This window comes from Neovison vison, chromosome 13, assembly GCF_020171115.1.
Source record: "Neovison vison isolate M4711 chromosome 13, ASM_NN_V1, whole genome shotgun sequence".
Lineage (NCBI taxonomy): Eukaryota > Metazoa > Chordata > Mammalia > Carnivora > Mustelidae > Neogale > Neogale vison.
The window spans coordinates 151,654,304-151,793,228 of NC_058103.1; the positions used below are offsets into that span (position 1 = coordinate 151,654,304).

Consider the following 138,925-nt stretch of genomic DNA (forward strand, 5'->3'; position numbering starts at 1 on the left):
GACGCCGCTGCTTCAGCGCTCGGCTCTTCTGGGCTCCTGGTCCGTGCTGCCATTTTCTCTTCCCTCCCAGTCACCCATCAACCCCGGCGCCGGAACTAAACTATTTCAGGTGTCATAGCGTAACGCACGTTAGTGCCTGCTTGGGGGCGCTTCCTTCTTTACTAACCATCCCTAAAATGTTCCTGTTTTCCTACATCCTTTGACGGGAGGCTTCCTTGGGAGTCAGAGGGAGCTGTCCTGCAGCATCACAGAGGACAGAGGACAGAGGACAGGCTTCCAGGTTCCAGGACCAGCGGGAAGAATATGAGGGTTAAGACCCGAGGGGACTGTGGTCCAAGCACACACGGCTTGTCTGGGTCTAGAACCGGAAATGCCCTCGTTGCCGCAGGGGCGGGGGTGGTCTGCCAGCCATCAGGCAATCAGACTGACCCAGAGGGAGGGTCTCCGCCTGCACACTGAGAAGCACCGACAAAACCACCCCTGAGGTTCCTCAGTCTGCCGGCAACACGGAGGGCTCGGGAGGCTCTGGACAGCGGGGTCTGCCTACGTCTGTACGGCCGGCTCGCTGAGGTGACCAGGGAACACCCACAGGCTCCCGTGCAGGCCAGACTCCCGGTGCGGAGCTGCCAGATCCGAACAGGCTCGTGGGCCATGAACATCAAGGTCTGGAAAAAGACCCTGGAAGCCCATCCTCTGGAGCTGTCGGCTGTGTGGACAGGGAAGGGAACTCAGGCTGTCTGAGGTACAGCTTCCCACGGGGACGGCAAGCAGGAACAGCCGGTGTCCACGGACGCACCGACCTCCTCCCTCTCAAGCAGGAGTTACAGCAGCGGCTGCCGACCGGGTGTGAACAGGGCCGGGCGCCCGCACATGACGGCCCGTGGGTCCCTGGGCCCCGCGACTCAGGGCCCCCCCCCACAAATTGTAACCCTGCTCGGCTGCAGAAATGCACCATACAAACCTCGTGGGCGTTTCCCAGACGTGTGTGTTTAAGTGGGTCCAACAGATTCACTTCACTTTAAGATTTTATTTATTTGACAGAGAAAGAGGGAGCACAAGCAGGGGGAGCTGCAGAGGGAGAAGCAGGCTCCCCGCTGATCAGGGAGCCCGGTGCGGGGCTCGATCCCAGGACCCTGAGATCAAGACCTGAGCCGAAGACAGCGGCTTAACCCACTGAGCCCCCCAGGTGCCCCCAGATTAGATTTTTTTTAATGTGCTTTTTCTTTAATGGGGTATGTTCTGATCAGAAAATAATTTGTTTCTGAAATTATCCCGTGTTTTCAAAGGTTCCATGTTGACTGTTTGTGCTCTTAGCATTTTCATCATTAGAACAAAGAATTTAAGAATCTAAATTCAGCTTCATAAATCTTATTCACTGGACTTTTTTTTTTTTTTTGCATGAAACTGAAAGGCCTGTGTGGACATATACCGTGGTTTGTGAACAAAATGAACAGACGTTTCTTTCGTCGGGTCTGCAAGGGGTCAGGCACAAGGACGTGCAGTATGGCACTGGGGACATCGGCCCGGGGTTGGAGGCCAACCAGGGGTCTGTCCCTGGCAGAGCTGACAGCTGTGGGAGAAGCCCATCCAGAATGTTCTACAGCAGATACCATCAATAGGTTAGATCATAGTCTTCGAGCTATAAAGATAGATCTTGAAACAGAGGGCCATGCGGAGAACCAGCAAGGAACAGTGGGACTTAACGCCAACACCAATAACAGCGATGACAAAATACACATCCACAAGATAGCCGCGTGCGTGGACCAGCAGACACAGAGGACAACGCTCAGGAAACACACGGGGACGCTCGCCCATGGGGAGGATGGTAATGAGATCGGGGAACCCAGATCAAAAGGAAATAGAATAAAAGACTATTTTAAAACACGTTTCCCATTTCTTTTTCTTTTATGAGGACTTCATATTTAAATTGTGGTTTTTTTCCTCTTCTAAATCAGGAAGAAAGCCTTACACCCACAGTACTCTGGAGACAGATGAATATTCACCATCTAACTTCTGAAATTGACATTTATGTTGTGATTCAAGAAGAAAAGTTGGTGTGAACAAGTACATAACGAGGGAATTCAGCCCAGGAACCGGGAGAACAAATTAGGTTTTATTAATCAAATTTGAACGGGGGGTCTACTCGTCAGCTTGGGAGATTCCGCACCTGGCGATCTTAACTTGGAGGGGGAGAAATTTTAATTAGTGACTTTGCTTATTTTCATGGGAATTCGTCTTGTGCCCTGCAGCTGGGCTGCGCATTCACCACTGGACGGAAAAGCCTGTCGCCCAGACCTGACATTTCCACCGGCGATGACTTTCGCCCGCAGACCGCCACGGGACGGCCAGTGTCCGGCGGCGCACGCTGCTTCTGCTGGTACGAGGCGCGGGGACTTGCACGCGGCCGTGTTTTCTGAGCCGCTTCTTCGCCGCCGAGACGAGAAGGTTGGCAGCACCCGTTAGCCTCCGACGAGGCCTCCCAGCTCCGAGCGGCTGGGGAGGGACCCTGAGCGGCCCACGGACTACTCGGTGCTCCCTGCGGCCTCCCAGGCCCGTCGACGGAGCTGGGCTCGCCGTTCTTGCCCTTGGGGGAGGAGTCAGTCCACGGCCCAGCGGGGAGCCGGCCACACTCGTGGCTGAGGCGTCCGGCAGCTCTGGTGGGGCACGGACCTCTCCGCCCTTCCCGTCAAGCCCCGAAACAGAGGCGGCATGCCTTGCCCCGACTCCCCACTTCCTCCAGCTGGGTGTTGGGGTCTGGGACAGACACGTGTGGAGGGAAGGCCCAGGGTGCTGGCCGGGCCGTCCAGGGCTGCGTCACACCCCAAACAGCGGCTTCAGGCAAGAACCATTTTCCTTTGCTGCCGAGCCGAGGGTCAAGAGCACAGACAGGTGGCCGGTGGGGTGGTCCCTGCGTCCGGGCGCTGCCCCTGCCTCCCGCTGGGTTCCCGGGGAGGTCTGGGTAGGCCACGGTCACCCATCCCCTGGCTCGGTGCCCCCCAGTGTGGTCGGCCTCTCCTGCATGTGTCCCTCCAGCAGGTCGCCGTGGGGTCCGGTGGCCGTGTCCTGAGAGCAGAAACCGAGGCACTTCGCAAACCTCTGCTCTCAGCCCCCTGGCTCAGGTCCCCTTGGCCAAAGCGAATCACAGGGTCGAGCTCAGAGTCGCTGTGGCAGTGGCAGCAGGGGACGTCCATCCTGGGAGGCACAGTTCCTTGGCAGCCACCCAAGGGACAGGCTAGCATGAGCCGCAGTCACAGCTCTCACCGCCAGAGGACGCCACTGGGTTGTGGGGGGAGGTTGTGGGCAGCCCAGGGACCCAGGCAGGGGGAGCCACGGTGGCCCTGAGACAGTCCGCGGCTGGATCGGGTCCAGGGGGCCCGGGACCACTGGCAGTGTGGCCGCTGCCGCCAAGAGACCACCGTGACGAGAGGCCGCCAGAGGCGGGAGTGAATTAGGGTGTCCCGGACGAGCCCCCCAAAACCCTCCCATGAGCTCCCTGCCTCTGGGATGGGATCTGGGTGCCAAGGGGGGATGGCCCCCAGCCCCCAGCCCCTTGAGTGGAGGGTTCGTGCCGCGTCCGAAGTCTCCAGCAAGGCTGGCTGCTCGCGTCGTGGTTCCCACCCCCCTCGGTCCAGCCTCCCTCCCAGAGAGCCGCGGACACCCAAACAGGACCTCCAGGTCTGCTTCCGAGGAAAACCAGGTTAGACGCTGCGGGGTCGGGGCCCATAGAGGATGGCAAGTGTCCCTCCCAGGACCTGACCCATGGTGCCCTGATCCTGGGTGCAAGCCCTGTCTCCTGGGGTGGCTGCCGGCCGTCCCTGTTCTCTGGGGCCAGCGTGCCATTCCTGTCCTGGGAGATGAAGCTGCTCCCTCCTGTCCTTGACGCCACACTGGCCCCAGGGCTGGCTTAGGCCGGGAGAAAGGTCCTGTTCTGACTCAAGTCCAGCCCTGAGCAAGCTCGTAGCTTCCCCTCCTCTACTTCTTGGAAACCAGTCTGGCTGGGGAGACCCAGCCAGTCCCCAAGGTCCTGCCAGCCCCGGGGGCCCCGGAGACGTCCAGGCGCAGATGCTCAGAGGGCAGTGACATCCAGACAGCTCCCTGAGTCTCTCCGGATAAGAACCAGGTCCTCCTCCAGCCCCTGGGCCAAGAGCTGTGTGCTGCCGTCCGAGGAGGTGCCCGCGTCAATGGTACGCGTGTGCGGTGTGGGGGCCGAAGGCTTGGAACAGGCTGTGCAGGCTCCGTGCCCCCCTGGCCTCCCACCCACAGAGCAGGCCTCAGCCACGCCGGCCCAGGCTGCTGAGTCACCCGCCTCCACTCGGCTGACCCCCCTCCCGCCCCCGCCGTGCCACGTCCAGCGCCACCACCGGCCACGGGGGAAGCCACTGCATGGGGCTTGGCTCAGCGGCCTCGCTGGCTCCGGGGGGCACCTTCCACCCGGCACACAGACCCCGCCCCAAGGACTGGAAACCTGGCCACCACCCCTCTGTCCCCAAGGGCTGTGGACAGGGCGACCTGCCCTGCTCTGGACGCTGGGTGCAGTCAGAGCCACTGGGGGGCTTCTGGAGTCTGGCCAGCAGCTGGGAGGAGCCCACCCGCCCTCTGTGGGCTCCGGGGGTCTGGGAAGGCGGCAGTGGGAAGAACAGGGCTGGTGGGCTGGGGGGACCCTGGGACGCCGCCACCATCCGCCGTCCTGGGGGCCGCGTGTTCAGAAGAGGCTCGGGCAGACGCATGGACGGACTGTGGTGATATTTGATGGGGCTCTGCTGACCCGAAGGTTCTAGCTCGGAGCGTCCTATCCCTGAGAGCCCTCTGCCGGCCGGCCAAACTCTGTCCGTCCTCTGTAGTCACCATAGTCTGATTGTCGGCCAAGGCGGGCCTGGGCTCCTCCGGGCTCCTGAGGCCTCTCCCCGGAACCCTCCCCTGTGCACCCCGGCAGCACCCCTGGGGAGCCCGTGGCTCTCCCTCCGGAAGTCGCAGAACCGGCGGCTGAGGTCGCCCGTGGACATGCTGCCGCGCGCAGAGGTCTGAGACTCCCGCCCCAGCCCCGTCCCCGCCCTCAGTGCGACTCGGATTTGACAGGACGCTCCAAGCGTCCCCTTGACGTCATCAGCAGAATAGAAGTCCGTCTCCTGCTCCCTGGGTACAGCTCGTCCCAGCCTCCAGAATGCAGCCTCGGACATGCTCGCTGAGCATCGCTTCTAGTAACAGCAGCCGTCACAGGGGCCGGACGGCCAGCCCCTTCCTCCAGATGAGCCGCGGACAGAGGCGTGTCAACACCCGGACGACAGGCGGGGCGTCCCCTGGGTCCACGCAGAAAGCAGTCGCCGCCCCGCCGGTGCCGCACTCCGGTGTATCACCTCAGACTCAGACACTGCGCCTTACAGACGTTTACCGAGCGGGCCCCGTGCTCGCAGCCACTGTGCAGAGCGGAGATCACTGTGTCTGCTCTAGGAGAGGGAACAGAACCTGGGCCGGATCCGAGGCACCCGAGCTCCCGGTCCTAGGGCTGGGGCGAGCCCAGGTGTCCAGCTGCCCTGCCCCAGCTCTGCGGGCAGCCCCACTGGTCTCTGCCTTGGTCACAGGAAGTTCCCGTCCGTGCCCCGTTTCTTGGCCTCCTTGGGTCCTAGCAGGCCCAGCGGGTGCCTGACCCCTTTGAGGCCCAGGAAAGGGTGTGCCAAGTGTCCCCAGGGCCCCTGCACTCTGTCTCCTGCATCCATGCCAACCCAGTCCCTTCTGTGATGCCTCCTTCTTAGTCTGGCCTTTTCCCTGGTGAGACATCAGCTGTCTGGAACCCTCAAGCTGGAGTCTGCCTGGGGCCTCGGGCAGGCCTCTGTGCACCCATCACCACCCCTCCAGTGCCCTGCCCTTCCGCCTCCCTGCTCCCAGAACGGTCTCCCGCATTGGGCATGACCTGCCCCACCCTTGGAACACAGGGCCTTAGACCACCCTTCTCTCCTGATTAAAGTCCAGAATGCCCCCTTCAGAATATGCCCCTTTACCAAATATCCAGCCTGCAGGAGTAAAGGCAGGACTCATCACCGCGAGGGTGCTTGGCAAGAAATCACGGTCGCCTAGACAGGTACAAGAAGGGTCACCCCCACGCTGCAGAGGGGAGTCTGAGGCCCAGAGATGGAGGGAGCACAGGTCTGCCAGCCATTGGTGATTAGTACCTGGGATGGTTTATGGGAGATGACGCGATAAAAATGTGGGGCTATGGTCCTGTGGCTACAGCAGAGCTCACCTATATTTTTCACCACTAGAAAAGGTATCCCTTCCTTGGACAGACCCCACTCTTCACCAGGGCAAAGGCTTGGCCAGCAGACTAAAGGCTAGATTTCAGGTCCCACTTGCCTCTTCAGCTAAGCACATTTGTGCAGTGAAACACCTGAGCAACTGTACATGGCAGCCCCACACATAGAACTCTGAAATTTTTGCTTAAGTGTCTGCTTCTTCAACCAGACTTAGGGCTCCTTGAGAGTGGGAGTCCGGCTTTATTAATCTTTGTACCTCTCCCAGTCCTGGCAAAAAGCCTGGCAACAAAGGGGGTCACAGAAGCCTATTGAATTAGTGAACGCATCAATGCATAAATGAGCGATTCTTTCTTCCCACTTCACTACTTTCCTGACATCTATTTGCTTCAGTGACCCTACCTAGATACGACTTAATTTTCTTGAAGCTGTAACGACTTCTGTGCCTCAGTTGTCCCCATCTGTGACCTGACAGCACTGACTTCTGCGTACTATCCTCCTCGCAGGGCCACTGAAGCAGCCGCATGCTCTTACCTCCCTGGAGAAAGGTACAAGCTTTGGCTGGGCTTTGTGGACGAGATCCCCACGGTCCCCGTAAATCCGCGTCTGCGCTCCTCTCTCCCGCACGCCCCGCTGGCTGGCTGGAGTTATTCTGGGCTTTTCCTCAGGTGTCGCGGGTAACGCAGACCTCACCGGTGACAAGCTGGCAGATCCACTTACAGAAAGCGGCTCCTGAAAGCTCCTAATGATGCCGTGAAGAGACAGGAGGCAGGAACCGGCAGTATCTGGTCTTCGGTTTAAGGCATAAATATCTGAAAATGAGTGATTCCTTGGAGTCAGCCTCCCAGACGGAACGCTTAGTGCCTGGTTACATAAAGAGCTCCCGGAGGCGGGAGGTCGGGGCAGCGCGGCAGCCAGGGGAGCGAGGCCCCGTGGGGGTGTGCATGGGGGCAGGCATGGGGGTGCCCGGGGGACCGGAGTGGGCATGCCAACTTCCGCTCACTCCACTGGGCACCTCCCTTGTGGCAGCACATCCCCAGGAGCTGCAAGACACGGCTGGAAGGGAAAGTTGCAGAACCCAGAAGGAGAGGGACCTCCCTCCCCTCTCCAGAGAGCCAGCCAGCCTCGGCAGAGCTGCCCCAGGGCAATGAGGACAGGCGCGGGTTTTCTCAAGTCTGGGCTCAGGACCCAAAGCGCTTGTTGTGCATGGAAAGGGGGCCTGGGAGGCCGGGCAGAGGCTCAGCACCCCACCCCACCCCAGAGACAGGGAGCAGGGGCGGCGGGAGGGGTGCTGGGAACACCTAGCCGCCTGCTCTCAGCCCGGGCGGGTCCTGACTTCCTGGGTGGACCGGTTTCTGTGCTGTGAAGACGCACCGTGCACGGTTCAGGCACCAAGCAGAAGCTGGGGACGGGGTGCCAACAGCCGGCTCTCACAAGCCGGTACAACACAGCACAGCAGGGACACAGAAGCATGCATCCCTTCCGTGCAGCACATGGGGCAGAGAGGAGCGGGACCTTCCACTGGGCGGCCCGTGGGCACCGGGACCGAAACCCAGCCTGCCACAAACGGTCTCCGAGCCTGGCTCTACATGGAGGCAGAAAAGCCGCCCCCCACCCCAGGCATCAACCACTTGGGCTGCGGCATAAGGCTGCGGGAGTGACCATATGGGACAGAAGAAGACAATTTCTGCTGACGTTTCTGGCCGGTGCAAACCGTCCTTCTCACCCTAACCAGGGCTGCTCCAGGCAGTGACTCAGCCACAGTGACTGGGAGCTCATACCCATTTTTAATTTGGTTTACAAAAATAAAATCCTGGTTGTTCTTACACAAGCCTGCTGGGATGTGAATTCACAGCGCTGCAAAGAATGGGCGAGCCTTCTGATTTCCGAGGGGAGGGAGGGGCGGGGGGGTCCTACCTGCCGGCTTCTCAGTCCAGGAGGGACAATGACAGGAGCATTCACGTGCGCCCCACGGAGCGGGATGCGGACCACGGGAAGGAGAGCGAGCACAGCACACGTTTCCGTGGCATCAGATCTGCAAAGAGTTCTCAGGCCGGAGAGCTGTCACTGTCCTCGGGACCTCGCCAGGGTGGCCGCAGTCCCATTTCACAGATTTGGATGCGGAGGGTCAGAGATGCCCAAGGCCATATGGTCCTTCCGTGCATTCTCCTGCCGCTCTTCTGTCTGCCACACTCCGTGTTATTGGCTTTACTGCCAAGAACTCTTCAAAAATAATTTCCGGGACGCCTGGGTGGCTCAGTGGGTTAAGCCTCTGCCTTCAGCTCAGGTCATGATCCCAGGGTCCTGGGATCAAAGTCCACATCGGGCTCCCTGCTCAGTGCAGATCTGCTTGCCCCTCTCTCTGGGTCCTTCCCCTCTCCGACCCCGCTTGTGCTTGCTCTCTCAAATAAATAAATATAATTTTTTAAAAAAGAAAATCATTTGCAACCAAGAAGTCTATTCCCAGCCAAATTATCAACAGAGGAATGGCAGATTAAGGCACTTTCAGACAACCCGAACCTCAAATTTCCTATTTCCTACACACCGTTTCTTTGGGTATCGAATGGAAAACAAGAAAGAAAAACGCAGGATCCAGAAAGTAGAAGTTCCACCCCAAACGGCATCCCTCCCGCGCACAAACACGGCCACACCCTCTGTCTCCCACCGCGCCGTTCTGTCACCGTGAGGACGCTCTGCTCGCTCTCTATGGGGACCTTCCGGGACATGACTCCGCCCCGAGCTGCTCTTATCCCAGCTGGGCACCTGCGACGTCCGTCCGGGTCGTCGGGTGAATTAACAGCCTGTTGCTCTCCCCGGGACAGACCGCTGGCGGGGTCGCAGCGCCGAGGGACGTTCTGGTCGTGTCCTGTCTGGACTATGGCAAGAAAGCGGCTGTAAGCGTCTCTGGGCAGAGGTTTATGTGGACTAAGGTCTTCATTTCTCCGGGATGGATGTGCAAGGGTGCGTCTGGCGTCGGTCGCGGGGCGAGCACACGCGGAATCTTGTGAGAGGCCGCCACACTCTCCTCCCCAGGACCCGCGTCGCTCTCCGTTCCCACCCGCAACGCAGGAGCGAGCCTGGCTCTCCCCGTCCCAGCCTCCGTTTGGTCTTGTCACTGTGTGTTGTGGGAGCCGAGCTAATGCTGCAGGAGGGGAACTCCGCGGGAATCCGCAGCCCCACGAGCCGTCCCCCACGAGCCGTCCCCCACGAGCCCTCCACACGCCCTCCACGTGCCCTCTCCAGCTCAGTGTCCCCTCACCGTCCTTGCCCACTTCCCACTTGTGTTGTCCCTGGTCTCCCGTCGTATTCTAGATGTGAGTCCTTTCTCAGACACGGGATCTGCAGCTATTTCCCCCCGTTCGGAATTTGTCCTTTTCTCCTCTCGACAGAGTCATCTGTGACTTTGATGCCGTCCAAAGTATTGATTTTTCTGTAATAGATGGTCTTTTGGTGGCCAAACCTGAGACCTGTTCGCCAAACCTGTGTCCTGTTTTCTCCTGAAAGTTTAATCCTTCTAGGGTTATTTTTTTCTACCTATGATCCATTTTTTTGAGTTAATCTTTTTGCACACAACACGAGGTTTAACTCAAAATCAGCATCGTTGCCTACGGCTACCGACGGCCCAGCACCTCGGCCCAAAGTGTCACCTGCTCCTGCCCTGTTCTCAGACGCCAGTCGACTGAACTCGCCTGGGTCCATCTCCGGATTCTTCTGTTCCGCTCGTCTATGTGGCTCTCCCTCGGCCAACATCACGCACCCATACGATGTCTTAACATGGGGGGGACTGACTTCCCCACTTTCTTCTTCTTTGTAAAATCGTTTCGGGGATTCTGGGCCCCTCACGTTTCTGTGTGAACTTTACGGTGACCTTGTCTGTGCTGCAGAAAGTCTTGCTAGGAAGCTGATAGGGACTGCACAACACCGGCCCATTCCAGGCCGTGCGCCCCACGGCCGCTGCTCTGAGTGTCTAGATCCCCATCTCCCGCCTCTGCCGTGCTAAGTGTGCAATCCTTTGTGGTTCTTGCGAGACTTGTAATGAACGGACGGTTATCCAAAGCTAACTTTCTAGGCTTATAGGCTTAGAGTTCGTTTTGGGGGGACACCCAGACAGCAGGTAAAGCATTACCTGGGTGTGTCTGCACTGGTGTTTCTGGAAAAGAAGAGCACTTGAGTGGCCCAAGTGCAGGTGATCGCACTGACCAGCGGGGGTGGGGCACCTCTGGCCCACGGAGGGTCTAAGTAGGACACAAAGGTGGAGGAAGGGTGACTTTGTTCTCTGCCCAGGCCCGGCCCTCTACCTCCTCCTGCCTCGGACACCGATGCTCCTTCCTGGTCCTCAGGCCTTCCTGGTCCTCGGGCCTTGAAACGCGGACCGGGACTTACACCACCCCCTCCCTGGTTCTCCAAACAAATACGCTCTTCCCTCCCCCTCCTCTAGCCAGTGTAAATGGTACCATATTTTCAATTTTGTTCTTCACGTATTTAATGCTATTTTATAGAACTCTAATTACTTCTTACAGGTTCATCTTGGATCCTGGAATCTTCACGAACTTACTTCTTGCTTCTAGGATTATTTTTTCTTTATAGGTTCCTTGGGAATTTCTATGCAGACCCCCATGTTGTCTGCAAACAGGTGTGGTTTTCTGCCTTCCTTTCCGATCTGTGTGGCTTTCACCTCCTTTTCTGGCCTTACTGGGCTCTCTAGAACTTCCAGCACTATGTTGATTTGCTAAGAATTAACATCAGTGCTACACAATCTGTTCCAGAAAATAAGAGAGGAAGCTATATGAGACCAATATCATCCCGATAACAAAATCAGACAATTACAAGTCAGAACAGGAAAACGACAGGTCAGTCTCCTTCACGAATGTAGATGCGAAAATCCTTAATAAAATATGAACAGCTAGGGACCAGAAGTGTATAAAGAGAATGACACACCAGGACCAAATGGGGTGCCCCCAGGGACACAGGTCGGATCAATACGTGAAAGCCTATCATCTGTATTAGCAACCTACCGTGTTAATAATGCACCCTAGTGACAGACTCGGAGAAAAATCACATTTTATTGTCAACCCGTATTTGGGCACTGCATGACCAAATCCCTCTGAAAACCAGGAATGAAGAGGAGCTTCCTCAACCTAATAAAGAACATCCGTGTAAACAACAAAACCCACGGCTAACATTAGACTCCAACGGCGAAAGCCTGACTGCTTCCCCCGAGTTCAGGAACATGGCGAGAGCAGCTATTTTTGAAGCTCATGTACATTTGGGAATATTTTTTCCCGGTATGCAATCCCTGGGCTGGACCACCGGGAGAATCCAGAGGCAAACAAGAGAGTCAAAAAAAGGGAGTGGGTCCCCGAGACAGTAGACATGCACCCCCCCACCCTACTCCTGGCCCGTGAGCCCTCAGAGATGACACGACAGGAATCCTGGGTCTGTCTGAGGGAAAGGCTGCCACCCCGGGAGCACTAGGCCTCTCTTCTAGGTGGGCTTTGGGAAGAGGCCTCCCTCCCGGAGTTGTACCCCGCCCAGCGTGGGGCCAGGGCACCAGCATAGGGCTGACTTCGTAGGGTCTCTGGGCAACCATCCAAGGAAGCTCAGGGCTCCCCACTCCGCCAAAGCAAAGCAGGGAGGGGTAAGCCAGACCAGCGTCTCCTGCCCGCGGTGGTACAGAGTTGCCAGGAGAGAGAAAGATCTGAAAACCCCAGGTACCGGGGATCATGGTGCAAACCCGACCAACAGCATCTCAGTGCCGATGACCTCCCACCCTCGGGGTCCCCCACTGCCCAGCACTCGCGCACGGCCCTGAAGAAAAGGGAAGTGGGACTCCACGAACTGAAAAGGCCGAACCCCCTGGGCGTCCTGTCTGCCTCCCATCAGAATCAGGCTCAAACTAGACACGAAGTTTAGTTCCCGGAAAACACCTGCTTGTCGGTGAGCGCGGGCGGCCTGAGCGCCGGACCGCTGTGCGCACGGGAAAGCCGGTCTGCCGTCACCTCTGGGCAGCCTGGTGGAGGATGACCAAGAAGGAAACCTAGAAAGCTCGATTTTGAGATGTCAGATTCCTCCGATCCACTTATGGGACCCTGGGAACGGAGCGGGGAGGAGGAGGAGGGCAGGGCAAACCCTCGGGCTGGAGGAAAGCTGTGGCTATGGGAAGACCCATTCCGGGCCTCACAAGAACCCAGCAGCCTTCAGGAGCGAACCCCAGGGGCCCACAAACCTGGGACGACAGTGTTGGCCGCGCAAGGCGCACAAGGCTTCCCTCCTCCTGCCCTCACACGTCAGCACCCAGAAATGTGGGGTCCAGTCCTTCCCTTAAATCAGAAAGTCCACGCTTACGGTTAAAAGGCCGTGCTCCAGAACTCTTACCAGCAAACGTCACAAGGATTCAGAGGGTTGGAAGAAGCAGAAACCAATGCTTCTTGCCTCCTGTCTGGACCTGTGACAGACTGAGTATGTGGCTATGGACCGTTGGGCCCTGGGCGCCGGCGAATGTCCCCTCACCCCAGGAAATGAGAACCCCCTGGCAAATTCGACCTTCTTCCTCAACAGAGAGCAGCTGGCGGCCGGCGACCCAAGCTCCGTCTGTTTCCGTCCGGCTCTCGGTTCTGCCCTCCGCTTCCTGCACACCCAGGTCCCTCACACAGGGCCTCGTGCCTGTCATCAGATGCTAGACGGAGCATCCCACTGCCGGAATCTGAAATCCTTCCCCGGGAGCTGAGGGCATTTTTCCCACCATATGCCACACCAACCAGGTTGGGGGCAAGGACGCAGCCGGGCAGCCACCGGCACCCGGCACCAGACCCCGAGCACACACTGAAGTTGCTGTGCATGGACACGTGAGCCATTCTGAGTTTGTCCCCCCTCCCGGATTCCGCTGGGCTCAGCAGGGAGAAGGGGCTCCTACATGGGACTAGACTTCGGCACTTGCTGTCTCCAGATCGAGCCGCACACGGCAAACCCAGAAGGCAGAGCTGTTCTGTGCACTTGCTTTCAGCTCTGCTAACGATGGTTCTTCTGGAGGCGAGTGCCAGAAAATCCAACTGGTCTAGAGGAAAAAAAAAAGGGAGGGGGGAGTTTGCTGGCTAATTTAACTGAAGAACAGATTCGGCTCCAGCTGGATGCATGTGGTTAAACAACACCATGCAAACCCAGTCTCTTCCCTTCCATCCACCATCTCTGCTTTTCTCACGTGGGCTTCAGTCTCACTCATGGTGGCAAGACAGCTGCCGCTGCGCCAGGGCTCACATCACATGGTCTCAGCCTTCCGGGTACCTGGCTCGGGTCACATGACCGTCCCTGGTGCATTCACGAAGGCCAGAGGGATGAAGCCTTCTGATTGGTCAGGCCTGGAGCTGGGGGTGAAGTCACTCTTCCTCCGAACCAGGTGGACCCAGATGTGGGGAAGTGTTGCTGCTGCTGCTGTTACCAGAGGAGGAGCTGCATGGTAGGGGGCGAACAGACGTCCCTTCGTCCATTCCGTTGGCCTTTGCTCCGCAGGAGGATGAAGCCCAGACCTGGAGCCCTGCCGTCTCAGTCTGCTGAAGCCCGGCAGTGAATGTACCTGCTCTGGACGTGCCCCAGGCACAGTGTCCAGGATGCTGAGCCCTGCGTCCCCACGAGCCAACAGGGCGAAAGTTGCCGGTGACTGACCCCCGTGAGCGGCCAGTGAAGACCCGACTGCCTGCCCCCCCACCGCATCAGCACCAGAGCAAGGCCAGAGAGGCTGAGGACCCGCGGGCTGGACCAAGGGCGGCGTCGGAGGGACAGGGTGCCCAGCACCCGTTTGAGCCCCTCAGAGGCTTCACCCCTGAGCCCTGGCCCCTTCAGCTCTGGCCAGGGACGCATCACCACTGTGGGACTCCAAAAGGGTGGCCTTCCCTGGGCTCCCCACTCCCCCCAGACCTCGGAGTCTGAGCTCCCCGTGCAGGCGTGCTCTCACTGGAGGGCAGGCATGCGCGGCGGCTGCTGGACCACCTGCCCCTGCTCCCCCACACCCTCCCCCGCCGCCTTTCCCCACCTGCCTCTGCGCCCCCAAAGCTGGCCTTGGGGACCTCACTGGCGGGCTCCCAGCCTTCGGCCTCCCGGCTGGGTTTACCCAATAGGAAGTAAAGCCGCAGATCCCGAGGGAGGGAGAAATGGGGTGTTGATTGCCCCGTTCTCACTCTGCCCCATCTCGGAGGCTGTCTGTGTCCCTGTACGGAAGGCTGCAGCTCCTGCCGTCCGGCCCTGTCTCTGGCTCCAGCCCCGGCCCCTTCCCACCAGTGCGGAAATAGCGTCCCACTGCTACTGAGCCCAGGACGCCGCCCCACCCCTTGTGGCTTCCCCGCACCCTGACCCCACTGTGTAAATGTCTCTCACTGACCTCTCCTGCTACCCTGAACGCGCCAGCTGCTTCCCCCCAGCATCCTGTCCGAGGGGCCAGAGGCTGATGAGGCCCCGGCGGCACCCTGAGCCTCAGAGAGAATGAATCATGGCCCTGGATGTCCCTGGAGGAGCGGGAGCAGCCCACGGCCCCGGGACGGGGGGAGGCAGGCACGGTCAGGGCCACGCGGGAAGTCGAGCAGGGAACCACTCAGGGCCAGGTTTGGCTGAATGGGAAGCAGCTCAACGTCCGGCCTTCACCATAACACGCATGCTGGCTCCATGACCTTGGACTTCCAGCCTCCGGAACCACGAGGAGTGAGTGTTTGCTGTTGGTGACCAGCACCCAGTTGCTAGAACAGCCTGAAGCCAGAGAGCCGCCCTGGGCTGTTGGACTAGCGCGAACCAAGCCGTTTCCCGAACCAGAGCCGCCGTCTTCAGGGTTCGCTTGTTCCGGAGTCGGTCTACACCAGCCAAGACCCTGCAGCTGACCTGGGGGTTCGCGCAGCGCATCTGGGCTCCTTCCCGACGTGCTCGAGGAGCCGGGCCCAGCGGAAGCTCCGGAGGGCGCGCGCACGCTGAGAAGTGATTCACTAAGCCGCTGCCCGCTGCAGGCACCTCAATCATGAGAAAAACTCCTTCATTGATTTTCCTTTCTGACTGAAAAGAGCAAATCAGCCTGATGAGAATAGATTCATCTTAAAATCCCTCTGAATCCACTTTCTTCAAAGCCTCTCTCATTTCAGCCTCCACGAGAAACCCGCCCCCGGAGAATCAATACCGGGCCTGGGAACGATTCCTCACCTAGCGACTCAGGAAGCCCTCTCCCCCAGAACGTTCTGGAACTCTCTGTAACCGTGCCTTGGTGGGGGGCGCAGGGGGAGCTCTGGTAACAGCCGAAGGTCTGCCTTCTCCTGTAAACACCAGGGACTTTGACTGTGAGCGTCTCAGAAGTCTGCACGCGCCCCTGTCCGATCTGTTCACTGTAGTAACTTTTTGTTACGAAAAGTAAAAAAAAAAAAAATAAGGATGGGGGAAAAAAGAAAAATATTGAGTTAAAATGAGATGCAGAACACATATGCCTACTCCCCTCCCACTCCCCTAAAATGACTCAAAAGATCAGATTAGCTGGGCCTGATTCCAGGGAAGGGGTGGTAAATCTTTGACTTATTTTTCATATTCTTGCCTGCTTGTAAGTCAATTCTAGCTGTGTAAATGTAACAAAATTTGATCCAGAGAGAATGGAGCGGCAAGAATGGCGAGTCAGGACCCCAGAGACCTGATTCTGCTTCTGGCTGGCCGCGACCCTCCTGGGTGACTCTGCGCGTGGCACTTTCCGGCGGAAAGATGAGGAGGTTGGACTGACTTCTTCCCGTTTCCTCCCAGCTCTGCATCTGCTAGGGTCCAGGAAGCAGAGAGAACATTCAAATTGGATGCTTTGAGACAGACGTATCATATAGGGACGATTTCCAAGTGCCTGGGCTAGGAGTACGGAAGTCAGCAGTCCTGAGGCGCAAGGGAGGGCGTCCGGCCACTGGGACCTAGAGACCCAGCCGGGCAGGGGGGAGGCCACAGCCCCCTCACTCGCGCTCCCTCCAGGGAAATGTGTCTCTAGGGCCAAACACAGCCAGAAGCCCTTGATGGAGCCGGGACCAGGGACGGCGACGTCTGCCCCCAGCCCCCACCCCAGGGCATGGAGCTGGCACAGAGGGTCCGGGACATGCCCGGCTCAGACTCCTTCACGGGTGGCTGGGCTGTGGTCCTCTGTGCTCTGCTTCTGGTCACTCGCTGTCAACCCTATACTTAGCTCACTCACCCGTGAACCTTTCCCCTCCCAATTCTCGATGGGCCAGGAAGCCCAATACCCAAGTGCACTAGAAGGTGCAGGGCAGTGCTCACGCACATGCCAGTGTTGGGATGGGGATGGGAGGTGCAGCACCGGCCACCGGCTGCCCTTCTGGCCACTCAGAGGCCCTTCATGTTTGCTGCTGCTGGTTTAGTGAGTGCCCAGGGGACTGGACCGCACGGGGACACTGCGAACACTGGCTTCCTCAGCCCTGGTACTCATGACAGCCGCTCGCAGCTTCCGTACACGGCGCCAGCTCCCCCGAACACAGACCAGAATTAGGGATTCGTCCCTGCAGAATACGATCGAGTGAGCCGACCTGCTACCCAGTCATCAGACTGAGCGCGCGCCCTCTTTCCCGGGACCCGTGCTAGTCACTAGACTGACCACATGCAGGACACGAGGAAAACAGCCATGCGTTTCAAATATAGGAAGAGTACAAACCATGTATAATTATATGTTATATTTAACATATTTAAATCTGTTATGTATTTTATACAGTATATATATATTATGTATAATATGTAGAAAAATATATTCTATATATGTAACTATATAGCAATGCCATTGAATCTGGAAAACATCTGCGCTTAAAGGAAAGGGCATAGTCTTAAATACTAACCAGAAGTAGTAAAAATGAAGAAATCAAGCATTCAAGAAGTTGAAGGAAACAACATACAGATCGAAAAAAAGCGGGAGAAAGAGTTTAGTAAAGACACAGGTGTGTGCGTTAACCAACTACAAAAATAGAGTTAACAAATAAATGTAAAGCTTTCACAACAAGAGTAATGAATTAAAACCCTTGCAAAGAAAGACAGATCATTTAAAACAGAAAATCAGTACCTAAGAAAGGGAAAACACAGATGGAGATAAATCAGAAAACTTGGTAAGTCAGTGTTCAGTCTATATAACAAATTGGAAAATGTAAACAAATGATCTTGGAAGTTATAAGTCACCAGGGTTGACTCAAGAAGAGATAGATAAACAAAATAAAACAACGATAATATATTAAAAAAAAAAACAGGGTTAGATGGGAGTTATCTACTGGGAAACGTACTCCAACTGTCCAACTGGCAAGCCCAGCACATAAATTAAAATTTTAAAAACAGGAAGAATTACGGATAGTAGTGGCTTACAAAATACGTACAGGAATGGTAATAGTTTTCTTATATACTAATCATGTCCAGACTTTTAAAAATAGAAAATGATCATATTTTTATTAAAAACAACAAAATGTAATACCCAGAAATAAATTAAACAGGAAATGTATAAGAGAAATGTAAAGAAATGTATATAATTCTATCAGAAAAATTTAAAAGACAAAATTTGGAGTGATGCACTCTTTTCTTGAATAAGAAGACAAAATGTCATAAAGTATTAATTATTCCTAAATTAATAAATGTTTTCAATGTCATTCCAGTAAAAATCTCAATGAGACTTTTCTGGAACTTGATAAAATTAGTAATGAATTAGCCTCTTTCAGTCAGATGTAAGTGACATGTAATGAATTAATCTTGAAGAATGAATGCAAGCGACATTTAGGAACATTTACAAATGCAAAGCCATGGGAATGGTCCTGTTCTACCAGGTCTCAAAGTGGTTAGTAAAGCAGTAAGAAATAAAACCAGGGGTCGCTGGTATAAGACAGACAGACAAAACAACAGGACAAAAAAATAGCATCTGAAATTGTCCCAAATATAGTTAAGTATACAGTGAGGGTACAACTTCACATCAGTGGTGGAATTTGGATTATGCAAACGAGTACTTTGGGGACAACTTACTAGACATTTGGGAAATTAGGAAAAATTAATAAGGAACCAGATCCCAGTCTCACTCTCAAAAATAGACTCCAGGGCGCCTGGGTGGCTCAGTGGGTTAAAGCCTCTGCCTTCGCTCGGGTCATGAATAAAACCGTTTAAATAAATAAATAAATTAACTCCAAAGTAAAATTATGTGTGGAAAAGTGAAATATAAAAACCAAGAAATTTTTTCTTTTTTCTTTTTTTAAGAATTTATTTATTTATTTGACAGAAATCACAAGCAGGCAGAGAGGCAGGCAGAGAGAGGAGGAAGCAGGCTCCCCGCTGAGCAGAGAGCCCGACGTGGGGCTCGATCCCAGGACTCTGAGATCAAGACCTGAGCCGAAGGCAGAGGCTCAACCCACTGAACCACTCAGGCGCGCCCAAACCAAGAAATTTTCTTGAAGGAGCTGGGACACGGTTGGTTGGTGGAGGGTGCAGGGGGAGTTCAAAGTCAGAAGCCATAAGGAAAAAGATCTGTCTGCAATCTGAACCGCGATTGAAGGCGAGCAACAGACTGTGGGGATTATCTGCAACGTGCACAGTGGCGATGGCAAGTGTCCCTCGTGTATGGAGCACGGTGATAATTCTACCAGAGAAATACTAACACGTCTGAAGAGACTCACGAAAGAAGGAATGCAAATGATCACAACATTTAAAAAGTGTCGAACCTCTCAAGCAATCAAAGAAGTACAACTTAATACAAGGGGATGTCATTTTGCCCTTTCCAAACGGGGAATTCTCGAGAGGCAGAGACTGTGGAGCTCCAGGAGGGACAGGTGGCCGGTGCCCCCGCGACAGCCGCGCACAGAGTAAAACACCCCTCTGGAAAGCCAGTATCCCCCGTACCCATGTTTCACGCGCACACTCCTTGACCTAGACCGCCCCTTTCAGGAATTCGGCCCGAGGGAGCGAAGTGTGTACAGGAACACGTTAAGCACAGTGTTATTCCCGAAAACCGTGACTGGGAAACAGCCTAAATGCCCAACCATGAGAGAGCGACTCCTCAAATTCGCGGTCATACAAAGACACCGCCCCACGCACCGCTATGTGAAGGGAGCTGGGCCGGTTTCAAATAGCCTGCGCTGCCAGAAGCCTGCTGGGTAAACAGATGAGCGTTGAATTGGGTTAGCATTGAACTAGATTAGCAGAAAATGGGGGGGGAGGGGAGCTACGCTTTTATTTTCTAGATTATGTTACTTTTTACAAAGAGCCTCGTTACACTTACCCTCAGAATAATAGGGCTGTTTCCACTGGCCGGGAGGTCACGGAGCAAAGCCCTAGCGTCTGCCCGAGGAGGCGGGCTGGGCGGCGGCTGACGGAGCTGGCCCAGAAACCTCCGTTTCCAAACACGCTTCTGACTCCACACTCTTAATTCTTCATTTTTTAGGTGGTGAGAAGGTTATATATATTTTTAGTATAGTGTCCAAAGAGCAAATTCCCTGTAACACCTGCCACCCCACAGCACACACGGGCTTCCCGTATCCACAGTGCACGGCTGAGCAGCTCCCGCACACATGGCGTGTCCCCACCAGGACTCAGCAGGACTTGCTATTTCTAAGGTGATCAAACCCACCAAAATACTCCTTAATCCTCCTCTTTGTCCCCTTATTTACAGGCACCTGCTCCCCAAACTCAGGGGAAGACGGTCTTCCTCCTGCAGGAAAGGCAGCTTGTGCTGGCCTGCGTTCCACACAGCAGAGACTGTGTTCTGCTCCTCACTGGGGTCCCAGTGGCCCAGCCCAAGGCCTGGCACAGACGAGAGGCCCAATGAACCAGGGGGACAGCTGCGTGGGAGCGGATGAAGGAACGAACACATCCCATCTCCTCCCACCTCCCCAGCGCTCTAAATCCCGCAAAGCCGGTCCGCAGAGGTGCAAGGCCACATCACAGGCGTTTATGCCAAAGTGCCCTCAGACCCCGCTGGCAAGGAGAATCTGCTCCCGACCAACAAGACCCCGGGAGATACGTGGGTATGGACAGAGTCACGGGTTCTGTGACACGCTCCGCGTTCCCCAACTTTGCTGCACATGAAAATGGACAACCCACTCCAGCACTGCTGTGGGTGCTTGTCAAACGCCCCAGGATGATTCCGAGGTGCAGTCCAGGTTCAAAAGGCAGGTACCATCATGGGTTTCTCCATCATAGCAGCTGCCACCGGCCCTGCCTGGGCTCCTGCATACCGGAGAGGTCCTGCCACCGCTCGATCCCCCCAAAACCCAAGGACCACCCACTCAGCTGTACACATACCCTGGGGACACACCGCCCAGCTCAAAACCCACCTCTGCCACTTCTGGGGGAGCCCCAACCCCTGCGCCTCCTCTTCCCCCATCTGCACAGTGGAGCTGCGGGGGTGGGGCTAGCTAGCCTCCTGCAGGGGTCTAGGCAAGAGAGCCCCTGCCCCAGAGCATTCTCTGCCTCTGTATCCGTCTGCCTAATAAAAGCGTTCCCACGAGGAACCTCACTCCTGGAAACTGCTTCCATAAGGAGGGCCAAAGAGAGGGAAAGGTGGTCGCAGTGTAGGGTCCCCCTGGGGACAACCCCGGCCAAATGTAGAGGCTTAGCCATCTCGCCACTTTGTTTTCATTATTCCCGAAAAACAATCAGCCTCGCTGGTTCTTTGCACTGAGGTCCCCCCACCCCGCCCCGAGCCTGGGCACCGAGAGGACAGGCTAAGGTTAACACCGTTTCTCCCCAGCGCGCTCCCCGGGGAGGAAGGCAGGCCCACGCCACTGCGCCTGGACAGAGGCCGCTCCGAGCCCTCCCCCACCGCGGGGCGTCTTCTCCTCGCGGATTCCGCGGGTCTACCCAGGACTACGTGATTCCCTTCCCTTGCGCCACACCAGGGTGTGTGTGTGAGTGTGTGCGCGCGCGCGTGAGCGTGTGTGTGAGAGAGTGTGTGCGCGCGCGCGCGCCGGGGGAGGGAGCCTGCGGCTTCGCCGCTGAAACATGGTGTCGTTGCTTCCTTCCTCTCCCGGGCCGCGCGGCCGCCCTTCGCCGCTGCGGACAGGCTGGGCCAGGCCGGGCGCCACGCGGGGTCGCAGCGAGGCCGCTGCCCTCTGCGGCAGCCGGCGGTGCGCGCTCCCCGCACCGGCGCCCAGGCTCGCGCGGAGGCCCGCGCGCCCTCCCGGTGCAGCATGCGGGCGCTGTGACGTTCTCGGATAAATGCCGCGCAACTGTGTAGGCGAACGGGAGCTAAAAATAAGGACGGAAAATCTATCATTAAGGTATCATTGCGCCAGAGCAGCTATTTGAAGGCTCCCGCGGTCCCTGGCGCCTGCGTTTGAAGCCCGCCTTTAGGCTTCGGGGGTATTTGCAGAAAACTCCCGGCAGCGGCTCGCCAGCCAGACCGCAGGGCGCAGGGGGTGGCGCGCGTAATTATGGCAACACTCAAAATAAAATAGAATGAAATAAAATAAGCGCTCACCTAACCCCTCCCCCCTCTCACCCCCGTGCGTCCTCGGGTCGCTGGGGAAGCCGCGGGGACTGCGGCTGGACGCTGAAATGAATGTGACCCGGCGATTACGCAAAGAATAGGACCGAAAGCTGTTCGGGATCCATTTCGCCAACCGCCCTCCTCGGATTAGAAAAATAAAGTACCGGGAGGCCGCCTTTGGGAGAGAAAACGACAACCGGGACTTCACCCCCGGTCTACAGTGCGCCGCGGTGGGGCGCAAAGACGCAAAGTGGCAAGCCTCCGGGGTGCCCCGGGGTTAAACGAACATTGATCTGATTTCGTTTTTAACACCCGAAGGGGAACAGCGGACACCGGGGTAGAGGGGCAGGACTCGTGTGTGCGCGTGTGTGCGTCCGGGGCGGGGGAGGGGGCGCCAAGGTGCAGCCTGCGCGCGGCTCTGCGCGGCGGCGGGCTGCGTGCGTGTCCCTGGCCGCGCTGCTGAAACCGGCTCTTCGAGGGATCGGCGTCACATGACTCCGCCTGCCCCTCGCCCGCGCGCAGCTCGCCAGCCGCTCAGTTTGCCCCGCGCCGGGGGAGGGTCGGCCGGCATCTCCTGAGCCCCGGGGCGCTGAGGAGCGGAGAAGAGGTTCCGGCGGGGAATGGTACATCTCGCTTCCAGAAGCCCCGGCTCCGCGCCAGATCCCGGAGTGTAGATATCTGGGGGGAGGGGAGAGCGACCAGGAGCGAGCGAGCGAGCGAGCGCCAGAGAGGCAGCGCGCCGCGCGCACGGAAGGGGGCTGCCGGGTGCCGCGCGGAGAAGATGTAAGCGCGTGGGGTCTAGCTGGCCTCCGAGCACCATGCAGAAGGGGATCCGGCTGAACGATGGCCACGTCGCGTCCCTGGGACTGCTGGCGCGCAAGGACGGCACGCGCAAAGGCTACCTGAGCAAGCGGAGTTCGGACAACACAAAATGGCAAACCAAGTGGTTCGCGCTGCTGCAGAACCTGCTCTTCTACTTCGAGAGCGACTCGAGCTCGCGGCCCTCCGGGCTCTACCTGCTGGAGGGCTGCGTCTGCGACCGCGCGCCCTCCCCCAAGCCTGCGCTCTCGGCCAAGGAGCCGCTGGAGAAACAGGTGAGGCCAGCGCCGCGTCTGACCTCCCGGCTCCCCGGCCGCGGCCCCAGGCACCCCGAGCCCTCCGCCGGCAGATGCTGCCCGAACTTTGGTCCCTCCGCTCTGGGCTCCCTCGGCGCGAGAGGAGGCTAGGCTCAAGCGGGTGGGTGACCCCGCCATGGGCAGAGGGGGCAGGGACTGCGGGCAGGAAGTAGGCGCCGGCTGCGGCTGCCCTTCACCGGGCGAGCTCCGTGGGAGGCAGGGACGCAGGGGCCGAGACGCGGAGGTGCGGAGAGCGACCGGGTGCGGGAAGAAAAGGGGCTCTGGGAGACCAGACACGGGCTGGGAATGTGGACCCACATCCGGCCAAGCATGGTGCCTCCCACCCCGCGACCCTCTCGGCTCAGACAGCCCTGATCGTCTGCCCCCGGCCGGGGCAGGGCGAGACGGAGGCGTCGGAGCGCCGGGCCCCCTGCCCCGCTGCCGCGGAGAGCGAAGGAGACGCTGCGCTAGGGCCGCAGGGGTCGGCGGGGTGCGGTGGAGCAGCGACGCCCCCCTGGCGGGCCCCGTCCCCAGCACCAGACCGAAGCGTTCCAAGGACCCCTCTGGCGCGCGGAGGCCAGGGCCCCGGGCTGCTGCGGAGGCCGCGGGACAGACGGGCGCTGCTCTCCTCCCCCTCCCCCTGCGCCGCCGCCGCCGCCGCCGCAGTCGCGGCCAACGCGCTGCCCTCCGGTTTCTGGAGCTGCAGGGCTCAGGGGCGGGCCTGGATCTGCCCCGGGGGCCCAGGCGGGGTGGGGGGGGGGTGCCTCTGGCGTGGAGGGAAGGAGGAGCATCGGAGAGGGAGAGCGATGTTGAAGCTTGATGCGCTCCCCAAAGGCATCTGGTCAGTCTCCATGCCTCCAGGAAAGGAAAGTCAAAGATAGTAGGTCCTAAAATGTCATGGCTGGAAGGGACCTGACATCCATGGGGGGGGGGGCGGAGCTGCAACTAGCTGGTTATTGTCTGAAGAAGGACGCTGAGACCCACAGAGAGGGTACTGCTCAGGGTCATACCAGGGGGCCCCTTCGGATTTCCAAAAGACAGCTGAGATCTCAAAGCCCCTGCTGCATGCAGACTGGCCGGGTTGGAACGGGCCGGACTGGAAGCCCCGCTTGAAGTTGGCCACCTTGTTGTCAAGACCGGCCTGAGCCCAGCCTCTGCAGTCCACCTTTGCCTCTCCTGCCCTTGTCTGGTGGGTGCTGGGGATGATTTCTGGGGACTGGCATATTTGGGGGTGGATCTCTGGGGATGCCAGGACACAGGGCAGGGAGAGGCTCCTTGCCCGCAAAGCCGAGCAAAGAGCAGGCAGGTCCTTCGGCTCAAGCGGGAGGAGGACTGACCGGAGAGAGCCAGACCCCGACCAGGCCAGAGTTCTGCTTTCAGCCCTTGCCACACCTCCCTCGCCAGCCTTCCAGAACCTCGCCGACCTTTGCCAGCCCAAGTGCACCTGCACCTCCTGGTGGCCTCAGCCCAGCCCTCCTGGAGCGCCTCTACCCTCAGTCCCCCGCTCCAGAGCCCAGAGCTGAGTGCCCAGGGAAGGCAGGGAGAGAGGGAGGCAGGAAGCTGGGTTGCTACAGGGCTCACAGCCCTTCAGAAGCCAGAGCCGGGCCTGAGACTCCATCTCAGCCCCGCGACCGTTGGGCTCTCTCCGGGACCTTAGCAAACGCCCTCAACTTCTCTGAGCCTCTGTGTTGTCATCTACAGAATGGGGATAAAAACGCCTACGGCCCCGAGATTTCCAGAGCACAGTTAGATAACGTACGTGAAAGTGTGCCCAGGACGCACTCAAGCTGGGTCTCGGGAAGCTGTAGCTGATCTGAAGAGCCGGGAACAGAGGCCACACAGAGAGCGTTTCAGCTGAAGGGAAGATCGGGGAGACCCTCCAGCCCATCCTCCCCAGTGCGCAGACAGACAGACAGAAGGCCAGAGAGGGGAAGTTTGCTGCCTGTGAGCAAAGTAAGTCAGGAGCAGCCTCAGACCCAGAATTCACCCGGTGTCTAAGAATTCCTGAAAAGGGGATCCTACGCTCATCTCCAATCAGTCCTGGCCCGAGTATCAAACCGCACCAGCAGCAGCAGATTTTGGAAGGGACAGGACTGCAGAGCCCACTGGTGGTATGCACACGTTCTCCCCACCGTCTGCCCAGAACGCCGGGGAGCCCCAGAGGAGAGCAGGAGAGCAGGGCAGGGCGGAGAGGACAGCGGACGGCCGGATGGTGCCTGGCTCACGTGCCGATTTCACGAGAGACATCTGCTCTGTCTCGTGCCCTGACAGAGACCTTCCTTCCATTTGAGTCCAGAGCCAGGGTCTGGCTGACGTGGAGAAGCACGTGCTGCTTCCTCGGCCCGGGCACATCTGTAAGAATCTGTAACATTTCCCTTCTGCATCTTAGAGGAAAACTGATCGTCCCACAGCGGCTCAATATGTCTCATGGGGCTGGGTACCCCCTGGCAGCCAGGCGGCCCAGACGTGAGAGCCATCCTGTCCCTGGGTCTGCCCTGCGTCGGGGCCCACAGGAAGCCTCAGCTACAGATGTGCTGGCCATGTGCCCTCGCTAGGAGGCCTCGAGGATGCCGGCAGGTCGGCTGCACAGGCCCGGACCTGGAGAAAACCTGCTTGGAGCCGGACGTCGTTCTGTCCAGGTCTGAGCAGGCAGCTTCCCGGTGGCAAGGCCAGGGCCAGGAAACCCCGTCCAGCGGCAGGAGCGTGTCAGGGACCGAGCACACAGTAGGTGCGCAGCGTGTGCTTGTAGAGCTGAACTGGGAGCAGCAGATGTTCGCTCCTCCCTCGGCGTGCTGAGGGTTGACAGGGCGCCAGCCCAGGACCCTGAGCCCCAGGCACGTGTTCACATGGCGTCCTGATGCCCTCCCTCTGTGGGCCTCTGTGTGAGTCTGACGGCACCTGGCACAGCCCCCTTCCTGGAGCCCCGAGCTGGGATCCCACGTCTCACGCAGGCTCCCGTGCCCAGTGGCCGAAACCTTCTTGGGGCCGCCTCGGGCAGTGGCTGGCGTGAGACGCCTTCCTGGGCTCTAGTCCGCAGCCACCCTGCCTTCATCACAAAGCTCGCCCTCCCGTTGCTCCAGCACATTCCACCCCTCAGCCAATCAGAGAAAGGCAAACCTGAACGGAGGGGGATAAGGTTTTGCTACAGCAGCCCCCCTCGACCAGAGCCTGGGGACCCAGACTGCTGCGCTTGTACCTCCCGGAGAGGCTCTGCCTGCCCGACGTGGCCCCCGCAGCGGCGAGGCCCCCAGGATTAACCATTCCCTCCCCCAAACGTTTCTAGAGCTGAAAGGAGGTTGAAGAGACTCCGTAATTATACCTTAATTGGGACAAGGAAATACCAGGTCACCGCCGGTCTGCTCCGTGACGGTGCTGGGAAGGTGGTTCCCGACCGCGCAGGCGCGAGGCCACGCTGAGATCTCACTGCCTTCTTCTGTGCCGCGAACATCGGGCTCTGGGGACCCGGGCTCTGCTAGGTCCTGTGGCTGCGGGGGGAAAGAGAGTGATGTCCTCAGAGAGCTGCCAGGGGCTGGGTGGGGAGCCCTCCCCAGGGGTGCCCCTGCAGCTATGGCCAGTTGCTGGGGAGTCTCCCTCCCCGGCCCTGCCTGGGCTCGCCACGGGGCTTGCCCAACACTCTCACGGGGTCCCACCTCCTGCACTCCCGTGCCCCCCTGTACAGCCCCCACTCAAAGGACCTTCCTCGGGCGGGCACACATCCAATCACCACAGCAAGCCTCTCAGAGCGACCTTGGCTCCCATTGCCTTTAGGGAACGATGGGATCTGTCCTGGGGGACCCCAGGAGCCAGTGTTCTGCCCTTCCGTGAGCCCTGACCCACCTTCCCATCCTGCTCTTCCTTGCCCTACACAGGCCTCTTTTTCCCTACCCCAGGGCCTTAGCACCTGCTCCCTCTCCCTGGAAGGACCTCCCACCCCATGCATGTCAGTGATTTGGTCCTCCCCACCCCCGAGGTCCCAGCCTTGGCCTCCCACCCATGGACCCCAGGCTTTTTTTCCTCCACACTGTGGTCACAGTGTGAAACTCAAACCATGAGTTTCCAGCTGTAGGAGAGCAGTGAGGGGCACCAGCTGAGGTGGAAATATGGGGCGGTTGTAGCTGATCGTCGATGAGAAGGGTCAGAGCCCCGACTGGGCGAAGGAACCGGGTCTTTACGGCACAGACTCCGGTATCATCACAGGACCCGCCATCCGGCTGGGCAGGAGGGACTTCCATGTCCCTAGACCCATAAATACGGAGGAACAAAAAATGCAGTTTACCGAGCACCTACTGTGTGCCAAGCACCTGCTATGGGCCAGGCACCAGAGTGCCTGCTCTGCGTGAGCTCTCTCCTCAGTCCCCCCAGCAGCCCTGGGAGCCTGTCCCTGCTCACCCATTTTCGAGACCGCAACGCTGAGGCTCAACACTGAATCTCAGCGCTGTCAAGTAACTTGCTCAAAACTCCGGAGCGTGTGGGGACCGGCGGGCAGGTGACTGCGGAACCTGAGCCGTCCTCCACCGACCGCTGGGCAGTTTGCGTGTGCCGTCCCCCGCCAAGAAAACAGCATCACAGCACCTCAGAGTCTGTCACTACCGCTCCAGGACTTGTGTGAAGGCGCTCTGGTTCGGCTTGGGTCGGAGCCTGGCAAGTCCGATCCCATGAGTATAAAGGGAAGACCTAAAATACAGGCTTCTGTATCTGTACAGCCTGGTTTCCCCAAGATCCAGGGGCGGGCGCCTGTGTGCACGTGGCTGGGAACGGGACTCTGCCCCCGGCGTGTGCGCAGGAGCGTTGGTGACATCTGCACCCGAGGGGCCGGACCGCTGCCTGCACCCAGAGACCTCCGTGAGGGCACCTGTCGTGCCCTTGGGCACCTCCACTGCCCACCCCCTCCCACGGAGGAGCTCACAGCCCTTCCAATGCGAAGCCCACTCGCCGGGGGGTGAGTTGCCCGCCTCTAGCAGCAAGGGTTTCCAGCCACACGGACGGGCTTTGGACCCCAGCCCCTCTTAGGTGGGGAAGGCTGTCAGGCTCCCCAAGCCTCAGCTGGCACGTCTGTGAGAGTGTAACAGCCTCCCCCACATCCTGTTCTGCAGGCTGTGAACCCCTTGCCCCACATGGTGCGGCTTGTCCCAAAGGGAGGCCCTTCCGGCCCAGCTTTCCCGTCTGTGCCCGGACTCCTGCTCGGCAGAGCTGTGGCACGGGTCCCGGGGCTCTTGGTGGCTTCAGAGCTGGCCAACACCAGGCCCTGGCCCTGGACGCTAGGATGGGTTGGTGACTCCGACCTCTGTTTCGGCGGACTTTGGAAACGTCGAAGAAGTCTTGGCCCCGGCGTGCCTCTCTCGTCACTGGTGGCCACACCAGCCCCCAGATCTCTCAGGCCCACTCGCCGGTGTCCTCTCCCTCTGTGGCTACAGCACAGGTGGCCGTCACCCCTCAGCGGGACTTAGGGGGTGGCCCCCCGCCGTGCGTTTGTCAGGATAGGCGGGATTCAGCGGCAGCGACAACCAGGACCAGCATTAACACAGCGAGTGTGTTTCTTGTTCGTGTTCTACGAGCTGTGCAGGGGGGCGTGGGGATCACTGGGGAGCCGGGCTGACGGAGATTCATCCTGACACTGGCCTCCACGGTCACCCCAGCTGAGGGGGGTGAGCGCAGCTCCCCGGTGACCCTGAGGCTCCCCCAGAAGTGACCCACTCTGGCCACAGTCCCGTGGACAAGGCACGTCACGTGGCTGGTGTGCAGATGCCACGGGTGAGCGCTGACCCTCTGATGCCCGACGGCAGGGCCCGGGGGCCCCGCTGTCTCCCTGCATCCTCTGTGTCCTGCAGCCGCGCGGCTGTGTGCGGTGAGGCCTATGTTAGAAGCCCGCCCAGCTCGAACACGCACAGAGCAGCGGGGACACAGCAGGAGCAAGGCTCCTGCACGGGGGCCGTGGGGAGCCACAAGTGCCCACACGGGAAGGGGCAGGTCCAAGCCAGGCCTCCCGTTTCCTCGCACTCAGTGACTCTGTCAGCCCTGGCCGGTGTCGGGACCAGCCGCCGGCCACCCGGTTTCCCCCAGCGGCGAGGACAAGTCCATCGCGGAGACAGCCCCGCTGGGAACAGTGACCGCCCCAGGCGGCCCGCACCGCTGCCAAGGAAAGTCCAGGGTCCGAGGGAGTCCAGCAAGCACAGCCCCGCCGGCCCCAGGGGCATCACGGAAGCTCCACCAGGGGGACACGCAGGACGGGGTATGGGAGTTGCGGGGGCCCCTGAAGCCTGTGGCCTCGCTGCAGGGCCTGGCCTTCCCCCGGAGCAGCGTCCCGGCGGGTGTGTGACGGAAGCCAAAGGGCACCCGGGGCCGGCCGGGAGCTCGCTCCGCATTCAGCGAGCCTCTCGAGCGGTGCGGCCGGGTCGGAAGAGGTTCCCCCAGGAGCAGCCACGCGGGACCTCTGTGGCCGTGGACCCACGGGCTGGAGTAACTTACCCGAGACACAGCCACGAGCCACGAGCCACGAGCCGTCATGTTGTCTGTTTCAAACAATCTGTGCGGCAGACGCTACCCTCCCACTTCGTGAAGGAGAGCAGACGCTCAGGGGACACGTCTCGAAGACCCCGAGGCCAGCTAATAAGTGACCCATGTGAAGCGAGGTCAGCGGTCTCCAGACCGAGGGGCGCCAGATGAACTCCCCAGAACATAGGTTTTGTGGAATGTGGGTTGATCTTCCAGAAGCTGGAAACAGAAGGACTCTGTGGCAGAAAAAGCCCCAGGAAGGTTCCTGCACGGCAGGAAGGCTCAGAGCCGCCAGGTCTCCCTGAAGAGTCCTGCACAGGATGGCGGGAAGCCAGGCCCGCCCCCCACCCCGCGCCCCCTGCTCCACGGCCTGAGCCTGAGAAGCAAAGTGTCACCTGTTCGTGGTTTTGCTGCCGCCAGTGAATAAGCCAGGCCCTGCGCCGCGGTGAGAGATGTGTCCAGTCACCCGTCCAGCAAGCGGAGGCTGTCCTGTGCCCGGGCCACGGCACAGTGCCAAGCTCCGGGGGCATTTCTCAGTTGGAGATCCCTGGGTCGAAAGGAAGGAGCTCGCTCAGAGCAGCTCAGGCAACGGGGAGGAACCCCTCGGGACACCTGCAGCAGGAATGAAGGGAACACGTGCCCAAACCGTGTGCCCGGCCTCCACGGCCAGACCAGGAGCCCGCTCCCTGCCCACCCTCCTAGTCCGACGGTCCCCCGGCCCCGCCTCTCTCTGAGCCACGTCTGCGTCCTTCTCGGTCTTCCTTCTTGGTCTTGGCCTCCACCGCACCCAGCCCAGGGCTCGCGCCTGTCCCTGTCACGGCTCCAAACACCTGGGGACCTGGGGCGTGACCCGGGGCACGTGCCAACCGCTGCTGGGGCCGCTCCCTGGGAGAAGTGCGTCTGCCGCGGGCACCGCCGGAGCATCAGAACCCGCTGGGGGCTCTTAAAAATCCTGGTGCCCGAAACCCAGGCCCCGCCCCGCCCCTCAGCCCCCGCGTTCTGCTCTCAGGGGTCTGAGGAGGGACGCAAGCACCGCAGCCGGGACTGAGCCTGCCGAGCTCCTGGGAAAGAGCGCAGAAGGTCACCAGAGAGCAAGCCCGTCGTGTTTGCCCGGGAAGGGGCAGGGCCGTGGGAACACGTGGCCTCGGGCCTAGCAGCGAGGGGGAGCCCGCAGGAGGGGAGCTAAGCTCTGGCTAGGAGGGCGCCCGGGCTTCCTGGAGGCCCTGTGTGTGTCACTGAGCCGTGAGGGGGCCGATGTCCAGCTCCGTGGGGACACGTGCCGGAGTCATGCAGAAGTGACTCGGGCAAAGAGTGAAGCAGGAAGAACGTCACTTTCCGTGACCGATACCAGCTGTGTGCCCGATACCAGCTGGGTGCTCCTGGTCCTGGCACCACCCCAGGGGCAGGGCGTGGTCCTGCCTGTGAGGCCGGTGCTCACAGGTCTCCTTTCTGGGTCCGTCCCCCGTGACCTGCTGGGGGCAGGTGAAGGTCGACATGAGCCGTTCTCGGGCTCGGCTGCCCCTCCGAGTCCCCCGGAGATGCATGAGTGCACCCAGACCGATCCCATGAGAATGCGGGGTCCAGCCGTGGGGGAGACCCACGGGGACAGGGACACAGCGACCAGTGCTCTGTGGGAGCGGTCTGGCCTGGCCACCCCGGGTGCTCACGGACCCGTCCCGGGACTCCTGAGGGGGCCTCAAGTCAAGGCACACGGCCCCGACCTCATGCGGGGGTAGGCGCGGCTCTGTGCCGGGTGTCCGTCGCGCCTCGGGGTCGATGCACGAGCCTTGCTCCCGCACCAAAGTCAGGTGTGGTCCACCGGTGGATTCTGCAGCTGCCACTGCCATCCGGGGTCATTCCAGCAGCTCAGGGGGCCTCTTGGGATTCAGACAGAAACAGACTCCCAGAGGCAGCCCCAGATCTGTTTCTGAGTTTATCCTGCATCCCTGACGTATCCTGTGGGATGGGAGTCCTGATCCCGCCCAGGACCCTAGGGGGCCACGGGTGTGGCTCTCTGTTGCCCCAAAGAGTTCCCAGGGGTCCCCATGGTGAATTCCAGAATCGGCGCTGCTCTTCCGCCCAGGGAGCCATCCTGCACGACCACGCGGTCATGTAGTCGTGGCAAGTGTGACTCAGGTCCTGTTCCGCGGTCCTGCTGAGGCCCCGTGTTGTTCTGGTCCTGCGGACCCTGAGAAGCCTCGAGGGCATCCTCCGTGGTTGGGCATCATTCCGGGCGCACCCGAGATGTGGTCCAACTGTCATCACATGACCCCAAGACGTCCACTGTCCCGTCTGCAGCCCTGCCAGGGCCGTCGCTTGCCTCTGCACAACCTGGTCATTCTGGGGAGGCCCAGGGGTGGCTCAGCTTCCAAGGTGACCTGGGGTCTGTCTGACACCGTCTGAGGCTGTGGGACCATCTTGAGCTCTGGTGGGACCCAGAGTCACTGTTCCATCTGATGCTGGCTGTGGGTTTTTCATATATGGTCTTTATTAGCTGGAGGTATGGTCCCTGGAACCCTCCTTTCTTAAGAGTTTTATCATAAATGGATGTTGAATTTTGTCAAGGGCTTTTCTGGGTCTGTGGAGCTGGTCATCTGATCTTTATCCTCATTCTGTTGACATGACATATGACATTGATGGGTCTGTGGATGCTGAACCGGCCTTGCATCCCTGGAACAGATCCCACTCGGTCACGGTATATGATCCTTTCAACGTGTTCTTGATTTAGTTTGCTAATATTTTGTCGAGGATTTTTGTATGTAGGTTCATAGGAACATGGCCTGAAATTTTCTCTTTTTGTGTGTGGTGTCCTTGTTTGGTTTTGGTATCAGGGTAATGCTGGCCTGGGAAACTGAGTTTGGATTCACCCCTCTTCAGTGTTTTGCTCCGAGTTTGAGATGGATCCGTGTGAAATCTCTCCGTGTCCCAGAGCACCCACCAGGGAAGCGGCCTGGCCCTGGACGTTTTGTGTCGGGAGGTTTGATTACTGAATCAACATCCTTACTGTGACTGGCCCGTTCAGATTCTCTATCTCTTCCTGACTCCGTCTTGGAAGACTGCGTGCTTCTCGGCATCTATCCGGCGTTTCTAAGTCATCCTATTTGCTGGCGTATAATTGACACCGTGGTCTCTCGTGATCGCTTTTACTTCTTCGGTACCAGTTGTGACTTCTGCTCTCTCATTCCTAGTTTTCTGGATTTGAGCCTTCTCTCTTTTTTCTTACTGAGTCTAGTTAATGGTTTATCAATTTTATTTATCTTTTCAAACAACCATCTTCATTGATTTTTTTCTGTTCCCTTTTTAGTCTGAATTTCCACTTATTTCTGCCCTGACCTTTACTGTCTCCTTCCTCCCACGGATGTTGGGCTGCTCATTGCTCTTTTTCTAGCTCTTTAGGTGCAAAGTTTCATTGTTTACTTGAGTTTGTCTTGTTTCTTGTCTCATTACGAATTTCCCTCCTGGGACTGCTTTTGCCGCACCTTACAGATTTTGACATGTTGTATCTTCACTTTCATTCATCTCAGGGGTTTTTGTCCTCTTGGGTTTCCTCGTGGAAACCCGCTTGTTCAGTAGTGTTTCATCTCGACGTATTTGTGATTTTTTTCTCCAGTTTTCTTTTGCCGTTGATTCCCAGCTTCACACCATTGTGGTGTCTGGAAAGATGCTCCGTGTGCGTTCAGTCTTCCTAAATTCATTGAGACTCGTCTCGTGGCCTCACGTATGTTCTCCCCTGGAGAATGTTCCGTGCGCACTTGACAAGAATGTGTTTTCCGCTGGTTTGGGGCAGAATGTTCTGTGCAGAGCTGTCGAGTGCATTTGGGCTAACGTGTCCTTTAAGGCCACGGTTTCCTTGTCGGTTTTCTGTCTGGAGGCGCTGCCTGCCGGTGCAGGGGGGCTGCTAGTGTCCCCTGAGCTCTTGTGTTGCTACAGGTTTCTCTTTCTAGGTCTTTTGTATTTCCTTTCTATGTCTCGGTGCACTTCTGTTGGGGACATAAATATATACAAACCTCCCTGCTGGATGAACCCCTTTGTCATCAGTAACGCCCACCTGTGTCTGCTGTTGTGGACTTTATTTTGAAGACTTCGGTCTGACGTAAGTGCAGCTACGCCAGCTTTCTCTGGGTTTCCACCTGCACGAAGCATCTCTTCCCATCCCTTCGCTTTCAGTCCGCGTGTTCTTATGCCTGTGTGTCCTGACCTCTCGCAGGCAGCGTACAGACGGGTCTTGTTTTCTGCGTGAATCCATTCAGCCACTCTGTGTCTTCTGGATGGAGAATCTAGTCCGTTTACACTTAAAGGACTTACAGATAGCTGCGTACTTATTGCCATTTTCTTCAGGGTTCTCCAGCTGTTTGTATTTCCTCTGCTGCTTTTCTTGCTGTCTTCCCTTGTGGTTCGATGCCTTTCTTCAGTGTTATGTTTAGATTTCTATCTCATGTACACTTGTGTATCAGCTACAGGTTTTGATTTGTGGTTACCTTATGGCTCACACGCATCAGCCTACAGGCACACCTCACGGCTATTGGGGGTTCGGTCCTAGATCCCTACAATAGAGCGAATATCACAATAAAGCAAGTCAAATAAATGTTTTGGTTTCCCACACGTATTAAAGTCATATTTGCCCTATGGTGTTGTCTATTCAGTGTGTGACAGTATGATGTATACAAAAGCAGTGTACCTTCCAGATACTAAAAATACTTAATTGCTAAAAAATGCTAAGCACCATCTGAACCTGCAGCAAGTCAGAATTACTGATCACAGATCACCGTAACAAGTATAACAATAGTGAAAAGCTTGAAATGTTGCAGGAATTACCAAAAGGTGACACAGAGACATGGGTGAGCAAATGCTATTGGAAAAATGGTTGATGTGGGGTTGTCACAAACCTTTACTTTGGAAAAATGCAATAGCTCTGAAGTGCAGCAAAGCAAAGCACAATAAAATGAGGTGTCTCTGTGTGTGTGTGTGTCTGTGTGTGTGTGTCTGTGTCTGTGTGTGTGTGTGTCTGTGTGTGTGCCGTAATCTGTTTGAAGTCGATAGCAAGTTAACTTTGAAAACATTCTGAAACTTTGCATTTCTTCTCTCTCTCCCCACATCTTACACTTTGATGTCACATTTTACATCTTTTTATTTTGTGTATCCCTTAACTAATTGTTGTAGTCATAGTCATTTTTTTAAAAAGATTTTATTTATTTATTTGAGAGAGAGACAGTGAGAGAGAGCATGAGCGAGGAGAAGGTCAGAGGGAGAAGCAGACTCCGCGTGGAGCTGGGAGCCCGATGCGGGACTCGATCCCGGGACTCCGGGATCATGACCTGAGCCAAAGGCAGTCGTCCAACCAACTGAGCCACCCAGGCGCCCTCATCTGTGCTCTTGTTCCCAGTTAATGCCCTTTCTTTTCAGCTTCAGGAAGTCCCTTTAGTGGCTCTCATAGTCCTGCTCCATGGTGATGAACTCCCTTAGCTCCCGCTTGTCTGGAAAACTTTCTCTCCCCCTCCGTTCTGAACAATGACCCTCCCAGGTGGAGTAGTCTTGGTTGGAAGGTTTTTTCCCTTCAACACTTGAATATATCCTGCTGCTCCCTCTGGCCCACATAGTTTCTGCTGAAAACTCTTCGGATAGTTTTATGAGGATCCCTTGTACCTAAGCAGTTGTTTTCTCTGGATGCCTTGAAGGTCCCCCTTATATTTAACTTTTGATGTTTCTATTATGATGTGTCACGGTGTGGGTCTCCTTGGGTTCGTGTTATTTGGGACTCTCTAGGCTTCCCAGGCCTGGGTGTGTGTTTCCTTCCCCAGGTCAGGGCCATTCTCAGCCATTATTTCTTTAAATACATTTTCTGTGGCTTTCCAGGGGACAGAAGTTTTCTTCTCTTTCTGGCACCTTTATTATGCAAACGTTGTTTCCCTTAATGTTTTTCCATAGGCCTCTTGAGCGGTCTTTGGTTTTTTAAATTCTTTATTCTTTTCACTGCTCTGTTTTAGAGTGTGCTCCCCTGCCCTGTCTTCAGCTGACCGACCCTTTCTTCCACTTCATCAGCTCTGCTGTTGAAGCCCTTTATGCACTTTTTTTTTCCAGTTCATTTTTGTATTTTTCACTCTGTGACTTCTGTTTGGTACCCTCTCGTGTTTTCTCTCTCCATCTGTTCTTCTCCTGAGATCAGCGAGCTGCTCTGTGACCTTGACTTTGAACTCTTTATCAGGTAAATTACCTGTCTCGGTTTCATGAAGGTATTTTTCTTGAGTTCTATCTTGTTCTTTCATTGGGAGCATAATCCTCTGTTTCCTTATTTTGCTTGGCTGTATTGGCTTCCATGTATCAGGTGAAACAGCTCTCTCCCCTCATCCTAACCCAGTGGCCACAGGAAGCCTGGGGGTGGCTTTCAGTATGCTGTCTGGGCAGCGCCCCGGGGAGGTTGCCTGCCATGAACTGTCTCTCCAATTGCTTCAGTCCTGTGGGACCCAGAATCACAAGCCCCTGACCACCAGAGCCAGATGTCCAAGGGATGTCCCTTGTGTGGACTGTGCACAGCCGACAGGGGCTGGGCCAGAGGATACCCAGAGCCTCCTGAAGGCTGTCGGGAGAGACGAGGAACCATCCCGAGCCTATCCAGAGCCCCGGGGAAAGACACAGAGCACACATTCTCTTCCTGACGGGGTCTCTTCCTCCCAGTGGGCAGGTGGAGAGGTGGGTAGGTGGGTGGAGCCATGGATGGACAGGCAGGGGGACGGAGCTGTGGATGGACACACTGATTGTGCAGGTGCAGAGAGAGAGAGCGTGGAACTCAGAAAGACCAAGAGCCCAGTGTGTCTGCCCACTACCCACTTCACGGAGGAGGGGCCCGAGCATCCCAGAGGAAGGGCCCCAACCACCCCGGGCCGCACTGTGGTCAGACTCCACGTCCAGTGCCCTTTCTCTGACCAGGAGGCCACTTGCCCCTCTTAACTCTGGGTCCCCTGGCCCGTTGCTGTGAAAAAGAACCCTGGGTGACTGGGGAGCCCAGGCACAGCCCCTGCGGGGCCCACCTCACCTCTCCAACCTCCGTGAGAGGGCAGTCACCCACTGTACAGGAGCCTGCACCCGCACGGAACACTGGGCCACACCTACAGGGGACTGGCCGCCTTCCTGTGCCTGCCCTGCCGGTCGGTGGCTGACTGGGTCTTTCTGCGCGTGGGCCTGAGGACCCAACATTTTCCTTCCATCTTCCTCAGTTCAAACTGCCTTTTCCTTAGCGTCTTCCAGGAGCCTGGAATTCACTCCTTCTCTCTGCATGTGGGGACTTCGTTCTTTCCCAGCGGATTTTACTTCCTCTCTCTGTTTCTGTGTCTCTGCTGCTCTTCTCTGTCTGTGTCTCTGTCTCCATCTCTGTCACTGTCTTTATGTCTCTGTCTCCGTCTCTGTCTCTGCGTCTCTGTCTCCATCTCTACATCTCTGTCTCTGTCTCCATCTCTGTCTCTGCATCTCTGTCTCTGTCTCTGTGTCTCTCCGTCCCCGTCTCTGTCTCTATCTCCGTGTCTCCCTTCCCTCACCCCCCAGCCCCACACAGAGCAAAGCCTTGCGCATGTGGCCACCGTGGTCAGGATTCGCAGTGACTCCGGAGGGCTGGGAGGAAGTTTACTCTCCCTTCGGGGGCACTAGTCACTTGGCCCCGGGCTTAGGGAGAACAGGTGTTGGGGGAAGCACACACACAGAGGAAGCCCGCTGTCCCCACGCCCTGTGAGGCCCCCACAGGGCAGCCCGGGCCGTGGTTGGCCACAGAAGCCCTGCTGAGCCACGAGCCACCCACTGTTTCCTGGAGGGGACCTTGTGTACTGCTGAGCATCTGGCCTCTGCGTCCCTGTGGAAGGGAGGGAATCCGTGTGACTCCTGGGCAGGGAGGGGAGGGGGGCATGCTCCCAGCAAGGCCAGGTGTGCGAAGAGCCCAGGCCCGAGCCTGGGACCCCCCCCCCAGTGTCCCCTCTAGTAGAAGCTCCCAAGTGGCCTGCCCAGCACACCCCTTGTCCTCTGCCCCGAGGATGCCCCGGCTTTCCTCAGAGCTCCCTCCAACCCCACCAGTCTGCTTGCCAGGAGCTGCAGGGACATTTCCAGGTCATGCCCGCCCCCAGACCCCCACACCCACCCCGCCACTAGCCTGTGCTCCTGGACTTCCAGCCACCCATCACCGGCCGGGTGCTGTCTCCAAGAACAAGAGATGCAGGACACTCGTGGGGAGCCTGGCCACGGCGGGCTCAGCCTGGAGCAGGGGACAGGCTGGGTAGAGGGACGGGTGGGCCAGCCTCGCCCGGGGGAGGTGGCGGGGCGGGAGCAGGGAGGGAGCCTCTGGGAGCCGATCCTGCCCTGAGGTGAGGAGAACTAACGCTTGAAAGCCGAGGTCTCTGCTGGCGGAGGTCCCTGCGGGTGAGGTTCAGACCTGGAGGCTTCTAAGCCGGCTGCCTGTGGTTCCGTTTCCTGCTGAGGTGGGATTGCAGTGGGGTTTCAGGGGGCCTGGGGGCCAGCAGGCTCGGGCTTCTCCACTACGCTGGCCTGGCCGACTGTGAAGCCCCTCACTCCCCACGGCTCAGAAGGGCCAGGCTCAGGGACCCGCGCCCACCCAGCCCCTCCGGGCATGGGCCGCTCTGCCCCCTGCCCCGCCCCTGGCAGCTTGGCAGGGAAGGAGATCCCTCGGCAGGCCCATCCAGCACCAGGACATCCTCCCTGGGGACCCGAGGCAACCCACGGTACAGCTGAGTGTCCCCGCTTCGGAGTTAGAACCCAGAGTCCCACCCGTCTGTAGGCTCCGTGGGCTTTCTTCCCACCCCAGTGCCAAGCCCTGGCTGGAGTGGACGGCAGGTGCCTGGGGAAGGTCTGCTTTGCAGCCGTGTGACCCTGGGCAAGTGGCACAACCTCTGTGCAAAGCAGATCACACCTGCTCCACCTGCGGAAGGCGGGAACCAGTGAGCTCGTGGGAGATGAGTGCAGGGGTGTCCCTCATCTCTCGAGAGGTGGAACGTGCTGGGGACCTGGGCTTCCAGGGCGGGGCGGCGGGCGCCCACCTGAGCCTTCTGAATTCAGTTATTTGAGGCTGTAGCTGACATTTCGTTCCACAGCCCCAGTTATCTGTTTCCTAGGAAACAAGTGAGAGACGCTGACTCTCCAACCGCACACGCACACACACCCCGTGGCCGCCACCAAGACTAACAATTAACAGAAATACAGTAAATGTCAGCAGACGCTAAAAATAGTCTACGCGCCGCACCTCGGGGGCTGCTCCCTGCCGCCCGGCGCCGCGGGGGCAGGGACAGGGACCGCTCCCCTCCACGACACACCGGCACACCGCGGCCCAGACACACCTCTGAGCGGCAGGCCTGCGGGTCCGTCTCTGCACCCCACCGCCTGCCTCTCCCACCTCCAGCAGGATGAGACCGGAGGTGTGCACGGACGCAGTCCTCCCAGCCCGTCCCCCGGACACCGCCTCCGGGACCCTGCCCGCCGTGTGTCTGGCCCCCGTGTTCCTGCCGTCCAGCCCCTCACGCCCCGAACACACGGGCACTCCGGACCCCTGTGCTGCCCCCACATTCCCTGTCCAGCGCACCTCAAACCTGGACCCGCTCTCCGCCAGCGGGGCAGCCATCCTGCACCCCGGGCTGACCCGACAGGCTTTCTCCGCCCCCACCGCCCTTTGCTCCCACCTCCCTCCCAGCGATGACCGCAGCAAACAGGTGTGCTCGCTGGGCTGCGGGCATCGTGCGGGGAGCTGAGCTGCCCTAACAGGGACAACATAACAGATGCGTGTGTGCTGTCGGCTGCTCTGCTTCCCGGGAGCCAGCGGGGGTGGCGGGGGGGTGGTGCTGGCCCCTGGCCCTGGGCTTGAGGCGGGTCCAAGTCACATGCACCCCACGGCGGGGCTTCCGGGGGTGCTCCTCGGGGCCCTGTCTGTTCATGCTTTCGCCCCAGGACCGGAGGAGAGCTTGATACCTTTCTGGGAGCGGAACACAGGCACAGCCCTCAGCGGGAACCCACACCCCAGAGGCGGTCCCCCGTGGTGCTTCTGCCTTCCTCCCAGCGCACCGGATGGTTTGAAACTGGCTTTTTTGCAATTTGTTGACAAATCAGGTTTTGCTTCCTTCCTATCCTAAGTACAGGCTCCATTCCATGTACAAAGCCTGCCTTAGTCGAGTTTGAAAATGTTTACTGGAATGGCCTTCCCGGGCCCCAGGACGAGTCTGCACCTGGCTGGTGTGGCCGCGAGCACCCGCCCGAGAGCCGGACGGACACCCTGGTGACCAGAGCTGTCTTCTTCCCCGTGCAGCATTACTTCACCGTTAACTTCAGCCACGAGAACCAGAAAGCCCTGGAGCTGAGGACGGAGGATGCCAAGGATTGTGACGAGTGGGTGGCGGCCATCGCTCACGCCAGGTACGTCCTGCCCACCTTCGCCGCCAAAGAGGCGGAACACAAGGGCTGTCGCCGCCAAAGAGGCGGAACACGAGGGCCCTGCCCGGAGCAAACCCAGGCCCCGAGGGGGAGGGCGGGGAAGGGAGGAAGGGAGGGGAGAAGGCGAGCTGTAAGGAGGGGTCTTGGCAGGGGTCCCCTCGGATCCCAGAGCTCTGGGTCTGTGCCACCGTCGGTGCCCCCGGGAGCAGGGAGACAGGGGGAGCAGCCTCCCGCCAGCTTCAGTGCACCGGCTCCTTCCTTTCCAGTAGGGGAGCTGAGCCCTCTTTGGTTGGGGTCAAGGATTTTATGGCTACCAAAGCCTAAGCCCAGGCTCCAAGCCCGCTGCAGCCACGGATCTGCTGCGTGACCATGAACAGCTCCTGCCTCTCCTCGGAGCCTGTTTCCTGTTCTACAGAGGGAAATCTCTCAACCTCTCTGAGCTCAGGGGTTCCAGAGCTCCTCCTCATTCCCCGCAGGGCATGCCCCTCCCTGGAGGGGCCAGACAGAGAGAAAAGCGAAGGCCTCTCCACGTATGCTGCAGAGAAAACAGGGCCGCACCGTGGATTGAGTCTTCTGGGTCGTGGGGAAGTGACAGGCTTATGGGCTGGGGTGTGGCTCCACAGCTGCCGACCCCTGACAGAATCAAGTCTCATCCAAGGGCAGGGACCCCCAGAGGCACCCCCTCTCAGCAGGTGATCTCTCCGGCTTAGTGCAGAGTGGTGTGTCTCTGCGTCTCTCTGCTTGTTAAGTGTAAGGTCCTGAGGGCAGAGACCAAGTCGGATTGTTCGGGTCCCCGGGGCTTACAGGGGATGAGCACGTGCACCAGGAGAAATCAAGGATGAATGAATGGACGAGGATGGAGGCAAGTTTGGACGCTGAGTGGAAGGTGAGAGATGAACGCGTGGAGGGTAGGTGGACGATCAGTGGATGTGTTTCGAGTACGTGGGATGGTGGATGGACAGTGATGGCGCGTGGATGGTGTGTGTGTGAGTGGACGGGTGGACGGATGGACGGATGGATGGATGGATGGATGGACGGACGGATGGACGGATACCAGGGCCCTTCTTTGAGCCCTGGAACAAACCAGCCGACCAGAAACCCTTTACAATGGCCATAGGACTAACTATGACCTCGAGGTCAGGCCATGTCCTTCCCTGTTCTCAGGGAGTATCCAGTCCAGCCGGTACTCACACGTGAACTTATAGAGTCAGGCTCTGACTGTGGCGCTGGGCAGAGAGGGATGGATGCAGCTGTCCCCCAAGGACATCGTGTCCACTTAGGAAGACATTAGACAGGGTCGCAGCCAGCTCTTGCACGCAAAGGCCTGGGTGGGTACAGGGCACCATGGGGGAGAGACACTACTTCCCTCTGCTGGCAGATGAGGGAAGCTGGATATAGGGTGACGTCTGACCTGAGCCAGAGGACCAAGGGCGTAATGGGCTTAACTATGAGCGCTTTGGCCCCCAGCCCCAGTCCCACCCTCAAGGCGCCGATGTACGAGAGAGACCTGCAGGGTTCATGAAGACACCCTGGGTTTCGGAAGGTGAAGTGTAATCGGGTCATCCGGGGTCTTGAACACCCAGCTGGGGAGCTGGGCCTTTACTCTGTGAACAGCGGGAGCGATCAAAGCTTTTACAGCAGGGGACTAACGCCGTCACAGCTACACTTATGCGTGGAAGTTGTCAGCGCTGTGCAGGAGGGCTTCACGGCGGAAGGGCCCAGACTCAGGAGGCGCCGGTGGGCCTCCGTCCCCCCACCAGGAGCCAAGAGCTGGGCTGCTCTGAGAGCCACAGGAGTCTGCTGACGGGGAGGGGCTTTCTGCGTGTTGAAGCGATGCAGAATGCAGAGTTCTCATCGGTTGTACATTCTGAGGACCTGGACTGCGCTGGTGTAGAAAATACGTTGATACTGAAGTGTTTCAGAGACCGTGTGAGACCCTGGAGCCTCGCCAGGCGGAGGTGACGGAGACCCAGCGGAGGCCGGGCTGGGGTGGGGCCCCGTAAGGCACCCACGCAGGCAGGCGCGGAAAGTGGCTCAACCACTTCAGAAAATTGTTAGACAGTTGCTTAAAAAACCGAGCCATTTGAAGATTGCTAGGCCGGCTCCGTGACCAGCAATGTCGGTGTTTATCTGAGAGAAGCAAAAACATCCACGACCAGTCCTGTGCACACAGCTCTGTGGATAGCAGTCCCCAGACTGGAAAGAGCCGAGGTGTCTGTCCGCAGACAGACAGACGTGCAGACAAGCCCCGGTACGTCCGGGCGACAATACCGCCCAGCACCGGAAAGGCGCCCGCCCGAAACATGTGTCACAAAACGCTGAACAGCAAAGCCAGCGTGCCGAGGAGGAAAAGCCAGACGCAAGCTAGGGGACGCCGTCGGAGTCCAGTGACGCGAAGTGTGTCACAGTCACAGTTCGCTGGCGGCGAAGGACTCTGAGCTGGAGTCGCCTGTGGGGTCGGGCTGGCTGGGGGTGTGAGGGGGCTTGCGGGGGGACAGAAGGTTCTTCCTCCCAGGCGCGGTACGCGCGGATCAAAGCCTGTCACCGTCAGCCGTGTGCTTTTCACACCTGCGCCTTCCAGTCTACGCACGTTAAACCTCGGATTTTAACGCGGGGTTCTGCAGCCCCAAACCTCGGACCTCCCCCTTCTGTGACCGGCAGAGAAAACCGCATTTCAGATGCTTCGAGTGATTCGGCCAGGCCCACCAAGATCGTCTCCCCATCTTCAGGCCCGCTGTGTCCTGTAGCACCACGGAGGAGCAGGGGCGGAAGCGCATCAGACCTGTGGTCCCAGGGATCCGGAGCGCGTACACCCCCGCGCGGGAGAGGCCGTCCTGGGGCTGACTTCCACGCACTGTGTCGCTGGGGTAAAGCGCAGACTGTGAACCCTATGTAGCCTCAAGCCCGGTCCACCGTGAGTGTGCATGAGTGTGAGGTGCGTGTGTGGGTCAGGAGGGAGCCTGGCTCTGTTCCACGGCTCTGCTGAGCAGTGAGCAGTGTTGCCCGAACCTTGTTTGGTTTCTGTTTGCATTTACGTACTAGATACGTTGTACGTACCGAGGTGAGCGCTGTGGGTCCACAGCGTGCTCTCCCTGCCCGTGCGTGCACCGTCCACACTTCAGGGAGGGCGCGGGGTGTGAGCCGAGCAGCTCCCGCTGTCGGGGACTGGAGCGCTGTTCTAGCTCCAGCTGCCGCGCTCCCAGACTGTCATTTAGGGGAAGGCACGTCCCCTCTCGGGCCTCGGTTTCTTCACGTATAAAATGAGGCCGTGGGTCTTCCGTGGCTCCCAAGTTCCTGTCCAGCTCTGAGTGTGAGTCTCCAAAGGCAGTGTTGCCCAGAGAGGTGCTCCGCGCCTCGTTACTGGAGGAGAGGGCGGGGGAGGCGGGGCGGCCCAGATCGGCGGCCCAGGGGACCCTGCTCCACGCCGGGCGCCAGCGTCCGTGACAAACCACCCGAGTCCCGGATTCCCACAGCCCTGGAGTGTGGAGAAATGCGGCAGCGTGAAGACAGACCCCACCGTCTCTCCACTGAGCTCCCTTTGCAAGCTAAGAGAACGGAGCCTCTTGGGAAGTGGGAGAAACTTCAAAACCTAATATTCTCGTGCACACTCATTCTGGTAGGGGAGCCGAGTCCTCGTCTTTGGTGAACGGTCCTGCCGAGCAGAGTTCACTCTCGCAGCCTTGCTGACCTTTAGACGGGGGGAGGCCGGGACGGAGCTTTGATGTCGGGGTCAGGACCCCCCCCCAGGGATACGCTCCAGGTCCAGCCGCCCCGTCCACCCGCCCCACCATCCCCTGCCGCCGTCAGGCCAGCAGGAGCCAGACTCCTCCGACCCCGTCAGGGGACCGGGCTTTCTGAGCCTCCCAAGGGCCCCCACCCCTGCCTCCGTGCGAGGCTGTTCCCACGCACGACCGCCTGGGCTCCCGTCACTGAGGCTGAGAGCACGTGTGTGCGGCTCCCGAGCCGGTGACGAAAGCCAGCATTGCTAGCCTGGCGCCCACTGACCCACGTCCAGGGCCACCAGAAAGCCATGTAAGAAGAGGCCAGACGGGAAAGTGCCCCTCGACTGAGCACATGGGGAGCCCATGGATGACCCCCGACAGGGACCCCACTGCTGTGGGTGCGCTGTCGCCCCTGGCTGCCCCAGCCTAGGAGCGAGTGGGGGGACAGATGTGGGGACGAGTGAGGACAGGCTACTCTCTGAACACCCCTGCTGCACGGGTGGGAGGGAGCTGGGTGTGTCCCTCGCGTGGAGGGACTCGGGACTCCCTCTGTGCCAAAGAGAGACAGCCCGTGGGACAGGGTCCGCTGCTGACACTGAAGGGACAGGCATTCAGGGGTTCAGGATGGAGCGAGCAGGGCCTCCGCGGTCTGACGGGAGGGGACCATGGTAGTCCCAGCGCAAACGCGTCACGTGTGCTGAACTGTCCCTCACGGGCACAGACCCAGGTCACAGATCAGCAAACTACGGCATGACTCTGAGGTCCCTGGGCTACTGGGTGTGCGAGGGAGCGAGCGAGGCCGGACCCAGCAAGCGGACTGGGTCTGAGGACCAGGCTTCCACCAGAGCCCACACCTGCAGGGCAGCGGCAGCCGCGAGGGGAGGGGTGCTGGCGGGACGCAGCCGAGGAGCCAGACGGGGACGTGGCAGGCTGCGAGCAGAACACGGCCGCCAGCGGGGTGGGGGGCGTGGAGATGGAAGGGGGGCAGGGGGCTCTGGCCGCTGAGGTCGGAGGCCAGAAACCATGAAGCCCAGGGTGGGAGAAGGTTGGGGACGCAGGGGCAGGGAGGGGAGGGGAGGACAGGGTGGGTGAATGGACGGGTGACTGGGGGGCAGGGTGGGCTTTCCCTCTGAGTCCCTGCCTGGCTTCCCCGATGGGCCCCGCTGAGAGCTTCCCTTGCGAAGCCTGTGGGCCCTCCTTTACGGAACGGTGTTTCCCCGGCTCTGACGCCGCCAGTGGCCCTGCCTGTGCTGTGGGGTGTCGGGGACAACCCTGGCCCAGAACTCAGCTGACCCGGCTCCCCCCTCAGAGGCCTGGAACCTGGCTGGTCCTCCAGGTCGCCCCCGGCCGTGATGCCCTGCAAGTCTGAGGCCTGTTAATGTACACAGTGCTGGGCTATCTCTTCTGCCCTCTGCTTATCCTCTGGGGGCCTCTGACCTGGCTCCCCTAACCCTCCAGCCTTGTTGTCAGTCTCCCCGTACACAAGCCTTCTGGCCAAGGCCACCCTTGGACGGGTGTGTGCCCAGAGCCCTGGGTGTGGCGTCAGAGACCTGGGCTGTGGGACACCCCCATGGTCTGGGTCGGAGAAGACAGCATGGCAGCTGGAGCCAGAGCCAGGCCAGGAAAGAGGCAGGGGGAATGGGCTTCAGACAGAATAGCCGCCTGTGCAAAGGCCCAGGGGCCTCGGTGGGTGAGAGCGGCCCCCGCGGGACCCACAGGTCCGAGTGCAAGACGGGAGCGGGCAGGGAGGCCTCAGGCGCTGTGTGCGGCCGTGGGACCTTCTCCAGAGTCCCGCCGCTGGGGGTCCCACCTGGGGCTGGACCCGCGGATCTCAGGCCCGCAGCGTGGTAACCTGCGTGTCCACCTGCCCGCAGCTACCGGACCCTGGCCACGGAGCATGAGGCGCTGATGCAGAAGTACCTGCACCTGCTGCAGATCGTGGAGACGGAGAAGACGGTGGCCAAGCAGCTGCGGCGGCAGATCGAGGACGGCGAGATCGAGATCGAGCGGCTGAAGGCAGAGGTGACCACCAGCCGGACCTGGCCCCGCACGGGCTCCTGGAGGGGCAGGGCGTGGGGATGCGGGATGCTGCACGGTCGGATGGGGGTTCAGATCCCACCTCTGCCCCAAGCCCTGTGCCTCAGTTCGTCTGCCGGTGAGATGGGTTTTTTATCCTCACGCGGCAAGGCTGTGAGGCTGGTGCGGGCTGATGGGCGAGCTGCGGAGCACCTGCCTGGGGCCACGCTGACTAAGCATTCGGCCTCGCAGGCCAGCGCAGCAGGGGTGCGGGGCCCCGGAGGGTCGGGTCCAGGCAGTCGTCTCGGGGCTGTGCTGTCGTCAGGCTGAGCCCGCTAGGGCCACGGTACCGAGCGTGTCCGTGAAGCCGTATCTCCCGGACCTCCGCGCCGACCTCCAGAGTTGGAACCGCGCTGTCCCGGCCTCCCGAGGAGCAGTTCCCTCGACGGGAGAGCGGGCCGTGCTCTCCACCCCATAGGCGCCCCTGCCTGCTGTGTGCCCAGCACAGAGGGACCTGACCCCTCGCCCCACGGCGCACGTGGCACCATCTGGCCACGTCGCCCCAGAGCCATGGGCTCTGCGCTGAGGAGGGGAAGGGGAAGCATGGGCTCAGCTGGCAGACTCAGCCGAGTAATTTCCAGGGCACAACGCAAGGGAAAACGCAACGCTGCGGCCCGGGCTGGGGAAGTCCCCCCCGTCCTCACAGCCCATCACCCCAACCTGTGGCGGGCAGGTGACCCGCAACTTCAACCCCTACAACCTGTGTACTGGGGTGGGGGTCACCCACCGAGCGCACCCTGCTGTCTCGCGCCCTTCGCTGAGACCCCACGGATGCGCCCTGGACCCCCTCACACCCACACTGCGGCTCCCGCAGGTGGAGTCCAGTCCCCGCCTATGCCAGCCTGTGGCGGGCAGAGGGCAGCTGTGGGGGTGGGGAGCGGGCAGCGGGAGCCCGTCCCGGGGCTGGAGAGGGAGAGGGAGAACACACGAGCTAGGGCCGCGGGACGCTGCACTGTCCTACCAGACGTCACTTACAAAACAGAAAATTCTAAGAGAAAAGCACTAAGAATTTCAGGGTGGAAGCCTCGGAGCTGGGAGCCCCCAACGTGGGTCCCGTCCCGCGCTCAGAGGCCAGCTCTGCCGGAAGGGTCAGCCTGGAAGCCGCCGGTCCCGCCGGGTTGCTCCGTCGCAAAGCTGCAGCGTCCCCTTGGGAGCCCCGGTTCACGCAGACGCCAGAACTCCGCCGGCCTCCTCCGGTCCTGCGCCGGGCACCTCAGACGGGCCTCCCCAGTCCGCCCTCGACCACCCCGAGAAGATCCAGGCTCAGCAGGCCGCCCGCCGGAGCTCCCACAGCTGGGCGGGGGCCGGGGCGGTCAGTCCGCTCGTCAGTCCTTCCCCCCGCGCGCAGCTGCGGGACGAGCTTGTCCCCCCATCAGCACCCGCTTCCTCCGGAATCTTGCCCAGCCCAGCACACATCCCGGAGTCCGGGCTGCACCCGTGAGGAACCGGGGCCCCCGCCCTGACCCCATGTTATTGGCTTTATGAGCCAGGCTGCCGCAGGGGCCTCTCACGCCCTCACTCCGCCTGCAGCCCCCTGAGCAGCGCCCACGGCCTCATCCTCCTCCCCGGGCCTCCTCCTGTCCCCCGCGCTCCAGCCAGAGCTGGGAGCCCCGCGCCCCGCGCCCGGTCGTCCCACCTTCCTGCCTCGTGGAGTCCAGCAGGTCCCGCGCCTCCTCCCAGGCCCCCGCCCCGGCCGCGGGTGCTCACTGCCTCTGCTCCCACCACGTCCCCACCCCCGCCTGCCTCATCGGAGCCGCTCCGCGCCGTCTGCCACCCTACCGGCCTGGTGGGGGCCCCTGGGGGGCCAGACCGCCCTCACGCTCCCTCCTTACGCCTGGCACGAGGTACTTGGTCCGTGAAGATGTGGCCTCGGGCTCCAAGCTGGCCCAGAGGGACCGCCGTGCCTACCGCCAGGGTCTGGGCGCGATGGCATCGTGCTGGAGCTCGAGGAGGAGTCTTGTACGCGGGGGAGGCCGTGGGGTCACGTGGCGTGCGGCCTGGGAGGTTTCAGGGACGAGTGTGCGAGAGAAGATGAGGGCTGCGGGTGCCCCGTGTCGCTGGGGAGCAGAAGGCAGGTCCATTGTGTGTGTGTGAGTGTGTGAGTGTGTCGGGGCAGGAGAGGCCGAGTCGGTGGGAATTTGGAGCAGGTTTCGGCCTGAATGCGTCACATCGGGCAAGAGCCTTTAAAGACCGAGAGAGAGACCGTCTCCGTGGAGCTCTCGGGCTGTAGCCCCTGTGTCGCACGCACACACACCCCTGCGTCGCACGCACACACACACCCCTGTGTCGCACGCACACACCCCTGCATCGCACGCACACACACCCCTGCGTCGCACACACACACACACGCCTGCGTCACACACACACACCCCTGCGTCGCACGCACACACACCCCTGCGTCTCACGCACACACACCCCTGCGTCGCGCGCACACACACCCCTGCGTCGCACACACACACACACGCCTGCGTCACACACACACACCCCTGTGTCGCACACACACACACACCCCTGCGTCGCACGCACACACACACGCCTGCGTCGCACACACACACACGCCTGCGTCACACACACACACCCCTGCGTCGCGCGCACACACACCCCTATGTCGCACGCAAACACACCCCTGCGTTGCACGCACACACACACGCCTGCGTCGCACACACACACACGCCTGCGTCACACACACACACCCCTGCGTCGCACACACACACACCCCTGTGTCGCGCGCACACACACACGCCTGCGTCGCACACACACACCCCTGTGTCTCACGCACACACACCCCTGCGTCGCGCGCACACACACCCCTGTGTCGCACGCACACACACCCCTGCGTCGCACGCACACACACACCCCTGTGTCTCACGCACACACACCCCTGCGTCGCGCGCACACACACCCCTGCGTTGCACGCACACACACACGCCTGCGTCGCACACACACACACGCCTGCGTCACACACACACACCCCTGCGTCGCACACACACACACCCCTGTGTCGCGCGCACACACACACGCCTGCGTCGCACACACACACCCCTGTGTCTCACGCACACACACCCCTGCGTCGCGCGCACACACACCCCTGTGTCGCACGCACACACACCCCTGCGTCGCACGCACACACACACCCCTGTGTCTCACGCACACACACCCCTGCGTCGCGCGCACACACACCCCTGCGTCGCACGCACACACACACGCCTGCGTCGCACACACACACACGCCTGCGTCACACACACACACCCCTGCGTCGCACACACACACCCCTGTGTCGCGCGCACACACACACGCCTGCGTCGCACACACACACCACTGCGTCGCACACACACACCCCTGCGTCGCGCGCACACACACCCCTGTGTCGCACGCACACACACCCCTGCGTCGCACGCACACACACACCCCTGTGTCGCACGCACACACCCCTGCGTCGCACGCACACACACACGCCTGCGTCGCACACACACACACGCCTGCGTCACACACACACACCCCTGCGTCGCACGCACACACACCCCTGTGTCGCGCGCACACACACACGCCTGTGTCGCACGCACACACACCCCTGCGTCGCACGCACACACACACCCCTGTGTCGCACGCACACACCCCTGCGTCGCACGCACACACACACGCCTGCGTCGCACACACACACACGCCTGCGTCACACACACACACCCCTGCGTCGCACGCACACACACACACGCCTGCGTCGCGCGCACACACACCCCTGTGTCGCGCGCACACACACACGACTGCGTCGCACACACACACACCCCTGCGTCGCACGCACACACACCCCTGCGTCACACGCACACACACCCCTGCGTCGCACGCACACACACACACCCCTGCGTCGCGCGCACACACACCCCTGTGTCGCGCGCACACACACACGACTGCGTCGCACACACACACACCCCTGCGTCGCACGCACACACACACCCCTGTGTCGCACGCACACACCCCTGCGTCGCACGCACACACACACGCCTGCGTCGCACACACACACACGCCTGCGTCACACACACACACCCCTGCGTCGCACGCACACACACACACGCCTGCGTCGCGCGCACACACACCCCTGTGTCGCGCGCACACACACACGACTGCGTCGCACACACACACACCCCTGCGTCGCACGCACACACACCCCTGCGTCACACGCACACACACCCCTGCGTCGCACGCACACACACACACCCCTGCGTCGCGCGCACACACACCCCTGTGTCGCGCGCAGACACACACGACTGCGTCGCACACACACACACCCCTGCGTCGCACGCACACACACCCCTGCGTCACACGCACACACACCCCTGCGTCGCACGCGCACACACACCCCTGCGTCACACGCACACACACCCCTGCGTCGCACGCACACACACACCCCTGCGTCGCACGCACACACACCCCTGCGTCGCACGCACACAGACACGCCTGCGTCGCACACACACACACACCCCTGCGTCACACACACACACACCCCTGCGTCGCACGCACACACACACGCCTGTGTCGCACACACACACACGCCTGCGTCACACACACACACACCCCTGCGTCGCACGCACACACACACGCCTGCGTCGCACAAACACACACGCCTGCGTCGCACACACACACACACCTGCGTCGCACGCACACACACACCCCTGTGTCGCGCGCACACACACACGCCTGTGTCGCACACACACACACGCCTGCGTCGCACACACACACACGCCTGCGTCGCACGCACACACACCCCTGCGTCGCACGCACACACGCCCCTGCGTCACACACACACCCCTGCGTCGCACGCACACACACACGCCCGCGTCGCACACACACACACACGCCCGCGTCACACACACACACCCCTGCGTCGCACGCACACACACACGCCTGCGTCGCACACACACACACGCCTGCGTCGCACACACACACACCCCTGTGTCGCGCGCACACACACACGCCTGTGTCGCACACACACACGCCTGCGTCGCACACACACACACCCCTGTGTCACACGCACACACACACCTGCGTCGCACGCACACACACACGCCTGCGTCGCACACACACACACCCCTGTGTCGCACGCACACACACACCCCTGCGGGCCGGGGGGACACAGCCTGCTCCAGGAAGTAGGCCGCGTGGGTATCAGCAGGCCTTGGAACGTGACTGCTGGAGGGATCTGAAGACGCTGAGGGCCACTGCAAAGGGAGGGACTTATGCAAGGTTGCTCCAAGGTCACCTGAGGGATGGAGTCCCTCACGGACTTGGGGGACCCTCGGCCCCGCGCCTAGCCCTGGGAGCCAGGTCTGAGGAAAGGGGGTGTGGGTGCCAACCACAGTGATGCCTGGATGCCCCGAGCCCCTACAGTCCCCCTGCCCTCCGCTAGCCAGACCCAGCTGCTCGAGCCTGTCCCGCACGTCCCCAAGGACACGCAGGGGCTCGCCTTCTGCCCTCCCCCTGCACTGCTTGGTGCCCACGGGAGGCCACCTCGTGCGTCCGTCAGGGTGATGGGGTCCTCACCGCTGGGGCTTCAAGCAGCAAGGATTGCTTCTGGCCTCACGCGGGGTGTCCACTGGGGCCTGCTCCCGAACACTCACTCGGAGTCGGGGACACAGACGGCGGGCCCCCCGGGCTCACACGCAGGGAAGGGAACTGCGAGCGAGGCCCACCGCGGCTCACGCGACCGTGGACTCAGCGCGTCCCAGGACCAGGCCCACGCTCCGGGGGCTGAGAAGCACAGTCCTGCCTCGTCTGTCTGAGCAGGAGAACCAGAGTCCACAGGAGCCGTAACAGCTACCTGGCTGGACCTCCCGCTTCCGTCCCCTGACACGGGCTCTCGTGCACAACATGCAGCAGGGGGCTTCCAGAGCTGAGCCGGAAACCAGCTTACACACAGGACACACCCCCGCCCCCACGTCCCCAGCCCTTCCTACCGCAGGAGTATCTCACCGGGACCCCACGCGGCGGGGTGCACGGGCGCTGGCTCCTTGCGGCCCGCAGCAACCACCGGCTGAGCTTCGGGAGTTCCGCGGGCTGCGTGCTGGACTTGGGCAGCCGGCGTGGGCCCGGTGCGACTGCTCACCGTGAACTTGGCGGGTGCTCTCTGCCGGGTCTTTCCTTCAGAGAGCCGGCCGTTAGCATTTCACGGTCTCCTTTTCTTCAGGCCCCACCGCATAATCGGCCGGGCAGGGCACGAGGAAGAGCCCGGGGCCCTCAGAACATTCCGGCGGCTGCGGCCCAGCCCTCGGCCACACCTGGGCCCGCGCGGGTCACGCTCCCAGTCACCGGCCCCGAGGCTGCGGCCTGTGTGCCTCGCGGCGGCCTCTCCCTGTGAACACGCAAGATCACTCCCGAAGGAGGTCTGCCCCGTACGGCGCACCCCCGCTCTCTGGCTTGCCCCACAGCACCCCCTCGGGCCCCGTGTGTCGTCACCGCGCCGCTGGAGACCTACAGCAAAGGGGCGTCCACCTCTGAGAAGACGCGTCCGCTCAGGGTGCGCCGCTCGGCAGCATCTTACGGTTTCCGCAGCGACCCTGTTCTGGCTGGGGCTCGGAGGTGAGCGTGCAGGGGTGAGGCAGGCCCGGCAGGGGAGAGCGGGAGCATAGACGCAGCGCTGATACGTCATTGGCTTGGAGCGCCTGGAGTCCTAGGCCTGGCTCTGGAAGGGAGCGGCGAGAACGTCAGTGCGGGGTTTAGCTCAGTCCTGCAAACCAAGTTTGCCGCGATCCCGGCACGGAAGGTAGAGCCGTGAGGAGACCGCTCCGGAGGGCGCGGGAGAGGGCAGCGGGCCTGCTGTCCGCACCGGGCTGCACCCGCACGCCGGAGGCTCGCCTCCCGTGTCCCCTGGGGCCGTGTCCTGCCCCCGCTTCCCTGGCACACCGTGTCCTGTGTGCCCCGTGGCTCTGTCCACAGCACCCCCTCCGCTGGAAGTCCTGCGTCCCGTAGCCCTCCTGTCGGACTCCTGTTCATCCTTCGCAACCCTTGCTGCTTCCCGGGCCCTCCTACTGCTGTGGCTGCACGTCGGCTCTGCCTTGTCCTGTTGGACTGTCTGAACCCCTTGTTTGTCCGGGAGCGCATCCAAGGAGGGGTCTGGCGCCTCCACCTCCAGCTGCGTCTCGCCGGAGCCTGGCACAGAGACGTCACCAGGACATGCGGACCAGGTTGGCCCAGGAGGATGGAGATGGGCACGTGGACGGCTTGGAAGAGGCCAGAGGGGATCAAACAGGGAGGAGAGGAGGCTGGGCCGTGGGCTGGCTGCTTGAATGCAAGGAATACAAAGGTCTTCAGCCAAACCTGGGCTGTTCACAAGAAGGAACACCCGAATAAATTCCCCGCCAGCCGCTGTGTGGACTGGGTTCAGGATTAAAGATGGCATCTCGGGGATGGTGGGCAGCAGCCGGGGCTCTGCCCCAAAGCAGGGTGGCAGCGAAGGTTTGCCTGTGACGAGCCGAGAAAGACTGACCGTGGGTAGCAGGTGGGCAGGGCCCCGCTGAGACGCCAGGCACGGAGCCAGGATGGGCAGCCAGTGCCAGATGCCAGCCAGGGGGTCCGACAGGAGCCAGAGTGCCCACTCCATCATTGACAAGGGTCTACTGAGCCGGTCCTGGGTGCCAGCCGGGCGAACCGGGTGCAAAGCCAGTCCCCCCCCCACAGAGGGCACCTGCCAGGTTTTGAGAAAGGTGGCTGGTGGGGGCTCCGTGGGGCTGGGGCTCCGGCCACCTCCCGACGCCCACTTCTGGCAGGAGGGAGCCATGGCCCAAGACCCCAGCACCCTGGAGTCTGCCCACCCAGTAAGCTCCTTAAGTGCAGCCTCCAGGGCTTGCGGCACTGCCTGACACGGCGCCTCGCGCCTGACCTAGTTGCATCTATTTTTCGCCCCAGTCCCTGCTGAGGACTTGTGCTGGAACGCCTCTCTCTGAGAAGGTCGCCGTCAGATCTAAACTCCGGCTGCACACACACACGCGCACGCGCACGCACATACACCACCATTGCAAAGAGAAGAGGGTTTCAGTGTGCAAAGCTGGGGGGATGCTGACTGTGCATCTCCGCGTTCCTCAGCTAAGAGTCTGCCTGTGCGTGTGTGCGCGTGTGTGTGTGTGCACGCACGTGTGTGCACGTGTGTCCCTCGTCCCTCTGGAGCACAGATCAAAGAGTCAACCTTTATGTCGACCTGCAGATGTTCTCAGAATTGAAAAAACCCAGGGTGGGGGGAGCGGGCGGCATGAGAGAGGAGAAAGCTCCGCGCCGGCCGAGCGCTGCTCAGATGTTCTCCGCCGCTCTGCGGGCATCGCGGGGGTAATTTTAGCAACCAGGGAGTGGAGAGCGGGGAACGGTTCCATTTTGCTTTCAAAGTGCTTCACTGTGAGAGCCCATTCACCTGCGGTTCGGCGAGTGGCCTTGAGGGGACGGAGCCGCGTTCTGCAGTGCCAGCCGGCTAGCGGCGGCGTCTGGAGGCTCCCGAGCTGCTATCTTTAGCCGCGCGAGGCCCGGCGGGGGCAGAGCGCTCCTGGGGGCCAGCTCCGTGGTGCTGCCGTCGCCGGGGTTCTCCTGGAATCTGCGTCTGTGCCGAGCACCGGGCCCCGGTGAGGCTTCGGGAGCAGGTGGACACGAGCCGCAGCCGGGACGGAGCAGCGAGCAGGTGGCACCTGCTCGGAGCGGCAGGGAGAGCGCGACCCGGCCGTCCACTCAGGGAGGCCCAGGGGACCCGCCGCCGTGTCGCGCGGGGCACCCCTTCTCCTGGGCACCGCCCCTCCGTTCTGTCCCTGAGGCTGTGCTGGACTCTGATGCCCACATCAGACGACAGGAGGCTTTCTAGGGCGGCGCAAGTGTTCCTCCCCATGGCGGTCCGTGTTTCTAGACCGGCAGTGTCCACAGGGGGCTCCGGGGCAGAGAAGGGTTTCCGGGCAGCCCAGAGGGGAGGGGAGGCCAGGCTAGCAGAGAAACACCGCATTTCTCTGATTCCAGCAGTTTTGTCTGAAAAAATAAGGGACTGCCCAAGTGTCCATTTACAGATGAAGGGGTTGCAAAACGGTACGTAAATACCATGAAAAATTCCCCGGGCCTAACAAGGAAGGCCTGGTGACCCCCGTGGGCAGAGCTGGAGGGCCGTACTTGCACCGAATGGGATTCCAGTCCTGGAGGAGGTCGGAGAGGAGTCAAGTTCATAATCAGAAAGGGGAATTTCCCCAAATCGATGGGGGCTGGGGCCGGGGGCGTGAGGGGGGCAGGGAAACGTTGTTTCATGGGGACTGAGAAACATTGTTTCGTGGAAAGAGATGGGAAGTTCTGGAGATGGATGGCGGGGACGGTGGGCACGTATTTTAGCGCCACTCAGCTGTGCACCAAATGGGTGAAAATGGTTAAGTTTGAGGTTAGCTTGCCAAAGTTAAAAATAAAGGGGCGGATGGTTTGGGGCGAAGGGAGGAGAACCACAGACTGAGGCTTCCTGGCGTGCCAGCGTCCACGGCCCGGGCGCCGGGGCTCCCAGTCCAGAGCTCCCTCACTGCCTAGCTCTGCAGCCTCGCACAGAGCAGGGGACACATGCCGCGGGGCCCCTGGGGCAGGTGGCAAGGTGCTCGCTCACCCCTGCGACGCACGTCTCCATTACAGATCGCATCCCTGCTCAAGGACAATGAACGCATCCAGTCCACCCAGACCGCCACCCCCAGCGACGAGGACAGTGACATCAAGAAGATCAAGAAGGTCTGTACCCGCCGTCCTAGAGAGCCTCCTGGCACTGTCTCCCCTGTCCCCCCGCCCCCTCGGCAGGCCGCCCCCCACCTCCCCTGAGCAGCACAGTCGGGCTGGTTCTCTGAGCTGCCCCGGGGTCATGGCTCCACCCAGTTTTGTGGGTAGGACGGGCTCCAAAGCAGAAGGAACCCAGATTGCAGGCTGCAGCTGCGGGATTTCTCACATCACGGGACAGGCCCTGAGGACCCCCTGCCCCCACCCCACTGACACGCCCCCCCGCCCCCTCCTCATGCAGACCCTTCCTCTCACAGCTGCCCCCTCTAGCCCCACACACACCTCGGCAGAGCAGCCTCTGGTCCCCCGAGCTGTCCCTGCTGGTTTGCTCCATGAGAGTCCAGAGGTTGTAGGAGGCCCTGGGGACCCGCCCGGTGGCTGGGATACCAACCAGCACCTTGGACCAGCCAAGGGCAGCACAGGGAAGGGACATGTGTGCGTGTGTGCAGGCTGCCAGGCTTGAAGCCGGGGAGCCTGAGTCACCCTAAGACAGGCCAGTGAAACCCAACAACCCTGCACGTGGAGGGGGGAAGAACGCCTCCGGTGCCCCCCAGACCAGAAACCGCACACGGGCGTCCCCCGGGCCGAGTTCAGCCTCCCGGCATGTTTGGGGTTTTGAGCCCACACAGTGTGTTTTTTGTTCTTTTTAATTTGTTACCAGTGCTTTAAAAGCTAAACATTTCCCATGAAAATCTGGATTTTGTTTCTCAAAAATAGAAATAGCTAACATTCATTAAGCACTTTCTATGTGTCAGACGCTATTCTAGGAGCTGTACACAGATTAATTCATTCCTAACTGAGAATCCTCTGGGGTTTCATCATTATCTGCATTTCACGTACGGGGAGACTGAGAGGCAGCGAGGCAAAGGGACGTGCCCAGGTCACACAGGTCGGCCTTGCACGTGACGCTAAGCCCCAGCCCCCCAGCTCCAGAGGCACGTCCTCGGGTCCCCGGACACAGGACCTCCTGGAAAACACGAGGAGGCACAGCCCAGGGCCCGCCTCCCACACAAGCCCCATTAGTCCCACGGGCCGGCCTCCTGCATCTGGAGGACCCGCCAGGCCCCCATGGCCCTTGGAGTTTGCCGCCAGGTCCCAGCCAGGCCCCACCCTGGCAGGGGTACCCGGGCTCTCCCTCTAACCCCCTGGCTCCACTGGGCTTCCCAGCCACGACTGAAGCCCTTCTCGCGGGAACATTGTAAGTACCGGCTGAAATCCGCCCCCGTCCCTCGATTCTCACCGTCCTGGGGCCTCAGGGCAAGTGCTCCCTCGTAGAGAGAGCCTCCCTGTCTCGGAAGAGAGGGGTCTGGGCTCGGGGCTGGCCTCCTCCCTGGGGCACATGGCCCCGGCCTCAGACCTGCAGCCTGACCCCTGAACTTGCTGTACGTGTCCCCCTTTCCACTGAGACTAACGGCCTCTGTGCCTGGTCCTCAGCGGGTGATCCCGGCACCCCTGGGCGCCCCCCCAGCAGCAGGAGCCGCCTGAGCTCTGTGGGGATCAAGGTCCTCCCCACCCCAGTTCTTGCCAACACACGACCGAGCTGAGCAGCCCCACTCCGAGCTCAAGTGTCCGTGTTCATTCCCCCCCAGAGGAGGAGAAATCTGGGCAGGCGCTGGAACCTCTCAGAAGCGCTGCTGAGGCCCCAAAAACAAGATTAACTCATTCGCCCTGTTCTGTTCACGGCTAATCGCCCTCTCTCCGGAGAAGTGTTCACTGAAACTTCTGGGCTTTCAGGCCAGTCCTTAGCCGAGAGGCGGGGGGAGACTCCAGACACAGCCGGCAGGCCTCGTCCTCCAGCCCCTCCCACGAGGCAGACTCGGGCCACCCTTTTCCTCCTTCAGAGGGGGCTTCTGCAGCAATCCCGGGGGCTTGTTAAGAGGCAGAGGGCGGGGCGGGGGCCTGGCACCTCCACTTCTGGCAAAAGCTCCCGGCAGATGCTGCCACCACCACCCCCAACCGCCCTGGGGTCGGGGGCCCCCTCGTGAGCCCCGCCTTCCGATGGGGAAACCGGCTCGGAGGGACCGGTCAGCTTGCCCAGGACTTCGCAGGCGGCGGTGGCAGGCCGGCTTCCCTCCCCACACGCCCAGCCGGCAGAAGGGGCGGGGGTGACCAAGCCTGGGTCCCCGCCCCCCGCCCCGTGACAGCGCGCCCCCGTCCTCCCGCAGGTGCAGAGCTTCCTGCGGGGCTGGCTGTGCCGGCGCAAGTGGAAGACCATCATCCAGGACTACATCCGCTCGCCGCACGCCGACAGCATGCGCCGGAGGAACCAGGTGGTGTTCAGCATGCTGGAGGCCGAGGCCGAGTACGTGCAGCAGCTGCACATCCTGGTCAACAACTTCCTGCGCCCGCTGCGGATGGCCGCCAGCTCCAAGAAGCCCCCCATCACGCACGATGACGTCAGCAGCATCTTCCTGAACAGGTGCGCTCCCGAGGGGTGGGGCCGCGGGGCACGAGACCGCGCACGGCGGAGCCCCGCAGGTCGCGCCCGGCGCAGCGGAGCCAGCAGCACCCGCGGCGTGGAAGCCGCCGAGCCACGCGGCTCCGAGCCACCCCCTCCCAAGGGTGGGTGCGGGGCATCCGGGCCACGCAGCGGGGGGAGGCTCTCCATGCCCCGCGTGTTTGGAGAGGCGTCTGATGGTCAGAGCCAGCCGGGCTTAGGGGTGCCGTGGGCCGCGAGCGGGCCGAGGCCGGGGCTGCTGGAAACCCCCGCGGGGCACCAGGCCGGCCCCCCAGCAGAGGACCGTGGCTCCCGCGGCGTCTGTGCTGACACTGAGAAGCGGGGCGGAAGGGTTTCCAGTTTTGAGTCGGGCTCCAAAGGCTAGCAGTGCTCCCTTCCTCATCCTGACGCGGCCATGATGACCTGGAGGCCGGGCTCTGGGCCGGGCTCTGGGCCGCGAGGTCCACCTGCCCTACCAACGCACCTGCTTTTCCCCAACAGCGACTGCAGGGTCCCTGTGGGCTCGCGGGGCCCCAGGAGGCTGAGCTGCAGCCGCTCTTCCTCGGTCAGCATCTTTCTAAAAGGAGTTTAAGAAATGGTTTAAATAATGAGCTTCTCGGTGGGCGTTAAAATTGGGCGGACTGGATGAAAAGTGGCAGACTTGAAACACATAACCAGAGCACAATGTTCGAGCGACCCCCCCCCAGGAATTAGGGTGGGCCACCGTGTGCCCCGAGACGGCCCTTCAGCTGTGATCTTGCCAAGGTACGCCTCTCTGGGCTGCTTCACTCCGACCGGCCCTCACCCAGGCCCGCCCTGCGACAGGACCCAGGGGTTCCCGGGGCAGGGGGCCTGTGGGGCTGCCCGGAGGTGGGGGAGAGGTGCAGACACCAGTCAGGGCTCCGGCTGGAGAGGCCCAGAGTCGCTGGGGCGGGCAGGCCTGAGGCCGTGGTGTTCCGGACGCCGCTCCTCGGTGGGCCAGGAAAGAGACAGGCTGACGGGGAGGGGAACAGCATGTGACCTCGTGAGACTTTCTGCAAACAGAACCACGTGCATACATACAAGGTTTGCTTCTTAATATGTTGAAGACAGTTTTTAAGCATTATGGAAATGCCTTTATTTCCCAAAGAAAGAAAATCCTTTACATTTTTGTGAAATCAGGTAACGCTTACTGCAGACACGACAGTGGAGTCTTTCCGACACAGCGACAGGACGCGTCCCTTCCTGAGCGCCCTGGGCGGTGCGGTGGGGTCCGCGGACGTGCACACGTGAGCGTGGACATGGGAACCCACCGTGTGCTTCTCTGTTGGGAGGCCTGGGGTAGAACCAGGGAACCGCATCTCCCACAAGTGCCAAGGCCGCAGGCCGGGCCGCGCCTGCCCTGGACAGCTCCGGGGGGAGGGGCGCACTTTCGACTCCCAAACCTCAGCTCGGACAGCCTTCCTGGTAACATAGTCAACACGCTATCTGCTCGTTAAATGGGTTATAGACCGTATCCTACACTAGAGCAAGCTGGAGAGGAGAAAACGCTTCAGAACATCACAAGGAAAATACATTTTCGGCGCCATCTGTGTTTATGCAGGAAATCTGCGGGTAGCGGCCATGGGATTGGAACCCAGGCCGTGTGGGGCCCCCTGTGCCGTGGGAGGCCTTGGTAGCCTTCCGTGCTTGCATTTTAGGCCACGATTACAAGCCTTTGCTGACCCTTCTTACGGCCTCTAAGAAAGCTGTGCTTTGTGTCTCTTTACTCTTTCTACGATTTTGTTACTCTCTTCATCAATCTCTAATGGAGTTCTTTTACCCTGGCGTCTGCGGTTACGAGTTTTCAGGCCAGCTCCCAGCCTTTGCTCAAAAGTTGTTTGAAAAAACAGCCCATGGCTTTTATCTTTCAGCGAGTGCACGATCTGGTCGGAGGCCTTTACCTGAGAATAAACAGGAGGGAGGAAGCCCCCTCCTCTCCTGGCACCAACCGCCTGCAAGGGGCAGGGGGCCCACGGCGGACGGGCGCTGGCCGTCGCGGTCTCACTGACCCTGGTCCAGGCCGCGGCAGCCCGACCGGTTCTCCCGGCCTCTTACAGGTATGGGAGGATCCAAGAGCGGTTCACACGCAGCCTCTTGCCCGAGCTGTGCATGCAGCTCTCCGTGGCAGCGCGACGCCAATGGGAGAGTCAGGCCCCGGAGATGCCCCAGGAGAACGGAACCCGCACCGAACGTGGAGGCCACGCTTCCCTCCTCCTCTATGAGGCCAGCATCACTCCAGCGCCCGAAGCAAAGTCTGTCTCCTGTCAGATCTCAGAGACCCAGAACGTCACCGGGTTGGATTCAGGAATACATTGCGACCCAATGGGACTTACCCCCAGAATGCAGGGATGGTTCGACAAGGAGAAGCCGTCCATGCCTTCCCGTTTTCTCTCTGATTCAAGTTAGAGAACACGGTGAGCCTATCTGGGGAAGCACGTCCTGTGTGCGGCGGGCTCCCTCCCCGGGCTCTGATCTCCAGCAGGAGCAGGCGGACGTCTTCCCCTCCCCGCGCCCGGGCTGCAGGAGGAACGGGCTGGGATGGTGGCCCTGCGGTCGTCAGCAGGACCTTCACTGTCCCTCCTCTGTGCCCTCGGGCGCACAAGGAACGGAGGCCGGATGCTTCCCCTGCTGTCGTGACAACCCCAGCCAGCACATGGCCGGAGGGAACGTTCTGGACGGTGCTCACCTCGTCACGGTGGCACCTCACGGAACCAGCTTTGCACCTGCGTGCTTTCCAGTCTCCAGAGACGCCCCACGAGGCTGGAGCTCAGAGAGGTTGCAGGGTGTACCCACGGGCACACAGCCTTCGTGTGGGCTGCAGTTTTAGCCCAGCTGTTTCCTTTTAAGCTCCGTGCTTCCCCACCACCCTGCTCAGTAGCAGGCTGGGACCCCATCCCCTGACCCCCCAGCCTTCTCCCTCTGCTCATGGCCGCAAGGGTCTGGATGTGCACTCTGCCTCGCCCCTGCACGGCTGGAGAACCTTCCGTTGACCATGAGCCCCGCTGCGAAGCAGCCCCTGGGACATGGACCTCCTGGCACTCCTGCCTCTGACCAGAGAGGCCACCACGCCACTTAGCAGAAGACATTCCCACACAAAGCTTTCCCTGGATTTGCTTCCAGGCTGAGCAGTCCGGCACCCTTGGAAACCTGGTGCTAACTTGGTAGTTGCTGGAGCTGCAGAAGGACCCTTTCCAGACTCGCGGATTCCTGGAGGATGCTGCGGGGCAGGGAGGGGTTCATCGTGTGCTCACCTGCCCAGCAGGGGAAGAAAGATCTTCCGAGTAAACACGTGCGGGAGGTTTTGGTTCACCCTGACAGTAAGCTCGCAGACTGGGGCTGGTTCCTGCGGTGGGAACCACGTCCAGCCCCCACCCCCGGCGCTGGCACCACAGGCGTTTCCGGGGACCAGAGGCATCCCTCCAGGGGGCAGGTGGCTTGTACATCGATGCCGCTCTGACCAACGGGCAGGAGCCGCTTGCCATCCTGGGCTGAGCGGGATGGTGAGACGTGGGGGGGGGGGCAACATGCCCCCATGAGTTAGTCGTGTCTGCACAGGAGGGAAGGTGGGTAACGGCCAGAGATGGACCAAGTGGGGGCAGGAGTGCAGGGACCATGCTCTGCCCACCTACCCTGGACTGACCTTGGGGGGGTGGTCACTCTCCTTTCTGGGCTCAGGGAGCACCAGGCAGAATGAGCACGTCCCAGGTGTGCTCTGCAGACAGGTCACCGCCTCTCCCTCCAACGTTTTTCCCACCCTGCCGTCCTTGACAGGTGTCTCCTACTCTGTCTTCACATCTTCTCTTGGCTGTCACATCCCTGGTCACCGCATGCCCCACCATAGGCTTAAGTCCCTGCTTGTGTGTTCCCAGGCCCCCTGCTGCCTTTGTGGGACCCGTCACACTTAAATAATGACTTACCCTGTGTCTGGGTCCTTCTTGCTGTGGGTGGGGTCAGGGTCGTCGTGGACAGCTGCCCCAGCTCCACACTGCACAATTCAGGGACGCTCTTCGCATGGGCCAGGGATCAGCACGGTTTTTCTGTAGAGTGCCAGACGGGAGGTACTTCAGACGTTGTGGGGCATGTGGTCTGTGCGGAAACGAAGCAGTTACAGGCGACCCGTGAACGAATGCGAGTGACCGTGCTCCGATGAAACTTCACTACGGACGCTGAAACATGAATGTCGCATATGGTCACGTACGATGAAATGTTCTTTTGTCTTTTTCCAAAGTGTCTCAAGATGTAAAAACGTCTCTGAGCTTGCAGACTGTACAAGAGCAGGGCACGGCCGCCACCTTGGAGGGAAGAGTTCAGTGTTGCTAGCTTCACCCAGGATAGTCTATGAACGAAATATAGCTCCGGCCAACGTGCCGCTCATCTCGACGGTCTTGAAGCTGAGCTGAAGGAACAAATACGTAGAAGTGGGTAACAGTGTTTCTGAGCAAGAACAATGAAAGAAACATGCCGCACTTTAATTAAATTGTTATAAAAGTTTATAAATATATTAAAAGGAATGAAAACAGCCTGAGGGTTGTGCGAGAAAGTAAGATGGAAAGTCTAGAAGCAGACCGAAGACCGTGTAGGAAGTCATAAGGGTGAGAAGCAGCGGAGAAAAGCAGCAGAAACGGCAGGCATGTGTGATGGATACGGTCGGCTGAGCTCTCTGGGGAGGACGGCGCGTCTCGCTCCCGCTGACTGCCGTTGAGCACTTGATGTAAAAATTAAGCAACCAAGTAAAACGGGTGAGCGTGTGTGCAGAAGCAGAGGACAGAAAGAAAGGATATGCCTCGCAGGGCAAAATGGGAAAATTCCAAAAAATAAAAAGCAGCCAACCCATGACCAGTGGTCCGATCGCTGAGCAAACGTGTCCACAACGTGTACGTTAGGTTGTGCACTTACTAGGCGGGGCTATCTAAAATTGGGAAGAGACGAAATAATGACTGGACGTGGCTACAGAATTCCTAAAAGAAGGAATTTGGATGGACGCTACATAGAGAAAATGTTCAGTGAACATAACTGTGATTTTTTTAAAAAAGCAAATCAAATCAAAATGAGATCATTTTATTTTCTTAGGAGATCGGTAATGATAGTAGCTTCTAGAGAGTCACAAGGTTACCGGTGAAATTCTCGCAGTTTGTACCTTAAAAAGCGAGGCTTCGTCAACTGTATTTTTATAGACCTGGCTTACGATGTTCCTATCATGCTACTGCAGTGCCCCGTGCAGTGTTGGAATTTAAGAATGTTCATTTCCTCCCCGATGCCTCCTGAGAAGTTCTCGCCTGGAGGTGCCTGGGAACGACTCCCTGAGCATTGCTGGGGCCGTGCTCAGGGTAGCCCAGAGCTGCCTGGCTCCCTCGAGAGCCCCTGAAGCCCCCCAATGCCCAGTCTACCGTCCCAGATCGGATCCTCTTGCCCTTGTGCATTCCCACACACACCTGGGTCAGTCCCTTGCCTTTAACCTGTCCTAGTGGTCTTCACACGTGGCCGCCAACGCTCTTGGGATTGGTGTGCGTTTGTTAACTCGACAGACTAGTCGGGCCACAGAGAGACAGAACCCAGCCCTGTCAGAAGTCACTCTATAGGGGACCTAAAATTGAAAGGGCCTCTAGCCATGGGGGGTGGCCCTGGTCAGGGAATCAGGTGTCCCCACGCTGGGGGGACCATTCTTACGGGACTTCAGGGAGAAGACCGCGGAGTCTCCATACCGAGAGGACCCAGGTTCAGAACGGCTCCTCCACTCGGAATCTTGTTCGCGTTCTCCCTGGCGCCGTTTTCCTTCCATCCTACATGTCTGGCTGACGTGACTGAGTTACAGGCTTTGCTGTTCAGCCTGGAGGTGTCCTCTGTGTGTCTCTCTCCCCGACTCTCCCCTGAGCTTTCCCCTCTTCTCCCCCTGGGGTCTCGGGGCCCCTCCGTGCACGAAGGAGACCCCACGTTCGGCTGCCCACAGACCCGTGACCCCCGGCACCTTCCACCCCTGCCCAGTCATATGGTTCCGAGGGAGTGAGGCTCCCGGGGACATATGGCGCTGGGAGAGGGGACAGCCCGGGGGTTGGTGGGGGGTGTGAGAACAGAGGCTTAGAGGCTCAGGCTGCCCCACCCCTTCCTTTTGGGGCTTCACTTTTCCTATCTAAGAATAAGGTGCACAACCAGATTCCCTGGTCTCATTCAAGGCAAGCCCCAGACACACAGGGGACCCCCCCAGGTCTCCAGGTGGCAGGGGCTGGGGTGGTGAGTGGCAGCAGAGAAGGACCAGCTGACAGGGACGGGGGTTGCCGGAGGAGACAGGAAGCCCCCTTGTCCTCAGAGGGTGAGCTGTGGGACCAGACTGGGGCTGCTCTGGGGCCAGGCGCCCGGGGGGCAGGGGGCGGGAAGGGGGTGCCGGCATGCCTGCCTGGGGAGCGCACATTCTCCGGGCACTCTAGGTGGTGACAGAGCCGGTGCGGGGGGACGCTCGGTTTTCCAGTTCCCTAACTGTCGCACAGAGGATGGCGGGGAGCTAGTGTTCACGGAGCGCCCACTATGCCCCGGGCACGGACATCGTCCCGTTGCTTGCAGGGGTTACCTCCCTTCCCCTTCCTATTTTGTGCAGAAAGATCTGCGGCTCAGAGAGGCACAGCAGCTCGCTCGAGGCCGCACTGCCGGGGTCAGGACATAGGCAGAGCACGGCCCCACATCGTGTGGGTCTGAGGCCGCGGCCCTCTATGCACGCGTCCGCGGTCTCTACTCCATGCTCTCCGGAGCCCTGGGCTCCTCTGGGGTCCCCCAGGGTCGCTCCCAGATCCAAGAACTTGGGGGGCCCAGGGAGGCTGGTGACCCTGACTAGGGAGCTCTGCTTGGGGCCGTCTTGGAACGCTCCTTGTAACAGAAGGACCTGTGCACTCGTCCAGCCCTGGGCCGCCCGAGCAACACAGGCCATGCTGATGGGCTTTCCCTGGGGGTTCTGCGGAGGGAGTGGCTTGCTCCTGGCGTCTGGCTGGCCCCTGGCTGCCGGCTCCGGGTCGGGGCCTCCTGCAGGGTCAGGAAATCCCCGGGACACAGCTCACCCTGTGTTTCCCTGCAGCGAAACCATCATGTTCCTGCACCAGATCTTCTACCAAGGCCTGAAGGCCCGCATCTCGAGCTGGCCCACCCTGGTCCTGGGTGAGTAGCCCGCCCCGCCGCGTCCCTCTCCGGGGCCGCCCTCCAAGCCAGCGGCCCTCCCATCCTTCTGGAGCGCAGCGGTGGCCCCTTACCAGCCCCCTGAATCCCTCAGGGGGAGAAGGGGAAACACACATTGGCAAAAAACGGATTTCTAGGAGGAAGCGATATATTTTTACTTATCTACTTTTCCCTCTTAAAAATAATATCGTTTGAGAAAATTTGAGAATCCAGAAAAGTAGCAAAGGTTTAAAAATATCAATCATGGTTCTTCCTCCAAAGAAAACTGCCATAAACATCTCAGTGTGTTTTCTTCCAATTTTTTTCTATGCATAGATCTTGGATTTTTTTCCCCCATTTTACATAATTCCAAACATACTGAATTTAGATTTTCAATCTTGCTGTGGGGTGTTGGTTTTTTTTTTGTTGTTTATTTCCTTTTTTTTTTAACTTACTTGACAGCACAACTGTTTTTGTTATCCTGGGCGCATGCTTTTTGATGACTGCGTAGTTCTCCACAGCCCGTCCCTGGCTCTTTGGAGTCGGTCCCAGTTCTTGTGGCTGGAAATAATTGTCTCTGTGTGTGACATTTCGTCCTGCTTACAGAGCATTTCCTTAGGAATGGTTTCCAGAAGTAGAATTTCTGAAACGAAGAGCTTCTCGGCCCTTAGGCTCTGGAGGCCTCGGGGTGGGGGGCACTTTTGTTTGTTTTTCTCACATCAAAGACTCCCCACTTTCCCCAAGGTCAGAATACGAGCACCCCTGGTAGACAAGGTGTAAGCCGTGGGGTCCGAGTTGAAGGGAGAGTTTGGGGAGATTGTTTGGGCTCTGGGGGGCTGAAAGGGCAGGAGGACCCTGGGGCCGCAGAGCTGGGGAGGTCTGGAAGGACAGAGGGACAGATGGGTGAAGGGCCAGACTCAGGAGGGTGTGAGGTGTGGTGGGAAGCCTGGGACGGGGAGTCCGGAGACCTGGTTCCAGGTCCGCTGTGGACCCACCTTGTGACCTCGGTCATCACCTCTGTCACGGGGGGACACTCTGGGAAGGAGGCCTCTTGGGGGCCCGCCATGTGACCCGGTGAGGGAGCCAGAACGGGGCATTGGGGTCACCACACAGTTACAGCGGGGGTGTCATGGACCCGTCACGAAATCTGGAGCTGGGCTGGCCCCTTCCAGGTGCTGTGTTTTGAGGCTGGGGGCCGCCTTTACACGCCCGCCTGGGTCAGTCACCCCGTGAGGTGTGACCTGGCCTGGAGGCAGCCTCCCTCTGCGGAGAGGGGTTCCCGGCAGGAAGGGCCCAGATGGGGAGCCCTCCAAGTGTCTGCATCTTGGAGGGGCGGGGGCCGCCGCAGTGCCCTCTGCAGCGGCTCTCCGGGGCCCTCTGAGACACGGGGCGTCTCTACAAGTGTGATTCTGCTGGGACCCGCCCTCTGGCCCTGGTGGGGGGCGGGGGCAGGGGTGCCGAAGCCCTCCCCACCGCATCCCTCCCCACCGCATGGCGCACCGCAGGCCCGGGGCTCCGCAGGACGGGGACTCCCGCGGGGGGCGGGGCTCCCGCGGGGCGGGGCGGGGCCGGGGGCGGAGTCCGGCCCCGCTGAGCCCGCCCCCTTGCAGCGGACCTGTTCGACATCCTGCTGCCGATGCTGAACATCTACCAGGAGTTCGTGCGCAACCACCAGTACAGCCTGCAGATCCTGGCGCACTGCAAGCAGAACCGCGACTTCGACAAGCTGCTCAAGCACTACGAGGCCAAGCCCGACTGCGAGGAGCGCACCCTGGAGACCTTCCTCACCTACCCCATGTTCCAGGTGGGGGGCGGCCGGGGCAGCAGGAGCGGGGAGGGCCGGTGCCCTGCGCGGCGCGGCGCGGCGCGGCGCCCCTGGTCCTGAGCCACCCACCCGCCCTGCCCCTGCGGCACCCAGCCTCCCGCTCCTCCGGGCTCGGGTCCCCGACGGCCCCCGCCAGACTCAGAGGACGGCCCGTTTCCCTCCGGCGCCCAACTCCTGCGGTCCTCGCAGCTGACGGTCGTTCTCGGCCTCCTCCTCTGTCTTCCTGTCCGTCTGTTCCTCCCTGCCCCCCCCTCGCGTCCCTCTGTCTCCACCCCTGCCTCTGTCCCTCTGCAACCCTGCCTCTGCCCTTCTGTCCGTCTCTATCCCTGCCTCTGTCCCTCCCCATGCCCCACCCCTCTGTCTGTCCCCATCCCTGTCCCCTGCCCCCCTGCCCTGCCCCAGATTCCCAGGTACATCCTGACGCTGCATGAGCTCCTGGCCCACACGCCTCACGAACACGTGGAGCGCAACAGCCTGGACTACGCCAAGTCCAAACTGGAGGAGCTGTCCAGGTGAGCCCCTCCCCCCATGATCCCGACCCTCAGCCGACCAGGGAGCCTGACCCCTGGCGAGCCTGACCTCTGGACACCGCCCCCCCTTCCAGTAGCCAGGCCAGGGCCAAGGAAGGAACTGGAGGCAGGGCTCAGCCTACGGCAGCAAGAAGGGGAGACCCCGCAGGCAGGGGTTCATGGCCCGGGGCAGGTTCCTGTGGCTGGTGTGTCCCTGGCACGGAGCCTTCAGAGACGTACACTCACGGAGGTTCCATTTCCTCGGTCCTCCAGTGCGGCCGTGTCCTCCCATGGCTCTGCACGCCCAAGGCTATGGTCAGCAGCCCGTGCTGTCAGTGGGAACACAAACTGGGGGCCTCCAGTCAGGGCCCCACACCTGCCCCTCCCAGTCTCTGGAGCCTGGAGGGGACAGGGGAGCCTTCTCTCTGCAGGCGCAGCAGCCGAGGGGCCCCGGGGGAAGAGCAGGCTGTGCTTCCAGGACCCTGCGGGACAGGGATCAGGTCTCAGGCCAAATGGCTGGGCACCTAGGGGCCGCCCAGCACCCCTGGCAACACCCCGAACAGGAGATGATGGTGGCCAGTGACAGACAATAGCTGTGGGGTGAGGGGGGCTCAGATTCCCAGGCATTTTGAAGGTGGAACCAGCAGGAGTCTCTGGCCTCTTAGCTGGAGGGACGTGGCTGGAGGGGGTGTGGCAGGTCCTGGCTGAGCTGCCAGGAGGCTGGAGGAAGGTGCGGGAGGGGCGGCGTGCAGAGATGTCCTTCCTGTTTCGTGGACCAGAGACGGACCGCGGTGGCAGAGACAGCAGGAGGGGAGCAGGGCGTGAGAGTCCGGAGGTCAAGGGAGCGAGATGTCAGGGGTCATCACAAACCTGGGGAGACCACCCAGGGGCTCCCCACTGTGGCGGCAGACGTGAGGAGAGGCCTTGTGCCCAGAGACTGGCTGCCGGAAGCTGCAAAGGAGGGTTGGCCCGCGGGCTGTGGAGCCCGGCACAGCCCTGCCCGGGGCCCTAAGAGGCTTCCTGGGGCCTGTGAGAGGCCGCGGGTCAGGCCACGGCTCCCCCAGGGCAGAGGCGGGATCCGGGACCGGGGCGGGGCGGGGCGAAGGGGTTAGCAGGGGCTTGAGTGCAGATTCACAGAACCTCTGTCCTTCTGAGTCGCCGGCGGCCGAATCCTGCGCCCTCTCCCCAGGGAGAAGCCCGGGCACCCCGTGAGGCGGTGACGCTTTCACCAAGGGTGCAGGGAGGGGGGCACACGTGGGTCCAGGGGCTTGGCCTGAGATCCCGATTCCCATCCCCCAGGGTCCACCTACCCCATCACCTGGACCTGCCCCAGCTCAAGGCCCTAGTGCTCAGCAGGGAGCTTCCCCCCCGTCTCTGCGACACCAGCCCTTCCCCCTCTCCCTGCCCAGGGGCCCCAGGCTGTGTTCACAAATATCCTACCTCCCAGGGACCGTCCTCCACCCGCCTCTGGGCCTGCCCCCGTCCTCCTCACCCCTATCCGCCGCGCTCCCAGCTCTGTCATGTGCGTGAGCCCGCATCCGCGCAGCCTGGGACCCCGAGGCAGACCCCAGCCCGGGACTCGCATGGTCTGAGCAGCTGCGGGCCACGCGTGTCTCCCAGCAAATCCAGGCTCACCGCTTCACGAACGACCACCCTCCTGGGGGGAGCCTCGCCCTCGGCAGGAGGGATGGGTCCCGCCCCCCGTGGCTGCTTCCCCGGTCCCACGTCCCTCCGAGAGGCAGTCTGGGGCTAGGCTCTGAGGACAGACGGCGCCGCGGGGGGTGCCACAGCCGGAAGAAACAACTGATAAAAATACTGTCTAAGTTACGACCCGCCGATCGCTGTCCTTCACCGAATTGCCACGCGCCAGACACAGGCCAGTGCCTGAAGCCCATTATGTGCCCACCGCGTGCGGTCCTCCAGGTGGGAGACGGGGGCCAGAGACGTCCGGCAAGGGCTCCGCGTGCTGACTCCCCCATGCACGCCCAGCCTGAGTGGTGTCCTGGGGTGTGACGGGGTAACGTCCCTGCGGGAACCACCAGCCCGTAAGTCGCAGAAGCAGCCTCTCCTGAAGCAGGCGGGCACTTCTTCCAGTGGCTCCTAGCCTTCCAGCCCCTGGACATCCCTGGCCTGTCCCCGACGCCACCCGATGCTTCCTTAAAAGCAGGTAGATGGCGCCACCTGCTGGAGGTGAGGGGCGTTGCGGCGGTCCGGACAGGACAGAGTGGTCTTGTCTCAGATCAGTGACCTGCTGTGTCCTGCTTCCCTCCCAGACATAAACAGAAGTCGGTCTCTCCCTGAGCCAGCTGCATTGCCAGCGCCCCTAAATGTAGCCGTTCCCTAAGGAAACAACCCTCTAACGAGCATTCTAGGGAAACAAACGGCAAGTGCAAAGACCCTGAGGCAGGGCCGACCGGGGTCTGGGCTATGGTTGGAAACAAGGCCCTGGTGGACTGAGGGGAAGAGGAATGGACAAAGGGCGTTGCCGAGCTCCCCTCCTCCTCCCTGTTCTGTCGCACGTGGCTCAGACTCGGATCAGACAGACCTGCTCCCTCAACTGCTAACCTCCATTTCCTTTTCCCGGAAACGAGGACACCTGCTTCCTTGGGTTTCCAGAACGCAGTGAGACCATGCCTGCCCATAGAGTGTGCAGCACCCAGGGGACCCTCGATTCATGACTGCAGGCTCTGAGAGTCCTGGGGCCAGGCTTTCTCGCTGGGTCTGGCCAGAGACGTGGCGTCCCCTCCTCCCGCGCCAATGGCTTTCCCGTCCCCGCAGGATAATGCACGACGAAGTGAGCGAGACAGAGAACATCCGGAAAAACCTTGCCATCGAGCGTATGATCATCGAAGGCTGTGAGATCCTGCTGGACACCAGCCAGACTTTTGTGAGACAAGGTACGCCCCCACCCGGGCGCAGGTGGCCCTGCATCAGGGTGGGCTGCCCCCGGGACCCCTCCAGAGGGCGTGCCTGCAGGGGGTCCCGAGGCCACTGGAGGGCCGTGGGCGCTGCACCCACACATGGATACTGTGGGCCTCACCACGTCCTTCCCTCCAGAGGTAGACACGCTTCTCCCCTAGGTGTCTGGTGTGTCTGTCATGTGTCCCAGCAAACACTGACCCGTGCTTTTTGCAGGGGATGAGGCCAGATACAGACTATTGGGTCACAAGCCTTTCTGGCAGAGGCAGTGTGGCTCAGTCCCTCTGTCCTCTGCTCATCATCCGTGGTCCCTTGCGGAGCCGCATCTGGGAGGCTCAGTCCCAAGGAGGGCCAGGGAGACGCTGGCTGCCCACGTGGGGACATTGGAGCTTCAAGGTCCCCAAGGGTTCCACCATCCAGAGCCCACATTCTGTGGGCTGCAGCTTCTGCTTGCATTCCCGGGGGTCCTCTATCCGGCCCTGGGACTCTACGAGCAGAAGAGAAGCCCCACCCCAGCCTGGCCGGCGGGTTTGCATGCATCCTCAGCTCAGAGATTTGTTCTGAGCCCCCGTGTGGCTCCTGTGCCCTTCCCCAGGCTCAGCCTGCCCTCTCCCCGCCCCGAGCCGCACTGGGCCTGCGCTGGACACGCCCAAAGGATGACCCCTCCTGGCGCAGGCAGTGTCCCCGAAGGATAGGAACCCACTCTGTTCCCCGAGCGGGGTGTTTCCTTCCCTCCCTCGGGGCTGTGCCGGACCTGGAACCAGGCAGGGGGACCCAGAAGCACTTTCTCGCTTGTTCGACACGTGCTCGTTCATGCTGGGCCAGCCCAGGCCGCAGGGACACCCCGGGTTGAGACCTGCCCCACCTTCCCGAAGCAGACTGCAGGGAGAGGGGGCGGGAGGAGACAGACGCAGGGCGGTGGTCCAGGCCCCGATGGGTGCGGGCGGGGGGCAGAGCAGGTGAGGGAGTCAGGGAGGGCTTCCCGGAGGGGAAGGACAAGTGGGAGTTCAGGGGCCAGAGAGGAAGGGCTTTCCCAGCAGGGAGCAGCTCTTGGAGCCACGGTCGTGAGCTAGAGCTAGGGTGGCCGAGGCAGACGCGGCGCAGGGCAGGTGTGCGCGTGCCTGACCCAGACGGCCTTGAGCAGGTGGGAACAGAGGCATGTGGTGTGGATGTCGGGTGGGGGTCTTCCTCCCTGGGGTCTGCTCCCAGCACAGGGTGTCCAGGATGGGGCCCATCTGGCTCTGCGGCCCGTGAGCCACGTCTGATGGGTGAAGTCTGCGTGGCGCAGGCTGTGCATGGTGCTGATTCGCCTGGGCCAGCCCCAGCTCCCCACGTGTGCTGCCCCCCACGCCCCAGCCCAGCCCCACGTGCCTGCCGCATGGCCCCAGCCCCGAAGGGCTCCTCCACCTGCCAGGGCTCTGGCCGTGGCACTAGGGGGTCCTTCCGGAAGCCCTGCTCCGCGTGCCTCCACCATCTGGCTGACAGGGCAGAGGGAACACTGCCCGGGGTGCACCCCTGCTGCCAGGAGCCGGGACTGCCCAGGCCTGGCGTTGGGACCCGCCGCAGCTGCCGAGCTGGCCAGAGGCGAGCGAGGCCCTGGGAGCAGGGCTCAGGGTGCGTCCTCTGCCCACAGGCTCCCTCATCCAGGTGCCCATGTCCGAGAAGGGCAAGATCACCCGGGGCCGCCTGGGCTCCCTGTCCCTGAAGAAGGAGGGCGAGCGGCAGTGCTTCCTCTTCTCCAAGCACCTCATCATCTGCACCAGAGGCTCGGGGGGGAAGCTGCACCTGACCAAGGTAGGGCCACTGGGACCGGGCTCGCAGGGGCTGACCCGGGCCGGCGGGTGGGCCAGGGCGTCAGAGACACGGGCGTGCGCCGGCTCCACGGCAGGCTGGACTGAGCTGGCCGCAGACGGGTTTTCTAGGGAGATCGTGGGGAGTGGGAGGGTGAGTCGAGTCGGGACCCCCGTGGGAGCCCCCACACGGTACCAGCGCAGAGAAGCCAGGAGGTCCAGCGGAAGCCCTGAGGGGTGCCCCTGTGTGTGTGCGCGTGGGCACGGCTGCGGGGGAGGGGCCGACAGACCGAGCGGCTCCGGACCCCTTCCCTCCCTCGGGAGGCGCTGACACAGCTGCTCCCAGCCTGCGTCGGCACCACGGCGTGGGCACAGGAGCACTGGCCAGGCCAGGGCTCACTCACGGGCCGGCCCCACACGAGCCCCGCACACTCAGCTGACTGGCCCATCCGGAAAGGGAAGGGAAACACTTACCCAGCAGGGCAGACGCTGTGAAGCCGAAGCTGGCTTTCCCGGGGCGAGGCCTCTCCGTGGCCCTCCGGGTGAGGGCCTGCGATTTCCCCAAACGCAGGAAACTCCGCTGCGTCGTCTGTGGTGGGAGGGAACGCATCCCACCTTCCCCCCGACAGTGAGATGGTCAAAAGGAAAAAAGCGAAGAGGGATCGGCACCTCAAACCCCTCCTGCTCCTTCACAGACCGCAGGGCCTTGGCTTGTGCTGTCCAGGTCTTTCTTTCCTGGAGGACGGCCTTCCTCTCCCGCTGCCTGCTCACATGCCACTGGCCGTGAGGTGCCCCCGGGCAGCGTGTCCGGCTCCCCAGCCCAGCACGCTGCTTACCTCACGGCTCCAAGCCCCGTGCTCCGTCTGCAGAGAAGGGCGCCCATCCTCGGCAGGGGCTCTGCAGGCACACGGGCGGCGGGCGGCGGGCAGCCGGCGCCAAGTCGAGGCCAAGAACATGCGCCCGTGGGCACAGTCTCCGCTGCAGGCTTGCTCCGGCGGGTCCGCCGTCCGAACACAGCACGGCCTAGAAGGGACCGTAACCTCCCGCGAGCTGCTACGGCCTCCGGTGCTGGCGTCTGGGACGGTCCTGCTCCCGGGGACGTGCGGCCCGGTCAGCGGTGGGCCGCGCCGGCGGAAATCGTCCACAGCGAACATGGCAGTGTCCACCGAATTCAGATCGGGCCTTTCCTTACTTCCGAGCGCCGGGGCTTCCACGCGAGGCTCTGGCCGGGCAGCGGGCGTCCCCAGCAGGCGGCCGGCCGCGGGCAGGCAGCGCAGACGGAGCCTGAAAGCACGCGGTTTCCTGTTCGTGGGTTTTGTCCCGTTTGGGCGGGTGCGGGGGGCCGTGTGAGCCTCTCACATCCCCCGGCGCGACGGACACGGGGCCGCTGCTCGGCCGCCCCCACGCCTCGGAGTACCCAGCGGCACAACAGGACTGGACACACCTGCTTCCGGGGCGCTGCGGGGTCAGGGGAGCGGGTGCGAGCAGGAGTGCGGAGCCCGGACGCGGCAGGAGCTCGGGGGGCACAGAGCGTGGTCGTTCTTGCCGTGGTGACAGACTTACAGCGGCGACGGCCACTTGCGAGAGAGCCACGGCGGGCGGGGTGCTCTGCGGCCTGCTCTGTGGGCCTCCCCTCCGGGAACCACCCGTTGAAGCGGATCCTGGGACGCCCCCCGTCTGACGGGCGGGGGGATCGGGGCGTCTCGGAGCCACCCGTGGCAAAGCAGGGATTTGAACCCATGCCGGCCGGCCGTCTGGCCCCGGGGCCGATGGTCTGAAACACAGGCGGAGGGACGGCTTCCCGACGAGAGTGAAGACCGCGGCAAGGTCTGCGGCAGGAAGACTGTCGAGCACTGTGGGGCTCGTCAAGCCTGGGGGCTGGCCCGGGGGGTGAGGCGCAGAGCCAGAACGCAGGGTGTGGGGCTCTGCATCCCGGGGACGGCCTGCAGCAAACGGCACAGCTCTCTGCGGCCACCGGTCCTTGTTGCGGCGTCCGTGCCTGGTGACAAGCTGCCCCCGACGGAGGGCTCACGGCGTTCGTGGTCTCACCTCGGCTGCTGGCAGGGCGGGGGTCTCGGGGGGTCATGTCCAGGTCCGAGGCTGCACCAGCGCTCCTGGGGTAGCCTCCCCACCTGGGCCAAGGGACACCCGGAGAGCAGGCAGGAGGTGGAGGCCACCCAACAAGCAGGCCGCCAGCCTGGCCCACACTCGAGACAGAGGAACGCCAACACCTTTCCGGGGTGGGTATCGACGTCTTCCACAGCCCACGTTCACGGCCGCTGTTGTCACAGCGCCCAGGAGAGGCTTCCACACTCGAGGAAGAGGGGCACTTTCCCAGGCGTCCCTCAGAACAGGCAGCCAGCAAGCGACCGGGCGAGCTCAGGCCTTGAGTTTCTCCCTGACCCCAGCACTAGCCGCCAGGTGACTGGGGCACCTTGTGGGCAAGACCCTCCCCCAGATCTCATCGGCCTGCAAAATCAGAACGAGACCGTGGCGCGTGCGGACAACGGCCCGTGTCCCTTCCGGCAGCGAGACGGTGTGGCCCAGACTCGGGGGTCCGCACGGTGCAGGCTCAGGCCCCCCACGGCAGCCCGCCCTGACTCTCACTTGGGGGAGCCACCTGACCCACTCCACGGGGCTTCTTACACGAGGACGACGTCCCTCAACACGAAAACCACCACAGCCCCGGGGAACACGACGCGGGCACACACGTGTGCGTACGCACGTGCACACCTGTAAGGCTGTTCCCGCCCCGATCCACGGGGCTCTGCCCCCCGCGCGTCCCACGGACTCAGGCCAGCCCCTGCTGTCTTTCAGAACGGGGTCATCTCGCTGATCGACTGCACCCTGCTAGAGGACGCGGAGAGCACGGAAGACGACGGTAGGACACCCGCTCACCCGCCCCGTCTGGCTGGGGGACGGGAGGGTGCTGGGGGTGGCCGGCAGGTGGGAACCGCCGTCCTCTGTCCTGTTTGCCTCCACGCTGCTCGGGCCCCTGGACATGGGCGCCCCATTCAGTTTGGGGTCCCAGCTCCTCCGTGGCACCCCCATTCGCATGTCCACGGGTCCCGCCCACAGTGGCTCCCCTGGGTCCTGTGGAAGGGGTCAGGAAGGCGCCGCTCTGTCCTCCAGTGGGAGGCGTGGGGACACACAGGGTGGCCGCCTGGGCAGGGAGGGCGACTCGTGGGGAAAGATGGGGGACGGGCCCGCTGGTGTGCAGGGCTTCTGTGGGGTTCCCTGCCCAGGCGTCACTGGGGATGGGCTCATTGTCTTAGGTTGGGGGTGGGGCCACTACTGTCAATTGATTGGGCGGACGTTGTTCCTCTGTCCCTTCTGCTCTGTCCCCCCGCCCTCTGTGGGAGACCCCAACGGGACTCTGCGTCTTCACCCTTCCCCAGACCGGGGTTCCTCAGAGCAGGGCTGTGTATGAGCCCTCTCAGATCGGGGGTTTTGCAGAGAGCGTGGCCCTGTCCATCCACACTCACTCACATGTGCCCGGTCGGCCTTTCCTGCCCCCGCTCGGGGAGCCGGGTCACACGGCCCCCAAGGGAAGGACAAACACGTCGTGCGGTCACCCAGAGTGCTCCTGGTGCCTGACCTGCTCTAATCCCAGCCACGGCGGGGCCACGGGAAAGCCCCGACTCAAGCGGAACGGTCGGACCCCACAGCCCTCTTCCCTCCGGGGCCAAGGGAGAGAGAGACCTGGCCCCACGGGACCCCCAGTCCACACGCTCACTCGCAAGCACCCCGCCTCCCAGAGCAGCCAGCACGGTCCCATCCCTCAGCTACCACCCAGCCCAGCACGGAGCCCTAAGACTCTAGAGGGTCAGAACTGGAAGGCTGGGGCCCCAGAGACGTCCCGTCCCCTCCGTATAGGAGGACGTTCGCGGCAGGGGTGGGAAGGGCACCCTCGGGGTCACGTAGCCAGCAACGGCAGAGCAGCCCTACCCCCTTCTGCCCGCGCAGTACCGGAGCTAACCAGAGTGCCCTGGAAGGCACCGTGAACTGCTCTCGCTCAGTCTCCGAGAGTCTGTGAAGTTCTTGGGTTGGGAACAGCATCAAAAATTACCCAGGACGTCGCTCTGGGGGGCTCTGCCCTGAGCTGAATGTCCAGTTCAGCCTGTAAACGTTGACGATCGGAAATTCCCCTCAGGCCCTGGGATCGCCCGAGGGCAGCGGGCGGGCCTGGCGGGGAGGCCGGTTCTAGTCCTGGCTTCCCCGCGGTCTCCGGGTCTCCAGGACGTCCTTGCTTGGAACCTCAGCTGCCCGTCGGCGGGATGACGGCCGAGGCCGACCCTCAACCCAGGCTCCCAGGCTCTGCCGCTGGGACGGCCTCGTGGGTTCTGAGCTACTTCTCAGTCTTTGCTCGTGTCTGGAGTGGGGGTTCCTCCCCAAGGAGGCAGGGGATGTTCTCCCGGTAGCCAGGGGCCCAGTGCCTTCACCGTGGTAAGACGGGGAGGGGGCACAGTGAAGATGTTTCCCAGCTCAGGAAGGGCCCCGCTCATTCTGCTGACTCTGTTTTGCAACTGGAAGCCAAAGGAGCCAACCAAGACATAGATCACTTGGATTTTAAGATTGGGGTGGAGCCCAAGGATTCCCCGCCTTTCACCGTCATCCTCGTGGCCTCGTCCAGGCAAGAGAAGGCGGCGTGGACCAGCGACATTAGCCAGGTAAACCAGGTTACCTGTCCCTGGAAGCATGCGGTCCCTTCGAGTCTGAGCTTTCAGAGCCCTGGGGGCAAGGTTCTAATGGAAAGGACACGAGTCCAGCCCTGGCCAAGGCGGAGGCCAGCTGTCCCCTTCCATTGGCAGAGTCTGGAAAACTGGGCAAAGTCTGGGCAGTCTGGGAACCCCTTGCACTGGGATCATGCCTTACTGTGATTTTTAAAACTCCAGATTATTGGGCTCCCCTGGGTTTCTTCCCCATAGCCCAGTGGGGAAGTTTCAGGGACAAAGCCGGGGAATCCACCTTTTAGCACGTATGCCCCAGGACATTGGCACACACAGAAAAGTCTGAGCACCACCCCTGTGGGATGCTGGACATCACAGAGCTTCGGGACACAGGCAGGGCCCTCCAAGGCCTAGTGTCAGCTACGCGGAGAGAAGGCTTGGCCTCCCTCTTTGACTGCATGCCCGTCAGGGACCAGGGGCCAGGAAGCACGGGGACCAGTGAGCAGCTCCAGAGGGCTGTGGGCTCATGCAGGACTGGGACACAGACGGAGTCCGGAAGAGGCTGTCCGTGGCCCCGGACAGGACCGGCCTCTCCCTGGGTTAGCGCAGCCCCGTCCCCATAGCGGAGGAGCCCCTCCAGGCCGCCCGCCGGCAGCTGCCCCTGCAGACTGGGTGCACCTCCTGGGGAGCAGCGGACAGCAGGAGGAGGGGGACGGCCAAGCTGGGGATTCCCGTCATTTGAGGCAGGAGGCCTGGGGCAGAGGCTCTGCTCTATCTAGTGGTGGGCCCTCCGCCACTGGTTCTTATGCCCCATTTCCAGGCTGCCCAGATGGCCCGCTCCCCCGGCCTCTGGCCTGCCTGCCCGTCTGGAAACGCCAGGAGAGCGAGGCAGCTCAGGGGAGCGCGCAGCGGGTATCTGCCCCTTCTGTGTGCAAACACCTGTTCTCAGAGCTCCCAGTGTGCCCTGGAGAAAACCAAAAACCCGGAAACTAGGAAAGAGTGCCGAGGCCAGTGGGGGCCCCCGGTCCTCCCCCGGGCCCCCAATGCCTCCAGGGAGCCCTGTCCACAGCCAGACACTCTGCCTTCCGTTGCTGTGGTAGAACCAGAGCTGAAGGGAGCCTCTGAGCCGTGGGCTGGAGACGCTGGGCTGGGAAGCGCAAGGAGCAGGAACCGCCCTCTGGCAGACCCCCTCCCAAAGAATGGGGGCCTAGCCCTGTCGGGACGCTGGTCCCAGCAGCCTGGGTGGGCCTCCCCCGCCCGGCCAGCTGCCCCGACACACGTGCCCTCGCAACCAGGAGATGCTGAGATGTGCCCGCGGCAGCGATGGGGGCAGGGCAGTGAGAGGGAAAGGGACCCCCCAGAGATGTACTTTTCGTTTGGGGGTACGTCTTACTCAAAGCGGAATGTGGATTTTGAGTTTCTCCGAGGCTGAGGGAAACGTGGGTTCTGTTCCCCTAGTCCCAGCAGCCCGGCCTCTCCCAGACGGGGTTTCTGACGGGGAAGCCGCCTGCAGCCCCAGAGCGTGGCCATGGGGGGGCAGAGGACCCAGGGTGCGGGACCGCGGGCACGGGGTGTGGAGGCTGATGCCAGCCACGATGGCCTGACCTGGACCTTCACGCCAGACCCCAGAGGTCAGCCACCGAGCGGCCAGGTCGGGCGCCCCCGTTTGCCGACAACCCAGCAAAGTCGGTTCATCCCTGCTTCGAGGTCAGGGATGGGAAGGCCCAGGGAGGCGAGTCCCAAAAGGTCGCCGGGGTCGGAGTTGGGCTCTGAAGGGAGTGAAGGGAGGCTGTGGCCGACCAGCCCTTGCCGGACGACGCTCCGGTGCGAGAACCCCGCATCCGGCTGGGCCCATGAGCCGCTCCCTGGGCGCAGCTGCTGTGGGGCCCGGGCCGTGGCCGCGGCTCTGACCCCGCCCCACCCCCGCTTCCAGTGTGTGGATAACATCCGGTGCAACGGGCTGATGATGAACGCGTTCGAGGAGAACTCCAAGGTCACCGTGCCGCAGATGATCAAGTAAGTGGTGGCCGACAGCCGGCGGGCTCCCGACCAGGGGAGACCGTGGCCACAGCCACAGCCCCGTGGGCTCGCAACCTGGGGACGGCCACGGCCACGGCCACAGCCTGGTGCGCGTGTGACCTGGGGACGGCCACGGCCACAGCCCTGTGGGCTCGCAACCTGGGGACGGCCACGGCCACGGCCACAGCCCGGTGCGCGTGTGACCTGGGGACGGCCACGGCCACAGCGCAGCAGGCTTGCGTCTGGGGACGGTCACAGCAGAGCACGGGAGCCTCCAGTCACGGGTCTCGCAGACATAACGGCTGCACCTTCAGGCCTGGGAGGCGTCTGTGTTTCTGTTTGTTTTACTAACGCGCATTCAGACGAGGGCTCCGGCTTCATTTTTGTCATTTCCAAACGTGGACTTGGGGGGCGGCTGTCGGCTGTTTAAGTGGGAATGGGAGTGACGTGTGATGTGTTTATTTTAACGACTATTTTTTTCCTCATCACAAAATGAGCATTTCAGAAACACGGGCTCAAGGACAGCGGCATCTGTCCGAGCGGCTGCAGGGGCGAGGCAGGGCGTCCGCGGAGCCCGTGGTCGGAGCCCCCCGGGACCCCCAGGCCCGCTGCCGGCCCGCGGTGCGCTCTCCCCGCCTCGCCTTCCTTCCTGCCCCGCCGCGCTCCGCGTGTGATGGCGGACGCGTCCCTGGTGTTTCCGAGCCCGGATTCCCGCGCGGTGAGCGGAAGTGGGTGACGCCTCCCCCCAGGAGGACGTGTTTTCTTGTTCGGGGGCAGCAGCAGGAGCGTGTGTGGTTTTTGTTTCCCGCACAAAGAGCCAGCGTTCTGTGCCGTCCGGGGCGATGCCTCCCACGACCCATTCGGGACGCGCACGGGGCAATGTCCGGCGTCACCTGGCGCGTCCTGACCTGTGTCCCCGCGCCGACCGTGCCGGCCTGAGCCTGGGCGGCAGGAGCGGGAACCCGGCTGAATTCTCTCGGCGGCCCCAGTGCCGCTGCGGGCACCCGTGGCTCTCGGATGCAGGAGGCCCAGGACCGATTCGTTCGAGCGGGAAAACGACAGCCACGTGTGGGATCACCGTTGAGTGTGGGCCGGGCACCCCTCGTAGTCTCTCAGGACACGGCCTCCACGCGGCGAAAGGGAGCCAGGCATCCCCTGCGAAGGAAAAACAGCGCGTTTTAAGCTATGGCCGCGGCAGAGTGAAGGGAGTGTCCCGGCACGGGGACCGCGAGGACCCGCCAGCCGCGGGCTCGGGCAGCAGCGGCGGAGCGCGGCGTCCTGGTCCCAGGAGCGCCGAGGGAGCAGAAGCCGTCAGGCGTGGTCTCCGCCCTCCCTGACCGTTTAGTGAGAGAAACGCTCGTGGGTCTGAGCGGGTCCGGAGGTGAGAGGTGACGGCCCCTGGCACGGCGGGACGGACGCCGCAGAGAGGACGCCGGAGCCGACCGTGAGGATCGTGGCGGGGAAGGGCGCTCTGGGAGGAGGGAACAGCGTGAACGGAGCTGCAGAGGCAGGAAAGCACAAGTGTTGGGAGTGATAATTAGCCCCGTGGGGCAGCAGGACAGGCAGAGCGGACTGTCGCAGGGGGAGGTGACCGGTCTCCATGTCCACCGCCAGACCCGCCCGCCCAGACGAAGGTCCCGGAACAGGAAGGCTCAGGGACCCCGGGAAGGAGCTGGGCCACAGCCCGGCGTGTCTGTTCTGAACACATGTGAGGAGCCGGGGCTGGAGCGGGCGTCACGCTGCGTCACTCAGCATCCCCGGCCCCAGCAGCCTTCCCCACCCGTGCGTGGCCTGCAGGGACCGGCGGGAGGCCTGACGGGGAGGAAAGCCCCTGGGCCGGCCGCGCCCCTGCTGTCCACCGAGCTGTCCTGGCAGGTGTGTGGTCCCGGGACGGGTGTCGCAGGCCTGAGCACGGAGTGTCCCCGTGCCTCAGGCACGCTGCGTCCTAAAGGGCGCCCACCGGGTCCTCCCGCCCGTGGGTTCGGCGCTCGTGCGCCCGCTGAGTTCGTGTGTCCGCGTGTCACACACGCTGCCCCCTCGTCTGTCCTGCTCCAGCTTCCTCTCACTTTTCACAGCGCGCTTGGGGTTTCCTACGGGATCCGCATCGTGAACGATGGGGCGGCGGGGGCAGGAGTCAGACGAGGGTCACGCGACGGCGAAGGGTTAGGGTCTCCGCCGGTGCCACCCTGACGGAGCAACGGGCACCGAGGGCTTGGCTGGACGGCCCGTGGGCGGGGACCATCCCTGCATCTGTGCCCACAAGCCTCTGCGTCCCTGGCGCAGCCCCCACATCAGACGGACTCGGGAGTGGCCCGGTGTGGGGTGCGAAGCCCCACGCTGCGTCCAGGCACAGCGCGTCCGGGCGCTCTGGCGTGTGGACGCGGGTGGACGCAGGCTAGAGGAGCGTCCAGCCACGCAGAGAGCTGAGGACCCTCGCTGCGCCCGCCTTGGGCCCCAGGGCACTACAGTGGCCCCAGCATGTGGCCTTGGGGACGGTGGTCCCGGGGTCGGTGGGGGAGTGCCCCCCCTGGAATCACGGCAGCTCAGTCACACCCAGAGGCGTCTCGCAACGGACGCCCCTGCAGCACAAGCCCCGTCTTCCTGGCGAGAGCCGCCGTCCAGCTTGGGTTCCCACAGGGGACAGAGGCCCTGTGACCGACAGTGGCGGCCAGTTCAGGACGGAGGCGACGGGCGACAGGAGATGTCTCCAGCCTTCTCTGTCCAGACGCAGAAGGGGCCGGAGAGAAGGTGCTGGGAACAAACAGCACCAGAGGGGCCCGACGCGAGCCACACAGCCCGGCACGGTCCCCGTGAGCATGCCGGGCCCGGGATGGACACGTTGGGGCCCAGGTGCAGAAGGTGTCCCCACTCCGGGGACAGACCGGACCGCCGCGTGGCAGCCCCTGGGCCGCGGGCTGGACGCCGCCGACCGGGAGGGCCCCCTCCTGCAGACACGTCTGCTGCCCGGTTTTCTCCCTCGTCCCTTCCTCTGGAGACTCCCGGCACGGACCCGGTCCCTCTCTGTGTCCCCTGTGGGGCTTACACTTTCCCTCGCCGGCCTCACCCCATTGCCGCTGCCTGTTGGAGCTAGGACACTTTCTCGGGCGTGTGTGGGGCGTCCCTCCGCTGGCATCCGAGCGCCCAGGCCTCTGGCTACTTTGACACCACGATCTCATCTGCGGCGTCCAGGAAACCTCCGTGATCTCAGATGATCCCGTGCTTTCCTGAGTCACGGCGGACCCAGAAGCCGAGGTCTTGTAAAGCGTCTGGGTCTTACGGGAGTTTCCCTGGAAGGGGTCGTCCCACCTGTTTCTTCAGGAAGGGTCATCTGGACGGCAGCGTCTGCCCAGGCTCTGTGGCCCTTTCCTCCTCCTGAGAAGCAGTCCCTGCTCGCTGATGGTTTCCTCGCCCAGGAATGTTTTGAATCCCAGGGATGTGTCCAGCGAGGGCCCTGGGGAGACAGCGCCGGAGCTCCTGGACGGGAGACCCCCAGGAGAACGCATGACCCCATTTACCACCCATGCCTAGTCCAGAGGCCACTCACTTTGTTCAGTGTTTGCTAAAGCCTTGTGAGGTAGACCTTCCTGTTTCTACGTCACAGACCAGGGAAGGGAGGTAAGTCTGGTATCCGATGACACACAGGACACGGGGGACAGGTGTCCTTCCAAACCATATATTCTGACTCCAAGCCTCGTGTCCTTCAGCAGACCATGGGTAGGACACCCTTTCTTGCCGTGACAACCTGTAGGAGCTGAATTCCTATGTCTTCAGGGCTTTTTCCCTGGAAGCTCATTTTGGTAAGATTTCCAGGCTTGTCCTTTATTTGTTCCTTCTGTGTCCGAGTTGCGTCCCAGCGGCACACGGGAGACGTCAGGCAGCCGCTGCCTGCGTAGGGAAGCACGGTGGCCCGTGTGCGCAGAGGAAGGGCAAAGGCGGCTCGAGGAAGGACACCTGAGGTCCCAGGGTGAAGTGCCTCGCCGGGCACCCGCTGGGAGTGGGCACCGTGTCCGACGCCGGCGGCTCGCGGTCGCTGCTCCAACACGGAGACCACGATTCCGAGATTCACGACGTCCAGAAGCTAGAGACCACAGCTACCAAGACAGGACGGGACCACCCTGTGAGACCGACAGAACGCCCCTCCCGGGGTCTCCCCACCGGCGGGGGGCGCTGCGTGCGGGACAGCGGTCGGAACTGCCGGCCGTCGCCACGCCGGGAGAGGCTCCCTGCTGAGAGGCGTGTGGCCGTGCAAGCCCCGCCGTGGGGTCATCAGACCTGTGAGGCCGGGGCATCCGCCTCAGCACCTGTCTCAGAGCACGGAGGCGTCCTGCCACCAGCTCCGACACGGAAGTTCCTAGAAGAGCCAGGCTGCTCTGCTGGGATCCCACGCCATCCGGAAATCACTCTGCCCCAGGATGCAGGACTCAGGAGCGTCTTACTGTAATCCCGTACCTGAGGTCCGGCGATATTCAGCTGGCTGAAGACTGACCTTCGTACTTTAATAGGCAGCTGGGGGGCGTCATGGTGGGCATGACCTCTGCAGAGGCCAGCAGGGTCAAGGGACAGAGCTGCTAGACAGTCCCCTCCCGCCCCCTGCCCAGCCTGGGGGCCCCTCACCAACGGCCGTGGCAGTCGGCTTTGGCCGGAGCTGAAGGGAGGGCAGCCGTGGGGGCTGCGGGCGGAGAAATCTCAGGGAAAGAAGGCGGTACGGTTGTCAGGAAACGTGAGAGCCCTAGGGACCCAACGCGGGGACGTCTGTGTGTCACGTTCGCTCATGCAGGCCTGATTCCTTGTATGGCTCTTTGTTTTGATTCGTGAGCTCATTTTCCAGAGGGATTTATCCGTGAAGGTCTTGCAGAGCCCGGCGGGGCGGTGCTCTGGAGGGCCCACAGCCTGGGACCACTCTTCCTACCGGTTGGGGGTCCCTGATAACGACGTGGTACGTGATTGTGTGCCCAAGCCATGGGGAGACAAAGGGCATGTTCTCCGGAGCGTCTGTGCCCCGTCCTCCCTTCCCTGGAGCCCGGGCTAACCCAGGACACTCACCCTTCCCTCCCCCAGTGGGTAGAGTTTTTAGGGCCCCCGCCCAGGGCCTCAGCCGTCTGTAAGGTTCTCACCCCAACAAGACCCAGGCCTGGCCCTTCCCGGTGGAAACCCAAGGACTCCGTATGCGTAAGCGGCCAATGTCCCAAGGACACATGAAGCATCCTCTGGTTTCCAGATTCCTCCAGGAATCCCCTTAGACCTTTCTGTTCCCACTTAGTTTTTCCTGAGATGGAACTTCATGTAGCATAAAACTCGGCGTTTTTAAGTGTGCGGTTTGGGATTTTAGCACATCACTGTGTTGTGCGAACCTCACCACCGCCTGATTGCAGAATGTCTCCATCACCCCCCAAACCTCCCTCTGCCCTCCCCCCACCCTCCGGCGGCCGGCCGCCTGCTCTCCGTGTCGGTGGACGGGGCTGTTGGGGACGCGTCGTAGAAACGAAGTCCTAGGATGTGCGGACTTGGCTCCTGGATTCCCTCGCTCGGCGTGTCCTGCCAACCCGCGGCGTGGGGCCCTTCGCACGCGGCACCCGCTCCCGGCTGAGCCGCCCTCCACACGTGGACGCACCCCGCCAGGCTGCCCCGTGAGCCGTGCGCGGACCCTGGGGTTGCCTCTCCCGTGCGGCGTTGGGAATGGCGGTGCCGTGAGCGCTTGAGGACGGGGCGTCCTCCTCTTAGCCCAGCAACACGCCGTCTGTGAGTCTGATGGGTTTTGTCCAGAATTTCTAGGCGGATACGGGGCTGTTGCTGGGAGCCAGACCCGGCGTCCCGGCATCCCGTTCCTGCCTAGGGCCGCCCTCCCACCTTCCCCAGGTGCCCGAGCAGGCCGGCCGGCCTCGAGCAGGTGTCCGTGCGTCCATCTGTCCGCCGCGCGTCGGGGAGGCAGCGGCGGCCAGAGCGTGGGCTCGCGGGCGCGGACCGCCGTCTCCCCGGGGCCCTGCCTCCCCCGCAGGTCGGACGCCTCCCTCTACTGCGACGACGTGGACATCCGCTTCAGCAAGACCATGAACTCCTGCAAAGTGCTGCAGATCCGCTACGCCAGCGTGGGGCGGCTGCTGGAGAGGCTGACCGACCTGCGCTTCCTGAGCATCGACTTCCTCAACACCTTCCTGCACTCCTACCGCGTCTTCACCACGGCCATCGTGGTGCTGGACAAGCTCATCACCATCTACCGGAAGCCCATCAGCGCCGTCCCCGCCAGGTGGGCAGGCCCCTCCCGCCGCCGGGCCCCGGGCCATCCGGGCTGGGAGGGAAGCCGAGTGCGGGGCTCAGGCTGAGGCTGCGACCTGAGTTGGTGGGGGCGGGGGGTGGGGGGATGCGGGCTCCCCGGAACCAGCCCACCCTCGGTGCAGGGGCAGGGAGGGCTGAGCGGCCCAGGCCCCGCTGTCTTCCCCTCTGCCCAGGGGCTCTTGGGGTGGGGTGGGGGTGTCTCAAGGGTGCACGAGGCTCTCCCCACAGCACAAGGCTTCCCCGCCTTCCCACTTCAGAAAGAAGGGGATGGAGGATGGGTGGAAGGTCACAAAGAGAGGCCGAGACCCTCAGCCCTTCCCTGCTGGGACCCCACCCTGCTGTGGAGAGAGGGGGAGCCCCCTCGGGTGCACGTGGGCCGGTGCGGCCTCTGGGAGGCAGTTCACCTTGACCTCGCGTCAAGAACCCCGTCCAGCCCCAGCGCCACAGCGCGGCCCTGCCATCGGGCCAGCTGGGACCCGGAGAGGCCGGGAGACTCGTTCCCATGCCCCCAGGCGTCCGGGGCTGCGTGGGGGCCCGTCCGTGAGTCGGTGGAGCGGGCAGCGGCGGTGGCCCTCACTCTCCTTTTCCTCCTGTCCTCCTGCTGCCCTGCTCCGTCCGCCGTTCATCCGCCCGCCCCCAGCTCTGGCCAAGCCTCGAGGGGCCCGGCGGGTCACCGCGAGCCCTGGGTCCCTGCCAGGTGAGAACTCGGACAGACGCAGCCCACGTCACGGGGTCCGGGCTAGCCTGGCAGAGGCCTGGGGCAGCCCAGAGAGCCGGCCTGGGAGCCGCAGGGTCCGTCCAGCGGCCGGGCACCCAGCCTCTGAGCCCAGCAGGAGCCTCCAGCCCCGCTCCACCGAGTTACGCAGGCGAGACAGCACGGAGAGAGGCCGGGCAGGGAGTGACCGCACATGGGCCTGCAGCCCACAGAGACGCATGGGGAAGGGAGTTAGCCTGGGGACGCGAGACCACGTCATGAGGGCTGCTCTGTGGTCCTCGGAGTTCAGAGACCCAGTCCATCCCCCGAGGAAGGTCGCTGCTCTGGGAGTGGGAAGGACCAGCAGGTGACTTCCTTTTCTGCCCAGGCCTGCACGGTGGCCAGGCCAGCCTATCCCGAGCCTCAGAGCCCCACTGAATGCCCCCCACCCCCGGGGTGAGACTGGGGACAGAGCTGCTGTGCCCCACCAGCTTCCCAGTCCCCTGGGAGGCCAAGCGGGTCTCAAATGAGAGCCCAGGACGTGAGGAGGGGTCAGGAGGCCTGGAGGCTCTAACCACACTTCTTCCCTACCCCCGTCTCTGCAGCCGAGCAGTCAGCCACTCAGTGCCCCCACCCCGATGCCCCAGCCCCCCACCTGCCCACAGTGGCTCCCCGTCCACCTGCTCTGACTGTATCCGGGCGGGGCCGATCTCATTTCTCTGCTCTGAACTTCTGGAACTTTCCCAACCCGAGAAAGCTGGACAGACCACCCAGTGCAGGCTGGGTTCCCACACGCAAACTAAGGAAACCCTTCCTGGAGGCGCAGGGGTCTGTCCCGTGCAGAACACAGCACAGACACACTGCACACATGTGAGTGATTGCATGTGTGACGACATGTGTGACGTATCCGCTTCCAGCCTGGCCCTGAGAGGTGGGCCCCGGCGTGCACAGGGAGGGGCCTGACCAGGATGGCCGGGACACCCACTTTCCGCTCCCTGCCCCAGGCCTGCCCCCACTCCCATCTCTGAGCCTCGGCCTCCCCATCCGCAAACACGGTCAGGACCTGGGTAAGGGTGAGGTCAGAGCACGGGGACATCCATCAGGCCCCTGTGGACGGAGAGCCGGCGTCCCTGCCCAGACCCAAGAGGGGACACTGGCAGGTGCAGACCTCTGGCCACAGGCCGTGTCATCACACTGTCCCCTGCCCCATGCCCCTCAAATGTACCTGGTCAGAGGACCGGCCCAGCTGCCAGGGTCCCAAGAGCATCACTTAAACTGGATTCGCTTTTGGGGGCATGGAGCCAAAGGACAGAACCAGCCAGCTTGGGAAAGAGAAGGCTTTCCCTTGCAACAAGTAGCAAAAACACCAGGGACGTTTCCCAGAGCTGCATCCCCCCAGAAACGATCTTGGGGAGTTTTAGGTTAAGGGCACTTGCATGTAGAGGGAGGGGCTCATGCGATCCAGAATTCAGCACGGAATTGGGGCAAAGCCGCCCTGAGCGGGCAGAGCGCAGGTCCCAGCTGAGCAAGGTCTCGAGGCCGGCGGGTCGGAGTCCGTTGCCCGTGCCCCCATTGATCCTGGGTGTGGGTGCTCAGCGGGCTTCACTCAGGAATGTGTCGGGTCGGTCTGCACTTCTGAAGGGGCGCTGGCGTATTGCCCCTGAAATAACCGGGCTGTCCGGCCTGGGAGTGCCTGTCTGTGCGCACCTTCGGTTCCCTCGAGATCCCTCCGCCCTCGGGTCTGTCCTGCAATTTCAGCATCTCCCGGCGGCTCTGCAAGGACGTGCTCAGGCCAGCGGTGCCGGGTGGGTGCAGACCCCGACGTGGCAGGGGCCCCTGTGTCCTGCTCCCCCTGGATCCACCCCCGGAGACAGGGGAACCCCAAGCCTGAGAAGGCCACCGGACCCACGCTGACCCTTGGTCGCCGTCCCCCGTCCGCCCCGCAGGTCGCTGGAGCTCCTGTTCGCCAGTGGCCAGAGCAACAAGCTGCTGTACGGCGACCCCCCCAAGTCCCCACGCGCCACACGCAAGTTCTCGTCGCCACCGCCCCTGTCCATCACCAAGACGTCGTCGCCGAGCCGCCGGCGGAAGCTGTCCCTGAACATCCCCATCATCACGGGCGGCAAGGCCCTGGACCTGGCCGCCCTCAGCTGCAGCTCCAACGGCTACACCAGCCTGTACTCGGCCGTGTCGCCCTTCAGCAAGGCCACGCTGGACACCAGCAAGCTCTACGTGTCCGGCAGCCTTGCCAACAAGATCCCGGACGAGGGCGACGCGGCCGCGGAGAGGCCGGAAGAGCCCGTGGCTCTCAGCAAGCAGAGTGAGTGGACGCGGGGGGAGCGGCCCCCAGGCCCCGCCCCGCTCCCTAGTCCCCGGCCCCGCCTCCCGGGCCTCGCCCAGCCCCCTCGCTCGGCCCCGCCCTGCCCCCTCGGCCCTGCCCCTGCGAAGTGATCTCACGAGGGGCTTCTCCGCCGGCCATCGAGGAGCCCCGACCCCGACTGACCCTGCACAGATGGGGCGTGTGCGCGCGCGTGCAGACGCTCGTCTGGGTCGCCTGGGTCGTGGGTAGTTTCACTCACTTTCCAGCTGGGGAAGCTGAGGACCAGATAGGTCAAGAGTCTTTGACCAAGACCTCACTTTTAACACAGTTCATCACTTTTCTCCGAAATATGTAAACCACGAGTGTGCTAAGCTTGGGGAGACGGTAAGTTGTTGCCGAAACCAGAACACGTGATGTGACCAGAAGTGCGGGACCGGGGGCGGAGCAGGACTCCCTGGGCCGCGGGGCCGATGGTCACCCGAGACGCTTCACGCCCACGCACACGCACAGGTGCACACACGCACAGGTGCACACACGCTCATCCGCAGACACGCGCTCACAGGCACACGCACTGAGCAGACACGCACGCACACGCGTGTGCACACAGGTACACACTCAGACACGCGGGCACACCGACACACGCATGCACACATGTGGGGGCACAGGGCATGGCCCCTTGCCGCTCAGAGTGCGGTCTGTGACCGGCCTCGTGGGCGTCCCCTGGGGGCGTGTCAGCGCTGTGCAGCCCCCCCAGACCCCCGAGTCCGCCCTCGCATCCCAGCGAGCCCCGTCGGGGCCCGTGAGAGGCCGACCAGCGGGGGGAGAAGCGCCGTCTGGAGACTCCCCACCCCTGCGGGCGCGGGAGGGACCCACAGCCCCTCCCCCAGAGCCGTCCCGCCTCCGCCGCTGTGCAGAGCCGAACCGCTCTGTGCGGCTTCCGCCCGTTAGAGGCCTGGACCTCCAGCCGAGGGACTGGCCACACGTGACATCGCTCCTTCTCTCTCCAGCCTCGGAAGTCTCGGTGAGGGAAGAGTCCGACAACGACCAAAACCAGAGTGACGATGGGGACCCCGAGGCATCACCGACCAAATCGCCCACGACGCCAAAGTCGGTCAAAAGCAAAAGTTCCTCAGGTACAGCTCAGCCCCCGGACGTTACAGACAGACCCAGGGAGGACGCGGGGGCGGAGGCGCGGCCAGGGGGAGGGGGCGGTCTCGCTAGTGCAGATGAGGGACGAGGGACCCCACGTGCAGGACCGCTGCCGAGCGTCACAGCCCACAGGGCGACGGCGGGGCTCGGGCCACTCCGCCCAGCACGGTCACCCAGACTCCAGACCAGACGGCGTGGCCACCGGAGGGGCCAGTGGGGTGGGTGGGCTCATCCACGGGGTTCAGGGGCCAGGTGGTCCCAGTTACTGACCGAGGTCCCCACGTGAGCCCTTGCTCGCCTCACATCTCAGGACGGCCCCTCCCGCCCCGGCCCACGGACCCCCTGCCGTCCAGGTTGCCCAGGGAGACCCCGCAGGTCCCACGGCCCTGGGCCCACAGCCATGGCTTCTCAGACTGACCACACTGCGGACATCAGAACTGAGTCTGGAGTGTTTGAAGGAAGCCACTCGCTTCCTGCAGCACCAATACCGCGAGCTCGTCCTGACTGTGGCTTGCTGTCCAGAGACCCGAAGAGGACGGGCTGGGTTTCCAGAATCGGGCTGTGACTGCTACCGCTAAACACGAAGCGTTATGTGGCCCGAGCGTTTCACGGTGTGAGGCCACGGACTTGCGGCCACGCCCTCTCCTCTAACGGGACACCCGCTGCTCAGAGTGCGTGTTACTGTCCGTACCGCGCACAGACGAGGACTCAGGGTCACTGACACATGTGAGGCCACACAGCGAGCCAGGCCTCGCTCCGCCCCATTGTGCCCGTGAGCCTGTCAGCCACTGGACAGGATACGTGTTCATCCCAAATAGCCCAAGAGCGTAAGGAAGTTCATGATGCTGTCCCCAAGCAGCACGGGCCGGCCGGGCCCCAGGGGATAAAGCAGAGCCGTGGACAGGGCGTGAGCTGGGGGCTTCCCCAGACCGGCACGGCTCCGTGGAGAAGGCAGGGGGAGGTGGGGGCTTTCCCTACCCCAAGACCGCCCTGGGGGGGTCACTTGTCTCCCACGGGATGTGAGCAGGGGAATGGCCCCCCCCTCTGCCTGCTAAGCCCTGGGGCCTGTGAGGACGGGCTCGCTGTCTTGGGGCTGCTCCAGTGTGGGGACCCCCGGTTCTCTGGCAGCTGAGGGAAGGCTGAGGGTCGGTTCCGTCCCCTCCACAGAGTTCCCCCTCTTCTCCTACAACAACGGGGTCGTCGTGACCTCGTGTCGGGAACTGGACAGTACGCGCAGCGCCCTGTCGGCGGCTTCTGCCTTTGCCATCGCCACGGCAGGAGCCAACGAGGGTGCCCCGAACAAGGAAAAGTACCGCAGGATGTCCCTGGCCAGCGCAGGTACATGGGAGGGGTCTGCTCCCTCTGCGGGCACAGCCCGGCCGCAGCCCCAGACACCACCCCCCCCCGGTTGTTCAGGGCTTGCTGCCCCCGGCCTTGGCCAGCACTGACCCCCGACCCAAAGGCCCCACATGCTGGCACCGCAGCGGCCTGGCTGACCCCAGCCCAGGGCTTGGATCCCGACGAGCACTGAGCCCCATTTCTTGTTCTCCTGTACCCTGTGTCCCTTGTGCGCAGGGTTTCCCCCTGACCAGAGGAACGGGGACAAGGAGTTTGTGATCCGGCGAGCGGCCACCAACCGCGTCCTGAACGTGCTCCGGCACTGGGTCTCCAAACACTCTCAGGTGGGTGGGCACCCCGCGTGCTGGCCCCCGGGAGCCGCTGCCAGGACTGCGAGCAGGATGGCCTCGGGGTAGCGGGAGGGGGCCTAGGGGCTGCTCCGGTGGCTCCCCTGGGAGGGCACCAAGGACATTCCAGGGCCCTGAGGCCTGTGTCCGTCCTCCTCTCTGCAGAGGGAACCACGTACATCTGCACCCCCAGGGTCCTGGCCTTGGGTCACAGCCAGCCAGGAGCTGACCCCTGGTCTTGCCCAGAGTTTTACACCTAAGGGTCTCTAGGCTCTCCTGGTGCCTGCCCACGCAGCCAGAGCAAAGGAAGACAAGGCAGGCAGCCCCCCGCGTGTGGCAGGACCGGGGGGCCAGCTCCGGGCAGCCTGAGCAATGGCCAGAGCCGCCGCCACGTCTCCCCCAACAGGACTTCGAGACCAACGACGAGCTCAGAGGCAAGGTGGTCAGCTTCCTGGAGGAGGTCATGCACGACCCCGAGCTGCTGACCCAGGAGAGGAAGGCCGCAGCCAACATCATCAGGTCTGAGCAGCCCCAGCCCCCGGACACGGCTACTGCGTGGGGCCCAGCCATGTCCCCACACTGCTGGCCAGGGGCAGGGAGCCAGGGGGCTTCCCTCCAGGTGGGCTGGCCTCAAGCAGGTGTTTGGGTGTCGGGGGGTCCTGAGCCACCGGAGGACTGTGCGCCCCGTTTCTGCGGACGGGCCCCCGGCAGGCATCTGTATGTCCTTCCTCCGCTCGGACCTGGACCTCTCTCAGGCAGGAGCTGCACCTGCCCCCCCACCCCCGCACAGCCCCCAGCTCCTGTCTGGTCCCGGTGCCCTTGGTGCAGCCGCCAGCCACCCAGGGCCGTTAAATCTTAATGGATTGAGAGTCCAGCTCCTCAGTCACAGAGGCCACGTGGCACCCACAGCTGCATGTGACGCCCAGACAGGAGCGTGGGCGCCCCTGCCCAGAGCCCAGCGGCCGGTACCGGCTGGCTCTGTCTGCGGGTGTCGGGGGCGAGTGCGGGACTTAAACAGCTACACCGTCCACTTTGCCTTCCTGGGGCCAAGTGTCTCTCCCTCAGGAGGGCGCAGAGCCCCTGAGCCCACGGACGGAGGCCCGTCAGCTCGGGAGCTTGTCCCGGACGCTGCCTCCGCTGCCACGAGGAGAGCAGGCTGGCGTCGGGGGGCCCCGCGTGGAATGGCGCCCTCGCCACGGCCAGCAGTGGCACCCCGGGCCAGACGCTCTGTACACCGTCACCTGGCTGTCAGGTTCTCTGATGATGCCTTCTGCGGGGCGGACTCCTGTTTGTCCAAGCGCCCACGGCCGCCTCATCCCCCAGAGGTCACCGTGCTGTCACAGTGTGGGCCAGGCACTGTGTTCTGACTCCGGGCCCATCCTCACGCCCCACCATGGCCCGCCGCCCACTCTGCACTCACCCGCTACCTCCTGCCCCCACACACGGGCCACCTCTCGGCCTCCCACTGGCTCTGCTCCTCCGTCTGGAAGGCTCTCCTGCCCACACCACCCCCAGGCCTGGCGCCGCTTCCCTCGTTCCTCCTGTCGTGCCACGGGCGCTGGCCACAGGCCCCAGCCACGGGGGCTGACAGATCAGACAGGAGCCCGCTCTTGGGCTCCTGGCCCTGGGGTGGCAGGGGCCAAGCGTGCACACAGCCTTCCTGAGACCAGGACACTGGGGCTGAGGGGGCCCCAGGAGAGGCCTCACCCAGGCCGGAGGGGCAGGGAGCTGAATCCTGAAGGTCAGGCCATCAGGAAGACGTCCGTGACCAACGGGCAGTGGGCCCGGCTCGGGAAAGTGCAGAGCAGAGCCGGGCAGCCCGCAGGGACCTGCGTGGGGAGGGGTGACACCGAGGGAAGGCAGGGGAACCTGCTCACGAGGCTCCCCGTGCTGTCTCGTGCTTTAGGACTCTGACCCAGGAGGACCCGGGGGACAACCAGATCACGCTGGAGGAGATCACGCAGCTGGTGAGCCGGGCCCCACGCACCTCGCAACCCCTCCAGCACGGGTCCCCGGGTGCGGCCAGAAGACAGTGCCGCTGACGCAGAGCCGCAGAAACGTGTCCTCTGCGGGTTCTGCAGGCCGGGGGTTGAAGTCAGGTGTCAGCAGAAGACGCTCCCGGTGGGGTGGGGGTGGGGGGGCTTCCTGCCTCTTCCAGCTTCCTGGAGCCCTGGGTGGCCCTCGGCGTGTGCCCCTGAACCTCTGCTCTCTGCCTCCTTGCTCCGGGCTATCCTCACCCCTGCGTCACCCTCCCTAAGCATGTCTCTCCCTGCGTCCAAGCTCCCCCATCCGGGGGAGACACCAGGTCTGTTGGACTGGGACCCACCCCAGTGACCTCCTCTTAACCAGGGCACACATGCCAAGACCCTATTTCCAAATCAGGTGACGTTCCCAGACACCAGGGAGCAGGAATCAGCACCACTTTCTGGAGGGAGGGAATTCCACCCGTCACACCTCCGCCCTTCCCTCCCTCATCCTCGGCTCACGGCCCCCCTTCCCGGCCCGAGCCCCGCCCCCACGGGCTGTTCCCTGCTCCGCGGGGTCCCTGGAGGAGGCTAGGGGGTTCCGGAGTGGAGGGGCTGCTCCTGAGCGCTAACCCCCGGCCAGGCTCTCTTCAAAGGCAGCCTGTCTACACCGGTAGCCCCGCACTGGATGAAGCAGCAGGGTGAGGGCGTGACGGGCCCCACCCAGGGCCTCAGGGTCCAAGCTGGGGTCCTCACCTGGCTCGGTTCTAACTCGAGAGCAAGAGCTCATGTCCCGCACTCATGGTGCCTCATCCCCAGGAGTCGGAGCCGCCGTCCACCTACGCGGGGGTCCCCGGGGAGCGCTACGCTTGCCGCGAGCCGTTTGAGCTCAGGGCGGCGGGGCGCGCGGTGGAGAGGGCAGCGATGTGCTCCCGGGGCCCGGCGGGCCCGCGTCCTCCTCCAGGTCAGCCAAGTGGCCCCAGCATGTCACCACAAGCCACCCCAGAGACCGGGGCCCCTGCCACCGTGGTGGCAAGGAAGCTGGAGGCCGAGGGCCTCTGCCCGCCCCGCGGCTCCATGCTGGCTCACTTCCCGCACTGGCGGCCCGAGCTCTGGGCACTGCCGTACCCAGGGTGAGGACAGAGGACTCCGGGTTCTGGGCCCACCGCTCCCCTCCCCTCTCCTCCCAGCTCTCCGAGGCCTGGGCCCCCATGGGGAGCACCTGGGGCAGCTCCGGCCTGCAGCGGCCGACACCCTGCCCCCCCGCAGCTGGCACGGAGGCTGGGCCCCCGGGGCAGGAAAGGTGTTGGTGCAAAGACGCCCCATGGACCCTTGGGGCCGGAGGTTGGCTGAGCCCTGGGAGTTCGGGCTCCTTCCCTGAGCGGTTCCCGGCAGGGACCAACCACAGTGCCGAGCCCTCGAGAGCATGAGAGCCCCTTGTTTCTGGGCAAACATCCTGAGGCTCTTGCGGAACAAAGCACCGCTGAGCAGAGCCGCCCTCTGGCCCGGACTTGTTCCCGGAGCCCTGAGAACGCATGGGGCACACCCTGTGTGCACAGGCCCCAGCGGCCTCGCCAGAGAGCCTGAGGGCTGCTCACAGGGACACTCAGACGGGCCCCAAGGCAGGCGGGCAAGCTCTGCTTCCGCCTCTCCTCCGGGGTCACCTTGTCTCCCAGGTGACCCAGAGGGAGCAGGGCAAGCTCCTTGCCTTCTCTGCCTTCGCCTTCTTGTGGCTCACCCTCACGGGCCCTCAGGCCTGGCAGCTGTCCTGGGTCCCCAGGAGAGACCTTAACCCAGGTGCCTTGGTGGCACCTGCTGTTCTTGTCCCCAAGTCACCACTTGTCACTCCCTGATGGTATCATGCCCCCTGCCGTCACATCCATACCTCTGGTCTGGGGTCACTGCGCCCAGGACTCTTCTTCTGCTTCCCTGCGTGCTGTCCCTGCCCCATCCTGTGGCTGGAGCTCTCTGATGGCCAGGACTGTTTTCTGGTCCTTCTGCGTCCAGTGTCTAGCAGGGACCCTCAGTGGCTATTTGCTGAGGGAGCAGGGAGGGAGGGAGGCAGACGGTCTAGGAGAGGGCTTGCCCCCTTGATAGGAGGTGGACCCTGTTCCTTTGTGAGCAGTGCAGGCTTGGGGGGGTTTAGCCCAGCCCCTGAGACCTCTGGGCAGGGTGGCTTGCCCTCTGTCCTGTGTGGCCTAGCTAGAGGTCGGGGTGATTCGTGTTCCTGACCCCTCGCTCCTGGACACAGCCCCCCACCAGGGCCAGCCCTGAGGTTCCTTCCGCTCTCTCCTCCAGCCCCGTCTCGTCCCACTACAGGGTGCCTCTGTGTCAAGGACACCAGCATTTCCACGTCCACCTTTGATCAAATCCCTGCCACCGGGACCTTGGTCCCCTGGCAAGTGTTTCCCAAGGCTTTCCCCTGGCCGAGGATGCCAGGCGGTGGACAGCCATAAAGGTTGTGCCCATAGTGGTCCTGGGGGCCAGAAACACGGGAACCCCACGACGAGGGCCAGCCACCTTCTGGGTGCCCCGGGAGGTCATCACCCCTGTGAGCCCACACTGCTAATGGGGCTCCAAATGAGACATTCTGGAGCCAGCTATGGGTCCAGACAGAACCTGAGGGGAGGGACAGGTCATGGGGAGCCCGAACTCACAGTCGGGCTCCAGACCCAGGCGGCCCGTGTCCTGCCGACTGACGTGGGCCAGGCACAGTCCTCCCGACGCCTCTGTGGTCTCGGTCCCGTCCGGGACAAGGCAGCCTCCTTGCGGCGGGAGTGCTGACTCACGGAGCACGGGCCCGCACACGCTCCCGCCGTGCCCTTCCCGCCCCCACCCAGGACGAGGCCGAGATCGCACCAGAGAGGCAGCGGGGAAGCAGGAGGTCCTGACTCAGGACTTGTTCCCCTCAGGCGGAAGGCGTCAAGGCAGAGCCCTTTGAAAACCACTCGGCCCTGGAGATCGCCGAGCAGCTCACCCTGCTGGACCACCTCGTCTTCAAGAAGATCCCCTACGAGTGAGTGGCCGCGGGTGCGGGCCCCCCCCGGCAGCGGGCTGCACGGCCTCCCGGGGACCCCGCCTGGACGTCCGGAGCCGCGTGCACCCGCCGCGGGGGATCAGAAGCGAGTGTGTCCACAGGGAGGTGGGACAGGACGGTGCTCTCTTCCCCGGCCCCACGCTCTGCACACACGTGCGCACGCACACTCACGCTCTTCCAGAAGCGTCCTCCACTCAGCTCACCTCTCCCAGAGCTCTAAAGGACGAGTGTGCGCGTGTTAGTGTGCACACGCGCGCATCAGGGTGTGGGGGTGTGAGTGTGGCGTGTGTGTGACTGCGTGGGTGTGCAAGGCACGAGTGTGGTTGTACAGTGCGTGTGCGTGGGTGTGTGCACACCTGCTTGTGATTGTGCACACGTGTGCGTGACTGTGTGGGTGTGTGAGCGCAAACACGTGAGTGGTTGTGTGCTGTGTACATGTGCGGGCGTGCAAGGGTACACACGCGTGCGTTGGTGTGTGAGTGTGCACATCTGTGCTTGTTGCATGTGAGTGTGCACACACATGTGCCCCCAGAGCAGGGGACGGGGCCAGCTCTGGACGTCGCAGGAGCCCAGAGGCCTGGCGTCCCGGCCGGGACTAGCCCGTCGCCCCAAGTGCCGCTGGTAACTGCACCACTTAGTGAACTCACGCCAGCCTCCCTCCGCGCACAGTGTGCCCGCGGCGTGCGTTAACAGCGCCTTCGGCAAGTGCACGGAATTCCCTCGCGAGGCGTGAAGCCGCGGTGGTCTGCAGTTTTCACGTTTCCATCTAAAGCTGACGTAAACGGCCTTGTAAGGAAGCATTCCTCGGAGTTTCCGACAAACGTCCGGGGATAGTCTCCCCACATTGGAACCTCGGGATCTGAGGCTCTGACGCACTCTAGGGCGTTTGGTCTCTGCTTCCGGAAACTTCCGCCAGCCGTCAGCGGGGAGAGGGTGGCTGCATCTCGGGCAGCGGCGGGGTCCGCCGGTGAAGCCCGGTGGTTCTGCTCCTCTGGGAGCAGAAGCAGAGAGTTGCTCCCGTCCTGTCCACAGCATGCGACCGGGGCCCCTCACCGTCCCTACCAAATGCAGAGCTTCCCCAGGAGGCCCGGACTGTCTGTGGCCTTCCCACAGGGTCCTCCCAGGACTCACACTGGCCTGCAGGCTCCTCGCCCCGCTGCCCCTAGGCTGCAGACCGGCCTCTGCACAGTGAGTCTGAGGCAGGAGTGCTCCGCGTTGGGCCCGAGCTCCGCGTTGAGTCCCCTGGACTCTGCCTCCACGGTAGATGCTGAGCCTTCCCACACGGGGGCTCTGGCCTCGTCCTGCCAGCAGCCCCGGGGGGAAAGCGGCCGTGTTCCCATTTCACAGATGAGGCTACTGAGGCCTTGAGCTAGGCCAAACCGAGCTAGACGCCAGCGCAGCGTCCTTTCCTGTCTGCGGGAGGTTCCTCCCCGAGGGTCAGAGCCTCACAGCATAGGGCTGAGTGGGACAGAGCTCATAGCGTGGGTGTCCTCGCTTCCCACAGGGAGTTCTTCGGACAGGGCTGGATGAAACTGGAGAAGAACGAAAGGACCCCCTATATTATGAAGACCACCAAGCATTTCAATGACGTGAGTACGGGGGCCGGGGGCAGTGCCTGTGTCTCCCGGTGCTTCTTCGCCAGGACCCTCGGGGAGCTGGGTGCACAGCGGACTCCCCACGAGGCATGAGACCTACAGACCCAGGGTTTGTAGGCGTCATCATCTCACACCAGCCCTTAGCCCGTGTGGTGGACACAAGCAGACCTAGGCTCTGAGGACGGACGCCTGCCGTCTCCTGCCGAGACGTGTCCCGGCCACTCCTCCACGGCCGCCCCGGCTCCAGCCCCACTCACACAGGGCCCCGTCCGTGCCCGCCCCGTACCAGCCCCGAGGGCACTCGGAGCAGTGTCGCGGCACACGTGAAGGCCCCTGATGGCTGGAGGCAGGAGCGTGTGACTCTGCTTGTCCTGACAGCCTGGCCGGGGCTCCCTGGCCAATGCCCGCACCGGGGAGGCTCCGTGGCCCCAGGAGGAAAGGTGGGCGACCCCCCCCCCACTGCAGCTCGGGAGGGGAGCCCTGTAGGGAACCCAGCCGCGGAGCAGGGGCCCCTGTCCAAGTGGAGAGAGTAAGTGGAGCAGGTGGGCGGGTCCTCCCGCGCCCTCCCCGCCACAGCCGTGCCCGGGACCCAGGGGAGCCAAGGGCCGGGACAGGACGTCAGCGCTGGCTGCCTTTCTGGCTCATGCCGGCCCCATCATCACCGGCTTGTTTAAACCTGTCTCGCTCGCTTTATGATGGGGTGACCGAGGCCCGAGGGGGTTACGTTCCATCCCCGACATTACATGGCGGGACAGCCTGCTCTGAACCCACGAGGTCCACCCCTGAGGGCTGCCCGCGTCGCCACCTGGCATCTGACATGTCTCTTAAAATCCGTCCTTTCTGTAGACACGGACCGTGTGCCTCCCCGAGGACACCATCACCACCTACCGCGGTTTCTAGACCTTTCTCTGACCTTTGGCCTGTAATCTCTTTGCCTGGTTGAGTGTACCGACTGGGCTCTCCAGCATCAGGGCTAGCATGAGGGCAAGGGACGGAGGTGCCCGGGTGCACCCGCCCCCATGCCTGCGTCGCCCCTGCAGCCCGCGTGCACCCCTGCGGCCTCTTGGGACGGGCTGGGGTGCGGATGTCGTACTGGTCTGGGTGGAGCTTCCAGATCGCCTCTCTGGCTTCCCTGTTTGGGGGACGGTGGTTTGTCGGCTGAAAGAAATGCTTTTCCTGGTTTGCTGATGGTGTTTACCGCAGATAAACGATGCATTTTATCAGCGATTCTTTCCGCATCTATTGAGTTGGGCGAACAGTCCCTTCAGTCTGCGGAGGCAGGAAGGCAGGTTTCTCCCCGGCAGTCACTAACAGTCGACCACCCCCGCGTTCCAGGGACAAAGTAACACGGCCGCGGTGTGTTAAACGAACAGTGTGTGATTCTCCTTCTCGTGTTGTGCATCTCTGGTTTTGGTGTCGAGACTATACTGGGCTCATGGCCTAAGTTAGAAGATCTTTTTTCTCTATGTTCTGGAAGATTTCACTGAGCTACTCCTTCAAAAAAAATTGTATAACGTATATGTAAAACTGGTTTTGGGTTCAGTGTCTGTGATTGGAGAGAAAAAAACCTTTATCTCTTCAACATACTTAAGAGTTATAATATACAGGGGCGCCTGGCTGGCTCAGTCATTAAGCCTCTGCCTACAGCTCAGGTCATGATCCCAGAACCCTGGGATCGAGCCCCGCATTGCGCTCCCTGCTCAGCAGTAAGCCTGCTTCCCCCTCTCCCACTCCCCCTGCTTGTGTCCCCTCTCTCTCTCTCTCTGTCAAATAAACAAAATCTTTAAAAAAAAAAAAAAGAAGAAGAAGAAGTAGAAGCAGCAGCGTTCTAACATATGTACTATTTTGCGTTATCATTCCTTCCTGATTCTCTTCAGCGGTTTCCGTTCTTAAATAGTTTTACAATCCATCCTTCTGATGTACATCCTTCAGAAATTACTTTTCTTGAGATTTTATTTATTATTTGAGAGAAGGAAAGAGAGAGAGCATGAGATGGAGAAGCTCAGAGGGAGAAGCAGACTCCTCGCTGAGCAGAGAGCCCGATGCAGGACTCGATCCCAGGACCCTGGGATCATGACCTGAGCCGAAGGCAGGCACTTCACCAACTGAGCCACCCAGGTGCCCAGAAATTATTTTTGAGAAGAGTTCTTGGCAGTAAGGCCTTACAGTTTTTATTCATCTGTAAACGTCCTTTTATTACCTTAATTCTTTTAATAAACAGTAGTCTTTTTCTTACCTTTTTTAAGTAATTAGAGATTCATAGGAAATTGCAAAGAATGCTTTGGACCCATGCTTCGTTCCCACACCCCGGCTCCCTGACCGCCCCCAGCCCCCCCTGCACTGGATTTGTGCCCGTGTGCTGGGGAATTTACATGTGAGACCAGGATGCCACAGAGTGCCGGTCCTCGCCGAGCCCCAGTTGTATGGTGGAGACTCTCGCGGAGCTGGGCTCTCCTGTCTTTTTCCAGGGGAACCATGGACTTGCTTTGTCGGGTTCTCAGGAAACTCTCGTTGCTCATTTACTGGAGTGCATTAAAGTCACGTGTTAGTATGGAATATTTATATTCCCATTTGGGAACTGGATCTTTTTCTTCATAATTCAAACCTTTAAAACCTTCGATAGTTTTTTCGTGTAGGATCTTCCAAGGTTTGCATCCGTTTAGGTTCCAAGGCAATTCACACTTTCCCATTGGGATTGTGAAGGTCTTTGTCATGGTGTTTTCTAGTTGGCACGGCCAATACATAGGAAACCTCCCATTTTGGTGTGTTGAGCCTTTAAGCAGCCGCCCTAGCGAGTTCCTGTTAGTTGTCCTGGTAATAACGCTTCAGCACACTCTCGGGATTTGTCAGCTTTGCAATACTTATGCCTCTTGTTTTTTCTTGTCTTATTGCATGGGCTTAAAGATCAGTAACTTGATTGCTTCAGAAATCATCCGCAATGAGGACATCAACGCAAGAGTGAGCGCCATCGAGAAGTGGGTGGCCGTGGCCGACATCTGTCGCTGCTTGCACAACTACAATGCCGTGCTGGAGATCACCTCGTCCATGAACCGCAGCGCGATATTCCGGCTGAAAAAGACGTGGCTCAAAGTCTCCAAGCAGGTGCGGGCGGGAGGCGGGCACCGTGGCCGGCCTGGGGCTGGGCTGGGCTGGGGCACTGGAGTGCTGGCCTCTGGACATCTGTAGGTGGACAGGGTGAGGGCCAACACTCCCAGCAGAACCTCTTCTCCTGTATCACCAGGAGCAGGTATCCGGCCCACAAATGTGGCCCTGGGACCCACGGGACTTTAATGCCACTTAAACAATTAACACTGAAAAGCAGGATGGGTAAGACAGTGACAACTGGTCCCCATGCTCTTCTCCTTGAGCTGGGACAAGAGTGGCGGCTTCATGTGAATGCCAGTCCAGATCTGCAGGGCTGCCGAGACGGTGGCCAGATGGTCCTGTAGGTTCCTTCCCGGGACTCGAGACTCACCAGCCTTCTGGCCACCAGGGAGTTGGTGATCTTAAATGTGGGCTTGATCTTGATCCGTTCAGAGCACAATTCTGAAATGTGGCTTCTCCTCGGGAATAAAGTTCCCTACACTGAGGTCTGGAGGGGGCAGCTCTCCTAAGAGGATCACACAGAGGCTACCTCCTTGGTGCACCTGGTGGGCTCCGGGCCCCAGGCCACACATGTGCAGGAGGCGGGCAGGCTCTGCTGACACACGGAACAAGCCTCTTCAGGCATGGATACCTTGGCAGCAGTGTCTGTTGCCCTGCCGCTGGGTGGGCTCTGGGGGGCACGGGGTCTCCAAGGGGCCTGTCTCATCTGGACCGCTCTAGATTTGCACACCGAGTGCCTCTCATGTTGTTTTTATTACCTGCCCCCCATCCTCATGCCAACAGTAGGGCACGATCCTGTGCCCCCCAGGCAGCCATCAGATCCCTCCGTTCCTCCTCCTTATCTAAGCAGCCCAACCCACAAGCCTGGGGCTCTTGTCTCCCCAAACACAGACATGCCAGGGCCAGGACAAGAACAGGGGCTCCTGTAGAGCAGAGGCTGGAGCTCAGGAGCTCAGGCATGTAGGCCCATCTGGCCGTGCGTGGCCCCGCGGCGCTGTGACCTCCTGTAGCAGGGGACCAAGCAGGCTGCTGTCGGACCCAGGAGTCATCCAAGCTGGCTTGGCCTGTCAGGGTTCAGGCATGGCTGTCGGTGGAGTTGGATGGCCCAGTTTGGGTCTGTGACTCTCTTCTCCTGACCTCAGACCACCCCACTTTCCCTCCACACTGGGGGCTCCGAGCCTTTCTTGGCCTCGCTTTCCAGCATCACGCTTGGTCTGGAGTTGGGAGGGAGCCACTTTGACCATCCCAGAGCCTTCTGTTCTCTTAGGGGAATGCAAATGGAGGGCAGCTAGAGGTCAAGGTGCATGGCCTGTCCTGCATTCTTGGATGCCATTCAGGACCTGGGTCCTAACATCACAGGTGCATCGGAAAGCGCATGCAGGCCTGCACACTCTGTGGCCAGCAGGCCCTGCTGGCTTCTCCCAGCCCTTCTGCGGGCCCCGTGCATCTACACAGCACCTGGCCAGCCAGGGACGGTCGCTGTCCCTCTGCCGGTGTCCCCTGGATGCTTGAGACCAGAAGGGCCTGAAACGCAGGCCCAGCAGGAAGCTTCCGTCGTCGGTTTGAAGGTGCTGGCCCAAAGCCAGACAGCATTCTGCCTAAGCCCAGGCCAGCCCACACCAGAGCCAAGCAGCCAGGCTGAGGTGGGGACCTCTGGCTCGGTTCACCGTCTTCTCCCATCCTCCGCCCCATCCTCATGAAAGCCCCCCCCACGTGCAGTTGAGCATCGTATGTGTGTGTCCCCTTCGGAGGATGGTCACATTCTCGCAGGGATGGACGTCTCTTTGGCCAACGATAGATACCTTGGGCCTCCTTGGGAGGGAGCAGCTTTGGCTATCCTGAAGCGTTCGGATGGTGGACAGGAAGGGATGACTTTCAGGGGGCACCGTGATTGTCTTTGTCCTCAACACCACGTCCAAGGCAGGCCCCTCGCTTGGCCTCTGGCTTTAGTGACCTACTCCAGGGGCCCCTCTTTTCTGCTCGTGGGCAGAGATGCCCCAGATCCCAGGGCCCTGTGTCCCCTTGAGCTCCTGGCCCCCGCCAGGAGGTGCGGGAGCTGCTTCAAGTCAGAACTCACTCTTTTAAGCAGTAACTGGGGAAATGCAGTGGGTCTCAGGCTGCAAAATCCTTCCTGGACAGAACAACGCCCCGGAAAAACACAGATGTGGGAGGAATCAAAGTGCCCATGTCAGAGCCACAGATTGGCCCCAAGTGTATACCCCAAACCCCCAGAATATCCTCCCTGGGTTCTCACGACCACTGGCGGGGGATCCTTCCCCTGGAGCTCCATGGCCCCCAGGGCCTCCTGACCTCGATTCTGTGGGGCCCACAGTCCTAGGATATCTTACTGTTTTTGCCCTTAGGGAATACCCGGGCCTCCCCTCCCGTTCTCCAGATGTGAGCGTGGACACCCAGTGCTCTGCGGGTGCTGTCTGGCCCGTGGGCTCGCTGAGGGGGTCACAGCGCCCAGCCAGGCTCCCGTCCAGGACTCTCAGCCCCACATCTGGCCCCACACCTCAGGTCCTTCCTCCAGAGGCAAGTGGGGCAGTAGAAAATTCTGGAAAAGCCCAGGGAGGACACTGAGAGGCAAGAACGGAGGTGGCCTGGGCATCCGGGCTCCAGGACAGATAGGTGAGGGCAGCCATCCCGGGAGAAAGCGGAGACCTGTGCCCTTGGCTGCGTGTGTTGCTTTCACCAGGTCCAGAACACACTTCTGCTTTGAGCGGGGTTGGTGTAAACCGGTGATTGACTTCCCGTCAGTCTGAACGGGGCGCCCTGCCCGCTGCGCCTCTAGGGGAGCACATAGGGGTCTCTTCATCCATCAGAAGGAACATGCTGCCATTTACTGTGGGCAGATTGCTCAGAAAATTCTGGCCCAAAGCTTATGGGTGCGGCCAGTGTGCCCTCGGCCACGGTCTGGACTGGGGGGACGGGAGCTGGAAAGAGGGCTCACTAGTCCACCGCCTGCCGTGTAAATGAGGGAGCTGGAGGCTGCCAAGGCACGGGCTCCCCAGCCCCACAGGGAAGGGAGCCCCAAGCCAGACCCAGGCCGGACATGCTTCAACCGATGCCGGTGTCCGGCTGGACGAGCAGCAGACAGGACCTTAGGCCAGCAGAAGGGACGGGGGTCTTCCCCTGGAAGTCCTGTTTTTCTAGAGGATCAGCCCATCTGCCGTTGACTTTCTTGATTCTTACACTGGCCTGGGGTCCTGAGAGCTACCGGTGAAGGGGAACCCCTTGGCCGCAGCCCTGGGCGTCCGTGCGCGAGAGAGGCTGGGCTCTGGAGGGAGGCTCCTTGCCGTGGCCGCGTCCCACCCCCACCCCCCAGGCTCGGGGTGCCCAGGGTTCCCGCCAGGTCCCCACGCCCCACTTCTGTGTTTCTGAAGGGTACGTGGACGCTGACGGATGCGTAGGACGTGGGTCTGTGTCTGAGTCTTCAGGAGGTGGGGGGTGAGCTTCCAGACTCCAGGGGTCCCCGGAGACACCCCGTCCCATGACGGGCAGAGTGGCTGGGGTCCTGGAGCCCCGAGGGCAGCCCGTGGAGCTTGGGCTGGCACGTGGGCCTCGGGGCATGTTGTGTGTTAGTAAATGCTTCTAATTCTTTCCAGACGAAAGCTTTGATTGATAAGCTCCAAAAGCTTGTGTCGTCCGAGGGCAGATTTAAGAATCTGAGAGAAGCTCTGAAGAAGTAAGTCATTTTGTCGCCGTCACCGCCTAAACCGCAGAACCGCACGGCAGGCACGGTCACAGGCCACAGATCTGTCTGTCTGTCCGTCCATCTACCCACAAGAGCCCCAGGCAGCCCAGACTGCCAGGGTGGGTCAGCTCTGGCCTCCGCAGTCTGCGGAGAAATCCCGGAGTCGTGGTGGCATTTCCCGGGAGAAAGAGAGAGGAGGGGGCCCTGGAAGGGGGTTGCTGTCCCCAGGAGCCACCAGCCATGACCCCAGACGCCTCCAGGCCGACACGCCCCCTGACCCCACCGTTCAGGATGTGCCCTGAAGTCAGCATGTTTGTTTCATGGGATTGTGCCTCCTTTTTTTTTAACTGAGAATTAGTCCTCAAAACCAGAGAGCATTGTACAAAAAACGGCACCTTGGAATCAAAGAAAAGCCGTTTCCCAACACCCGCTGCTCACTGTTGGCAGAGCTTCCCCCAGCCGCCTACCGTTTGCAGAACCTCCCCACCTGCGCCCTTAGACAGGATCATCCCGCGTCGATGGCTGTCTCATGCCCGCAGGGCGTCAGCCGCAGCCCTGGCCTCCATTCATGAGATGCCAGGGCCCCTCCCCACGTTCTGACCCCCAGAACTCCCGCGCTTATTGCCACTGTCCCCGCGGGGTGGTACCACCCCCCGGAGATCACCGCGGCACGGAGAGTCTCCTGTCCTGCTCCTCCGGAGCAGGGAGTGGCCTGCGAGGCCCGCACTCCGTGCTTTGCCCATGGCCGCTTCCAGGTGAACTCTCCCAGCACAGGAGAGCCCCAGCCCCTGGTGCCCACTTGGCCACACACTCCCGTGAGACAGGCTTACTGTCACCCCCATAGCTGTGCGCTTTGGGCCACCGGGCTGGCCTTACCCCTTCTTCCCTGAACACCGTTGAGACACCCCGGGCCACCCCTAGGTTCCTGGCTGCTTACAGAGCCCACGAGCGCTGTCCTGCCTTCAAGCCAGATAGCATGGTCACTGCCCCCCAGCCTGGGGACAGAGCAAACCCTCCTCCCCGGCAGGCCCGCACACCAAGCTGCCAGCCCCACCCCCCTCCCCACCACCCCCACCTCCGCTCCTGGCCCGCCCTTCACCAGCTCCGTGTGCTGTTGCTGTACTCACCTCCACGTCCTCATTCAGATGTCCCACCCACATGTGCCGTCTCTCTGGTGCCCCGGGGCTGTGCTTGTTGGGGTCGCCCCACTGTGCATTCCCTAGCCTGTCTGCCCGCCCGGGCACCCCTGCATCCACCTCCCTCCCATGGCTTTCTCATCCATCCGCCACCTCCCACCTCCGTGCCTCCATGGCTCCTGTCCTGTCTCAGTGACCCTGTGCTGTCCTCCCTCGTCCACATGGGCCTGTGTCAGTGCCTGGCCCAGGTGCCTCTGCTCCCACCATGCAGGGCAGCGGGGACACGGGGTCCCCGGGCATCCTGGGGACTGACGCCTTCGTGCAAACCAGGTTCTTGTTTCATGGGTGCGGGGGCCAAGCACTGCAAAGGAAAGAGGTTGGGGACACCCGGGACAGAGGTGCCCTGCATCCCTTCTCTGGAGGCGCTGTGGTTTCCCCATAGAGCTGTGCCGTGTGAAACCCTGGGGTCCGTCTCACCAGGCAGGGGGCAGTGGCAACGCGAGGAGCCGTGCAGAGCCTTACCAAGTCCGTCCCAGCCCGCAGCACTATTTAACGGATGGCCTTATTACCCGTACCAGCCAGGGCTTCACCCCTGCCTCCGACGCCTCTTCGCCTCGCCCACCTTTTCAAATCCCCCCGGGTGCACCCGCAGCACTTGCCCTGGGCACCTGTCAGTCCCCGCCCAGACACCCTGAGCACAGCCGCAGCCGCCCTGTTCATTCCCCAAACCCACACCCTAGCGGGCCCCGTGAGACTGTCCCCTCCTGCCAGCCCTCAGGGCCTCCCAAAGCTCCAGGCCGCAGCATTTGGCTGAGATCTAAATTTGTCAGGAAAACTTTGTCCCCAGCCCTTTTGGGGGTCACTTCTGGTTGGCCCAGTCTTAATCCGACCCGCATTTGTCTTTCCGCACGTCGGCTGTAATTTGAACAGGCAGCCGTCCGTTAGAGGAACCGGGGCTGGGCTTCCCCTGCAGGCGGCTGCCCGTGTGCAAAGGACGGGAACAGCCATGGGGGCACCAGGCGGCTAGCTGGCCCAGCCCCTCCCCAGACCCCCTTCACAGGGGTGGAAATCCATCTGTCCGCGGGCCTATGCGGCGTCCAAGGGCTCCAACATACCAAATACCTCTTCCCACTTTGCTTTTCTGCCCGTGACCACCCAGCAAACCCTGGTCTCCTGCTAATGAGACAGAGCAGTTTGTGTCCAGGTGGCAAAAAACAGGATTGGACTCTGAGCCCCAACCCCACTCCTGCCCCATGGCAGTATTTTCCCCCAAATCTGAGTACCTAATTCACTTGATCTGTATGCTGGAGGCTTGGACCCTGGCCCCAGGGGCTCGGGACCACACAGCCCAGCCCGAATGGCCCTCACACCCTCCCTGGGAAGGAGAGGAGATCCTCAGCTGGCGGCAGCAGAGCGTGTGGGAGAGTGGCCCGCCCCCCTGCTGGGGCAGGGCAGAGGAGGGAGAAGGGACAGGTGACCCCACAGTGGCAAGCCCACCAGGCAGACACATCTGACCTTCAGTTGCTGGTACCCTGTGGTCAGAGGAACCCCCGATCTTTTCCACTGGTCTGAGGCCTTCAGGGACACTGTGGCCACTTGCCTCCCCTCCCTACCCCCAACCCAGACAAGAGGTGCTTCCCGGCCTCGGGTTACCGAGTTCCTGGGTCAAGTGTGGACCCAGCAGGGCGAGCTGGGAAGCCCCATCAGAGACTGCCGGCCCGCAAGCTGCCAGCCCCCGCCAGCCCCAGATTTCCTTCTCTATCTTTGAACTCTGTCCCTGTCCGCCCCCGAGCCTGGGCCTCAGGCTCACAGCGTGACAGGTGGGGTGTGGAAAGCCGGGCCTCCAACAGTCCCAGACTGTGTGTCCAGTGGGACCCAGAGATGCCTGCCGGTGACCTGCTCAGGTCTGACTTTTTTTTTTTTTTTTTTTTTCGCAACCCACAGTAAAAACATACATACATATATGTTTAGAAATGTGTGTGCACATGTTTAGAAATGTTTTGTGAACAAAACTTCACAAAACAACGTATACTTTTGGTCCAGGCAATGAACTCAGATTTTTTTTATTCTACTTCTGATTTTTTTTTTCATTTAAAAAAAAAATCTGATCAACACTTGCTAAATTATTTTCAATGCCCGAGAAAGAGTCAAGACCTACATCTCGAAAACCAATTGTCCCGTGCCCGCTCTCCGCATCTCCAAGGGCACGCCTCCCACCCGCGTGCCAGCTGCACCCACATTCACCGAGCGGGCTTCCCTCTAAGTAACTCCATTTTCCCCAAAATAAATGTGAAGAAGAAGGAAAGCGATAGCAGGGCAGTAAATGGAAAATCACCCTACTGGTGGTGATACAAAGTTACCGCCAGAAATAGATACAATGTTGCTGAGCTCTGGCGGGATTGTGGTGTTTGCCCACACTCACCCTGAGACCAGCTGCTACTTGTTTAAAAAAGAAAGAAGTGGGGGAGGAAACGGACCATGTCCAAAGTGTACTACCCCAGATGAAAATCGGGGTTTTCTTACCGCAGGAATCAATGTGATTTGATAGTGTCCAGGCATCCCCTAAACTCAACTTCTGAGCTCCTAAAACTGCTTTCCCGACCCGCTCCACGGTGTGAGGGGAGCCCTGGGACCCAGAGACCCGGCCGGCCGAGCTTCCACAACCAGCAGGCTCAGGGCAGGCTGGGTTTCTGTTCTTGTCCCCCCTCCACCATTCTGCCTGCCACCCCTGGTTCTAGAGGAACTAGAGCAATGTGTGTCACGTGGCCTCAAGGAGACCAAGGTCAGAGGGTCTAGGGAGGGGGTCAGTTGTCCCCGCAGGTACATGCAGAGAGCCCCCGGCATCTGTGTGCTGAGCTGAGAGGAGCCGCGGGACGCAGTGAGGGTCCCCTGAGGGCATTCCCTTGGGCTCTGCCAGAAGGTGGGGACCCCAGGACCCATCCCAAAATCAGCCCCACCCGGGGGCACCACCATAGGGCCGCACCTAAAGCCATGGATCAGAGTGGTGTGGTCCATCACCCAAAAATGTCCCCCCGGAATCACCTGTCATGGACACTGTCCCCCAGTCCCCTGCCCAGAAGCCACCTGCAGGAGGGTGACCTCAGAGGACCAGGGTTTCTTGCTTGGGTACCCCAGGGCTTGGGTGGCAGGACATCCTGCAGGGCCTGATGTGGAGGCAGAGAAGTCTCAAGGAGCAGAAGGACGCTGGGGGCTGGGTCCATGGCTGACGGAATGGGGTGACGGCTGCAGGGCTCTCGGGGAGGTGACCCCAGAGCAGGATTGGTTGGAGAGTTTCACTGGAGAGATGGGGAGGGGCTCTTCCAGGACAGGGCAGAGAGGTAGGGGAGGCCGTTCTGGCTCAGGGAGGGAGGGGACCGTTGGTGGAGAGGCTCCAGGCCCCGCTGGGACCATGTCACCCATCACCCCAGAGGACTGAGCCTCGCAGCCAGCTGACCCTATAGGCCTGAGAGTTCCTAGGATTCTCGGTGAAGAGAAACCACTTAGCCTCGTGTTTCTAAATGAAAAACTTCTGTTTAATGCCGTTCGCTTTGAAGTTGTGACCCTCCCTGTGTTCCTTACCTGGGGATGTACCTCACTGACCTGGCCTTCATCGAAGAGGGGACGCCAAATTACACGGAGGACGGCCTGGTCAACTTCTCCAAGATGAGAATGGTGAGTTTCACGGGGCAGTCCGGGGGCCTCCGAGCCCAGACCCAAGTCCCGGACCACCAGGCCTGCTCCGTTGGGCATGTGCTCCCCGGAGAGCCAGGGGCTCCCCTCGAGGCGCAGGCCGCATCCGGCAGGCCCTCGGATGAGGCCAACAGGCTGAGGGGTAGGCGCCCGTGGCAGGGTGCATCCCATAAGCCAGAGGAGCAGCCCGAGGCTCGGGGGGCGGGGGGGGCGGTCAGCGACCCAGCACGGTCACCCCGTGGGGGAAGGGCAGAGCCGGGTCTAGAACCGTGGCTGTTGGTCCCCTTCTGTGGGGCTTGGGGGGGCGGGGGTCACGGAGACAGCAAACTGTCTTCTTTAACTGCCCTCCTCCCCACAGATATCTCATATTATCCGAGAGATCCGCCAGTTTCAACAAACCGCGTATAAAATAGAGCACCAGGTGAAGGTAAGCGCCCGCCCGGCCCTTCGGCGCTCACTCAGGGGCTCCGTCTGGACCTCCCTCCTTCCTCCCTCGTCGTTCGGGCTCCCCTGGGCTTCAGGCCTTGCCTCTGGTACAGCTCTGGGCTGATGTCGGCCTCCCCACCCCCGTTGATGATCCCGTCCAACACCCACCCCCACCCCGCAGGCAAGGGAGGTGGCGTTTACAACATCTTTGTGGGAAGGAATCCGTCCCTAGTTACACAGCTCACGGTCGGGAAGGACGGGCATTGAAAAGTCCCCCGCGGGGGCAGCGGGATCCCCGTCTCTGGGCAAAAGTGAGCAGAGCCGAGACTCTTCCCTGTGACGTCACAGCCTAGCATCTGCTCCAAGCCTCCCTTCCTTCCTCGACAGCACATCTCTGAGAGCGTTCTGTCGGACAGCGGCAGAGAGACCTGTCTACACAGCTCTCCGCCGTGACGGGCGCGTAGGTCGGTCCGCCTTGGCCGGAACCGCCAGGCTGAGAGGGAGCACACGCAGGTCCCGGCAGGACGGTGCTGCCCCTGCGGGCAAGACTGGCTCCAGGGGGCGGGGGGGACCTGCCGGGGGGGTGCCTACAGCAGGCGGGCCTGAACCACGTGAGCCCGGGCTCCTGGAAGGATCCGGAACCTGGTCCTAAGGCCTGTGGGAAGCCAGGAAACAAGCTTATGGAACTAGTCGAATTTGCACGTGGAGCCCCAGCTTCACTGCCCCGGGGAGGTCTGGGCTCTGGCCGCTCGGGCAGCTCTGACTGTAGGAGCCCAGCCGCTCGTGGGGGAGGGAGGAGGGAAGAAGGAGCCCGGCCAGGCGTGGGGCCTCCGATTGTGCACAAGGAGGCTTTGCCCCAGAGTGAGCCGCGCGAGGCTAGACAGGGAGGCCCGGCCCTCACACAGCGCGTTTCCACTTTCCTCTCTCGGGGTGAGTGCGGCATGGTGCTTTGTCAGCCGGTGTTCAGACCTGTCTGCAACATGTGAACCCCCAGACACGCACTATTAGATTCTACACTTGACATGGCCGATTTTTTTTTTCAAAATTGGGGCGTCGAAAACCGTGGCACCTGGGTGGCTCCGTTGGTAAAGCGTCTGCCTCAGCTCAGGTCATGATCCCAGGGTCCTGGGTTCAAGCCCACGTTGGGCTCCCCACTTTGCATGGAGTCTGTTTCTCTCTCTACCTCTCCCTCCCCCTGTTCATGCTTTCCTCTCTCAAATAAATATATGGAATCTTAAAAAAAATTTAAAAGCCCCAAGTGTCCACCAGGGCAACGGCAGTCAAGGGTCATGCTGACCGCTGTGACTTTGCCTTACCGTCAGGACGCTGTCAAACGACACCAGCGAGACACCGGTGTAAGGCCCGTGAGCCAGCCGGCCGCCCCTCAGAGGACCTGCTTCCCAGGGTCCTGCGGCCGCTTCTCCTTCCGTGTCCTCCTCCCTCAGGTGACCCAGTACCTGCTGGACCGGTCCTTCGTGATGGACGAGGACAGCCTGTACGAGTCGTCCCTGCGCATGGAGCCGAAGCTGCCCACCTGAGGCCACGGGCGCGCCACGGACACGCGCTGCAGGCCACGGGCGCGCCACGGACACGCGCTGTGTGCCGCTGTACATAGTCGCCTGGTTCCCGGACTTTCCTCTTTAGTATGTGCTTCTCCAAGAACACCGGTCCGTTCTCGTTCTTCGATTCCCGTAGACCGGAATAGGCGTCTCGGCTCCGTTTCCGACGTCCGCCCTCCCCGCGTCCCGCAGCGCCTGGCTCCTTCCGGCGACGGCGTCCGAGTCCTCCCGGCCCCTCCGTCTCTTGGAAGGGGGCACAGACTGCGTGCGGACGCGAGCCCGGGCGCCACCCTGTTCCGGCCCCCCGGCCGCCGCGCCCCGCGCCCCGCGCCCCCCGCCCCGGGCGCCCTCCCAGCATGTTTCATGTCGTGGTTCTAACTGGGGGGTGGGGGGAGGCGGGAGGGCCGCACCCTGAAGTCCAGTCGTTCACAGATCTTCCCGCTGACGGTGATGCCAATTTCCAAAGCAGCTTTTTCAGCCGAAATCCCGGGGGTCCGAGCTGCCCCGTGCCCCGGTCACCCGGACGGAGGGGCGTCCTCGGCACCGCGAACCCCGCCCCCGACGCCAGCGCCGCCCCCTCGTGCGGTCCGCGCGCTCCTGGCTCCGGGACTCCCAGCAGGAGGCGCGAGCGGCGTCCCCGCGACCCCGGCCGAGGCCCCGACTCGCCCCCGGGGACACGGAGTCACCACACGAGGTCGCGCCCGCCGGCCCAGCCTCCGCGGCACGTCGGGGACACGGAACACGCCGCTCCCCCTCTCTTAGCTGCCCAGCGGTCGCTGCAAGCTTACGTCGAGATGCCCTGAGTCCGTCCGCTTCGTGAAGCTCGTTCGCCGCAGCGCCGGGGCCGCAGCCGAGCGTTCTCCGCGCGCCCCCGTGGTCCTGAGCGCGCCCCCGCGGGCGCGGGCCCGTCACGCTCCCTCCGGGAACGCCACCACCGACCTCCTGCCCCGCGCAGCGGCGAGAGCGGCAGGCGGCTCATGACGACAGACACTTTGCTGTAAGCAATACCTAGTGGTGTGAGAACCCTCTTTCAAGTCCTACAGTATTTCAACTTACGGCTTGTTTGGAAAAAAAAGATATTTCCATTTTTGTAAAAATATATGTTTCCTGATTACCTCTTGCTAATAAATCTCTTCTATCTCAGGGTGAACAGTGTGTTTTGATGGGTTTCATTCATTCACTCACCGGGTATCTGAGGAGCCCCCTGCTCCTTACCAGACCCCTGGTGGGGGCCGGAGATCCGGACAAGGACACAGACCTGCCCTTGGGGACTCGCGGTCTGATGAGGGAGACCGTTTCAGTGATCTGCTGTCCCTGGGACAAATCACACCAATGCGTGAACGGCTTGGGACAGTTTCTGCGAGCTTTCCAAGTCCTGGGGGTTGAGGACGGGGCTCTCCTGAGGTCACGGCCACAGCAGCTTGGGTTACCCGAAGGCTCAACTGGGCGGGGCGTCCAGGAGTGGACGCTGGCTGGGGGCTGAGCTGGGGCTGTCCGCCCAGCACCCTCACCCGGCTTCTCCCTGTGGCTTGGGCTCCCCGAGGCGGTCACTGGGTCCCAAGAGCCACCTTCCAAGAGACTTGGGCAAAAGCTACAAGGCTGCTTACAAGCTGCCCTCAGACTTCCCGCAGCATCCCAGGGACCCGGCATGTCGCCAAGGCCAGCTGGGTCACGGGGAAGGGGACCGAGCTCTCCTCCTAATGGGAAGAGGAGCAAAGGGTCGGCATCATCTTTCAGTCCGTGGAGACAGACGGCTTCAGTGTCTGTCAGATGGGGCCGGGAGGGCCTTGGGGACCCCGAGGAGGAGAGGGCACATGGTGGGGGTTGGAGAAAGCCGCACAGGGTTACGAGGAGGTGGGATAGGCGAGGGTGACTTCCCAGGCAGTGCTGGTGGGAGGGCGCCCCAGGCCAAGACCAGCAGAAGCGCAGAAGCGTGAGAGAGTGTGCTTGCTCCAGAGCGGCAAGCGTGAGCGTGCAGCACAGGGGTGGAGGTGAGATGGGGACTTCGGGCCACGGGAAGCCCTGGGATGAGAATTCTCAGAGGGGAGGACAGCTCCTGGCTGGGGCCAGCGGAGCCCATGGGGTGCGGCCATGGCCCAGCTACCACCCAAAGGAGGGCGAGCCGGAATGGGCCAAGGAAGAGGGGTCTGAGCCCCAGGAGAGCAGCTGGGAGCACCCCCGACTGTCTCCCATGGGGGTTGGGGCCAGCACACTGCCCTCCGTTATAGGCACGAAGCCCGGAGTAAGGCAAGACCCACTTGCGGACCCTCCCAGGGCCGCCTTCCCTGGGACCCGCAGCCCGCGGGCGCACCTGCCCTTCCCGCCTCGGCCCCTACCCGAGGAGGACAGCTCCACGGGGACCCGGCTCCTGTGGCTGCCAGCCGCACCACTCACCTGCTGGTGAGCTCAGCCGAGTCCCTCAACCTCTCTGAGCCTCGATGTCTTTCTCTCAAGAAGGGGGTGAGAATACTTCCTCCTAGAACAGGGTGAATGAGCGCACACGGGGAACGCACTTAGCATGGGGTGCATCGCTCACTAGGGGAAGACCGAGCACCTCCTGGGGCCACAGGAGGATGGGTGGGAGACGGACCTCTAAATCCGAGCCGGCAGCCGTTACTCCTTCTGCCGTCAGAGGCCGCACTGGGCTCCATGGGCCTTGTCCACAGGGGCGTCCCTGAGGTCCAGGCTGTTGCCTTCCTCTGTGTCCTGCGAAGGAAGGCAACAGCACAACTGGGTGTCCTCAGCCTCGGGGCTTCAGAGGGGGACCTTGCCCTTCTCCCGCTGAGAGCAGACCCTGAGACGGCGGCTGCTCCGGACCGGGGCTCAGAGTGGGTCCGTCCCTGCGGGGAAGGCGGCTTGCTGCAGGAGTGCTGCCCCCAGGGGTGTCACTGTGGGTCCCGGGCGTGGGTCGAGGAGGGGGCAGCTCTCATGGCCCGGTGCTCTGCTCCCCAGTTACCCGGAACGCCCCACACACTGCCAGACTGCCCAGGTTCAATCCCCCCCACCAGCCCCTCACCAGCCGCAGGATTTGGACAGGTTATGTAGCGCTCTGTGCCTCAGTTTCCCCTTCTGTAAAACGGGTCAACGCTACCGTCTGCCTTGCAGTGTTGCTGGGAAGACTCGGCGAGATGGCGGGCACAAGGCAAGCACGCGCCCCACAGCCCCGGCCGTCGGCCTTCCTGAAATAGTCACAGAGCGCTGGACTCCGCGAACTTGGGGAGGGGCCATGCAGCGGGGTCCCAGCCGCCACCAGGCGCGCGTTCTGCGGGGCGGGGGCAGTGGACAAGTCCTGGAAATGCCCAGGGCCCGGTGGTAAGTGCCATGAGGACGGCTAGGCAGGGGTGGTGAGGAGGCCGAGAGGCCTGGCCTGACCTGGATGACACAAGGGGTGACGTCGGGGTCCCAGCCGCCACTGGTCACCACTCCCACGAAGGCAGGCGCTGGGGAGTCGGGCACTGGGCAGCGCTCAGAGGACTAAAGAGCGGCCAGAGGAACACGTCCCCACCAGGCGTCAGATTTCAGGGGCTGCCAAAAACCTCTGCAGGAAAGGTAATGTTCAAATGCTTCTAAAACATCAAAAGCAACGTGAACATCCGTGATTGACAGCACGTGGGCATCTGCAGAGCAGACCAGGTCAGGTCACGGATCCCTCCAGTGGCCCCGGGCTCCCGAGGGCCGGGGCGGCAGCCTGAAGAGACCCCCGGTGCTGCCCAGACGCACGCACCCTCCAGGCATTCATCACAGCTCCTCAAGCGCATACCTGGGGAGCAGCCCCCACCCTGTCCCCGACCTCCTGGAGCTCCTGACCCCGCTGGGACAGGACGCCCACAGCCGATAACCCGCAAGTCTCCAGCGACAGCCTCGCCCTCCTGCTTCAGACCCTGCCGCTGACCACCTGGGAGCCGGCACCCTGGGGGTCACCCACTGCCCCCTGGAACTCAACTGGACCAAACCGACCTCAGCAGCGTCCCGCCCCACCCCGGCCTCCTCAGCAGCCCACCCGGTTGTGCAAGCCGGAAACCCAGAGGTCACCCCTGACTCCCACTTGCACAGGGTTACAGTCCGGTCCTTGTTAACCTCCTAATTACCTTCCAGGTGGTGGGAGCTCGCCCCTTCCCTGCCAGCCCCCTGGGCCAGCGTTCTCCAGCCACGGGACCCCCCATGCTCTTCAAAACTGCTGAGAACTCTGGGGCACTTCAGGGGCTCAGTCTGTGAAGCGTCTGCCTTCAGCTCAGGTCCTGATTTCAGCGTCCCGGGATCGAGCCCCGCATCGGGCTCTCTGCTCGGCGGGGAGCCTGCTTCCCCCTCTGCCTGCTGCTCCTCCACTAGTGCTCTCCCCCTCTCTCTCGCAAATAAATAAATACCTTATTTTTAAAAACTCCTTTGAGAATTTCCCCCCCAAACCCACATAAGTGGTTTCTATCAGGTGCTATAATTGTAGTTACTGATTCGTGCATTCAAGACTAAAACTTCAGGGAAGTCTTTCAACATGATTTGTTAAATCCGCTTAAAAATACCAACACCGGGGGCGCCTGGGTGGCTCAGTGGGTTAAGCCTCTGCTTTCAGCTCAGGTCATGGTCTCAGGGTCCTGGGATCGAGCCCCGCATCAGGCTCCCTGCTGAGCAGGGAGCCTGCTTCCTCCTCTCTCTCTGTCTGCCTCTCTGCCTACTTGTGATCTCTGTCAAATAAATAAATAAATCTTTAAAAAAAAAAAAAACAAAACCAACACCACAGCCATCCACGCCCGGGCGGGAGCGCAGACAGCAGTAAGCAGGTTCTCCAAGATAAACCACACCCGCGTTCCCAGCAGCCGGCAGGAGTCGGCGGATGGATGTACACACGCGTGCTCTATGTGCAAGATAGCCTCGAAAGGCAAGCGTGGCCGGGGCGCTGGGGTGGGCTCCCCGACGGACCAGGTCAGCCCCGCGCCGCGGCAGCATCAAAGGCAGGAGACGGCGGGGGCGAGACAGGACAGGTGTTGGTTTCACGGAGCCAGGCCCGGGAAGCCCGGGACCAGCGCCTCAAAGACCGTCCCCCAAGGGTGGAAAACCGCTCCAGGCCTACAGGAGGAGCACGTGGGCAGGTGGGCGGTGAAGGTCAGGTCCGTCACTGTCTCGGGGTCAGTCACGGGGTCTCACGGGCCCAGGGCCGTCCTGGCTGCTCGAGGGGGCGGTTTCTGTTCCCACCGCGGGATGCTCTGGTCTTTTCCCTGAGTGAAGAGATAAGCCAGAAAGAGGAACATAACCGGCGAATACAGACCAAGCTCAGAATGGATGCGGCTGAGGTCCTCGCTCAGAAGGACCCCGGACACCTGCTGCGACAGGGTCGCCCATGAGATGAGCCGGTCACAGAAGGACAGATGCTGTTGGATGCCTCTCACGAGGCACCGGGGTCCCAGGCTCACAGAGACAGAGTCCGTGCTGGGACCAGGGGACCAGGGGCTGGGGGCTGGGGGGCTGCTGTGTGGTGCGGACAGAGCCTCGGCTTCCCAGGGTGAGGAGAGTCCAGGGCTCGGGGACGGTGGCACTCGGTCTGCATGTGTTTCCTACCGCTGGGCTCCCGGCGGTCAGGACGGTAAGGTCGGTGTTGTGTGTGTTTTACCGCAATCTGTAGGATTCCACTAAATAACAAGAAACCGTGATGGATTTACACGTTAAAGCAGAAACAACACACCCAAAAGACCGTCGCTCACCTGTAGGACTTGACCCGGTTTCATGCCCTCCCAAGAACGTCACCTTCTGTTTTTGCCCTGAAACAACAGAAATGTGTTTGCCCACAGTTACGGGGACATCAAGTCCCACCCAAAGTCTCGGTGTCTGTCCATAGGGTCGCTGTGCCCCGGGGGCTCCGGGGCCGGTCCGCTCTCGCCCCCCGGCTGCGGCCCGCACCCTCTGCCCTCCGCCCCGTGCTGCCCCGTGTTCACGGCTGCGGCTCAGACACACAGACCAGGTGCCTCCCTCGGTTCCCCTGTCACAGGAGTTCGGCTAAGTGAGCTCCGGCCGCTGGGCTGAGCCAGACCGTCTCCCGAAACCAAGACCCTTAGCTGAACCCCATCTACAAAGAACCTCTTCCTGACAAAGACCATACGCCTCACTCACACGTGGAGTTGAAGACAAGAGACACACGACCAGACGGGCAGGGGGGAAAGAGGAGAGAGGGAGGCAAACCAAGAGACGCGAACTGCAGAGAGCCTGAGGGATGGTGGAGGGAGACGGCGGGGGATGGGCCGGGTGGGGGACGGGCATCCACGAGGGCACCTGCTGTCACGGGCCCTGGGCTTTGCAGGCAGGTGACGAACCACTGAGTTCCGCTCCAGAAACCAGTACTGCACGGTACATCCACGAAGGAAGATGGAAACCAAACTTCATCTATTTATTTACTTTAAAAGATTTGCATTTGGTCATTTGAGAGAGAGAGAGTGTGAGCAGGGGAGGGGGAGAGACAGGTTCTCTGCTGAGCGGGGACCCCGACCCGGGGCTCGATCCCCGGATCCCCGGATCGGGACCTGAGCCGAAGGCGGATGGACGCTTGCTCCGCCGAGCCCCCAGGCGTCCTAAGTAAACACTTAAAGAGAAACAAACACAAAGGAACTTCCCTGCAAGTGACACTGACAGGCTCTAGGGACCAGGGCCTGGTATCTTTTGGGGACTCTCATCCCGCACCCCTCCATTTCTGTCTCTAACTTCTGGAACAATAAAGTGGCTTTGATGGGACAATCCTCTTAGTAAATGGAGACACGGTTCAGCGGAATCCCATTTGATGAGCTCCAGGCCGAGCCAAGGTCTGCACCACGCTGTGTAAAGTAGATGGTTCCTTTGTGCTCAGTGGTTCGCGTCACTGAGCGAGTCTGTTTTGCTAACCCAGGGGCGTCATGATAGCCTAAATCACACGATTCCACTACGTGTCACTTGGAATTGAAGCTGCGGCATTGCTGAGACACGAGCCTGACCTTCGCATCCCCCATCACCGTTTCTGTCAGACGACAGGACACTCGGAAGGGTTAACAGAAGCTCACATTTTCAACCAGCTCAACGGACCACAAGCGACAGACAGAGCTGGTTCTGACCCCCGCTTTGCCACTGGCCGGCTGCGTCCCCGTGGGGGACAGATTCGGGGGCTCTGGGACCCACAGCCCACCCCCCCCCGGAGTTCCCGAGAGGGCCAGGGTGAGCGTGAACCAGCGCGGAATGGGCGCCCGTGGGCGGGCGGTGGGTTTTCAGTCTGACGACTCCACAAGCCCACGCATGCGACACGTACACACGTAGCCCAGCACGAAGCACCAACCCGAGGGGTGTGAGCCCCACTTCCTTCTGCCCCGACTCTGCGCCCTGAAAATCACCCCAGCTGCGTCCTGGGATTTGACGCCTGAGCCCCCTCGGGGTCAGGGAAGAGGCACGAGCCGGACCGTGGTGGAAACCTTGGCAGAGAGCGGGCCCTCCGTCAGGCACCTGCGGGTCAGCAGGGCTCTGTGCCGTGTTCAGGGCGTGCAGGCTGGCCGGGGGGCAGGGGAAGGTGTCATTGAACTGCGCCGGGGACAGACTGCACGTGGACGACCAGGCTTCCCTCAAGGGGAACAGACCACCTGTGGGGTGAGGGTCAGGGGACACGGCTTCCTCACCACTCTCTCCCGTGGGCTCGCCATCTAGTCCCTAGACAAGAACGTCACCCGTGAACAGGCTGAAAGTTCAGACCAGCAGGACGGGGGGCGTCTGTGGGATAAACACGCCGCCGGTCCCTTGTCCAGAGAAACGGGCGCCAGCCCTAAACCGCACGTCCTTCCCTGCCGCTGACTTCCCGGCCCGCCCTCCTGCCGCAGCCCCCATCCTGCTGCAGAGTGGGGCCATGTGCCCCACGCAGGAGTCTCCGCAGAAACCCTAAATCTTCACATTTGCTCAGTTGACTTCTGTGTTTCAACAGATGTAAAAACCCTGTGTTTTAATGAAAAAAACACTGGATTTAAAAGAAAAATTCAGTGAGAGGAAAAATGGCATCCCTTTACGTTTTTGCAATTCTCTTTCATGTCTGACTGAAACAGAAACTTTGCTTTTCCGTATCTGTCTCTGCATTCAATCTGCCGCATGTGATGTGGACGCCGGGGGCCCCTGCAGGGCACGCGTGAGACGTCACAGTGGAAAGGCACACGGTATGTTAGTGTTACCGATGTGGGAACAGAGGCAGAAGGAAAATGATGAAATCTGCTGCCTACCTACAGCCCATCGACAAGTCCTTGAAACGGGCAGAGTGACATTCCTCTAGGGACTCAGCTGCCTCAATGTTGACACTTTGCTGAGGGCCAAAGGCAAGCCTGGTTCCACCCCCAGGATCCCGTAAGTCTGCTTGAACATAGAAGATTCCTTTGGAAACTTCCTTTATGTCTACCCCTCCCCGATACATGTTGGCAATCATCCCCCAAGCATATGACCCCCGATACGCATCTGAAGGGTCTCATGACTTTTTTGGGGTTTTTTTGTCTTGTTTTGTTTTGTTTTTTAAGATTTTATTTATTTATTTGACAGACAGAGATCACAAGTGGGCAGAGAGGCAGGCAGAGATAGAGGGAAGCAGGCTCCCCGCTGAGCAGAGAGCCCGATGCGGGACTCGATCCCACGACCCTGAGATCATGACCTGAGCCGAAGGGCAGAGGCTTAACCCACTGAGCCCCCCAGGCGCCCCATGACTGAGTTTTTACTGAACAGTAATATACGACCTTTTCCCAACAACAGCCAGCCCCTCGAGGTCCTGGAAACCTTGCTTCCAAAATCCCTTAGAGACCTACGCTATCTCTAACCCCTCCCAACTTGAAGGTACGTAACAGCCCAGTCCTTTCTGCCCCCGGGTCCTGCCCCCGTGCTTTATTTTTTTATTTTATTTTTTGCCTCTGTGCTTTAATAAAACCACCTTTTTGCACCAAAGACATCCCAAGAATTCTTTCTCGGCCGTGGGCTTGGAACCCTAACGTTCTTTCCTACAGCATCACTGAAGACTGCTTCTGCTCCCATCACCCACTTGTTGGTACGTCCCTGCCCCCCCCCCTGACCTGGGAACTGCCAAGGCTGAACGCATTCACCGCCTGCCAGTGCCCGGCCCTGTGGAGCAGCTGGAGGAGGGAACTAGATGTGTGCCACTCAGAATGGGGCCCCCAGGCCGGCAGCTTCGGCACTGCCGGGGACTCGGTCACAAATGCAGGATCCCGGGCCCTCCCCCAGGCCTCCCGGCTCAGAATCTGCATTTTAACAACACCCCCGGGATCTGTGTGCCCCCAGCTGATCTGTCTCAGGGCACTGGACCAGAGAGTAACACCGAAGCCTCGCCAAGCAAATGTCGTTCCTGCCCCGGCTACGACCTCGTCACCCCCGATCCCACACGCGCCCCCGGGACTGCGCGGCCGGCTGGTATCAGTCACAGTTCCCGCGTCGGGAACACAGATCCTGCTCCAAAGAAGACGGACAGCAGCCAACAGGCACGTGAGAACACGTTTGACAACCTTAGTCGCAAAGGAAATGCGAACATCACAGACACAGCGAGACTGCGCTTCGCACCCACGGAGACGGTCCAGAAACCCCAGGGACCCCGCAAGAGAAAGGGGGTCCCGCGCCCTCTGCCAGGCACTGAGACAGGACGCAGCCTCCAGGGGAAACAGTCCAGCAGACGCTCAGGGAGTTAACACGGGGTTCCCGTGGGATCTGGGGGTGCCCCAGCCAGGGGTCTCCCCCCGGACGTTCCCAGCAGCTGCGTCCATAACCACCGAAGGCAGAAACAGCCCAAGTGTCCACCAGCAGAGGAATGAGCACACAAGATGGGGTCCACCCATACTGCGACTGTTACTCAGCCTCAAACAGGAATTAGGGCACCCGGCAGGCTCAGGTGGCAGAGTGTGGGGCTCTGGGTTTCAGCTCAGGGCGGGATCTCAGGGTGGCGAGGTCGAGGCCCACGTGCTCCCGGCTCAGTGGGGAGCCTGCTTCTCCTTCTCCCTCTGCACCCCACCCCCGCACCACTTGCGAACACGCTCGCTCGCTCTCTCTCGGAAGAATCAAATTAAACACAGGGATACGTGCTACAATTTGGATGAACTTCAAAAACATGAAACTAAGAAGACACGAAACGTCCCCTGGTATACGATTCCCTTTATGTAAAGTGTCCAGAACAGGCAGATCCCCAGAGACGGGGAGCAGCTCAGTGGCCACGGGGCAGGAAGGCACAGTGGTTCCCTCACGGGGACGAGGACGTCCTGGAGCCAGACGGAGCCGGGGCTGCGCAACGCCGTGATCGGGCCAAGTGCGCCTGAACTACACACCTCAAATGCTTCGTTTCATTTTATTTGAATTTCGGCTCAAAAAGATGAGAGTGAGACAGGGCACCTGCCCGGCTCGGTCGGGAGAGCAGCCGGCTCCCGGGGTCACGAGTTCAAGCCCACGCTGGGCGCGCAGCCTATTAACACATAGAGAGAGAACCGAACGCCCGAGTCCGCCGGGAAGCCCCCAGCGGCGATCGGAACGCTTCAGGCCGGTACGCGGCGGGCCGCCACGGGGACACGGACCCGGGGGTCGTGGGCTCCCTGGGTGGAGGCCGGAAGACACTAGAGAAGGGGTCTAGTCAGAGAGCTTCTCGGGGGAAGTATCTCCAACGGGGCCTTCCGGGGGAGGGAACGCAAGGGGTCTGGCTGGGGGGGTGGGTGTCAGAGGAGGAAGGGTCCGCGTAATGGCTGGAGGGCCCCCGGGACCGGGCAGGTGCTGGGGGGTGTGGGTGCCGGGGGTCACCCGGACACACCAAGCGGGGCCGCCATCTCGCCCCGCGGGTCCCCTCCCTCGGCAGCCCCGCGTGTGCCCTCGCGCACCTGCAAGCCGGTCGTGGCCCACACTCAGGCCAAGTGACTCATGCCGGAAGCAGGCAAGGCCGCCTCTCGCTGCCGGGAAGGGAGGGCAGGAATGTTCTGCTCACACGGCCGTGGGTCCTCCTCTGGGCCTGCCGCCTCCGCCGGCTCCACCTGCCGCTTCCTCTCCCTCTGTCCCCTGAGCCTCAAGCCCAACCACAAACCCATACGCCCATTCTCGTTCCTCCTGTGGGGACTGCAAGCCCCCAGGGGGTGAGCCCAGCACCTCCAGCCTCCCTCATCTGGGACCAACGGCCCTTTCAGTGTCACCTTTAATGCCCCAGCCTGTCACCACCAGACTCAGGATAATGATGTCAGCTCTAGCTGCTGTGGCTGCATTTACGTTGTGCTTGCTGTATGCCGGGCCCTGAGCTCAGGCTCTAGGACCTGTCATTTTTACCACAGAGGGCAAGATACAGGAAACCTGACTTTCAAAATCTTTAACCACCAGTACAGCATGGGCACTGACCCCTCAGACCAACAGCCTCGGGGACAAGCTGCCCAAAAATCAACCAGCTCTGCAAGATGCTCTCCAGAACAGTAAGGGAGAAAGCAGAACCGTGTGTGGTGCAGACTATTAATTCGGGGGTCCTGGAAAAGAACACTTCTGTACAGGAGGAAGGACAACACAGGAGCACAGAGAGGGAGCTGGGGGTTGTGCCTGACAAGGAGCTCACCTATGGTGTGCAGTGGTGGAGACATTACAAACAGAATAGGGACGTATCACAGGAGGTCTTAAGTGATAGGCAAAGGAGTGTACACAGTGAGACTATGTGGACAAGAGACTAAAGGAGGCTCTGTAGGAGAAACGGCTGGAGGCAGACACACTCCGGGCTCCAGCTGCTGAGCTCCTGCCTCCCCCAGAGGCAAGAGGAAAGCCAACCCAGCAGAGGTAAGCTCTCACTCCACATAAGTGTGGGAGATTGTAAGTCCAGAAACTGCTGCTCCCTCCCAGGGCAGGACTAGGGTGAACAAAGTGAGACATACTCCTTGGGTGCAAAATGGAAGGGAGTGCCAAAAAAACAGGGTAGTGAAGATAAATTATACTTTAGTGCAATATTTTTAAAAATAAAAAATTAATGCAGAAAATCTATGACAAATGAAGTATCACTAATAACTAAAACGACGATGAGATCTAACCCTTCCTTCCACAGCGTAACCCACTGCCTTCACCCCTGTCCTGGCCTTCATGAGACGCGGCTTCTGGAGTTTTCTGCAAGCCTGCACACTTCTCCTGGCTGTGGCTGCGGCATCTCCGGGGGCTAGCCAAGAGTGCGCGCTGACCTCTCAGCACAGAAACAGTGACTTCTCTTACAGTCAGAGGACATTTCCCGGACCCATAGCACAGGAAATAACCAAGAGGACTAAGCAGAGAGTCTCCTGATGGAGAATGGAACAAGCAAGAGGTCTGAGTTCCTGGTGAACCCTCCTGATGTGGACTTACACTCCTCCTGTATCCTTTACCTTTCCCACTCAGCAGGCCTTTGGGTCACTCACCTGTATATCTGCCATCCATCCACCCACAGTCCATCCATCCATCCCTCCATCCACCCACCCCTTCCTTACCATCCAGCCATCCATCCAAATGTCCATCCTTCCATGCATCTTTCCGTCCATCCAGCCAGCCAGCCATGCATCCGTCCATCCATCCGTCCGTCCATCCATCTATTCATCCACCCCTTCCTTTCATCCATCCATCATCCATGAACCCTTCCATCAGCCAGCAATGGCCCCTTCTACCCACTCAGCCGTCACACACGCACCTCGACGGTCACCCACCCAAGCACTCAGCCAACCAGCCCTCTGTCTTTCTACGGCGCAAAATCAGCACATGGCTGTGGGGGAAGCTCCAGCACTGCCAACGCACCTACTGAACTCCACGCCTCACCTTCTTTATCTGGGAAGTGGGTCCATGTACATCCGACAAACGTCACGGGGTTGCCGTGAGCGTGGGACAACATGACCCGTGTCAGCGGCGGCTGTGAGATCATATGGTTAACACAGTTTCTACTCTTACAAGATGCCAGAGGTGGGACACAGAAATTTATCTGGCGAGGGCCCTGAGTATCTGCTAAAAGGTTGACCCGGACACGTGATCTGGAAAACCAGTTAAACCTGTAGCTAAGCGGGGGCTGAGCAGCAGATTCGAGCTAAAGAAAAGGGATAAACAGAGGTGGGGCCCGCAGGCAGCAATCCCACAAAGAGGCGGTGGGAGGCTTGAGGCGGCAGGTGGTCACCCCAGAGTGGGGAAGTGGTGGTTTGGTTGGGCAGCCGGCCCTGCTGGGGCCTGTGGGGAGTGCGGACCTGGACGGTCAGGAAAGCAGGCCTGGGGTTCTCTGTCACCCACCTGCCCCCGCGGGGCCCGATGCCTACCTCTGAGGAGCAGGACTCTGGATTCAGCTGGCCAGCGGTTCAAACCCCAGCTCCGTCCCTTAGTTGTGTGGCCTTAGGCAGGTTGCCTACGTGCCTCAGTCATTTCATCTGTAGAATGGGGACACACAGTGAGCACTGAGAAAAGTCTGCTCACCTCAAGCAGCTGGCACTGGGTCTGACACACCCATGAAGGCAGTCATGACTCCTGAGTGCGGAGGGTACAAGCTGCTCCCCTTCTCTTAGCCTCCCAGGCCTCAGAAGTGGAACACGTCCCAGCCTCCTCGCCTGTCACCCGGGGCGATGGTGTCGCCCTGCTGCGCACCAATTACCTCAACCTTAGGGGCTTTACACGACACGAATACACGACCTCACAGCTCGGACGGTCAGAAGTCCTCGAGGCTTCGGCGGGCTCCTCCACTCCCGCCTCACACGGCCAGGTTCACGGGGCCAGCCACCCTGTCCTCCTTCGGGGGGTTGTGGGAACGAGTCGGCTCCCCAGCTGACTCAGGTTGGTGGCAGAAGTGTCGGCAGGTGGGACTGAGGTCCCTGCTTCCCCGCGGGCCGCCGGCTGGGGCCGTTCTGTTTCCGGAAGGCCGCTCACGTGCCTTGGCCCTTGACCCCTTCGAAGCCAGCGATGGCAGGCAAAGCCCTTCTCGGGATTCAGGCTCCTGGCCCTCCTCTGGCTCATCTCGCTGACTCTCCCGCCTTCCTCTTTGGCTTTGAAGGACCCACATGACGGACCCGGAGGCCTCCGACCACCCAGCACCACCAGTTAAAGCCAGCTGACTCAAAACCTAATTTCCCTTGCGAAGTCCCATCCCGCAGTGCCCGGACTGTGCCGGATCGATAGCCCAGGACAGAACCTTCCGGCTTCCGCCCACCACCCCGGCCCAGCAGGGCTGTGTCTCCAGTGCCAGTCTTCAGCCTCACCTCCGTGGGAGCACAGAGTAGTTCCCACTCTGGTAGTTCCCACCAGAACTACGGAGAAGCCCTCACATGCGTGGGCACAAGACTGAGCCCAGGTTTTGGGTGCTTCACTGCTGTGGTTCGAACCACGGCTTAGGTCCCACAGCAAATCTGCAGTAGGACAAGAGCCGAACGCGAGTCTCCCGCTGACCAAGCCAGTGCCCACCACACCGCAGCTTAGACCCTCTGGAGTGACCCACGCAAGAGGGTCATGGGGGACCCAGCACAGGGGCAAGCCTGGGGTCAGAGACTATGCTCTCTCTGCAAAGACAGTCTCTGAGCACGGACTGCTGGTTCTCCAGCGGGGTCAGTGCCCAAGGGCTGCACGGAGAGATCACCCGGAGGCCCTTTAAGTGAACATTCCTGGGCCCTATCCACCAGTCAGATCCAGAAGAGAGCCTGGGGAACCTGCTCCCCAGGGGCCTCAGAGGCAGGGCAGGGCTGGGCACTTTGGGAAAGAAAACCTCTGTTGGAGGGTGGGGCGAGGGGCGGAGAATGGAGACAGGACAAGTGGCCCCAAGGGCTCCAACCACCTCACCAAAATGCCTCTGGCTGCAGAAAAGCAGAAAGATCATACCTGGCTCAGCCCCCGTCTGCACACTTACTAGGGAAGTTAAACTTATTGGAAAATATTGGGGTTCAGAGCCCATGGCCAAGTAAGAATTCTTGAGATGTCTTTGGTGCGAAAAGCAGGTTTTGTGAAAGCATGGGGGCAGGACCTGTGGGCAGAAAGAGCTGCGTGGGGTCTTGAGGAGTGGCCTATTATACACTTTCAATTTGGGAGGGGTTAGGGACCATGTATGTCACTAAGGATTTTGGAAGCAAGGTTTCCAGGACCTTCAGGAGGCCAGCTATTGTCAGAAAAGGTCATTTATTACTGTCTAGTGAAAGCCTAGTCATAGGACCCTGCAGAATCGTATCAGGGTCATATGCTTAGGGGATGATTGGTAACATATATCTTGGAGGGTTGAGATAAAGGAAGTTTCGAATGGAATCTCTCTGTTTAAAGTAGACTCACAGGCCCCTGTGGGGTCGTGATAATGTTAAGCTAAGATTGCCTTTTGCCCTTAGCAGAGTGTCTATGTGAGGCCACAGCTCTCAGAGGGAAGTCCCTGCTTGTTTCCAGCATCAGTTACCATGGCCTCTGGAGCCTCAGTTTCCTCATCTGCAAAATGGGAGCGGGGGTGAGGGGTCAGCCACCTGCGCTCTGCTGGGTGAGGATGTCGGTGAACATCCCGGCCCTGGGTGTTGATCTAAACGGCCCACCCCCTCCACCCCCCACCCTTAGCCAGAAGGGTTGGTTCCTCCTTCTCTGCTTCTGTCACACGCAAACTCGTACATGGTCTTCCTCCTTTCTGCAGATTTGCCCCACAGCCCCGAAGCCGATCATAGGACTTCCTCATCAGAAAGACGAAGATGCCTGTTGCGGCTCAGGGGGCTCAGGGGGCGCTTCAGCAAAAAACCGGCCGTCTCCTTCCTCTACCTCTAAGTTCATTCCAAGGCACAAGGGACAAGGGACAACAGGAACGTGCTTAAGGAGGACCAGAGATGGGGGCTCGGGGGCGTGGGCGGAAGCAGGCAGGGAGAGGGGGGCTCTGGGGGTTGGAGCGGGAAGGGAGAGGGCGACACCGGGGACGGGGGCCAGGGTGGGCAGGGAGAGCGAGGTCAGGCCGTGACCGCCCCCGCAGCACCCGGGCCCGCCCGCGGCGCGCTTTCCTGGCACCGCAGCAGGAGCAGGTGGCGGAGCGCAGGTGGGGCCCCGCGCGCTGGTGTGTCCGGGAGCCCCGCCCCGCCCCGCCCCGGAGCCCCGCCCCGCCCCCGCAGCCGCGGAGCCCCGCCCCCCGGGTTCCGCCCCCGCGGCCGCGGAGCCCCGCCCCGGAGCCCCGCCCCCCGGAGCCCCGCCCCGCCCCGCCCCCGCCACCTCTTCGGCCGGGCTCCCCGCGCTCGCAGCCAGTCCGCGGGCCGAGCCGCCAGGATGTGGTTCTTGTGGCTGCTGCTGTGGTTGGCCGAGGGGCTCCTGGGACCCCGGGCCTGCTACGCCACCGACGTCTACGCGAGCTCCTTAGGTACGGGGAGGGGGCGCCGCGGGAAAAGAGCCTCGCCGGGCGGCTCGGTCCTTGGAGGACTGCGGGGTGGGGGTCACCCGGCTGCGCGCAGCGGGGCAGGGCCTTTCCGCGGCCCCACGACAGGGGCCTCCGCGCGTGGGGACCCGGGAGGGTGAGCCGCCTTACAGGAGGGGTCGGGAGGAGGGGGAGGTGTCCATCGGCGTCTTGCACGACCCGAGGAAGGGGGGGTTGGGAGCGGGGGAGGTGAGGGGGTCCGGGGTCCCACCGGCGCAGGCGGCTGCAGGGCCTGGAATGCCAGAGAAGCCCGCAGCCCCCGCTGCGTCCTCGCGCAGCCTGGGGACATAGAGGGCTTTGATGACCCCTGCCAGGGTGGCAGGGGCTTTCCGGGCTTTCGGGCAGGTCCCTGGGGATCCCCATGGGCGGCGCCAGAGTTTTTCTGTGAAATGGGTTGTCTGGACTGTTGCGGGAGCCACATCTGTTCTGAGGGCGTTTTCCCAAGTGCCCCTGGGTGAGTTCAGACACCAGGAGTCCCCTCGGGCCACGTGCACCCTGCCCGGTCCAGCTGTCCCTGCACCCCTTCCCCTGCTGGGCTTTAGGCAGCCCCCCCCCCAGCCTGGAGGCTCTCCCTGTGGGTCTTCCTCCTTCCCAGCTGCTGCCCATCTTCAGCCCCCACCCGCAGGCTCTGAGCTCACAAGACCACCGCCCTACTCACCCTTGGCACCGACAAGGCTTGTCAGAGAACAGCCTGCGGACAGGACGGACGGAGGTCACTGAGGTTCAGAATCCCCTCCCCCCTACTCACTGGTACAAGAAAGGTGCCCAGTCTTGCAGACCTGAGGGGCAGGAGGCGGGCAGCTCCAGGCCGGCCCCAACGTAAGGGAAGCCCAGTGCCCCGGCTTCACCCCGGGTGTGTCGGCGCCAAAGGCATCCTGACTCCAGAACAGGGCTCCGGAACCTTCTCTGGCTGGGCCATGGTCAGCATTGTTCGCCTTCTGGGCCACACGGGGTGCACAGCAGCTCCCCACCTGCACACTGAGAGCAGCCACAAAGAGTGCAAACCAGGGAGCGAGGCCGTTTCCGCAAAACCTGTATTTGTGGACCTGATATTTCAATGCAGGTTGGTCTCCGGTCTTACCAAATGTTCCGTGTTTTCCTCCATCTTTTCAAAGTATAAAGAAAACCATTTTTCAGCTTGCCGTTGTTTTCGACCCCGTTCTCCGCGCTACCCACCCGGTCCCCCAGACCAGGCATCCACAAATATCCTCCTTCCAGAAGTTCCTGTGGATTTAGTGGGTCTGTCTGAGGCCGGGGCCCTGGGCCACCAGCAGATCCTTCTGGTCCCCAGGAGCATCTCCGGCTCTTCCTTCCACTGACCTCCTGTGAATGGGAAATAGTCCAGGCTTGTCATCTGCTTGTGGCTTTTGAAATATCCCAGAGGTGAAGGCTGGCCGGTTGCCTGAAACCCTGCTGGGTTGAGGTCTGTCCTCCTCTGCAGCCATCGGCCGCGGCAGGGCCCGGTAACCGGGATTGGGGACCCGACGATCTCCAGAGGATCGTACTCTGGGTAGGGCCTTTCTTTCCCGGGGTGAACGGATGCAGCTTGGTTCCCAGGATGGATGTGTGACCCGCAAAGGGAAATCAGGGTGCTGAGTGCATGAACTCCAGCCTGGGGAGCAGGGGGAGCCCCTGGGGAAACACAGAGAGACTCCAAGTGACTGTGGACACAGAGAGGGGATTCGTGTCTGGCCCCTTCACAAACATCCTCTGCTAAACCCGCTCTGTGCCTCTCTTTCCTCCTAAATCTGAGCGTGGTTCTGAGCACATCAGAGGCGGCAAGAAAGACAGACGGTGATAGTCTTCGAAACTGTGATCAGTTCTTCAAGGAAACTGAAAATGAGGGAGAGGACCTCCCCGAGGGATCAGCTGATGGGGTTTCAGGGCGTCATGTGCTCGAGGCATAGGAATTGAGAAACCTTGCTCTAAAAATCACCTCCCGTTCCCGGAAGCAATAAGTAATTAGGGATCTGCTTATTTAGCAGGATTTCTGAGTCCTTTGACCTGCCAAAAAACAAAGACTGGGGCGCCTAGTGGCTCCGTGAAGCATCTGCCTTCGGCTCAGGTCATGATGCCGGGGTCCTGGGACAAGGCTCCCTACTCAGCGGGGAGCCTGCTTCTCCCGCTGACCCTACCCTCCCCCTCACTTATGCGCGCACGCTCACGTATGCTGTCTCTCTCTCAAATCTTAAAAAAAAAAAAAAAAAAAGCGAAGACCAGAATTAATGCTGGCCCATTAAAAAAATAGGGAATATTCACCCATGAATCTGTATGTCTGTGAAGGTTTAGTCATAAAGTAATGTTGACCTTATTAAAAGATGCATTGTTTTCTTCTTTTAAAGATTTATTTCTTTATTTTAGAAAGAGAGTATGTGGGGGGATGGGGGAGGGCCAGAGGCAAAGGGAGAGAGAAACTCCCGAGCAGACTCCACCCTGAGCACGAGGCTGACCTCGACTCCGTGACCCTGACATCGGGACCTGAGCCGGAATGGAGTCAGACGCTCGGCCGACAGAGCCCCCAGGCCTCAGCGATGTGTTCCCAGTACAAGTTTCCTTTTTATGTTTGACCATTACTTTTCATAACGTAGAATATATTGAAATACTTTAATCAGCCCGGTGTTCACGGTGGGTATTCAGTTCCGGACGAATTCATACAATGTTCAGAGATGCGTGACTCGCAGGAAGTAAGAATAATTTCTGTGTCTACTTTTTGCCCCTGTGTTTGTGTGAAAGGGTAGTCGGGCAGCAGTGTGAATGCTCGCTCCCTGACGTCCGTGTTCCGTCGCTGGGTGTCGGACCAGGGGCCCGGGCTCCCCCCGGCTGGCTTCAAGAGGAGGATGTGGCCGTCTTATTTTAAAGTGACAGTGTTTAGGGGACACGTGCCAGGCTTAGTCAACATGCGACTCTTAATCTTAGGATCGTGAGATCAAGCCCCACAGTGGCCGTGGAGCCTACTTAAAAATTTTTTTTTGAATTTTTAATTAAAATGACAGTATTTCCGTAAACTGGAGTACATTCTTTGTGGCCGTGGAAATTGAGCGTGAAGTTTTAGAGAAGTCAGAACTACACAAGGCAGGTCACCAGGGGCCCATCCACAAGCAGCCGGCCAGCCCGCCGCTGCGACCCGTCTCTCTGCCCGGACAGGGGGCCCCGACACCGGACACCGGGAGGTCTAAGAACTTGGTATCTGTCCCTCGGGGATTAGGTTTTTAAACTGACTGTGCACTGAGATAGATCATGCAGAAAGCTACCCGGCTGTTGAACACACACGTCAGTGAATCTGAGCCGTCCTGGTGCCGTCGTGGGAGCAGCAGTAGACGAAGATGCGGGCGCTGGGGGCCCCGCCCGCTGTCCGTAGTCGTCTTCGCTCCCGCCGCCCCCGCGGACGGCCGGGCCCCCTGCATTCTACACCAGACGACACGTTTTCAGGGCCTTCCGCGTTGCCCCGTTTCCTGAGATGCAAATCGGCTCCAAGGTGCCTGCTTGGCGGAAGGTCCCATTTCGTGGCCAGGCGCCTGGGCCTCATTTTGTTCTTCTTTTCTCTTTCTTTTCACAGAGAAAATTCACTTTAAGTCGTGGATGGCGCAGGTCAGTGCTCCGCTGCCTCCTGACGCTTTTCATGCCCCGTTGCGCACGTCGGACCCGACGGGGCCGGATCCGAGACGGGGGTGGGGGGTGGGGGAGAGGCTTTCCCACCACACGGCTCTGGGGCTTTGGGGACCGGGAATTGGCCCGAGCGGGCAGGGTCCGGTTGGGTCGGCGCCCTCCGCACCGTTGTCCCTGGTGATGAAGCCCGCTGGCAGCCTTCCCGGCCTGGGATCCGCGTCCAGACTTTGTATTCGGGGACACCGCATGCTGGCGCGGAATTAGCTGGAGGACATGGGTGCACGTGCTTTCGCGAAAGGGGGTTTCGCCCGAGAGTGGAGCCGCGCCCCGACGCGGCCTGCACTTGGCATATGTCTCTCCACCAGGGGCTGCGGGACCTCCGGGCGACCGCGGGCACCTGCGTGCGTGGTGCCGTGGTGTCGGCTGCCCGCGGGTCCCCGGAGGCGGGCGTGGGCTTTGTAACCGCCTGACTTCCGCAGCCGAGCCCCGCCACCGTGTCCTACGTGCTGACGCGGCCTGGGCTCCAGAACCGGGCCCGGAAGGAGCGCCTCCGTCCCTCCTCTTAGAGAACGCACGGTCTCCGGTGAGCTGGACCTTGCTTCCGCGACTTACCGCCGCTGTGTTCTGTTTTAGCACCAAAAGAAATACAGCTCAGAGGAGCACCAGCACAGGCTGCAGACCTTTGTCGGCAACTGGAGGAGGATAAGGGCCCACAACGCTGGGAACCACACGTTTAAAAGTACCGTGGGCTTGCCCTTCCTCCGGGCTCCTCGCCGCCGCGTCTCAGGGCTGGAAGGACGCCCGCCGTGCTGCGGGCGCGCCAGGGACTTGGGGGGGGGGGACGGTCAGAGCCCCGGCCCGGGGCCGCCCCGAGCTGGCCTTGCCTCTGGCCCCGCGGCTCTCCTCTGAGGCTCAGTGTAGCTGGTAGGGCTCTGGGCGGTGGCGGGGTTCACAGGACACCCTGGACCAGCCCCGCCGTGTGTACTTCTGAGGCCCAGAGAGCACTGGCCTTGGCGCACTCGGTAAATTCCGTGTGAGACTGTGCGGGGCCGGGGCCGCAGCCGGAAGCAGGACACAGGTCGGCCTGGGGGGTCTTGGTTTCCCCTGTTTCTTCAGGGCGGCCTCACTGAGCGCCTCTTTTCCTCTTTTGGTTTTTTTGTTTTTCCTTCTCTTTTTCAGTGGGGCTGAACCAGTTTTCAGACCTGAGCTTTGAGGAAATAAAAAGCAAGTACCTTTGGTCGGAGCCTCAGGTAGGTGTCATTTCCTGCGAGCAAATCTGGCTCTTTCCACCCGGACCTTTGGGCAAGTGCAGAGTCCGCCCGGCTTCCAGCCAGACGGTGTCCCGCCTGGCTTCAGGGGGGCCCGGGTTTTTGGGGGGCCAGAGGCGGCTCCCAGCGGTTCCTCGGTCCACGCCCCGGCCTCAGCCACGGGTGCCCCGAACGTAGGGTGGCCGGAGAGATACAGATGCACAATTAAAACAATTTCCGAAACAGAAGTAGATTCCAGGTGAACGACAGGTGGCCTTTTGGGGTAGACCCACCGTAAATACCGTGGGGGAGTAGTCCCGCTCCACTCACCGCTGTTTGTGTGACGATAAAATCGAGCGGGTGAATGTGTTCTGACTTGTCAAATCGGGCTCCCGGCCCTCAGCCCCGAGCGGGGCTCCCAGAGCTTCTGACCCGGCAGGTGGGGCTCAGTGGTTCTTAGCGCCACAGGCTCTCCAGTGCTCTCGTGATGGCTCTGTTTTAGGGCACACTTTTCTGTCAAAACAGTTTTCGTTCCCCTGAAATTGTATTCGGTCCTTCCAGAACTGCTCTGCCACCAGAGGTAACTACCTTCGGGGGAGCGGTCCCTACCCGCCCTTCGTGGACTGGAGGAAGAAAGGAAAGTTCGTGTCGCCAGTGAAAAATCAGGTAAGGGCAGCCACCCTAGTCCTTGCCCGTAAAATAGCCGCGTTCACACACCACACAGCGGGAGGCGAAGCCCAGAAGACCCCCGACTGCCTTCCCTCGTCATCTCTCCGGCTGCCGCTGCCTTGGCAAGGCGGGAGGTTTTACCCCCATGCTCTGGGGGAAGAGACACCTCCCGTATTGGACTACAGCTCACAGGCACCCCCGTGCTCGCCGTTCCCACTGGCCCCCGGGCTCAGGGTCACCCGAAACGTCCTCCTCCCTGTGCCCGTCAGAGATGAGGCCCCAGGCCCCTCCTGGTGGCTTCCCCCTGGAGGGTGGCCGGTGTTCAGTGAGCAGAGACGCCCGCTGTTGAGATGCGCTGTGGCCGCAGGGAACAGCGTGTGTCCCGTGTTCTGCACCCACAAACTGCGGACCCGGCGGCTGGCTCTGCTCTCAGTCTGAGCACCCGCAGTGCCCCCTGCCCACTGTGTCCCTCCCCTAGAAGGCAGCGGGCAGCGGCCTGCTCCAGAACACCACCGTCCTCTTACCCTCAGAAAATGCGAGGTCAGGGTTAACCCTCCTTCCCACTGAAAGTCTCCCCGAGAAGCGTGTTCTCCTTGACCTTCAAGCCGGGGCACAGGGTCCTATCGTCCCAGACTCGGGGTTTCCTGGAGCCCGCGAGAGAGCTGGACGCTTACACCAGCGCCGGAGCCACCGTGAATGTCCCCTGCCAGCATCGGGGCGGGACAGAGCCGCCCTCTTCCCCGTTCCCCAGCCATAGTTTTTAGACCATTTAAGAATCTCAGGACAGTTTTTGGGGCTGGGGGTTTGTTTAAGATATTATGTATTTGGGAGAGAGGGAGAATCCCAAGCAGACTCCTGCTGAGTGGGGAGCCTGACCGGGGCTCGATCTCATGACCCTGAGATCATGACGTGAGCTGAAGTCAGGAGTCAGCCATTTAACTGACCAAGCCCCCCGGCACCCCAGGGATCCTGCGACACTTTAAAGCAGTGGGTTTTCAGTGAGGAAGCCTGAACCTACTCACTGCTGGGCAGAGAGGCAGGGATGTCCGTCAGGAATGTTCCCAGGGGCCACCCAGGGGCAGGGGCTGGACAGAGGCCTGTGGGGCATCTCGCCGTGGCCACCATCAGGGGCACACAGAGCAGCAGGACCCTCTGTCAGCCTGCTGGGCCCTTGGGGACTTCTCATGTCACGGGAGCAAAGGAGGGTGAGGGGTGGCCCAGCGTCCAGCAGACAGGACACAGGGGACTCCAGCGGGGGGCTCTGTCCCGGTCCAGTGCCAGGCACTCGGCCTGCTCTGCCTCCTTCGGCCGGGCCAGGCCCACGGCTTGACCGCTCGGAGACCCTGGCACAGGCCTGTCCCCGGACTGACGAAGAGACCAGGAAGGAGGCCAGCAGGCTGAGAACACGGACCTCCTGAGGGCAGGGAAGGGTGGTGACGGGGATTCGGGAGGCAGAACGAGCGGGAGAAGGGACGGATGAGTGGGCATCTGGGCCTCGAATGGCCCCGGGAGGCAGGCACGCGGCCCTGCTCCCCAGATGCCGGAGCAGAGGGTGGAGGCGGGAGGGGACCCCCCGGCTCGCGCAGCTGGCACGTGGCAGAGCAGTGACCGGAACCGGGCAGGTGGGCTCCAGAGCCTGGCCCTGGACGGCGGCGGGAGGAGGGGCCCGGCCGAGGCAGGTGTCGGGCTCGAGGAGGTGCGGGTGGAGTGAGGCTGCTGCAGGGGCCGTGGCAGAGCCGGCTCGGGAAACGGGACTCGGTGAGTGAGACCTCCCGAGAAACCCTGGGAGAAGAGGAGCCGACGTCACGTTCAGACACAGAGGCAGCCCCGGGATGGGCGCTGGGCTTGGTCCGCGAGGGGCCGGGACGGGGTGGGTGCTGTGAAGCAGGTCACCTCCGCCACAACACGGAGGGCCCTGGCCGCAGGCTCTTCCGGGCCTGCATCCTGGTGTCTCCGCGTCCAACCCAACCCTGACCCCGGCCTCTCTAGGGCGGCTGCGGCAGCTGCTGGACCTTCTCCACCACGGGGGCCCTGGAGTCCGCCATCGCCATCCGGACTGGGAAGCTGCTGTCTCTGGTAAGCGTTCTGGCACCGGGGTCAGCTGCTGCGGTCGCTGCTCTGCTCCCCCCCGCCGACAGGACAGGGTGGGCCCTCGGGCTCCTTCAGGGCTTCAGGCAGGGAGGCGGCAGAATCAGGCGCCCCTGCCTCGTGGCTGTGAAACCGAACGCACGCTTTCCTGCAAAGAGACGAGGCCGTTGAGGGGGCAGCCCAGGGCTCGCTCCCGGGGGTCCAGCCGGTCCGCATTGGGCCCCTGGGGCCTTGAGAGAGCAGAGCCCGGCAGTCAGGCCTCTAGGAGCTGTGCCCTGCCCCCGCTGTCCTGAGAGAGGGCCGGGGCCTGTGCATCCCCAGAGCAAGGGAAGGTGCTGGGCGAGGGCCGTGAGGGCAGGGGAGCAGGGTCTCCCACTGGGCCTGTCTGCTGCCGCCCCCGCCAGCCTCCCCGGGCACGAGAGCCCCCACCCGTGCCCCGGGACTGGCAGCACTCGACACGGAGGCGGCCGCGCCCTCACCCGCCACCCAGCCCCTCCCGCCACACGACGGCCGCGGCGGCGTCCTCGGGGCCCTGACCTCTGGGCATCTTGACGCGGAGCTGTCAGGGCCGGGTACAGGCCTGGAGGGACGGCTCGGCGCCCGGTGCCCGAGCCCCCGTTCACGGCCTCCGTGCACCCCTGCAGGCCGAGCAGCAGCTGGTGGACTGTGCCCAGGACTTCAACAATCATGGCTGCCAAGGGTACGTCCCTGAGGGGGGAGGCCAGAGACCCTCTCCTGCCCACAGATCGCCCCCATCCGGTCTAGCCACAGACCTGCCCCACCGCTGCCCTGTCCTGCTGCCCTAGAGCAGTCTGCTGCGGTCTGCTGAGTGGCCCTGGGCAAGTCCTTCAGCCTTTTTGAGCCCCAAGAAATGACGGCATCGGCCCCGCAGGGTGGACGTGAGGGGTCGGCAGGCATGTCTGTCGAGGGCCTGCTGGTCGGGGCCCAGTGGTGGTGAATCCCCGTTGCTGGGCGGGTCCATGCGGCTTTCCGGAAACTCCAGTGTCTCTCCCGGGTCTGTGGGGTGCGGCCCCGGTCAAGACCTCCAGCCCCGGCAGCCGCCACGACCCGGGCCAGCACAGGGGGCGTGTCTGTGCTTCTTGCAGGGGCCTCCCCAGCCAGGCCTTCGAGTACATCCGCTACAACAAGGGCATCATGGGGGAAGACAGCTACCCCTACAAGGGCCAGGTAATCCCGGACAGCTGCGGCTTCACGGCCTCGGCCTGCGGGGCTGCCCAGCACCGTCCTCCTGGTCCCCGTGAGCTGCAGCGCAGCCCCTCCCACCAGAACCGTCCCCTGGTTCGCTCTTCGTCTCCTTGGCTCGCTGTGGCTCCCGTTCTCCTGGGTGCCCTCCTGCCGGGTGCACCGAGGGACCAGCGTCCACCGCCCTCCCCACCCATCAGCACTGCCCGTGCGGTCACTCTCATGCTGACCGCGCCTCCCAGCACCTGCACCCTCTCTGTCCCAGGCCTGTTGTCGCCTCACCCCGGCCTGTCCACGGCCCTGTCTCTCCCCCCAAATCCACGGTTCCACCAGCATTTCCCCTTGCTAATGAGCCTCACCGGCCCCCACAGAACCTGCTGGCCACAGTCTGGGGTGGTCCGGACCCTCCCTTGAGTTCTGCCCGTCAGCCCTCAGAGACCCGCACCTGCTCCTTCGGTCCGTCCGTGACCCTGCCTCCTTCATCCCGCTCTCCCGGGGCCGCCACTTGGCCTCCCGGACCTCGCTCTGACCACTCACCTGCCTTGTGCCGCCCCCATACATCCTGGGCTCCAGCCCAGCTGCTGGCTCACTCCCAGACACCAGGCCACGCCTCTGGCCATCCCCACCTTCTCTCCTGTCTCAGGGGCACATCCTCTGCCCCCGTGTGCCTGCTCTGCACCTGCCTGGTGACTGCGCACGTCCGCGCCCAGAGACTAATGCTCCCTTTGCCCGCTGGGCTGGCTCCCGCCCACCTACAGTTCTCACCAGTCCCCCAGGCTCCGCGAGCCCCCTCCACGGAAGCCAGAGCCAGGCCATGTTGCCCCTGTGAGCGCCTTGAGAACAAGGATGACTCTGACCCCTTTCTGAGTGACCCCATCACCTGGCCCCACACTCAGCCCTTCGGGTCCGCCGACATCGCCGGACGGCACGGGGTAGGCCCGAGGTCTCAGCCCGGGGCCAAGCCTCCCTGATTTGTGCCCCTGGACAGGACAGTGACTGCAAGTTCCAGCCCAGCAAGGCCATCGCTTTCGTGAAGGACGTGGCCAACATCACCATCGTGAGTAACGCGCCTTCCGTGACGGGTCATGTGCTCCTGCAAGAAGCCCGGCGTCCACTGCTGTCGGATGGCCAGTGGGCGCGGCAGGTCGCCGGGACTGGAAGGTCTCGGACGATCGTGGGGTCCCGAGGCAGCAGGCGGCAGGGACAGAGTGCAGGGCGAGCACCGGGCAGTCGGGCTCAGACCTGGGTCTGGGCAGGCTCCGGTCGGGTCCGTGTTCTCCCTTGTGAAACGCAGCATCTGGGCCACCCGGCGGGGGAGGCTGTGAACACGTGTGTGATGGCGGCATGTGTGGAAGGGACTGAATGCAAACTCATCGCACGGGAATGCGGGGTTACGCTGCAGTAACCCACAGCCCCGAGTGTGCCGTTCAGGCTCCCGCGTGCCGGGGCCGTCAGCAAGTGTGGCTGTGCTCCGTCTAGGACGCCACCAGGGGGACAGATTGGTTGACTTTGCTGGCTCTGTGGGGGCAGGGGTGTTGGGGGCAGGGCAGGGGGGACCACAGGGGGCTCTGTGGGGGCAGGGGTGTCCCTGGGAAGAGAGGGCCTGCAGACCGGCACGGCAGGGGAGGTCACAGGGGGGCCAGGTTTCGGAGGAGGGACCCGTAGCCCCATAAGGAACCCAGAGGAGCCTGTCCACTCCACACTGCCCCGCACCTGCTCTGAGGAGGGGGCGGCTGCCCGGTGGACACAGCCCTCTCTCCCTTCCTTCTGGGCGCCCATCCCTGCCTCAGGGCAAAGGGCCGTCCTTGGGGGCGGGGGCAGCAGGGGCAGGGGCAGCGGTGACGGGGGGGGGGCTGTGTGTCGCAGAATGACGAGGAGGCCATGGTGGAAGCTGTGGCCCTGTACAACCCCGTGAGCTTCGCCTTCGAGGTCACCAGCGACTTCATGATGTACAGGAAAGGCATCTACTCCAGGTGAGCCGGGGTCCCTATAGCGACCCTGGGCTGGGCAGGGCTGGCCCCCCACACCCCTCGTGTTGACCCCACGGCCGCCTGGCCAGGCGAGGAGGGCGGGAGGACCCGCCTGCAGGGCCGCGGCCACCTCCGTTGTGAGTAGCAGGTGGGAGGGCAGGAGGACGGAGGAGCCGCTCCCGGGGTCCGGGCTGGGGGCTTCCCCACCGCGGTTCTGGAACGGGCGTGCCTCCCGCTCGACCCCCGGGCACTCACCTGTCCCGCATCATGAGTGCAGCCCCCGAGTCCCAGGCCTGTCCCGCGGAGGGTCCTCCCCGTCCCGTGCTGCCCGAGACCCGCCACCCGGAAGTGTGCGCTCGCCCGCGTGTCCTTGTGCTGCCCCCGCCAGTGTGTATTCCGTGCCAAGCTCTCTGGCCGTGCCGGCCTCTGCCGCGCCTGCGTCCCCCGCGCCCCCGGGTCCAGGGTCAGCTGGGTGGGGGGCCCTGGCGATTGGGGCCTTCCTTCTCCAAGCTCATTTCCCAGGGAAACAGCCCCACCCCCAATGGGCCGCCGCCACCACACTGAGGGGTCCTCCCAGGGACCCCCATTCCTGCTGGGCAGACCCCCTCCTGGGGGCACCTCAGCCCTCGGTCAGGGCCACACATGGGCGGCCTCCGCAGGCCACTCCCCACCAGACACAGCTTCCCGTCAGAGCCTTGGGGGGGGCGGGGAGGGGCCGAGCCCTCCGGGTGCAGCCTCCTTCCTGTGTCCCCATTCCCAGCACTTCCTGTCATAAAACTCCGGATAAAGTAAACCACGCGGTCCTGGCTGTCGGGTACGGAGAGCAAAACGGGATACCCTACTGGATCGTGAAGAACTCTTGGGGTCCCCAGTGGGGGATGA

General features: G+C 61.8%; 2 protein-coding genes and 1 pseudogene across 2 annotated transcripts in view; all 3 read left to right on the forward strand.

Moving 5' to 3' along the window:
* Positions 1-22,423: 22,423 nt before the first annotated feature.
* Positions 22,424-111,103, forward strand: RASGRF1 (Ras protein specific guanine nucleotide releasing factor 1). The gene is made up of 28 exons (XM_044230808.1): positions 22,424-22,790; positions 39,592-39,698; positions 45,313-45,460; positions 55,139-55,231; positions 57,439-57,692; positions 64,792-64,871; positions 66,479-66,672; positions 67,096-67,205; positions 69,981-70,099; positions 71,755-71,915; positions 74,729-74,792; positions 76,445-76,581; positions 78,515-78,597; positions 84,596-84,844; positions 85,514-85,570; positions 87,514-87,887; positions 88,895-89,020; positions 90,204-90,374; positions 90,612-90,718; positions 91,128-91,240; positions 92,628-92,688; positions 95,598-95,701; positions 97,227-97,311; positions 100,222-100,419; positions 104,031-104,110; positions 108,810-108,927; positions 109,304-109,372; positions 110,817-111,103. Exons 1-28 carry the CDS (start codon positions 22,515-22,517, stop codon positions 110,907-110,909), a joined length of 3,831 nt encoding a protein of 1,276 aa, XP_044086743.1. The 5' UTR covers positions 22,424-22,514; the 3' UTR covers positions 110,910-111,103.
* LOC122894772 lies at positions 72,378-72,526 on the forward strand (annotated as a pseudogene).
* A 15,997-nt stretch (positions 111,104-127,100) lies between the features above and the next one.
* The window catches only part of CTSH (cathepsin H), a 12,545-nt gene continuing 720 nt past the window's right edge, over positions 127,101-138,925 (forward strand). Inside the window, exons 1-11 of the mRNA XM_044230586.1 lie at positions 127,101-127,206; positions 130,817-130,848; positions 131,500-131,605; positions 132,046-132,116; positions 132,675-132,779; positions 134,772-134,858; positions 135,515-135,570; positions 135,977-136,058; positions 137,062-137,130; positions 137,940-138,046; positions 138,804-138,925. The exon at positions 138,804-138,925 is cut by the window's right edge and continues 4 nt beyond it. Coding sequence (XP_044086521.1) covers positions 127,116-127,206; positions 130,817-130,848; positions 131,500-131,605; positions 132,046-132,116; positions 132,675-132,779; positions 134,772-134,858; positions 135,515-135,570; positions 135,977-136,058; positions 137,062-137,130; positions 137,940-138,046; positions 138,804-138,925 — 928 coding nt within the window. The 5' untranslated portion in view covers positions 127,101-127,115. The remainder of the gene's footprint in view (positions 127,207-130,816; positions 130,849-131,499; positions 131,606-132,045; positions 132,117-132,674; positions 132,780-134,771; positions 134,859-135,514; positions 135,571-135,976; positions 136,059-137,061; positions 137,131-137,939; positions 138,047-138,803) is intronic.

Coding starts and splice junctions, on each gene's coding strand:
- RASGRF1 (XM_044230808.1), top strand. CDS start 22,515: ATGCAGAAGGGGATCCGGCTGAACGATGGCCACGTCGCGTCCCTGGGA. Junction 71,916..74,728: donor GGAAGCTGCACCTGACCAAG/GTAGGGCCACTG, acceptor GCTGTCTTTCAG/AACGGGGTCATCTCGCTGAT. Junction 89,021..90,203: donor CAAAAGCAAAAGTTCCTCAG/GTACAGCTCAGC, acceptor TCCCCTCCACAG/AGTTCCCCCTCTTCTCCTAC.